The sequence below is a fragment of the Trematomus bernacchii genome, unplaced genomic scaffold (genome assembly GCF_902827165.1).
Source record: "Trematomus bernacchii unplaced genomic scaffold, fTreBer1.1, whole genome shotgun sequence".
Taxonomy (NCBI): domain Eukaryota; kingdom Metazoa; phylum Chordata; class Actinopteri; order Perciformes; family Nototheniidae; genus Trematomus; species Trematomus bernacchii.
In genome coordinates this window covers 3,233,938-3,378,116 of record NW_022987656.1, presented here as the reverse complement: position 1 = coordinate 3,378,116, position 144,179 = coordinate 3,233,938, and the positions used below count along the sequence as shown (strand labels likewise).

Below are 144,179 nucleotides of genomic sequence, written 5' to 3'. Positions count from 1 at the left end.
CACTCAATGGCCGTGGCTCATTTTCTGTGAAGAACATATATCAGAACACATTTTCAATGACCACCCACTGTACCCCCCCACACATTTATATTACATACAGGATGTTCGGGGCTAACAAAAGTGTGGAAATTGTAGGTCCTGTGTGTGTGTGTGTGTGTGTGCGCATTATGTTTTGCGGGAACCAATCTTTATTTTTTTCCCACTCTATCCAAGCTGCAAATTTGGGGCAAGACACAATAAATAAAGCTTAGCCAGTTTGGGTCCTTATCACAACTGATCAAGATGGCCAAACGATTCTCTGCTCAGAGGGCCTTGCAAATGATTCTGGAAGAGAGAGAACCATTTGATGATGATGAAGAGGAAGAGGTTTCAGAATGTGAGGATCACATTTCTGAGAATTCTGAGTCTGGCAGTGACTTTGAAGAAGAGGATGAGATTGAGCATCAGCTAGTTACAAAAAAAAGACGAGCCCCAGGACCAGCCGGTCTGCGGGCAAAAAAACAAGTAGCACTTTAATTCATTAATGTGATCTAACAAATGTAAAAGGGCAAGTATTAACCATATATGCTGTTTATATTGCTTGTAATTGAGATGAAGTAAACATCTGTTGAGTATTTGTTGATTGTGTTGAATTGAAGCCCAAAAAGGCAGCAGGTCCACCAAACCCACGAACACTGGCTGAGTAACAAAAATATGAACACCACACAAGGGTTAAGTAGTAGTGTATTGTTTTTTAGAGTGTGGAAGCACCTCTCATTTAATCCATCATTTAAAGCAGCACCACAAACTCCTCTACGAAGAAAGTTGTTTCTGCTTTATTTAAATGTACCTTTTCATTTATGTGTTAATATGTATGTGTGCAGCTGTATATTTTCTAAAAGGGAATGCATGTTATTCTTGTGTACATTGTTGTTATTTGCACAGCTCTCTAGGAGCAGAGGTATGCCTATTTGTATTTAATATGTTTTCTAGGTTTAAAAAAAGAAAAACTTTTAATTTACATGTTATTGCTATGGACCTGTATATTTTCAAACAGGGAAGGCCTGCTGTTCTTGTTGCTTACCTATTTGTTATTTGAACTGCTGTGCTTTGTTGAGCAGGAAAGGAAGACCTGGAAAGTTTTCAATGATTTGTCTTAAAATAAAAGTGCTTGTGGCATCATACATGTGGCATTGAGTTAAAACTGAAAAATGTGCCAAATTCGTATAAAATACCGATATTTATCGTATATTGCCATGCAGCCTAAAGATTCCGGGATATGATTCTTTCTCCATATTGCCCAGCCCTAGTACCTTGTTTTGAAATAATCTAATCTGTTTTAAGTGATGTGCTTTTTAGTTCAATGTAGGAGTGAGAAACCCTTTTTTTTGTTTGAATCCCATTTTCAACTGTTTTTGTTAGGAGTTAGGCAAGAAGCGTGTATTTTTATTTTATTTGTTTTGGTTGGTGAGTTTAGGGAAATTTTGTATAGAGGTTTTTGTTTGTTATGTTGGGGATGTCTCGCCTCCTCAGCATCCATTACATCTACCAAAGGTGACTTCCTGTGTCAATGACCTTTTCATGGGAGTGGAAAGAGTGGTCTGCCCCTTGGTCTCCTCGCTGGAAGTGCCTAGATCACCCCCCTAGGGAGGCGGTCAGGTGGCATCCTTACTAGGTGCCCGAACCACCTCAACTGGCTCCTTTCTATATAAATGACCAATGGTTCTACAACGTGTCCCCATGACTGCACTTCTCACCTTGATGCAAGCAACCTTCCGGAAAAAAACAATTTCTGCTGCTTGTATCCGCAATCTCGTTCTTTTGGTCATAATCCATCTACTCATGTGAGTGTAGGAACGAAGATGGACCGGTAGATGAGAACTTGTCTCTTGTGTGATAAAGTTCCACCTTTAGTGAGCACAGAATTATAGTCAAGTGTGGTTAAGCCACATTGGAGGTCTAAATGGGTCAATACTCGTCAGCTGACCCTTCAGGGGTTGGATTTTGGTGGGAAGCCGCCTGACTTGGCAGAACTTGAAGTTAGAAAGGTGGAAGGTTTTAAATATATTTTTTAGAAACCATTTGCGAAACACTAGCACTGGTGTGAAACAGAAGCAATAAATCTTGTTGACCGTGGTTTCTTTGTTTACTTTAGTTATCCTCTGGATTGAAAATAAACTTGTGACAGTGATTTATAGCTTAGAACTGATACAAGTGGGAGCAGTACTCCTAGAGAGCTCCTAGAAAGAGACGCATGTGGCATCTTATTCAAATTAAATAAGGCATGTCCAGAATATTTTAACCGCACAATTCCTGGGTAGGTGGACAGGATATACATTTTTTTACTTAAAATTCTTGCAGATGAGGTCACGTTGGATTTCCATGCAAGTACGAGCTATTATTCATGGTACTGCTGGGCGGACTCAACATGTCTTTTTATCTGAGTTAACAGTGTTGCAGGCGGTGCAGCATGGGTAATCACGCTGACGCTCTTCACCACACTGCACTCTGGACCGGCCTTGTCACAAAGAGCGGGAGCAGAGATGATCTATCATCCATGACCTGATGCAGGAACAGCTACTTAAAGTCCCAGGAGAGAGAGCTCATATGTCTTCATAGAGACAGATCCTCAAGCAGGCACACCGCTGTAGGGTGGAGGGAGAGGAAGTGAGCATTAAGGCTTTCCTTCTGTGGCAATTAACTGGGAAACTATGATTCTCTCAGGTGCATTTTATAAGCAGATAGGGCTGTCACTTTTAAATCATATTCAAACAACCTTATTGTATTCGAACATTTGTAAAAGACATTTGGTGGTGTCATCGCATTCTCTTTTACATACGCTTTTATCCACTTATATAGTAGAATAAAGCATGACGATATAAACTAAGAACAGCAAGAAAACCTGCAAGTATATTCTATCCAAATACTGGTGGTGCTCTGGTCTCTCCAGAGTGGTGCAGTAATGAGTCCTTAATCCCGGTGAAAAGTTAGCATTTTATCACTTCCAGTTCCCTCGTCTCAGTCAACTGTTTTTTTAAAGTGTTTTTAGTTAGATGCCTAAAATAACGTCTGTTAACTGTTTCTAAAGCTTATATGTGTAAAAAAAAATGTAAATAAAGTACTAAACATCATCATGTCATCACTACTAATGCATCTGTCAAGCAGGATAAATAGAATTCAGCACTGCAACCCCCGCAGAATGATAATTACTACTATCAGAAGTTCAGTCTGATAATGTCTAGATCAGTGGTTCTCAACTGGTCAGGCCTCGGGACCCACTTTTTCCTTTGTCAATAAATCGCGCCCGAAATGTTGAAACACTCAAATCTATTCAACAAAAAATGGTGCTGTAATATATACGCTTTTCAGCAGACAATATTAATTAAAGCGAAGTACAGTGAATATATCCCTTATATCCCTTCACAGAACTAAAGTATGCTTTTAAAAAAGGTTTAATGAGATGATGGAATCAAAGCTGAACTGTATAACACAAAAAGGCTCACATGCTGAAAACCCAACTGCAGAAGGGGGATCTGGGGGGATTCTCCCCCAGGAGATTTTTAGAAATACTAACATATAAACTACGCATTCTGGTACACTCTGAGAAGAAAATAAATAACTGTATTACTACCCGACATATTAATAATATTTTATGCCAATAAAAAAAAATAACTATAAAATAATAGTTCTTCCGCAAAGTTATTCTCCGTGGGGACTTCCGGCAACAATCTTGATTCTGATTGGCCAGAAGACTCGAAAAAACATCAGCAAAGATGTTTTATTGAGAAGATGATCACTGCGTGAGAGAAAATCGGGCCTTCAATTTTTTTTTTCCTTCACTCACACATCTGCGACCCACTCAAAACAGGTCCGCGACCCACCAGTTGAGAACCACTGGTCTAGAAGTCTACAAGAGCCACACAATGTAATCATTGTATCCCGATTCAAATTAGCATAGGGCTGAACCAAAAGAAAGCCATCTTGGCCCATGGAAGTGTCCCCTCTCACAGAGGAAGCGTGCAGCAGAAAGATGCCAACAAGAAGTTTTGTATGTACTGTATGTAATCAGCCATCAGGGACCTGACTTGTTCTGATAATAATATACAATTATATACCATGTTTTATTATTTTTAGTCGGACGATTAAGAAAAAAACATCAATTTGCTTGTGAGTTGTATTATAGCCTCCAGTTCAAATATGGGGAACTTTCGAGTATGATCTATAACAGTCTGTTCAAATTCAAAATTCTGAAAACCTGGACTCTATGCTCAGATAATCCTAATAGGGAGGTTTTTGTTTACATACACAACACAACAGGGGGGTGGAGAAATGAAGAATAAAGGGTGAAAGAAAGATGAAAGGAATGAAAGAAATGAAAAATGGAATAATGATATGATGGGGAAAGACAAGGCAGCTGCCCACTGACATCATTTCCATGTTAATTTTTCCTGGAAGCCTGTTGTACTTTGACACACAAACACAATTAGATGGCAATTATATAGAGGAAATAAGGACATACTGTATATGACAAGCAATACATAGAGCTGGTAATAAATGCAAGAAAACCAGACGTGTGTTTCTGAAGTGTGTTGATAACTTGACATTTAACTCTAGAAATATCTTATTTTCTGTCAAGTTTAATCAAGTTTTGACAGTATTTCTTTCACTTTCCTTTTGATGGTTTGACGGGATCCAATAAAATCAGTTTTTATTGGAAATGTCTATCTCTCTCTCTGCCGGTTTAATATTAGGGGCCAGGAAGTTAAGCTAGTGATGCATTCTAGGTGAGGCTGTTATGAAAACACAGATATTGTTGTAGGAGACTAAACTAAAACACCTTGCCGAAGAAAACTGCCTCATTCTGTCTGAGAGGCTTCAAACCAACCCAAGAGAACCGTACCTATACTATTTTTAGACACTTAACACACTTTTTACCTAATTTTTATCAGGCTGAAATAGAAACACCCAAAACTGCTGGTGCGCGCTCTCTCTCTCTCTCTCTCTCTCGCACGCACACAAAATGGCTCGTTCCACACACACACAGAGCCGAGCTTGAATGAAACACAGAGACCCAGACGTACTTGTACTGTAGCATATTATCGAATCAATCATTTTTCAAATTATGAATTTCACACACAAAAATAAAAAAGACATACATTTCTTGGGGGTGCTTAGGGGGTGCTATGGCTATCCTAGGGGGACCTGCAGCACCCCCTAGCGCACCCCTGATGCCGCTTATTGACCTTCCAGCCTCAAAATGTACATTACACACCTGTCCTACTGCGCCCTCATAGGTTTCTAAGGTTTCTAACACACACACACCTCTACACACATCGAACTGCCCTATTACTCCCCCTTTTATTAGTCTCCTGTGTGCTCCACTTCCTCCTTGGTGCACCGGTAACTTTCTAAAAAAAAAAAAAAAAAAGTCGGGATAACGGGTTAGTGAGATACTCACCCGTTATCCCGACTTTTTTTTTTCACTCTTTTTTTTGTTGTTTTTCTTTTCATGTCCCTTTAGGGGCTCTGTAATCTTTCTCTCTCTACATCTTGTTAATTTCAGGGACATAAAAGGTTCCCTGCAGAACAAAGTCTCTCTTTTGTTTCCCAGCATCAAAGGTTCCAAATCTCGTTTTAAGTTGTCTGATGAACGACTTTTAATAGAGAGATGAAGAACAGAATGTGGAGTTGACAGAGGGAATAGATCAGAAACAATAGGCACTTTCACACCGGAGTACTTTTACCCATACTTTTCCCGTTTAGTTCCGATAGTGCCTGGAATTTTGCGTTCACACCAAAAAGAAAACTTAGTTCAGAGAACTTGTACCCCCATTTGTAGTGCCTGCTAGAGAGGTGGTACTATCCTGGGGAGAAAAAAGTACCAATTTGTGATTGGCTGGGCGAATTGCAAACCACGCCCCGTAAAACCCGGAAAAGTTTTTGAAGCCGCCATTGTATTGCTGGCATTAGCATTATTAGCATTAGCATTAGCCCCGCACACCAACGGAGAGAGAATAACTAATGGCAACACAAAAAAAAACATGGGAGCGGTGGAGTGATGAGGAGGTGTCGGCGTTCTGGCGATTTACTCAGAAGGCTTCAGTAGAAGCTGCTGGGAGTCCCAGCAGCTTCTACTGAAGCCAGTCCCCAACTCCGGGGACTTCCGGCCGGGGACTACGGATGGCAGTATACGCCGTGAAGTTGTTTGCGGCCTGCTAGTAAACCCAAAGCAGAAGAAGAAGAAGTGACGTCAGCGGCTTCATTTGCGTAATCTTCCCTCAGGGACTTATTCCGGTGTGAACGCGATCTGTACCCAGTTCCATGGGCGTACTAAGTGCTGGGCACTAATGGCGCGTTTCCACTACACGGCCTCGCTCGGTATGGCTAGGCCTCGTTAGGACTGGCTCACTTTATGGCGCATTTCCATTACAGTTTAGGAACTGGGGTAGTATCTATAGTAACGCAGTGTAGGCGGAGCCGTGACGTCATCTTCAATGAGAACCCCAGAAAAACAACACAGCCGTTAGCTGTTAGCACTCAGAGCTCACAGCTCTCATATATGTTCAGAACTAGACAAAAGTTAAACAAGTACAAACCAACAGACTGCCTGTGTCATGGCGAATACAGTCGCTGCTTTATTTATGTCTGTATAGGCCGTTGTTGTGAGTGTGGACGGTCGGAGCATATACTGCGTTAGCTTAGCCAATCTCCATTTAGAAAACACGCATTTTAAAAGGTTTTTCGCCCTGCCGTCTGTCTGCAGACTTGACAAAGCATTATTCATGGTTTTTACTAACGGGTATCAGTATGTTGTTACTTCGGCATCATTTTGAACGTGTATTACAATTAAATCACGGTCAAATATGTCCATCTTGTTGTAGTTGTAGCCCCTTGCCAGCGATGCTCTCTCTATTTTAGGCATACTCAGCCCCGACTCAGCCTCGTTGTCTCTGGCCCTAGACCCACGATTTTATGAGGCCAGAAAAACTGTGAATTAGGACCCGCCGGCCGGTACTAGGCCAAGTGGAAAACGCAAACCAAAGACGGGCCGCTGACGTCACAGCCCTCTTAAACCGTGCTCCGCGCTGTAGTGGAAACGCGCTTTAAGTGCTCGGCACTAAGTACGGCAAAGTACTTGGTGTGAAAGCGGCTAATGCTCCCTCTCCTCTCCACCTCTTTTCAGCTTCATTTTCACTTCTCACATCCTGAGGAGCTGTGTAAAGTCAACTTTAAAGTAGCAGAAGAAGCAAAAGGGAGAAAGAGAAGGCAGGGCAGATATACTGTGGAGGAACTGTGTATCTTGTACATCAAACCCTAGAACCTGTCAACGTGGTTCTGCACAGAGCTTCGATTTTAAACATCTTCAGTTTGCTATGATTTAATAGTGGTGCAGTGATAACGTATTGTTGTGGATGTCTTTTACACATAAATATGTGTCCCCGGTGTTTAAGGGAACTCACAAAGTGTCAGAAAAGAAAACCCTCTCTCTTTTCCTCCGTACCAAATCTCTAAAAACGGGGGTACAACGGAGCTGATACAGTTTTGCATCCGATATGAGGTAATATCAGAAATGTAGACCCACGGCACTATCAGAAACGTTGCTACAGTATCAGAAACAATGCGTGACGTGTTTTGGACATAATATGGTCTTTGTTTACATGTTTAGCAAGCATCGCTAACACTCAGAGCTAACCTGTACTGGAGGGAGTAAGTGTAAAAAAGCAGGAAATAAAAAGTTACTCACCCACCTTGTGGTAAACCCGCAAGAGAAAAAGCATTCGAGCTCCATACTGTTTCAGAAATAATCCTTGATGTGGTTTTGAACACGATATGGCGTTTCATCAAGGAAGCGTTTAGCTGAGAATCTCTCAGTATAATTCTGTGAAGGCATTAGCTCCCACCCCCTCTTTGTTAATTTTTTTATAAAGCTAAGGACCCAAAATCAGCATTTCTCTAACAGGGCTGAAATAGAGGGGTATAAGGCATGGCTAGATTGGGTGTGATCTGTTTGGTATTTTGAGCAAAACACATCCTAGACATGTTTTTAATATTTGTTTATATATCTTAGACCCATAATATATGCTTAAAAATAGCATGATAGGAAACCTTTAAACAAAAAGCAATTTATCATTTTTTAATGTTGCGCAAAATAGGATCTTTGGCAAAACACCATTTATGATACTTTCATGTTTGGTTTAGCAGGATCATCTTCAAATGTTAACACCAATTTTCTAATTGTTGCGGCATAATTGTAAGAAGTAAAAAGCTAATATTATATAAATACCTACATTAAGGTTGCATGACTTCCCGCCACATCCACTTAGCTAAATGTGGCTAATGTTTAGTGTGATGACGTTAAGTAGTCTCTTTTAGACACTTAGCATTAAGACTCTTTAGCAAAATCTGACATACAAGCTTCGGACATTCACCGGTGGTTGTTTACTGATGTACACATTCAAAATACATTTCCTTGCCTAATTATCTGGCTATAAATGTGTTTGCTCAATAACTTTTAACCTTATTATATCCATTCCATTCTGTATTTCTCTATGGGACTGTTACAACACTTGTCCATATAGTTGATTTTTTACTGTAAAGATGCTTTCATCCAATCTAAGATGGTTCACAGTTCTTGACAACCACCTTTTATTAAACATTCTTTATTTTTGTAACTGGTTGCTTTTCATGGTGTTCTGTCAAGATCACTTATATATCCTATACAAATATATATTGACAATAAAGAGCATATAGTTCAAACTTGGACACCTTAGCGCACATATGCATACAGTATAGAAACTCACAGATCCAGTGATATATTCTCTACATGTTGTTGAGTAGCATGTGTGGTCAAATTCCTTTGAACTAATTTGTAGTTTAGTTGCATGGAAACGCTCACATTACATTACATTACATGTCACATGTTAGACGCTTTTATCCAAAGTGACTTACATACTCAATACTGTGGACAATCCCCACAGGAGCAATTTGGGGTGAAGTGTCTTGCCCAGGGAAACAACGACATGCTGACTGCAGTGGGGTTTGAACCTGTGCCCCCCTGATCCACACACACACACACACACACACCACACACACACACACACACAAACACACACACACACACACACACACACACACACACACACACACACACACACACACACACACACACACACACACACACACACACACACACCCACACAACACACACACACACACACACACCTAATACACACACACACACACCCACACACACACACACACACACACACACACACACACACACACACACACACACACACACAGAGTCAGTATTCAAAGGTGGGAGAAATCCTTTTGTATTATTGAAAAGCTGGCCCTCTTTTAGTCACACAGACACACAGCTTTCTATATTTAATGTGCATGATGGAATTATACCATGAACTATGTGTGTGTCTACCACATTCTGCCACTTGCATCAGTGTGTGACAGGACATTGCAGTGTTAACATGATTAAACAACTCCTCATTCATGATATAGTTATATTTTTCATCTATAAATCTTTTGGTCATCTGACAGTGGCATGTTATTTGTAACCAAATTAACCAAATTCTGTACTGTGTGTTCTGTTATTTATTTTAGGTCCCGGATTTGAAGATCACATTTCTGTGTTCCTATAATGAACTGGAGATTGTTTTTGTTTTTTTATGTGTAAAAAAGGTGGGTGAATTAGGATTTAATGTTCTATTTTGGCAGTTTCCCTTGTACAATGTGGCATTATACTTAATTCCTTTCTACATTGACCTGACAAAACTTCTTAAAGCAATGTGGTCAGAGTAAAAACTTGGTGAAACTACTTAAAAAAAGTGTAGGAATATGAGAAAATGGAAATGGTTTGACCCCCACTGGGAGCAAAAGGATTTAACAAGCGAAAAAATAAGCAATTTCAATACATTTTCTTTTACTTTCAGTGGAAACCCAAGGACTGCAGGCTACAAAGAGAACATTTTGAATCCTGTGAGAAATGAAGGCTTAAGAATGACATTTACACCTGAACAAGTCTTCTCTCTTTCTTTCTTAGTTTCAACCATTTCTGTCCACATGTCACTTTCCATCTCGGTTGGTAATAATATACTGGATCTTGGGATCTGGTCAGTATTGAAAAGCAGATATTAAAGTCATTGATCGAAAGTTTACCCAAGTGTTTGACAGCTAAGTGTCACGACCTCGACACAAACTGATGAACCCAAATGCACGACCCAGAGACAAAGTCTTGAATGTAATAACATTGTATTATTAATTCCAATGATCAGGTAATCCCTTTTAACAGAGTAGGAGCTGGATAAACAAAAAGCGCTCACAAGGAGGAAAAACCGACGGAGAAGAAACAAACAAGACGAACCTGACACAGGACAGGGGAAGACAGGACTATTTAAACATGAGGTGAGTGGGAACAGGTGGAAACAATCAGGGGCGGGGCAGACACTTGATGATGGCGGGAGAAAAAACACAAGGGGAGGAAGGGCCTGAAATGAAAGGAGAGGTAAGTACAAAATAAAACAGGAAATGACATAATACATAAACCATAACTAACACATTTGACGAGACACAACACTAAGTGCTGCATCATGGGTTGAGTCGCCTTCAAGGTTATGTTTTCAGCTTCGTTGTCTGTCAGCAGATTACGGAATACTTTTGCACGATTTTTGTAAAAATTGGGTGGAAGAGTGTAGTTTTAATGAAAAAACCAATACAATTTCTGGAGTGGATCCAAATCATGGGGCGTATTAACTTTCACTTTTGGCGATATTGTAAGATAGGGCATATGTGCTTGATTCATGTGTTGTTGGAATAATCTGAATAAATAAGTTCTCAACTTGAAAAATTCACGGTGAAGTCAGAAAAAGTTATCAACAGGTTGTTTTCAAATGCCCTAGCATAGCATATTCTCTGTAGCGTCCATGTTGTGTCCGCATTACAGCGAGAACTCAAGACAACCCAAAGTTGGAAGAACTTTTTCCCAACTGAAGAGACGAGAATAGGGGTGGGTATCGTTTCGATTTTAGCGTTTTCTGGTTCGATTTTGGTTATGTGGAGGCTATTTTTATATAACATTAGAAAGAGTGATTCTTATTATTACATTATAAGTAAGCAGGGGTGCACACAACTTTCTCAGTGAGGAGTACTCAGAGAGTACTGTAGGAGTAGAATACCTCTGCTACGCGCCGTTCGTTGGATGAGGCTGGATCTCTATTAAATTAAGAAAGGAATTGAAAACACCGGAATCAAAAGTTACAAACAATTATCTGAGTTTACTGGTAGGAAATCAAACACATATACAAGTTATACAGAGTACTCCGGTACCCCGGGCTTTTAGATTCGTGATGCGCATGCGGCTAAAATGTATCGGATCAAACCACCCATCGAACGAGAAGAGAGCTGCCTTCTGTCAATGGTGCGATGCGGACACACTTCAACGGAGTCAACCACTCACCAAACCCAAAAGCAATTTTACACACACAAACGTCAGTATTTCTATCTGTCTTTGGGGCGGAGATTTTGTCGATTCTTCCTCCCACTTTTCTCCCAAGCGAATCAGAGAAGCCCTGGGGAGGAGCTGTTTTAAACTGACCACCTCCTCCAAGTGTCTGATTGGCTGGATTCGCTTCTGGCCGAGTCAATCAGAGTTTCGAACAGAGTGAGACCCCAAACCACACTAGGTCAAAGTCAATGTTTATCTTTACCTTATCTTACTCTACATTCCTTCCCAGGGGAATCTTTTCCTATTTTACGATGTCTTTAACGACTTAGAAACAGCATCTGGCTCTTAGTGGTGATAAGGATCAATGTTGGTGTGTGAAACAACAGAATCTCTGAGTCAGTGAGTTTGAAAGTGAAATAACATTCCTATTCATAGATATAATTACCCAAACCGTTGTGATTACATAAAACAGTTCAAACAATACATGTTTACTTCAATACAGTGTAGAATCAATATCTTCTACGTTCAGTACCTGGAGTCAGTGTTTGGTACTCCAACTTCTGGCTCCCCTCAAAGTTCCCATGAGCCCTCTGTATCGCGAATGTCAACGGGGGGGGGGGGGGGGGGGTGGTGGTAGTGGAGTACAGAGCTTCGTGGCCACAGAGTGTGTGGACGTTGTGATCACAGACTAGGGATGCCAGAAACTGACCATGATCAAAATCGAAAATCGGACAGCCCTGGCGAATATTAATCGATTATTCGACCCCCCCCCCCCCCGCGGGAGAGGGAAAAAAGTATTTTCGCAGAGCTTGCATTTGCAGTTTCGAAGTAGTTCCACGAGGAACTCGTCTGTGGACGTGCCGCTCTGTTCATCTTTAGTTGTGTTCTCACTGTTTCTGGTCGCCAATAAATCAATCGCAACGTGTGACGGAGAGGGAGGGGGGGGGAGGGCGGGGTCGGTGTGTAGCAGGCTGCAGCAGCAGTCTGCACTCTGCGCTGCTGGCTTCCTCCAAGTTTACAGTAAAACAAACTGGTGGTGCGATCAATGGTCATTTACAATTATTAATACTATTACTATTATTAGCATTAGTCTATATTGTTTGTTGAAACCAAACCAGGAAAAAAAAGAAAAACATAATATTAATAAAAATATATAAATAAAATCGAATTTTTAAAAATATCTTCGATTATGGAGACTGTAAACGAATATTCGAATAATCGATAATCGCTGGCATCCCTAGTACAGACCCGACGTTACAGCAGCCCTGTCTGTGCACACGGAGACCGACTGCTGTCGTCCGGAGTGATCTAACCGCCTTCTGGAAAAGCTTCACAAGTACGCCGGTACGCAAATGCGCTTTGTGACACAAGTGACGGTACGCATTTCAGATTGTTGCCGCGCATGCGTACCTGCGTACCAGTTATGTGCACCCCTGATTATAAGCTTATTGTGCTCATTTATGTGGCTGTGACTTTGGAATAAATAGACGTCTTTAGCTTGCAATACTAATGTAGCAAGGTCAGGTGCAGACACTGAAAGAATACAAAGAGTTATTCATAAACTGGACATCACTCCGGCCTTGAGCTTTGGTGAACTCCCGCTCCCCACACAGCTAGGAAGCAGCATTATGAAGACTCCACTTTTTCTGTAGAAACGTTAGGAAAAAACAAATTACGTATGATGGCGCCAGAGTAGGGAGGGACTTCCACAGGCCGGCCGAATGCTGATTGGAGGATCGTGTTGCCAAGAGACTTTTTTCTAAGTCTGCGCACCTAACAAAGAGAACCAAGTCTAAACCACGGTATCTCTTCAGCTAGTCTTGACAAATCATAAATGTACGGGCAACGCCCTGTGTAATAAAAATGTATGCAATATGCACGCACCAGGTTCGCGGCTTCTTTACGGATATGGTGGTTACAGATTACAGATTTGCTGGCTGTAATTTCTATGACGTGACGGAGTCCTTGGCCAAGTGAATATATATATTTTGCTCTCTCATAATAAATAGATTGAGGGATATACCTTTCTTATTATTTTTCCCTAGTTTCAAAATAGTGTGCTCCTCACTGCCTTTACCAAAAATGTACATACCTGATCAAGTCTTCTACCATGTTGTAACAGAGGTCTACTCACCATTTTGTATTATACATTGTACAAATCAATCAACTTGTGAATGCTTGTGTATTGCACAAGTGTTGTTAATTATTGTACAAGAAAATTCAACCATTATTTAACAACTGAGCACGTCATTGTGCTGTTCGTGTTTCAAGGGGCTAGAACAAGTTAGAACTATGATCGGCGGCCTTGATTTCTCTCACACACACACATACACACACTCAAGACAGCCATGCAGGTGCACATTAATGGACACTCGAGATTTGTTGGAATGGAATGAGGAGGCTGGATTGGTTTCCAGGGGAATCTCATTTCAGTCAACTCCAATCTAAAAGAGAAAGGTGGGGGGGGTGGTATGTGTCCATTTTCCTGGTTGCCAAAATGACGTCTAGAAGTGTGTGATGGTTAACACAGTCCAGAGAATGAAACTTTTCACATTTGAGCTGTTTATTCCCCCACCTTGACACATTCATACACTATAGTGTCTGTACTGTATGCAAATATGAAGCTGTAAACCGTACGTAGGAATGGTAAAAAAAAAGTGAATTTCAGCAGCCGTGCAACAAAGATCTAATATCTTTGTAGTTGTTGAAAAAGAAAAGTACATAGGAGAAAAACAACACATGGAAAGAGTGAGAGAGAGGCAAGAAGGAAGAGTGGTTGAGCGATAGAATGCTTTAAAAGTCCCATTAAGCTCTCGGCCTTGATTGCTCTACAATTAAATGTCCATTTTCTTTGACTACATAGCACGGTTGGCAACTTTACTTCAGCAGTGTGTGTCTTTGTGTGTGTGTGTGAGGGTGCATGCATGGGTGTAAAAGCCTGCCATTAGTTGTGGAGGCTGAGTGGTGTTGCTAGACATTCACACTTCACACATCAGGGTGCCGAGATCCAGTAGCAGTCCAAATTGATTTCAGGTCAAATTGAGTTGATTAAATAATGACTCAAACAGCTCCCGAGTTTCTGTAATCATAGCGTGTTTAGCTTTAAATGGGAGAGGGAGAGCTGTTAAACAGTCTTTCTGTGTGACAGGGTCAGAAATAAATCACCAGTAAAGCTTTCACATAGTGTTTTATTGCAAAATGGCAATACTCAAGTCAAAATGGATGATGTTTGTGTCCTCAATTTGGAAAGTTGGAGACAGGCTGAAATAATTCATAGAGATGTTGGAGGCAGTCATTGACATTCCTCCTACTGTATCTAGGGGGCTGTCCAGGACAAACTTTTAGGTGCGAAGAATAACCAATAGATTTGGAAAAGAAAAAAAGGTGTACTTGCTTGAGATTTACAGGACAGTTTGAACTTGTTTACTGGATAAGGTATACAAATGAAGCTAACTAAGAAGCATTTAAGGGAAATAATCATTACATTAAATGACATGTTTTTTTGCTTTTAAAGGTCCCATGTCATGCTTTTCCGGTTATTACCCGTCCCCTTGTGTGTTATGAAGGTTTTTATGCATGTAAACGGTCTGCAGAGTCAAAAACCCTCAAAGTACACCCTGTAGGGAGTAAAACTCTAACACAGAAAATACCTGTCTATGCTGCCCCAGAACGCCTCGTTGGAGATTTCTCATGTTCTTCCTGGGCATCGTGACGTCTGGATACCCAGTAGCCCAGAGCTATGACGCGATACGGTCATGCGTTACCCGGAACCAAATGGACCAATCCGTGGAGCCGTTACGTTACGTCCGCGGAACCGTTACGTTAAGCCCCCGCTGATTGGTCCAAATTGACCAATCCACGGACTTCCTCACACACACACACTTAGTGCAGGCAGCTCTGCTGATTTCTCCTCCCTGGCTGCAGGCTGATAACAGACAGTTGGGATCGCGGCGAAATTCTCTCTGCAGACCCATTCTCACAGCGTTTATCAACCTTTTTCTTACTCAATATCAAGCCACACTTATTGTTTTTACTTCGGATGTGAGTTTGTGTGTGCTCAGGATGAGTTTGGCTGTGTTTAGCTATGTATCCTAAACAAGGAAACAACACCTCCACGGAGCTCAGCGCGATTCACAACGTCCCGACCAATCAGAGCACACTGTGCTCACAGGGAGGGTGGGGGCTGGAGCTTTGGGAGCTACAACGAGCCGTTAAAGGCAGAGAGTGAAATTCAGTGAATACACGTAGTTTACAGAGATGCTGTATGCGAAACCAATGCGAGTTTGGAAAAATGCACAGTATAAATCTATTCTAGTAGACCTCAACAATGGAATTATGATCAGTGGAAATGGCCATGACATGGGCCATTTAACCAAAGCGATTTGATTGCAAGGACGGGGGATCGAACCACTAACTAAAGCTTCAGACATTTACTCGTAGGGTAATTACTGTCGTAGAACTAAACAAGCTGGTTTAAACCACAGACCTTATTTCAGATATCTTACTACAAACCATTGAAACAATGACTTCGAGACCAGCTAACCAGTAGTGAAAAAATGGTTACTAATATCTGGGTTTAAGAACTCAATACTGCACCACTCTATTGGTAAATGCCCATTTAACCTGTTACCACCCAACGGTCTCCAGGACACTGCCATTAGCATATATTATCTTTCTTTCTTCTTTAGCTGACATCCACTTTACAAGTGTTTCTTTTTATTTAGCACCATTTAACACCTCCACGTGACACATTTTACATATCTGCGTTGCCGATGTTCCTGGTCTCCACACCTTACCGTTTATTTTAGTTGAACCATCAACACATTTTCTCTACTGGCACACTAGAACATTTGAGGGATATCATAATAAAAAAGAAAGATATATTTTAAAGGGTGAGGTCTGTGAATGTTATAATTAACGCTATTAATTAGCATTATGATCTTAAAAAAACCTGTATTTCAAACTGTTAGCAAGAATGGTGTTTCGATGACAATCAATATTAAAGATTCAACTTACTTAAATGGTAGATGTTTCGTGGTAATAGTTTTTACACTTCACCAGTGAAATGTGTATTTGTTATTTAGTGTCTTAAAGCTGTTGATGGTTTGTTATTTGCGAAAGCCTAACTAGCTGTAAAAATCAGCTGGTGTTGAAACAACTTGTTGAATTAATGTAACAATCGGTATAACACGATAACAATTCTGGATTATTTACATAGTTAATAAAAAAATGGTAGAATAGAGTTATCCTACCTAAGGAACAGGCCAACTTCAAAAGCTTCAATGGTACTCTTAAAGGTGATCTGATTCCAACTGTATTTTCTTGATTCATTCTTAGACTGCCATGGGCAATTAGCACAAATGTAAAGGTCCCATGTCATGCTTTTCCGGTTATTACCCGTCCCCTTGTGTGTTATGTAGCTTTTTCTGCATGTAAACCGTCTGCAAAGTCACAAACCCTCAAAGTACACCCTGTAGCGAGTAAAACTCTAACACAGAAAGACCGGTCTATGCTGCCCAAGAACGTCTCGTTGGAGATTTCTCTTTTTCTTCCTGGGTACAGTGACGTGACCATACCCAAATGCACCAATCCGTGGAGCTCCTCACACACACACACACTCTCTCAGCGGCAAAACTGTGACGCGCTGGAGGGGGGGGGGGGGGGGGCAGTGCTAGTGGAGCCTCGCAGCGAAAACTGTGGCGCGCTTACACTGTAGGTGCGCCGCGTTTGGGGGTGCGGCCGCGCAACGTCCCGCCAACACGGCACCCAGACCCCACGCAGCATTCTCATCTGTTTGTCATTACTGGTATCATTTTCTGGTTGCTAACAAACGCAATTGTAACACATAATCACTGATGTTCCGCTGTAACGGTGGTGGACTCATCAGAACAGAGTGGGCGAGCTGACCAATCAGAGCACAGTGGGCTCACAGGGAGGGTGGGGGCAGGAGCTCCAACAAGCTGTGTAGGACAGAGAGTGAATACACATACTATCAGAGATGCTGCATGAGAAACCAATGTGAGTTTGGAAAATGGCACAATATAAATATATTCTAGTATACCTCGACAATGGAATTATGATCAGTAGAAATGGCCATGACATGGGTCCTTTAAGGTAATTTTTTGGAAGACATTGAAGACAGTAGGTAAACACAAAGGAAAACTCTCCCAATGAACAACTGTTTTAGGAATGACATCTTGAATCCCACTTCTACAACTGAATTTAAGGGTCAAGGGAAAATCAAGTCAAAACATCAGCATGTCCATCCGTCTCAAACACAACGGCTGGAGGACTTTCTAACTTTGAAATGTTCATAGGAGCCATGTCTGGTATTCTGAATAGACCAGTTGAAGAAACTTGCCAATACAAGAAAATGTATGACTACTCCGATTTGGAGCGCCGACTGGATCACGAATGTATGACTGAAGTATATGACTCTGTAGTGGCTGTCAGTAAACACTCCCCGAAATCTAAAAGCTTTCCGAGCTAAAGAAATACCTACATTTAATTTATTTTTATTTTTGGGGAAATTCTGGAAAGCCTGACAGTGGGTTCAAAAGAAAGGAACAATGAAGGACAAAAGAAAGGAACAATGAAAAGGTCATGGCTTACAAATGACTCACATATTAGCCTACCGGAAATGGTAACCGAAAAACCTAGCGTTAGGAATTCATAAAGAAATGCGTGCGTGTTCTAACAGAAAAAGGTTACGTTTAAATTAAGTGATCAAAGTCTGAAATTGTTCTGTTACAGTGAGCTTTCATGAATGGTTCATTATTTGTTGTGGTTCAGTGGTTGCTTACTGAGATATTTATGTTTGTGCATTGACATTTTGGCCGTTGTAGGCCTGATTCAGTGGTTCCTTATTTTGAAACTGAGATTGTATACAGGCTGACTTGCCCTTACAGATGGTCTAGAATAATACTCATACGTTTATGTTAATAATGCAGCGCATGTTTCCATTGAGCTTACATTCCTTTTTAAATGAAACTCTTGCATCATAAACTTCAGTTTTAAATAAAGCGTAGGAATTCAGATGTGGAATTAAGGTCGCCTGTCTGAAAGTGATTTGGTAAATTAGTATTAATAAAGACCATGTTGCCCCGAACTAAGGACACTCATATTTGCATGGCTTAACAGTGCAAGCACTTCAACAAAATGTGCTACTAAAATATACAGTATGTCCAAATTGTACAGTGTATATCTGAGAACAATTTCAAATAAACAGGGTGTGTTCACACGCGTTTTTATTTGTATTTTGATGACAATTCCCATATGTAACCAGAAGCTGAGGCTTGAATGACCAAAATAGTTAAACATTGGGGTCGACGGAAGAATTAGCATTTATGTAGTTACTGCACAAAAGGAAGAAAGAAAAAAAGAAATAAGACGATGAGATGTTACTTAATAAAGACGTGACAAAGATTCCTAAACATGCTGATTTACACAGGCTTACTAGCCAGAGCTTATTTAAACTGACCAGCCATGGTTATTCTGAGCAAAACACAAACAGATGGGTTGACATTTGTTTTATAAATCTCTCCCCATGATAGTTTGAGATCACATTAAAGTAATATATGTTCAACATTTATAGGAAAGGTTTATTGTAGGAACTATCCACTTTATTATTTTTTTCAGGTGAAAGCGATGTCATAACTTATTCCAAGTCGATATTTGATGCCAAAAGATTAATGCTTTTGCTAAGTGTGTATTAAGTAAGATGATGTACAGGCTGTTGCTAAAGTGCATGTCCACTTTGCATTCATTGACGCACCACATTGGGCGCCATGTTGTAATATTATATAGATAGATAGATAGATATTACTTGTATTGTTATTTTACCTACGTTTTGTTTGTATAATATCAATATGTGTCATACATGATAACTGTGCAATTTGCTTCATTTTCTTTGTTGGGTCCTTTTTTATTTGACTTCTGTAATAACTCCACCGCCCAACGGGGAACATTTTAATTTAATCTTGTTCCCATTTCATTTCTATATGCTGTCTATTCACATAGTTGTGCAGAAGCAAATCAAGCCTCAGGAAACTCAAACACTTGATTGTTACTTCCCTGTTGTTTCTTTACATTCCAATAAAGGCTTGTGAAACACTGACGTGCTTTTCTATTACTGAGTATGATTTGAGGGGAAATGGTAACATGGTGAGTCATAGTGTTGAGCGGAACTATGATTTGTTTTTATTTGATGCCAAGATGAAGCATGTCACAAACCAAATGTCCAGCAGTGCCTTCAATTTCACTTGTCACCTTCAATTTAGAGGAGAATCAAGACTGTTGATAGAGGATATTTAGTGTGCATGCGACACATTGATCAGCTGCTAAACCATAGAGAACCACGCCATAAAGAAGATCATATTTGTAGGTTAAAGGTCCCCTATTATGCAAAATCCACTTTTTCATGTCTTTTCTACATAAACATGTGTCCCCTCACGTTAAGAGATTCTGAACATTTCAGGAAAAAGGATTTGCTCTCTTTTTGTCCTGATCCATTTATATAAAAACCTGTCTGAAGTGGAGACATGTCGAATCGGTAGGCAATCGGCCAAAGGCTGTTGGTCAAATAAATCACTCTGATTGGCTGTTCAGCTAGCGAATCAGTGCACTAGAAGCGAAACGGAAGTGAGGGACCCAAACAAACGATTAAGAAGACACACACAGATGGCTATTCTTTTTCATTTTAATCTCAGCTGGACGCAAGAGTTTATTTTTCATCATAGCGATCTGGAATGAGGAAACCGAAGACCAACGCACACGCTATTTGTTGTTTGTTTATATCACGCAGTCGGTTCTTCTTCTCTCGGTGTATCACCCAGTCTGTCTTCCGGTTGTTGCCTCTTTGAATGACGAATACACACTACCGCCGCCTGCTGGTAAGGAGAGTTATTGCCACTCAAGCATGCGCAGTTCGTACGTGCTACTTGGCCGTCGGCTAAAGTCTTTGCGGTGTGTTCCAGTGCGACTGTTGGCTAAGACGCAGGAGACGTGAGATTCAGATTTTTTTTGGTTGTGTACTTTCAAATACTAGCTTACTCAAGCTGGTTTCTCCATTCTTACCTAGCCTACCTTTAATATTTCCTGAACGATTCCGGCACAATCAGTGTTGACAGTGACCCCTCCTGGTCTTCCAGGAGGGGTCACTGTCAACACTGTCAACAAACTTTGTTAAAAAGGCATGAAGTCCTTTTAGAAAAAAATATGTTTATATAATAACATATAATCAGCGTGTGTATTTTTCAATGTTGTATTGGTTTGCCTGGCCAGTCAGTCGGACAGAACACCACTTTGTTTGGGAAGTTTTAGCTGGAAAGCCAAATTCATGGTTTCCAAAAGAAAAAACCAACTGACTTTAGAGAGCTTCTAAATAGCATCAACAGAAAATTGATATTTTGGGCTATAGTGACAAGTCTTGAAACCGATTTGATGCCAGTACATTTAAAACTGTCTTGTGGAGCCAATTACAGCTTTTTTTTCTTTCTAAAAACCTTCAGTCAACCAGTGGGATTTAGGCTTTGTGTGAGGAAATATTGAATAGCCTGTTGACAGTTCAATACAATTATATTATAATTGATCATTTCAGAAAAATTGTTTGGAGAAGTTGTGTGAAAAATACAGGTTGCTGCATTGCTCTTTTAAATACATTTGAAAATCTTTTGAACATATTGATATAAATATGCGTGTTATTATGAAGGCACGTTAAATAAACCAATATACTTTTATACTTCACATTAACACCATACCAACATCCCTACAGCTATTTGAATCCTAATATGAAGACTACTCTCCTTAGATAACATTTTAAATCATGAGCCTACATCAATGTGTTGTGTAATGACACTAAATGATTCATTTAGCAGATCATGTGGAGCTATAATTTATTCAACAGAATTAGCTATATGTCATTTTCAATCATGTCTAAAATTGGTTAATCAGAATCCTCATTACAATAAGAGTGTGGCAGTGGTGACATATTTCTGTAAGCCAGCCCGAAGTTAACAACGCAAGGGCTCCCTCAACTAAAACCAATCTGAATTTTTATAAATGATTTTGGAAGATTTCAGTTAATAAGATATGTGGCAAAGGTTTAAGATACTTTTATGTTTTGTTCAGCAGGATAATATCCATATATGAACACCACTTTTATAATAGTGACTGTCACATGACTTCACTTTGCCACCGCTAAGCTGAAGGTGGTTAATGTTAGGAGTAATGACTTTAGCACTCATAGTTAGCAACTTGTTGGCAACCACAGTTTTTAAGACACGTAAAAGCTAAAGACGTTCACTTGTGGTGTGTTGACTGACATACTTTATGTTGTTGAACAAAACTTTAAAATGTTATCAATGTGTATTAAAGGTGGGGTAGGTAATTTTGGAGAAACCAGCTGAGTGTGCTAGAATTTGAAAATACACAGCCGGAAAAAATCTCCCACTTCCTTACAGAGCCCCTCCTCCAACACACGAACGTGCACATGACCAATGAGGGCACGAGATAAGTTTGTGCACAGATGGAAGGCTGACAGGCAGGTAGGCCATCCAGTTATTTTAGCCGGGCCGGCTAAAATGATTGGTCGTGCTTTTTACAGTACTACGGCTTCCACAGATTACATTTTGTTATGGATTTTTTGTCAAAGCACTTAAGATATTCATTGCTATCGGGATGTTAAGAGCATTCCATGGAATATAACAAAAAGTGTATCTCGAGCCGGTTTCTCAAACTTACCTACCCCACCTTTAACTACAGACCTTATTTTGGGACTCTAACCAAAAACTGATCTAAAAAAAACCATTTACTTATTTCAGGGTTTACGACTCATTCCTGCACGAATCTATTGAAATCTAGCTATTGTGGACATCCTCATGAAATACGGCAAGTCACATGCTTATTTGGATGAAACAGGGAATACAAACGCCTCTTGCCTTGCTTTATTCTATACAGTGCTAGAGGGGCAGGCAGTCAGGCTCACCATGGTGCCCATAATCAAATTAAAAGAGCGTTATGCCCACTGTAACCATATGTTGTTATCCGATGATTTAAATCTCCCATCATCCCCTGGTCCCCTCCCTCCCTATGTCCTCCCCTCTCTTTGCTTCTCTCCATCGTTCGGCCTCATGAATACTGAGTGGAACATAAAATATTCATAGCACACGCATCCAACACACACTGCACATATATACACACACACGTAGAAACTTGCATATGGTCTCTAACACACACGCACACGCACGCCTCCTCTTTGTCTAATGCACTTGAATGCACCCATACACACCCAGGCACACAATGTTGCAATCATTCACATGCTGCGAGAGAAAGAACCAGCTCAAACCAAGCGGCCATGAAAGTTTAATACACCGGGTGTCCGACGGATTCACAAACACACACTCACACACATATACACACACACACACAAACAGAGCCACCAAATCTCTCTCCCTTTCACTCACGGCCATTAAAGTTTAATCTACACAGGATGTCAAGTGGATTTATTGTATTGAGCTGTTTGTAGCACCTGTGTTTTTACACTCCCTAAATATTTAAAACGTATTCATACCCCGGGATATAGCCCACATCATCATCATCATCACAAGCCCACTGTAAGTTTAGGGTATCCATCAGGACTGTTGGATGGATTCATATTATAATAATAATGGGTTTCATTTGTAACGAACTTCATATTTGAAGTCAAATCTCGAAGTGCTACAAGCAGTGAGCATGGAACAATATAAAAACAGCACACAACACAGTAGAATGAATAGTAAAAAAAACAGTAAAAACAAACAATAAAAAAAAGGGTAGTAATAAATAAAAGGTCTAGGAAAAGGCTCTATTGAATAGATGGGTTTTGAGGCCTTTTTAAAAGCATCCACGGTCTGTGCTCTCATGTGGTCGGGGAGAGCATTCCACAGACTGGGAGCAGCCGAGCAGAAGGCCCGGTCTCCCATAGTACGGAGCTTGGTCCTGGGGGGTTTGAGGAGGTTGGATCTGCTGGAGCGGGAGGTCTGCAAGGAAGTATGAGGGGTGAGGAGTTCCTTGAGGTGGGGAGGGGCAGTTCCATGGATACACTGGTGGGTGAGGACGGAGACCTTGAATTCGATCCTCAGTTCCACGGGGAGCCAGTGTAGAGATTTAAGGATGGGGGTGATGTGATCATATTTGCGCACCCTCATCAGGATCCTAGCAGCGCTGTTCTGGATGTACTGGAGCTTCTGGATGCTTCTGCTCGGGATCTTGATGAGGAGTGCATTGCAATAGTCCAGCCTGGAGGAGACAAAGGCGTGGACAAGCTTTTCGGCAGACAGAGTGAGTGTGGGGCGGAGTTTGGCGATATTCCTGAGGTGATAGAAGGAGTTCTTGCACAGCTGTTTAATGTGAGCCTCAAAGGTCAGATGGGCGTCCATTTTGACACCTAGGTTGGTGACTGTTGAGGAGAGGGTAATGTCCTGGCCGGAGAAGGTGATGGTGGTGAGAGTGGATGACCGAACCTGGTGTGGGGTGCCAACTATAATGGCTTCGGTCTTGGAGCTGTTAAGTTTCATCCATGCTTGTATCTCCTCCAGGCAGGCAGTAAGTGTGGGTGAAGGCAGGGCTGCAGAGGGGGTAGGGTTGATCCTGAGGTACAGTTGGGTGTCATCAGCGTAACAATGGAATGATACTCCATGTCGGCTGATGATAGAGCCAAGGGGGAGCATGTAGAGTATGAAAAGGGTGGGGCCGAAAACTGATTCTTGAGGGACACCACAGGTGACATCATGGTTACCCGACTCTGCCTCACCCAAGGAGACGTACTCTGTTCTCCCGGTGAGGTATGATCTGAACCAGTCAAGGGGAGAGTCAGCGAGTCTGATGGTGGAGTGGAGACGGTGGAGGAGGATGCCGTGATGCAAAGCTGCAGTGAGATCGGGGAGGATGAGGAGAGAGGGATAGCTAACCCTAACCCTATCAGCCGTCATCAGCAGGTCGTTGGTGACCCTGACCAGGGCAGTTTCTGTGCTGTGGCCAGAGCGGAAACCAGACTGGAACTTCTCGAATAGGTTATTGCAGTTTAGATGGTCCTGAAGCTGAGCAGCAACTAGTTTTTCCAGGACCTTGGATAGAAATGGGAGGTTGGAAATGGGTCTGTAGTTGGCCAGGACTCCCGGGTCAAGGGAGGGTTTTTTGAGACGAGGTTTGATGACAGCGTTTTTTAGGGCAGAGGGGACATGGCCAGCCTGGAAAGAGAGGTTTACGATCTTAGTGATCATGGGGCTCATGGTACAGATGTAAGATTTCACCAGGGCTGACGGAAGGGGTTCCAGGACACAGGTGGAAGGCTTCATCCTCCTAACGATGCCCTCAACCTCTCGCTGAGAGATGTCCGAGAAACAGCTGTGACGACCCCTCCACACCACGTGGGGTGCCGCCTGTTTGTGTGTGTGTTTGTGGGTGATTGCAGGTTCCAGTGCCTGATGAGCTGCACCTGCCGGAGGAGGATACCTGCCTGATGAGCTACACCTGCGGAAAGAATAGAAGAGGAGCCAAGTCGGATATCGTCTCTCTCACTTCTCTGGGCTCTCTCTCCGGGCCACCCGCAGGGATCTGTTGCTGGGGCCGCATGATCATTTTGTTTATGAAAATAAACGTCTTTATTATTCACAACCCTCGTCTCGCCTCCCTGCTTTTTGTTGCAGCCCAGGAGCCGGGTTGTAACACAGCGGAGAGGCTGGGTCGGCAGTTGGAACTGGGGCTAGAGAGGAGGGAGCGGATGGTGTCAACTTTGGTTTTGAAGAAGGCGGCAAAGTTGCTACACTGCTTCTCAGTGGAGTCAGAGTGTAGAGGACTTTGGGGTTTGAGGAGGTGGTTTATGGTGGAGAAGAGTTGCTTGGAGTTTCCAGTACTGTTGTTAATGATGGAGGAGTAGTACTCGGACCGTGCATCTCTGAGGCACTGTGCATAGGCCTTCTGGTGTTCATGATAAGCTAACCGGTGAACAGTGAGTCCTGAGGCCTTGAGCCGCCGCTCAAGGACACGCCCAGCTGTCTTCATTCTCCGCAGCTCACCGGTGTACCAAGGGGCTGAGCGCGAGAAAGTGACCATCCTGGTTTTGAGGGGGGCGTGCAGATCAGGGAGACTGTTAAGGGATTGGTTGTAATATTCCACTGACTCATTTACTGATGAGAAGTTGGCGGAAGAGAGATGCTGGAGGTCCAAGGTCATGGTGTCCGAGTTGATGTTCCTCAGGTTCCTGAAGCGGATTTGGCGCTTGGGCTTGCTGAGTGGGGACTGCAAAGACAGCTCCATTGAGATGGTCTTGTGGTCAGACACCCCCAGATCATACACTAGCAGATTGCTGATAGGGGCGGAGTTTGTGATGACCAGGTCGAACGTGTGGCCCTTGGCGTGTGTGGGGACATCAACATTTTGTGTGAGATTGAGGCAGTCCAGAAGTAGTAGAAACTCCGCGGCAGAGAGGCAGGAGGGGGAGTCGACGTGAATATTAATATCTCCAAGTACGATAATATTGGCAGAGGTTGTGCGTAATGTAGTGAGAAGGTCTTGTATCTCTGGGATGAAAGCTGAATTGGGTTTGGGTGGCCGGTAGATCAGAAGTATTGTAGAGTAGATCAGAAGTATATAAAACCTCTTCTTAAAAAGCACAACCTCGATCCAGAGGTTTTAGCCAACTATAGACCTATTTCTAATCTTCCGTTCCTCTCAAAAATTCTTGAGAAAGCAGTCGCAAAACAGTTGTGTGATTACTTAAACAACAATGATTTATTTGAAGATTTTCAGTCTGGCTTTAGAACACATCATAGCACAGCTCTGGTTAAAGTCACAAATGACCTTCTAATAGCCTCAGACAAAGGACTTGTCTCTATTCTTGTTTTGCTCGATCTCAGTGCTGCATTTGATACTATCGACCATGATATCCTATTGCAAAGACTAGAGCACTTAGTAGGCATAAAGGGAACTGCTTTAGGCTGGTTTAGGTCCTATCTATCTGAACGCTCTCAGTTTGTGTGTGTCAACGATGAATCTTCCATGCAAACCAAAGTTAGCCATGGAGTGCCACAGGGCTCAGTGCTTGGACCTATTTTGTTCACACTATATATGCTTCCGTTAGGCAATATTATAAGGAATCACTCTGTACATTTTCATTGTTATGCGGATGATACTCAACTATATTTATCCATCAAGCCTGATGAAACCAATCATCTAAATAAAATTCAAGACTGCCTCAAGGACTTAAAAACGTGGATGACCTTAAACTTTTTGATGTTAAACACGGCCAAAACGTTATTGTACTCGGCCCAAAGACTCTACGAAACAAACTGTCTAAAGATATATTAACTATGGATGGCATTAATTTGGCCTCCAGTGAGACTGTAAGGAATCTTGGTGTTATATTTGATCAGGATTTATCTTTTAACGCCCACATAAAATCAATCTCAAGGACCGCCTTTTTTCATCGACGTAACATTGCAAAAAAAAGACATATCTTGCCTCAAAACGATGCAGAGAAACTAGTCCATGCATTTGTTACTTCAAGGCTGGATTATTGTAACTCTTGATTATCAGGGTGTACCAAGAAGTCAGTTGAGTCGCTTCAGCTGATTCAAAATGCTGCAGCACATGTACTAACCAGAGTTCGGAAAAGGGACCACATTACTCCTGTTCTGGCTGCCTTACATCACATTTAGGTGATGGGGTGGCCTAGCCAGTCTCCGGACAATAATCCCATAAAATCTGTGGAGGGAGCTGAAGCTTCGAGATGCTAAACATCAGCCTCAAAACCTTAAGGATTTGGAGAGGATCTTCAGAGAGGAGTGGACCAAAACAATTATAGACTGTTCATTTATTTGTAAGTGGGCAAACTTCCAAAATCTGTAAGGGATCAAATAATGATTTCCTTCACTGTATCTCCTTCACTGTCCTCTACGGAAAAAGTATTCCTTCTGCAGGAAGAGAGCATGCAGCAGGATTTCCTCCCAAGAAGAGAATGCTTGCAAGATGGGGAAATTAAATCACACGTTCAGAGACTTCTCTGATCCGTCCCCTGGGAAAAATGTTCCCTGACTTCAAAACTTTGGCTGAAGTGGCCCTGCTGTTCATTATGTCCTGTGTGTGGCAGCAGACAGCTATTATAAGTCATCCATTTGAAGCAAATACGCCCCAAAAAAGAAAATCATATAATTATCACATAGTGATTTAGTGGCCTGTAACGTTGGGAAAACAAATCATTCATCTGCTTCGTGTGTCGATATGAAAAGCGACCTCACAGTTTCCATTCATTCTTTCTATCCATGTCGTTTTAATGCATCATTTGCAGTTTTCTTCTGTTTATTAATAACAAAGAAAATCTTAAATTAAATGCCATTAAATATATAACATTTTCAAAAGGTTATTCTTCAAGTCCAACTTCAACCACTAAAATGCCAGCACATATTTACCCATGCTTAACCTGTTAACACGAAACTGTGTCTCAGGGCTTCTTAACATTTAACAACCTATTAATAATGCATACCTACTTAACGGGAAGAAACTCAGCTAACTGACAATATGAACAATTTTTAGCTTAACGAAACACAAGGGTAATACCAAGCCTCGGAATTAGCCCTGAGTGAAAAAATGCTAACACACTTAGCACAGAACTCACGGTAGAAATACTTTATTACTTATCGGATCTGCACAAACAAGATATCAGCTAGCAAGCTGGGATTCCACAGATTCTAGGGGTATAAGTATCAACAATGAGCGATCAAAACTCACGGCAGGGGAAGCAAACCCAGACATCACACAACGTAGCTTTATGGGACCAAAACGGAAAATAAGTCTTACCTTTTCTGATCAAAAGTTGTGTTCAATGGCATTAAAATGATAAAAACGCTGCTGAAGGTTAATCCAATGTGTCTGTGTCACTTTGAAATGATTACTGATAATCCATCATTCCATTTTGGTCAAAAACTGAGATTTGTTGTTGTTTTCATATAGAGTGTGTAAGGAATACAACCCAGCTTCCGGTTTTAGGCGTGCTGGCATGCATTCACCAATGGTAATGTTTAGATGGATTTTAGGAACTTCCCCTCGATTCTATTGGCTCTAACGGTTCAAAAGAGGTGTCAATCATCAAAATCGACCGAGGGGGGCCGGAGATATGGAAAATCCACCCAAATGACCCCAGAAGTGGTTTTTCTTTTGCTAAACCTCTCTAAAAAGGTCAAATATCACTTGTTTTGCATCAATCTTGATACAGGATACTTATTATATGTTATAGTTTGGATTCCTAAAGCTTTTAGTCTACTATTCAATCATTCAAAGGTGGTTTTCACTATAAGTAATGTTTTCTTTTTGGACGGACACTATAATTTAAAAAAATGTCCTATGTTCAATCTGAATTTACTTTAAAATAAAAAAAAATCTATATTGATTCTGACTTTTCTACATCCAACTCACAGGTTTATCATTGCTTTGAGAAAAAAGATTATTAATTTACCCCTTTTTAGAAGTGAAGATATAGTCATTTGTTCTGGGAATGTCATTTTCGAGCCTGAGACCTGAAAAACAGGCTCAGGGCTTAACAGGTTAAAAGCCTTTGAAAAAAACACAATCCCTACCATTTCTTAGCATGCTGTTTGTTGCTGTTGTTGACCTGTTGACCTTGCGTTTGAGCGAGGTGAGTACGCGCTTTTCTTTGAAGAATTGAGAGTATAGTTTGAAAAGAGACAGGTTTCAAACGTTCAGAGAACTGCTGGCTAAAGTGGTAGAACATATAACTGCAAAAGCAGGATCAAAGTGGTGAAGGATGTCTTTTTGAAAAACAAAGAAAGTGGGACACAGCATGCAATCAAGGCGAGAAGGGGCGAAGGACGAGGCAAGGAAAATTATAAAAAATGCAATTAAGTGGACACAAAGTGAGCTCTTACCATTCTGTAAATCCCTAGCCATTAGGGGTGTAACGGTATCCGTATCCGTCCCAAACCGTCACGGTTCGGACGTCACGGTTCGGACGTCACGGTTCGGCACATGCAGTCACACGACGAATACGCCTTTTTTTAAGAGTGGGAAAAAAGTCTGTCACTGACTCTGCAGTATCCATTATATATAATCCAGGGGGCGGTATTGCGCCTAAAAGCTGTTTGCTAGCCGCCCTTAAACAACAAATGAAAAACAAGAGGAAAACACAACAAAACGAACAAAATACAAGAAGAAGAAAAGTTAGTATGGCGATTTCAGATAACACACAGGAGCTAGAAGACCCACCTGCTTCTTTTAAATCAGCTGTGTGGGAACATTTCGGGTTCCCTGTGGACTACAATAACGATGGAGTGCGAGTGGTGGATCGGACGAGGACGGTGTGTTGGCGTTGTTCGACAGCGGTGCGGTATGCTAATAGTAACACACGCCAAACATGCTAAATCATATCAGAAGGCATCAGCCAGATTTGCCAATCACCGGATTCCAGAAAAAGACAACAGCAGTTCAACAGCTTATCCCCGCTGTTTTTAAGAAGCCAAGGGATCGACCGATATGGCTTTTTCAAGGCCGATACCGATACCGATTATTAGTAATCAAGGAGACCGATAACCGATATTTGGAACCGATATACATTTGCAGTAAAATCAGAAAATCTTGGTGTCAAAATGTAGAATAACACAACTTCTTTGAAATGCCTTTTTATGTTTAATGAACTTTTCAACATCTTAAAACTGGTTTCCTCTCTGTGGCCCTCAGTAAAGTAAATGAAGTAAAAATAAAATAAAAACTACTAAAACTTGTTCTGAACTTCTGATATTTGAGTCTCACTCATTTAGTAGTCCCAGTTCAGCAGCACCAGATTGTGGTGCAGAAAGCAGAGATGCTGCGAGGCTCCACTAGCAGCCGTCACAGTCCCAGTCATCCCAGCGCGTCACAGTTTCTCCGCTGCGAGACGCTACCCGCCCCCGGTCCCTTTGTAACTGGGAAACTGATAGAATTGGAGAATAAGATCGTGGTGTTTTTGCAACTTCAGCATAGGGGATTGGGATGTTTATTGAACTTCGGCTTTCAACTGATTTACCTTCGAAACACCGCTCACTGCCATAGCCGCGGGAAGTCATTTTGCTCAGGGGGTGCTGCCAAAAGTGGGGAGGGGGGCCGCCCGGGGGCGTTTAAAAAAATTAAATAAAAGGCGGTGCCGGGCCGGGCCCGGCCGTCAGCGATACGAGCCGCATAAATTGTTTGTTTTAACTGTTAGGCTTAATAAACCATTATAGACCTTGGTTACATCACTTAGCAACAGCTGCACATGCCCACATGCTAACTATGGGTCTTACAAACCTACATAACATTACAAATAGTCAGACAAAAATATTATTTACAATATTAATAAAACTATGAATTCAATTTTAACTAATTGACAAGGCAAAACACTGCACAGCGGCAGCAGCATTAAAGGAAAATATCGTCTTACCTTGTGTTGGGGGCTTCACAAAAATCCAAATGTAGCCTTCCTCTCTGGGGTGGCACTAATGAAGACCCTCATTAGAGCAGATACATCCACATTGTCCAAAATGTTACTATGGACATGCATCAAAGTCAGATGTGTCAGTCTCTTCTGTGTCATATTACTCCGTAACCATGTTTTCAGACGGCGTAGGGTGGAGAAAGACCGTTCGGATGAAGCAACCGAGATTGGCATACAGAGGCAAAGTTTTATGAGTTTTTCAACGTCTTGGAAAATGCCTCTTGCTTGTGGATGGAGCTTAGCCACACGTGTGGCTATGTCTTGTACCGTGTGACAGGGAGAATCACCAATGGCATCTCCAAGCATCTTAAGCTGGAGGTCCAGTCGGTAACGGTCCACATCAGAGATTAGCTGTGGAAGATGAAGAGACTCTAGCTCCAGGGTTTGTTGTTGGCCCCTACTGTTAGCTGCCTCGATGAGCACGTTCTCTCTGAGAGCTGCTATCTTCATGCCATCTTGATTGAATCTTCTTTTAAGCTCAGCAGTGAGCAAATCCACAGCCTCGAAAAACTCTTGTCGCCATGTACTCATTGCATGTGCTTCTGGCTCTGTTGTGTGGCGGTAACGGGCTGGGGTTTTGCTTGCCCTGTGTTGACGAGCATAGATCTGGCATTTTCAGTTCCGCTGCAGACACTTTGGATTCTATGCCCTGGACCACGGTGTCATCACGAAGGGCTACTATGCGCTCCCTCAGCAGATTTGTGCATTCCAGGGCACCCCGTGCGCTAGCGTTGTTGCTCTGCAAATTCTTAGCCACTGCTTCACATGGCTCAAACAGTGCCTCACAGCACAGTAGGCCAAATAATGTTCTCCCTTTTAAAGACTGTTTATAAAGGCCTCCGATCTTTGCTCTTGCATCTCCCCTCACACTTTTGTCATCTTTGAGTATTTTCAGAGTCTTCTGGAGTTCTGTGTAAGAGCTGCAGACACGCTTGATGGCTATTGTCTGCACACACCATCTTGTCGGACATATGGCCAATATGTTAACCACATCATCACAGCCAAACATGGACACATACAGCTCCTTGCGTTTGGATGACTCGCGGATGACCGTGGCTATGCCCTGAACAAAGTTCAATGTCTCAGCAACAAGACTGACCTCACGACCGACCTCTTGAAGAACCAAGTCCAGCGAATGGTTGGCACAGTGCACAAAAAGAGAGTCAGGGCACACTTCTTTGAGTCGAGCCTGAACTCCCGAAAATCGTCCCGACATATTACTTGCCCCATCAAAGCAGTATCCTTTTAGACGTTCAATTTGGATGTTCAGCCTAAGAAACACATCGGTGATGCACTTGAACAGTGTTTCTCCAGTGCTGTCGGGAGCATTGTAAAATCCAAGAAAATCCGTGTGGATCTCCATGCTCTCGTCCACATATCGCAGTGTCAGTGAAAATTGTTCCATGGCACTTACATCCGTTGTACCATCCGCGGTTATTCCATAGTAGGGGCTTTTTACAGCGTGAGACACAATGTCAGCCTGGATGGCATATGCGCACTGTTTAATGATTTCATTCTGTATCGTATCCGAGAGCCAATTATCCCTCCTAAGCACCCATTCTCTCTCTTTAGGGAGGTTGTATGTCCGCTCGAGCATAAGTTCATATAGAACACCATCACCCCGAAAAGCTATTCCTTTTTGACCAAGAAAGATAACTGACCTGAACATCAATTCAAGCACATTCCTTGCGGTGTTCTGTGTTTTCCGGGCAGCGTCAGACAGAAGGGCATTAATGTGTGCTACCTAAAGCAGCAATACGTTGGCTTGAATCACTATGAAGTTTCGATTTCTCATGTTCATTGAATTTTTCTGTTGCCTTCCGCCAGTTAGAGAATCCCCCCTTTACAAAGCTGCTAACATCCATCCTCACGCTGTCTTCGTTAATTAGCCGTTTCTGAACTGCTTTGACACATGTGAAACACATGATATGGTCACTTTCCTCAACATAATGGAGCCACTTCCATCTGTCAAACCAACTTCCATTAAATGACCGACAGAAGGTTTCTTTGCCAAACTTTATACCGGGAAAATTGAAGTCAGTTGGCTGGTGTGGCTTCTCCATTGATTCCAAATTAGCGACGCTAGCTTCTTCTCCTTCCACATTTTCTCGATCGCTGGTGGTAATGGGAGAAGTTCTCCCAGTTCCTGACTCCGGTGGCTCACAAGTAGACGGAGGAGTTGTAGAGGTGGTGGGCTGAGGAGTAGCTGGTGGTCCACTCTTTTTATTGGGTTGTTTGTTGGAAAAGAAATCCAAAATCCTGTTTTGCGCCATTCTAGAAAGTCACTGTCACTCTGCAGTGTGTGTGTTGCGTCAATTACGTCACTATCCCACGATCTACGACCTAGATGAATCGGATTTTATTTATTTGGAAAATAAATTCAAGCCACCTGACTGATACAAATATATACTATTCTGTGAACAGTTACACCCCTACTAGCTATAATTACTTTTCTGCTTTCATTGTTCAACAGTGCCTTTATAAATACAATATATGGCATAAAGTAGGTTATTCTAAATCCGGGAGCAATGGACCGCTGCAAAATAACAGATTTTAGAACTGACAACATATGTTTTATGTTAAAGAATGTACAGTGGAGGAAATAAGTATTTGATCCCTTGTAGATTTTGTTAGTTTGCCAACTTACAAAGAAATGAACAGTCTATAATTGAAATGGTAGGTTTATTTGACTAATGAGAGAGAGGATATCAAAAAGAAAATCCAGAAATTGACATTATATAAAAGATACAAATTGATTTGCATTAAACTGTGGGAAATAAGTATTTGATCCCCTTGCACTTCATGTCTTAGTACTTGGTGCAGAAACCCTTGTTGGACAGACAGAGGTCAGACGCTTCTTGTAGTTGGTCTCCAGGTCTGTGCACATCTCAGGAAGGATTGTGGTCCACTCCTCTCTGAAGATCCTCTCTAAATCCTGAAGGTTCAGAAAGCTTCTGCGATCACCGTCTCCTCTCTGTTCCTCCAAACCTGCTGCGTCATGACGTCACCGTTTACGTCGCTGATTTGAACTGTAAAAAAGTGTGCCATAAGATGCTTGTAAGGTGGTGATTAAAGGTGGGGTAGGTAAGTTTGAGAAACCGGCTCGAGATACACTTTTTGTTATATTCCATGGAATGCTCTTAACATCCCGATAGCAATGAATATTCTAAGTGCTTTGAAAAAGAATCCATAAAAAAATGTCATCTGTGGAAGCCGTAATACTGTAAAAAGTACGACCAATTATTTTAGCCGGGCCGGCTAAAATAACTGGATGGCCTACCTGCCTGTCAGCCTTCCATCTGTGCACAAACTTATCTCGTGCCCTCATTGGTCATGTGCACGTTCGTGTGTGTTGGAGGAGGGGCTCTATAAGGAAGTGGCAGATTTTCTCCGGTTGTGTATTTTCAAATTCTAGCGATCTCGAGCCGGTTTCTCAAACGTACCTACCCCACCTTTAAGGTGATGTATTTACTATGTGGGCCATAATAAGAAGTGAAAACATTTTATTTATCTCTTGGACATTTATGTGAATCGTCAGTGATACTTACTCTGTGGGCCATAATAATATGTGAGAAATTGTTGTTTTCTTGGACCTTGATGTGAAGTTAAGATTTTTGATAAGCTTTGGGTATTGCAATTTCACACCTGTACAAAAGTAGCTTAATTCAACTGATGAGTGCTATGTGAATAAATGTAAGCGATGTGATGCAAGTAGCTCTTGGCCACTTTCATTTTGTCAAAGTAGCTCTCAGATGAAGAAAGGTTGGAGATCCCTGATCTAGAGAATTCGAACAGCTCTTATCATGGTTGCCATGGGTACCTATGGGTCATTTCACTTTGTTAGGAACCTTCTTAAAGGTAGGGTAGGTAAGAATGAAGAAATCAGCTCGAGTAAGCTAGAATTTGAAAGTACACAACCGAAACAAATCTGCCCCTTCCTTCAAGACTTCCTTACAGAGCCCCTCCTCCAACACACACGAACGTGCACATGACCAATGAGGGCACAAGATAAGTTTGTGCACGAGATGGAAGGCTGACAGGCAGGTAGGCCATCCAATTATCTGACGCGGGCCGAGGCAGATAATTGGTCATGCTTTTTACAGCGCCACGGCTTCCACAGATTAAATATTTGTATATATTTATTGTCAAAGCATTTCATTTATTCATTGCTATCGGGATGTTAAGAGCATTCCATGGAATATAATTAAGCAATAGCTCACGACAGGCCGTGGTATATGCTCATTATATCACAGCTAAGGGGCGTGGTTCGGCCCGACGCGAAGCCGCGTTACTGTTTGAAAAGCAAACTGCAGGCAGTTTGCTTTTCAGCCCAACTGTATACAGTTTTTTTCAGACGCGGAGGGATACTGACTTGTTGTGAAAAGTAACAACAATTCTACCCGTGGTATACACTCAGTATATCACGGCTAAGAACCAATCAGATTGCTTGATTTGACTTGTCCGTTTTATAACAAATAATAAAATATGTTCTTGCATATCAACAAAAGTGTACTTGAGATTATACCAAATCAAAAAAACAAACACTGTGCAAATGGCCGGTAATCATTTAACCAGAATTCTTCTACTGATTTTACACTACAATGCGATATGCGAGATTGAGATATCTCTCTCTCTTTCTTCTCCCTTTTTTTTTACATTTGTCCTTCAAGGTTGCATCTGCCTCTCCCTCTCTGTCTGCACTTCTCTTGCTTTTTCCTCCCATTACTGTCACTGCCTCTTTCTTCCCCTGCCTCACATTTCCTGTTCCCCACTTAACAAAGTGAAGAGCGACAACTCCACTACCTTGACATTCCCTCAGGGGCCCTGTTGAAAAATAAGAATTGATGTTGTCCTGATGCTCAAGTTTCCGCTCAAAATACAAATGATTTATTCACTCGATACAGGATGAGTTTATTTCATTAAAAAAAACATATTGCTGTATTCCTACAATTTCAACCAATTAAGTCCCAATTTGTGTCTACGAAATGTTTCAAATATTTTTTGTAAAATCAGATAAAATAGGAAAAAACATTTAAATCCAATCAAAGGAGGCATGCCCTACTTTTCTAGTATAGTAATTCAATGCTGAATTGATTTGGAATCCCTTGGTCACATGACATGGAACTTTCTAAAAAGAATGATACATTTTCAATAAAATATTGATAATCAATAGGAAAAAACACTTCAGAGGTATCCTTCTCAACCAGTTTAGTTTTACAATGCTGCATTGATTTGGAATCACTTGGTCACATGACATGGACACTATTGAAAGAAAAAAGAAATCTGAATTTTAAATAAAATATGTATTGTATGGGAGAAACACTAAAATCCACTTTAAAAGAGGTATGTCCTACTTGTCCAGTGTAGTAGGACAATGCTGCATAGATTTCGAGTGACTTGGTCACATGACATGGAAGCCATTGAAAAAAAAATGAGAATACAAAAAAAGGTATCTCAAATATTTAAATAAAACTAAAAATCCAATTAGAAAACGTGTTTCCTTCTCGTCCAGTTTACGATTACAATCCCTAATTGAGAAAAGGGAATTTCTATCAAAAAATTATCAGAATTTCACAAACACATTTTTATAAATTTGAAAAATAACACTTAAGTCCTATGAAATGTGGTGTTTCCTACTCGTCCAGCATTACAATGCTGCATTAATTTGGAGCCACTTGGTTAGATGACATGGGAACCTTATACTAACATGATCAAATAAGACCGGCCTTGGATATGCCTGATTATAATTCGTTTAATGTCCCGGGGCCCCCAGAAGCATACACAAGCTGCCCTTGGGACTTGGCCGACTGTTATTAGGGACCATAACATTATAGATGCGGGGGTCATACAGAGGCTGTCCTCGGCGTGCCAGCATGAAACGTACGTATTATCCTGAGAGGTCATTCTGAGGGGGCTGGGATCCTTCCTGTTCAGGGACATGCCTGTATATATCTGGGGTAATACCCGTAGGGAGGGTCATGCAGAGGCTGTCCTATGGGATTAAACCAGTTATAATTAATGTATCGTCTCTTATATAGGCCCCATTGTAGATCAAACATGGAGGAAAATAGTGAAAGGCATGGAAAAGGTCTTTTTACTTGATCTACATTTCCATTTCTCTCCTTTATCTCTTATACTGCTAAAGGTCTGCTCTCACTGGCATTAGAGGTGCAGAGATCAGCTTTTTTAATATTGGTGACTATTACGATTTAATAAAGTCATCACTGGCATCTATAATTGATGGAGGATGGACATTATAGAACTGCCCTCATTAGCAAGTCTAGAGGATTCAGAGGGGAGGAGGAGAAGGAGGAAGAAGAGGACAGAGGAAGAGAGAAAGCAGGAGAGCCACACCGAGTGCACTTAATGCAAGGAAGATGAATTTGCATAACCAATGTATGCATGATAAAGCGTTTGTGTAGATTTGTGTTTGTTTTGGTGTGTGAAGCTGAAAACTTGAACTACTGTTTAAAAAAGGGCCTTTGAAATTCTACTGGAGAAAAATACTGAGAAAACACTTCTTCTTTTTTCATGGATACTTTCAAAGAGATGACAAAACACCACAGTGAGTGCTACTCTTAAGAATAACAAACAAACAGTAGTAAGACTTTTTCCGCAGGAACTGAGAGTCTTTAGAAGATTTCTCTTACATATAGAAATGCCAAGGCTTTTTTATAAGTGAGCTATCGACAAATCCAAGCACACTTAGAAGGATGTTAAACTAATGTTTATGTTGTGCCTCTACTGTGACACGTTTCCATGCTTTAATGTTCGACAAGCACTTCTCATACTGCCTGTGCTGCAGCACCTCTTTTCACCCTCTGTCTGAAACCAGAGCCCAGTCTGCTCTGATTGGTTAGCTGGCTGGCTATGTTGTTAATGGTGAACCGCTTAGAGATGTCGCTCCCCTTAGCCCAGGGGTAGCCAACACGGTGCCCGCGGGCACTTAGTCGCCCGCAGGGGCAACGTGAGTCGCCCGCGGGGCATGTTCTAAAAATAGCTCGCCAAGCAAATCCAAAATGTATAAAATACACAAAACAAAAAAAAGGAAATGTAATTAAAAGAATCTACCCTATGCATAAACAAAACCTAAATCATAGCGAACTCTATCTACTTACTACAACTCTATATCTATCTAACACCCCTCCTCCCCCCACCCCCACAATGAATATCGACCAATCACGTTCTTGCTTGATTTGCGGGACCAGCGTTGCAGTCGGGAAGAAAAGCAATGTGGCACCTCCCCGCTGATTTTCCTTCTGGCAGAATCTACACAACACATCAGCCCCATTGAACAGCCTATCATGCCAGCCTATACAACACATGGGGGGCAGAGTTTTACTCTGTGTGTGTTGCAACTTGCATATATATTTATTGTACTTGACGCACACACACGCATGGCGTAATTTCCACCTGTGACAGGGGGGAAATGTCCCCCGCTCTTTTTGAAATCCCGTTTGTGTCCCCCCCACTTTACAAATGTCTATTATTATTTTGTAACGCAAGCCGTCATCGCCACGGAGGAGCACACAGCCTCTGTGAGCGAGCGAGACAGAGGGCGAGAGCGAGAGAGAGAGAGCGAGCGAGAGAGCTAGGGAGGGAGGGAGGGAGGGAGAGAGAGAGAGAGAGAGCTAGGGAGAGCACACCTTTATCTATTTAATATAGATAAAGTAAGAAATCATTCCAATGTGTATAGGACAGTAAAAAAAACAAAAAACTGTTTGAAAGTTGTGATTAGTAAAATAAGCATAAAGAAAAAGAAAGAAGCTAACTAGGTAACATAAGATAAGAATAAACCAGTTTAAATGTTTTGTTATTGGTTGTGATCATATTCTAAAGATGTTTGGATTATTGAAAAGTATACAGCTCTCTTTCATCTGAGTGTTGAGAGCTGTTTCCATACATTCATCTTGTGCTCAAAGTGCTCCAGATAGATGCATTTCACTTCAACATTTAAAAATAATCTTCCCGGGGGTGCATGCCCCCGGACCCCCCTAGAGGAGGTTAAAATAATTAAACATCATACATGTTCTTTTAGTAAACACTGCAAACGGGTTCCACAGACCCAAACAGCACACAAAGGTTAAAGGTCAGCATATCATAATGTTACAATGTGCTAAATATATACACTGCAAAAAAAAAAAAAAAAAAAAAAGGAGTAAAAGTAGCCCCCGACTTGTTTTATTTTTTGAAAGTAGCCCTCACCCTAAAAAAGGTTGGTGACCCCTGCCTTAGCCTATCACGCAGAATGTGTTGGAGCGCTAACCAATAGAAGAGAGTGTTACATAATGATGTCAACATGCTCTGGAATGAGTCCAATGGAGGCGTTTCAGGCAGGGGGGGGTTATGTGGGAGAGATCTCCCTCTGGAGGTAACTCTGTTAGCCTTTGCAGACCGTTTGCACTCAGAGAAACCTATCAAACACTACAGAAATGGGAAAAACCCCAAAAGTAAAATACAGCCTCTTTAAGAATTAAAGTCATATGTTGGGTTTTAAGCCATGAATTGTGATTTGAAAAAGAAGGTTCTCATATTTTTATTGTGTGAAAGAGGTTCTTATATTTAAAGCATAAGTCATTTTCTCATCCAAATAGACCTTTTAAAATATAATCATTTGTAAACATAATAGTGTCATTCCGTTTCAAACCCAATTGTTTTCCAGTTATTTGTTGTAATTTTGTGCGTTTCAAAATATTTGATTCCAGCCTGTGGACCTGTGTTCCATTAATTACCTCTCAGTCTGTCCCCTATTTCTACACTGTCCCGTCAAATAATTGTTATTTGAATAATCATATTGACTGATTCATTTTTTAAATCAAATTACAAAGCAAAACAAGGTTGTAGAATGTAGTTATTTCTATTCCTAGACAATCATCATTAGTCTGCGATAAATAATATAATACTCCCATGTCTGTTGATAGATGGTTTGTCAGATATCAAAGCCAGTGCAGATTTTGCTACCTATTTGTTTCCCACAGATCTACAGAGGGCCTTCACTCTTAAATATAAATTATACATGACTGCCACCTTGTGGCGCGAAGCGGTAATATATTTAGATACATGTTGCCAAGGATTTGAAATGAAATTGAATTCTTGCTTTTTCTTGTGTGTCAAAAACGGTTACAGCATAAGAGAGAAAAATAACAAAGATTGTTGTCTTGTTGGGTTTACATGTAAAAATAAAACCCGAGAGCTCTGTGCGTTTGACTTCTTAAATGTTCTACACTGTAATTTGAATATTTGAATTTATATTCTCCCCACCTTCTCATCTGCTTTCACTTATTACTGATGGCTATACATAAGAAATATCTGATCAATACTACACTGGTTGGTTCTGCCCTAATATTTTAGTGCAGGTATACTTGCCTTCAGAGCTATTGATTGAATCCTGCTTCCTGGGCAGTACGTGCCTGAGGTAATACTGAGTATGTGTGTTCTGACTGTCAAATAACTCCATGCATTTTTTATTTTGTAAATTTTTTATTTTCTCCTTTCTCTTCCCCCTTGTCTCTATGTTAGATGTGTCTGTTGACTATCCACAAAATGCTCCCAAAGGAAATAACTGCTTTTTCAGTCACACCCCTACCTTACACACAGGGAAATAAAGACACAGGAAAGAAGACAGAAAGGGAATAGAACTGAGCGAGAGGCGGCAGAGAAAGAGAAAGACACCAGTGGACGAGAGTAAAGAGAGAGACAGAAAGCAGCAGACAGAGCAGATTGAATCCCCCGAGACCTCATTAGAACATTACCACAGCTCAGTTCAAGGCCACCAAAAAAAACAATGTTACACTTTCTCTGCAACTGCAGACAAAACACACACAGCTTCCCCACATAGCCCACTAATCTGGCAGTCAGTGTGTTTTTTTAAGGCTTGCAGAAACCGATTTATGGTGACATGTTTCAGTGCTGGCACATCTTCCAAAGTGTACATGCATGCCATTTTTTGAAGAGGTTATCTACTACTGTACTGGTCAAATTTAAACAATATCTAAAAGGTCCCATAATGCTTAGCGGTAAACAAATTACCAAGACCCCACTGTAGTAATAGGGTGATGCAGTGATTATGTATTTTGTAGGCCAAACCGAAAGTAAGCATCCCTTGACTTTTAGCAATATTTTTTCCATTGGATATTGGAATAATCCAGAATAAAAGGTTTGTGGCAAACTAACATTAATGATACTTACACATTTTATTCAGCAGGATAATATCCACATATTAGCATTACTTTTATAGTAGTTGTAGCGTAAATTATATTTCCAGCAGTTAAAAGCTAACGTAAGGCTAAACGACCTACTATACATGACGATTGCATGACGATTGCACGTCACCACCCCTAAGCTAAAGGCGGATAATGTTTGGTTTGATGACATTTAGTAGTGTTATTCAGTCACTTTTGAGCAATTGCCTTTTTAAAAACACTTAAAGAGCTCCCGACATTTACGAGTGGGGTGTTAACTGCTGTATTTTACGACGTGGAACACAACTCAGGAATCTTGTTAGCTTGTGCTAACCACAGAGCTTATCTGATGCATCTAACAAAAAACTAATTCTCGGACAAGGGCCGGCAATGCTAAATCGCTAACGTTTTTCCGGATTAAAAGGACTCATTTCAGTCAGACAACTCAAGTGTTTCTTGATATGTTTATTAGAAGTAGGGATGCTCCGATCGATCGGCCGCCGATTAAACATCACTTTAAATGGAAGATCCCCATAGGCCCCGCCCACTCGATCGGATCGGCGATCGGTATCGGCCGATACTGATTCCAAAATTGGCGATCGGAGCATCCCTAATTAGAAGCAGCATATAGTTTGAGTTTGGCGTCTAGGCTCGGGCCTCATCACTCCACAGATGTACATGGAACATTGAGTGATGATTAGGTAACTATCCCCCGTCGAGCCTACAGATGGATGCTGGGGTGGTGGTGGGGCAGGCGAGCAGCAGCAGCATGAATGCAGCAGGAACGTGAACACAGCAGTAGCAGCAGCAGCATTAGCGAGGCAGGCAGATCTGGCAGCTTAAATAGAGCGGCAAGTTTAGAGCCCTTTCTCAATTCAAATGTTCCCCTCCTTGACTCCTCTCATCGACTCCTTTCCTCGCGTCTTAAGGCCCTGACACACCAGGCAGTCACCAGAGAACTCGCCAACACCCGACACCGACAGTTCCATCGACGAGTTCTCCTGCGTATTGGCCGTGTGTCGCACTGGAAATCACCGCAAAGACTTCAGCCGAGCACGTACGAACTGCGCATGCGTGAGTGGCAATAACTCTCCTTACCAGCAGGCGGCGGTAGTGTGTATTCGTCATTCAAAATAGGCAACAACCGGAAGACAGAGAAGAAGAACAGACTGATATAAACAAACAAATAGCATGTGCGTTCCATTTTCACTCTCGTCCATCGAAAACATGTTTTAGAATATAAAAATACATGAATGATGAAATGAGCACATAAAGTGCAGACATACTATAAAATCACAGTTAATAGACCTGCATCTGATGATTGTAGTGTTCTGGCGGGTGTGTAGTTTATTGAGTCAGCAATGTAATAATGGCCACTTCTTGCTAAATTTACGATGAGATGAAAAACCGGACTTGACCAAACAAATCACGGAGCTCTCAGCAGAGGACAGCCGGGGACGCTCCCGCCGATATCAGAGATGTCCCTGCTATGTGTGGGAGGTAAGAGAGGACATTTAAGGGCTATGTTTGATGTCTTTAAGTATCACCTGCTGGTGTTTAGCTGCTGTCTTGTGCCTTAAATCGTTTGTTTACGTCCCTCACTTCCGTTTCGCTTCTCATTTGCTAGCTGAACAGCTGATCAGAGTGGTTTCTTGGCCCGATAGCTTGTGTCCGACACGTGTCGACCGTGAAAGGCCAAATAAGGCGTGTCACGGCCGAGGGTTCGGGACACACCAAATTGACTTTGGGCGACAAGGAACCCGTTTTCGCCCAACAACGCAAGACGGCCGATATCGGCCTGGTGTGTAGGGGCCTTTTGTCACGATCTGTCTGTGTTGTGTTTTGTCTTGTCTTTTTCTGTCTCTGGTTCCTGTTTTGTTTTGAAATGTTTTCCTCCTTGTGTCTTCTCTGTTCCTTCTTCCTGTGTTTGCCTTCCTGTCTTAGTTTCCCTGGTGTGTCTGATTGTTTGATTGTGTTCACCTGTTGCCCTTGTGTTTCTGCCTCCCTTACCCCAGCTGTGTCTCGTCTTGTGATTACCCCTCTCTGTATTTAGTCTTGTCTTCCCCTGTGTGCCTGGTCGGTTCATTGTTTGTTTCTGTAGAACCTATGTGTTTCATGCCATGCTATTGTTCAGCTTTTGGATTAAAGCTCGTTTTCGTTTCTAGACCTTGTTACTTTGTTTGATAGTCTGCATTTGGGTCCTACCCTTCCACGCATTCCTTACAGAATGAACCGACCAATTATGGACCCAGCGGATTATGTTTTTGATTTTGATGCTGAATTGCTTTCTCTGGATTACTCCCTTCGATGTCTTTATACTGTGTGGAGTGGAACCTCGACTAGCAGGGAGAAAGAGGCTGTCCTGAAAAGAGCACAAATGGAGGTGGATAATGTGCCATGGCTGTGGAGCTCTTTGCCTGAATTTCTCAGAGTTTTTACTAGCAGCCCTGAGTGCCAGCTTCAAGCCTCAAACCCCTTCTCGGGATCCCGCCTTGCCTTAGGAGGTCCACGGAGCCTCCAAAGGGTCTCTAGGAGACGCAAGGCCAGGATTCAAGCCGTGGCCCCAGCAGCCATGGTTCCAGCCCCAGCAGCCATGGTTCCAGCCCCAGTTCTGGCCCCAGCAGCCATGGTTCCGGCTCCAGAACCGGCCCACACAGCCATGGTTCCGGCTCCAGAACCGGCCCATACAGCCATGGTTCCAGCCCCAGTTCTGGCCCCAGCAGCCATGGTTCCGGCCTCTGTTCCGGTCCAGCACGCCATTTCCCATCAGGGAAATCTTCTGGGCCAACATGAGCAGATGATGCGAGCCTTAGTTGAAAGCCAGCAGTCCTTGGCTCGTCTCCTGTTGGCTCTACGGCCGACGCCTACCCTATGTCCTGTGATGTTGGAGGTCCCGCCGACTACTCTCCTGCCGGGGGTCCTGCCAACCCTATGTCCTGTGATGTTGGAGGTCCCGCCGACTACTCTCCTGCCGGGGGTCCTGCCAACCCTATGTCCTGTGATGTTGGGGGTCCTGCCAACCCTATGTCCTGTGATGTTGGAGGTCCCGCCGACTACTCTCCTGCCGGGGGTCTTGCCAACTCCATATCCTGTCCTGTTGGGGGTCCCGCCGACACCTGTCCTGCCAGGGGTCCTGCCAAATCCATGTCCTGTCCTGTTGGGGGTCCCGCCGACACCTGTCCTGCCAGGGGTCCTGCCAACTCTGTGTCCTGTCCTGTTGGAGGTCCCGCCGACACCTGTTCCACCGGGGGTCCTGCCAACTCTGTGTCCTGTTCCGTTGGGGGTCCAGTCGACACCAGCCCATGTCATGTTCAGGACCCCGTCTACGCCTGTCCCGTCGGCTCCGGTTCCTGTCCGGCCGATACTGGTTCCTGCTCGTCCTCCGGAGCTGTCCCGTCGGCGCTTTCCTGCCCGGCCTCCGGAGCTGTCCCGTCGGCGCCTTCCTGCCCGTCCTCCGGAGCTGTCCCGTCGGCGCCTTCCTGCCCGTCCTCCGGAGCTGTCCCGTCCGCGCCTTCCTGCCCGTCCTCCGGAGCTGTCCCGTCCGCGCCTTCCTGCCCGTCCTCCGGAGCTGTCCCGTCGGCGCCTTCCTGCCCGTCCTCCGGAGCTGTCCCGTCGGCGCCTTCCTGCCCGTCCTCCGGAGCTGTCCCGTCGGCGCCTTCCTGCCCGTCCTCCGGAGCTGTCCCGTCGGCGCCTTCCTGCCCGTCCTCCGGAGCTGTCCCGTCGGCGCCTTCCTGCCCGTCCTCCGGAGCTGTCTCGTCGCCGCCTTCTTGTTCGCCCTCGAGCCCGGCCCCCTGAGTGCCGCAGTCTTCGCCCTCGAGCCCGGCCTCCTGAGTTCTCCAGCCGCGGTCTTCGCCCTCGGGCTCGGCCTCCTGATTCTTCCAGCTGCTGCCTTCGCCCTCGAGCCCGGTCCCCTGAGAGCCGCTGCCTTTGCTCTCATGCCCGGCCCCCTGAGTTCGCCCGCTGTGGCCGTCGCCCCTTTTTGGACTCTGCCTTGCCCCCGGGCCGTCCGCCCGGGACCCCTTTCGGGCCCGTCCTCCGGACCCCCTCCACCCACCCTTTTGGAAGTGTTAGACTATGTTTTTTGGGACGTCTGGGATCCGTCCCTTGAGGGGGGGGGTTATGTCACGATCTGTCTGTGTTGTGTTTTGTCTTGTCTTTTTCTGTCTCTGGTTCCTGTTTTGTTTTGAAATGTTTTCCTCCTTGTGTCTTCTCTGTTCCTTCTTCCTGTGTTTGCCTTCCTGTCTTAGTTTCCCTGGTGTGTCTGATTGTTTGATTGTGTTCACCTGTTGCCCTTGTGTTTCTGCCTCCCTTACCCCAGCTGTGTCTCGTCTTGTGATTACCCCTCTCTGTATTTAGTCTTGTCTTCCCCTGTGTGCCTTGTCGGTTCATTGTTTGTTTCTGTAGAACCTATGTGTTTCATGCCATGCTATTGTTCAGCTTTTGGATTAAAGCTCGTTTTCGTTTCTAGACCTTGTTACTTTGTTTGATAGTCTGCATTTGGGTCCTACCCTTCCACGCATTCCTTACACCTTTAGTCCCGCCCACAGGAGATGGGAGCGGAGGAGTCGAGGAGGGGAACTGAGGAGAGGAGTCGAGGAGGGGAACTGAGGAGAGAGGAGGGGAAGCAGCAGGCGTTTAGAGAAATGAGAAATCCTCTCCTCTGATTTTAAAGAGACGTCCATTAATGATGACAGGAGGCACAGCAGCACTCTGTCTGATGGACAGAACTGTGTTCATTACAACTTATATATATATATATATATATATATAATTTCCCACTTCCCAATGAATGGAAAATCTCAAGTAAAGTATAAATAGGTCAAAAAAAGTACTTAAATATAATACTTGAGTAAAATGTTACTTTTGAAGGTTGTATAGAGAGACGAAGTCCATCCCTTTCCGGGGGACCTCCATGGGACCTTATTTCGGAAAGAGTATGTATTGAAGTCAATGGGGAGAGAAAGATTATCTTTCGATCCCGTTTGAATTGTGCCACGAATTACACATGTTTGTCAATTTAAAAGATAATTTTGCAAGTCAAAAAAAAGAAAAAAAAACGTTGTAAAACTGTGAAGTAACACTTTTTTTTGTGTGAAACCACTCAATTAACTACATCTCCCGTCTCGCACAACACACCAAGACGGCCGTCACGTTGGCACATTTCACTTCTTTCTTTCAGATTGAGGCGAAAAGTATTAAACGAGGTGAAAATCACTACAATAATACAATTATAAAATGCAATAACGTGCTTTAACCAGTAGGTGTCCCTTTCTATCAGCTGTGCACCGTTATGGCGTAAATACAGCCTATCTACCAATTGGATCAAATATAAAAGTCAGCCGAATTAGTGTTGATACTGCAAGGAGACGTATTGTGTGAAAAGAAATGTAAGATGTTGTTTAATTGCTGATATATTTAAGATCCACGTCAAGTATTCAGTTTTGGCGGTAGTTCCTGTTTGTCTAGAAGTCTTGTCATCAGGGCTCTATACATAGACAACTACGGCAGATATGTCATATTTAATGCCGCCGAAACGTGTATTACAATGCCGTTATGTGATGACTTTCAAAGAGAAAAGCAAGCACACTCGGAATAATGTATTATTTCATTTTTTTATACAGTCTATGGTTGCTACAGAGGATTGTGGGTAATGTCCGTCAAACTTCCGGGTTCCTCCATGATGGGACCTTATTTCGGAAAAAGTATGCATTGAAGTCAATGGAGAGAGAAAGATTATCTTTCGATCCCGTTTGAATTGTGCCACGAATTACACATATGATGTTTGTCAATCTTAAATAATCATTTCTATGTCAAAAAAGTCACAGTTTGTCGTAAAACTGTTGAAATATAAGACTATGAAATGTGTGTGTATGTACAGCTCTCAACATGCCCAGACTTGCAGTGATTTTCACCTCTTTTAATACCACATTACGTCACACGTTTGATGCGCGCCCGTGATTGAACATCTCTTTATTTAAAAAAATACGGGGAATACGGATCTCGGGGTCTCCCCTGGGTCTCCCTCCATGCTCCCTGTGCGACGCGTCATATGACGTCACATGTTTGGCGTGCCTGGATTGAAAATGCTTTATTTAAAACAAAACAAGGACAATAAACAAAGCAGTCTTCGCAACGGCCGGACAAAATACTTTGAGCCGCCCTATAGCCAAAGACACTGTTTAAAGCATAATAAAGACAATATATAGAGAGCATAATGTTTTTAATGCAATGCAGCAACGTATGCTTCAGCAGAGAATAGCCCGCGGCGGGAAGCATTCGCTCGCGATCTCAAGAAGCCTATGGACATCCCGGAAAGTTGAAAATGTACGCTAAGGGCCGCCCCCCTTGCGTTGGAAAAAGACCACAGGGGACCTTGACATAACGTCAACATACGCCGACCTGGGAGTGAGGATGTGTTGGCCTGACAATAACCACACCTTCTCTGAGGTGCAGCGTCACAAACAAATGATGGTCCTGATAGACTACAAAAATATTCGGTGTGCAGATCTTTGTTTTCACAATAAAAGTGTAGTTTCTTAGTGAATGTCCTGTACTGGTCTTAAAATCTCAGCTTTTAATTTTCCTCTTGGATGTTCTTCTTGACCCTCAGAGAAGGAGAAAATGTTGAATCGTGTCTTTCAGGCATGTCCTTTCCTAACAAAAATGACAGGAAACATAAAACATATTATTGCAGAACAAGTGTGTTATTTATGAAAGTGGTGTGTTTGTGTGTAGATATAATTATTTTGTAATTGTAATGTTTTGTTTTATTTCAACAGTGAGCTACAAAGACAATCAGATTATGAATGAACAGTATGACATTCATCAACATTGAAATATATTTTATTATCAAAATAATATTTAACTGTTATCAAAACGTTGTGCAACTGTAGAAGCTTGCTCTGTTATAAAAGAAAAAGAATAGAATAACTTTTACCACGTTTTTTACAGATAATATTGAGAGATAAATAGTAGCAGTTCTCACTATGTGTCAAATATCTTTGCCTTCAATACCTTAAATTAGAAAGCTGACAAAGTCATATTACTTATTAACATCTAAATGTAACCTTTTGCATGGAAAAACCCCTCAACTTCACTGATGTGTAGGTGATCTAGTATTTAGTATTGTTTAATGGAATGTATATCAGTGTATTAAAGTCAATACATCATTTATTTAAACCAATATCTTTCTTGATTCTTTGTACAGTATGAAAAAAGAGTCTTTGTACCTGTGCTGAAGTTCACTGCTGTGAGGAGTCCAGTTCTGTCTCTCACTCTCTGGTCCATCCTGTCTGCATCACCTGGACACTTTAAACAAACAGATATATATGTAAAGAACCATGTGTACAAACAATATAACTTATTCTCTTCTGTTGAACATGTTGGATTGTGTATTGTCCGAGTCAGGGTCCTTTTTATTTTACTGTAACTTTGGAAGTTGTGTTACCAATGCTTACTGTTTATTTGATACCAATTTGGTAATACAATTAATAAAAACAACAAGGTTTGGGTTCGTTCTTCAGATGACTGTGACGTTAACGTGTACGCTCAATAATGAACTCCAGCTCAACCAACCATATTTAATATCTAAGTAATCATCTTGAAATATGACATTAATAATTGTAATATACACACATCTTATTGTGAGGTTGATTTCACATACACTACTTCGACGTTAGCTTGTCTACATAGTTGAGCATAGCCAATTTAAATTAACCTTAGCGATGCATACAGTTCCTACCTACATAATAAAATATCTCTCTAAGTTACAAGGATGACCTTATTTTATCAACCTCAAACAGAAGCCGTTTGTTCTACAGTATTATCCCACTTAACGCTTAACACTTGTCTATTTCGTTTGAACCTTTATATATTAGGGATGGGAACGATTAATCGAATATTCGAAATTATTCAGGTATTCGAATATGAGAATATGAGTTATGAATATTTTTTATTGTAATTTTTTTTTTTGGGAGGGGTGCCTAAGTTGATTACATATGATCAAATGTAATAATTCAATGTATACGACAGTGCCATAGCTATGTGTGTTAGGTCTAAAGGTGTGTTTTGCTCCGCTCACCGGTCCCTCACAGCGGGCAGAGCTGCAGGTGCTGATCTCTCTCTCGCGTCCGGTTATACTTCACTCGCGTTTATGTCCAAATCCATCAGATCTAGCTAGTTCTAGCTAATGATATGGCTGCTGCCCCTGCCTACACGCAGATCACGCAGACTCAAACCTCATCTTATGCCCAAATTCCAGCTGAGAGGGTCTTCTCTACAGCTGGCCTGATTGTGAATCGTCTCCGCACCCGCCTCTCCCCTGAGTACACATGCTCATATTCTTAAACAAGAATGAGTATTGAATAGCTGCATTCTGTGCATAGGCCCTGTTATAGGTTGTTGATCTCTGTTGTAATAGGGTTACGTTACCCTAACCCGTTATGTTGTTCGTGTATGATCCCTCTTTAATTTAAAAACCAAGTTGTGTTTTAAGCATGAAAGCTACATTTGACAAATTCGACTTGGTTTCTATACTTATTTGAACATGTATTTATTTTTTTATTTTTTTTGTCAACATTTTTCCCACATTTTATTTTTTTTACAGGATATGTACTGTGAAGCTGACCGTTGACTGGCCCGACCAAGCAAGGACGCAGAGGCAGAGAGTTCACATATAACCCGGTGTGGGCATTTATTTAATCATAGACACATGACACAGCCTCAATCTGACTGTCCATGTGAACACCATCACCAACCACAAGGATCTCACCCACACTGACAGGAAAAACAGAGCCTAAATACACCCAGACCAATCAAACCAACAAGAGACACAGGTGAGTGGGGAGGAGACAACACAGGGCACCAGGTGCACACAATCAGCAGCAACAGACATGGGGGAGTGATATGTCAACTTTACACAGTGGTAACTTGTACAATTAATGCAACTTAACGTCATCATTTATACACCCTCAACATATTATTTGCACCCTGATTATTCTCAACCGCTGTCATTCTTACACCAGCATAAATACTTTCGGCGCTCTCTGTAACTCCCCTATCTTTTCAGGCGGAGCCGAGGACCCGACCAGCACCTGCCAGACGACATTCCAATCAATACGGTTTAATCAGTTAATAAATACTACCTCAATAATTAGTATAAATTATGTAAAATGTGCAAATATGTAATGCCAAACTGTACTGTGCAATCACGCTAATAAAGTGCAAACTGTTCACTAAAGTGCTGAGTGACTTTATCTCTGCAAAGGGAAGTTGTTTTATAAAGTGCAAACTGTTCACTAAAGTGCTGAGTTACAAGGCCCGAAGCCGTCAGTCCACAGTGACGAAGTTACCTTCGCCACATGTACATTTCGGTTAATCGTTTTTTTGGGGGTCGAATATTCGAATATACATTTGCTTTCAAATTCCCATCCCTATTATATATACAGTCTATGGTTTTAACTTGGAGGCTACGATTAGCATCGTTAGCACATATGTTGTCACTACCCGATCTGCATCCCTGCCCTATCTGCAGTGCGCATGTGCGAGATGGTCCGCTATATTGGACAACTCTGTACGGCAACCCAACTAGGACACTTGACACAGTGGCGTTTGGCAAAGCACACAAAGAAAACTAAAAAAAACGAGAGAGATGAGTTATTGTTATTACAACGTGACTTCACTATTATTTAACAACTCTTTTTATTGGGTTCTTTTATTTGGGGTTAAGTACATTGTCAGAATAAGTGAGAAATGGATTTAACTTCTGTTAGACAGCTATATGCCATACATTTTTGCATACATTCACAGTAAATATTTATTCAGTATCATAGCTGTCTAACAGAAGTTAAATCCATTTCTCACTTATTCTGATAATGTACTTAACCCCAAATAAAAGAACCCAATAAAAAGAGTTGTTAAATAATAGTGAAGTCACGTTGTAATAACAATAACTCATCTCTCTCGGTTGTTTTAGTTTTCTTTTTGTGCTTTGCCAAACGCCACTGTGTCCAGTTGTCCAATATGGCGGACCATCTCGCACATGCGCACTGCAGATAGGGCAGGGATGCAGATCGGGTAGTGACAGTAGCTACCACTCGCTTACACGCTAACCCAAGCCTTAACATTAATTACATAGCTGATTAAAATCATAAAAACATGAATAAAGTACTTGAATTTCACTTACCTGAAGTCTTTACACTGGCTTCCTGTGTGTCAAAGAATAGATTTCAAAATATTGTTGCTGGTTTATAAAGCTTTGAATGGTTTAGGCCCAAAATACATGTCTGACCTACTGCTAAATTATGAACCATCCAGAACCCTCAGGTCTTCAGGGACTGGTCAGCTTTCTGTCCCCAGAGTCAGAACTAAACATGGTAAAGCAGCATTCAGTTATTATGCTCCGAATATCTGGAACAAACTCCCAGAAACCTGCAGGTCCGCTGCAACTCTTACTACTTTTAAATCCAGGCTGAAGACTTTTCTTTTTGCCGCTGCTTTTAATTGAACTATTCACATCTTAAACTGCACTGTAACTTTTAACTTTTATCCATGTATTTTTTCTTTTAATGTTTATTTTATTATCTTTCCTTTTTAATGACTGATTTTAAATGCCATTTTTAAAATGTCTTCCATTTTTGTAAAGCACTTTGAATTACCTTGTGTTGAAAGGTGCTATATAAATAAACTTGCCTTGCCTTGCCTTGCCTTACCGCAAAACCGCATTCATGCACCGTCTGTTTTAACCGCAGAGCGAGTCACAATAGTCCGATATAAGCATGAAGAACAAACAAACACGGCCGGGTTCAAGTTGTGTTCCCTGGATGAGCTGAGCAGGCAGAGTCCCTGTAGCATGCATCACGGAGCTGCTAGCAGAGAGACAAGAAGTTTACAGCAGCAGTCACTGGACAGAGCTGTCACTCAATGTGACCACGCCCTAATTTATGCAAAAACGTTAAGACCTAATATAAATAAAAGGGTCATGTTATAAAACAATTCACTCAACAATTCATAATCATGAAGGTGGAATCTAACTATATCCTGAATAATTTGTATTGCATCCAGGGGTAGAAACATGTTTATTTCTGCTGTAAAGTTGGGCATTTTAACATGGGGGTCTATGGAAATTGATCCTTTCTGCAGTCATCGCCTATCGGCCAATAGATGAACTGCAGTTTGTGGCACTTCCTTATTGGCCTCCCGGCTCTGCCCCAGAGTTTGCCGCTTGGTCTCTACCAAACATTCTATGGTGTCTCCTCGTGTTTTTGTTTGTTTATTAACAAATTTAAAGAGAATTACCAATAATTATTTTAAATAGACAGTGATACTCTAGCTGGCCTGTGCAACACAGTCTTTATTGTTGGTTTGTTGTGCTTATGTGCATGTTGGCTCAACATAGTTAACTGAGACATTTTAATCGAACAGAGAAATGATTAGCATTGTTTATTTTATTAGCTATAACTTAGCTGTTAGCTATAACTGAGCATTTTCTGTTCTTGTTAGTCTGAATGTTATGACTAATGCCTATATGCATATGTTACCCAGTAAGTTTAGTTTGAACTACTTAACACTTTGATTATTTTGTTGAGTATCACTCATTTGAGGAAACATAGACAATGATAGTTATAAAAGGTACAATGAGTTCTGGCACTCATGCATGTCAGGTGCCAGCTCGATAAGCAAAGTTGTACTTATTAAAATATTAAAGGAGAGGTGTCATGCTTTTCCGGTTATTACCTGTCCCCTTGTGTGTTATGAAGGTTTTTATGCATGTAAACGGTGTGCAGAGTCAAAACCCTCAAAGTACACCCTATAGCGAGTACAACTCTAACACAGAAAATACCTCCCCAAAACGCCTCGTTGGAGATACGTCATTGTCCATTTGATTCTTCCGCGACGGCATGATGTCAAGCCGTACCCGGAACGAAATGGACCAATCCGTGGAGCCGTTACGTTACGTCCGCGGAGCCGTTACGTTAAGCCCCCGCTGATTGGTCCAAATTGACCAATCCACGGACTTCCTCACACACACATCTGTGTGCAGGGAGTAGGCAGCTCAGCTGATTTCTCCTCCCTGGCTGCAGGCTGATAACAGACAGTTGGGATCGCGGCAAAATTCTCTCTGCAGACCCATTCTCACAGCGTTTATCAACCTTTTTCTTACTCAATATCAAGCCACACTTACTGTTTTTACTTCGGCTGGGAGTTTGTGTGTGCTCAGGCAACACACTCTCGCTCCCTAAGCGTCCAGGAGCGACGCTTGGTCAGGGTCCCGTGGCGTCCAGTTGTGACGTGCCGAGGCTCCTTCAGCTTCATAAACGGACGCAAAGAGCTTTCAACTGATTGCAATGTATTCCCATCGGCGTCGGTATTTGACGCTTAGGGAAGCACGGCATTCGTTTGTGTCGGAGGCTGTTAAAGGCAATGTGAGCGTCCATTCCCATTGGATAACGGAGAATTGTACACCCGGAAGTAAGTATTCCCCTTACTGTCGATTGATTTGACAGTGATATCTCCACTACTCATCAACTCAAAAACACCAGATTATCCTTGTTAATTAAACGACATTGATTGGTTTTAGTGTGTGTACAATGCTTTTGTCACGTTTTCCCCTTCAATTCTGAGAAACAAGTCGTTTTCTATGAGTTTTGGATGGTCGAAGACATTACATTACCCACAATCCTCTGTAGCAACCATAGACTGTATAAAAAAATTTAATAATACATTATTCCGAGTGTGCTTGCTTTTCTTTTTGAAAGTCATCACATAACGACATTGTAATACACGTTTCGGCTGCATTAAATATTACATATCTGCCGTAGTTAACTCTATTTATAGAGCCCTGATGACAAGACTTCTAGACAAACAGGAATTGCCGCCAAAACTGAAAACTTGACGTGGATCTTAAATATATAAGCAATTAAACAACATCTTACATTTTTTTTCACACAATACGTCTCCTTGCAGTATCAACACTAATTCGGCTGACTTTTATATTTGATCCAATTGGTAGATAGGCTGTATTTACGCCATAACGGTGCACAGCTGATAGAAAGGGACACCTACTGGTTAAAGCACGTTATTGCATTTTATAATTGTATTATTAGATATTAATAGGAGGATGTGCAAAACAGACAAACTAATAAGGCTTTATTTAAACATTAAAGAATACTTTAGGTTAAGGTCTTCTTTTGAATAAGAAAAAAGCTTTGGGGGTATAGAAGATGAATATGGAGGGATGAAACCCTCTTTGATGGTCACACATGCAGCACACAGCACACACAGTGACATTTGTATCTACAGATAAATATTAAGCCTGACAAAGTACTTAACGTCTAATATATTGCTTTCCTGCCATGTTAACTATGTTTAAGCATTTATTTTAACTGATATTATACATATGTATTATACTCTTATAAGATGTATGTAGATAGTATAAGAAATGTGCAGAATATGACAATGTAATGGTGGAGGTACACACATATTGATAGATGTCTTGTAATGCACTGTTGAGGAACCTGCGACCCAAGTTTATCATTTATTGCATAACTACACCGTAGTCGTGTATAATATGATATGTCAATAAACCTTAGAAAATCTTGAAATCTTGAAAGGGATGTGCAAAATAGTCATTATATACAGTCTTTAATGTCAATAAACCTTAGAAAATCTTGAAATCTTGAATGGGATGTGAAAAATAGTCATTATATACAGTCTTTAATTAACTATTAGTAGAGAATAACGACGAGTAAAGAATATACTTTATAGGGATCCTATAAAGCCTGTTTTTCATGTTTCAGGCTCGAAAATGACATGCCCAAAACAAATGACTACAACCTAACTTCTAAAAGGGTTATATGAATAATTTCTTTTATCAAAGCAAGGTTACATCTGTGAGTTGGATGTAGAAGTGTCAGAATCAATATAAATGTTTTTTATTTTAAAGAAAATTCAGATTTTACATAGTAAAAAACTGTAAATTATAGTGTCTGTCCAAAAATTATTTTTTACAGATAGTGAAAACTACCCTTGGATGATGGGTTAGTAGACTAAAAGCTTTAGGAATCCAAAGTACAACATATAATAAGTACCCTGTATCAAGATTGATGCAAAACAAGTGACATTTGACCTTTTTAGAGAGGTTTAGCCAAAACCACCCCACCTCTGAGGTGATTTGGGTGAAAATGTTTTTTTTTTCATATCTTTGGCCCCCCTTGCTCGATTTTGATGGTTGACGCCTCTTTCTGACCGTTAGAGCCAATAGAATCGAAGGGGGAGGCCCACATACACACTCATTGTAAAGAGAAAAGGTGAGGGCTGCGCGCATGTGAAATGCAGGGCAGAGTGGACCAATCTCTCCCTCTGGGATTTGGAAACTAAAAAGCAGTTTTATTGTTTATGGATTATCAGAAATAATTTCAAAGAGGGCACAGATACATTGGATGAACCTATGGATTAACTGCAGCATCGTTTTTTTATCGTTTTAATGCCATTGAAGACCAGTTTTGACCAAGGTAAGCAATGTTAGCGTTTCTAGCTACTTAGCTCCACATGTTATGATGTACGCTTTCGTTTATAGCGTCGCAAATGTTTATCACTGAGTGTTGAGGAGGGCACCGTTAGATTCAGTGTCTCCAGGACACCAAAAACGAGTGGTTGGCTGTGCATCTAGGATAAGTAATAAGGGAGTTATTGTGAGTTTAAGTGCCGTTTTAGGTTAAATTTTTTCGCTCGTGGCTAATTCAGAGGCTGAGTGCTAGCATTGTGGGGTTTTTTTGGAAAAAAAAATTAAAAAGATCAGTTAGCTGAGTTTCTTCCCGTTACATGGATATAAAACATTCATAGTTTTATTAAATATTAAGATTCCTTAGACGTTGTTTCCTGCAAATGACGCGTTTATCCGCCCGGTACCGGGGGGGCCGTGCGTAACAGGTTAATAAAATTATAAAATGCAATAACGTGCTTTAACCAGTAAGTGTCCCTTTCTATCAGCTGTGCACCGTTATGGTGTAAATACAGCCTATCTACCAATTGGATCAAATATAAAAGTCAGCCGAATTAGTGTTGATACTGCAAGGAGACGTATTGTGTGAAAAGAAATGTAAGATGTTGTTTAATTGCTTATATATTTAAGATCCACGTCAAGTTTTCAGTTTTGGCGGCAGTTTCTGTTTGTCTAGAAGTCTTGTCATCAGGGCAGAGTTAACTACGACAGATATGTCATATTTAATGCAGCCGAAACGTGTATTACAATGCCGTTATGTGATGACTTTCAAAGAGAAAAGCAAGCACACTCGGAATAATGTATTATTTAATTGTTTTATACAGTCTATGGTTGCTACAGAGGATTGTGGGTAATGTCATGTCTTCGGCCATCCAAAACTCATAGAAAACGACTTGTTTCTCAGAATTGAAGGGGAAAACGTGACAAAAGCATTGTACACACACTAAGGAGCCTCGGCGCGTCACAACTGGACGCCACGGGACCCTGACCAAGCTTCGCTCCTGGATGCTTAGGGAGTGAGAGTGTGTTGGCTCAGGATGAGTTTGGCTGTGTTTCGCTATGTATCCTAAACAAGGAAACAACACCTCCACGGAGCTCAGCGCGATTCACAACGTCCCGACCAATCAGAGCACACTGTGCTCACAGGGAGGGTGGGGGCTGGAGCTTTTGGAGCTACAACGAGCCGTTAAAGGCAGAGAGTGAAATTCAGTGAATACACGTAGTTTACAGAGATGCTGTATGAGAAACCAATGTGAGTTTGGAAAAATGCACAATATAAATCTATTTTAGTAGACCTCAACAATGGAATTATGATCAGTGGAAATGGCCATGACACCTCTCCTTTAAGAAAACCTTGGCTATTAACCCAGCCTTTAATGGCCCTGTTCCATTTAATTGGCAAAGAAGAGGCATTGTTAATGTCATAAGTGATAATGATTGGTTCTATCAACTCATGTTATAAAAAATGCCTACTGTATGTTTATTATGTACTCTTAATCAAGGAATAGCTTGATGTCCAATTGAACAGCAGAACAGCAAAATCAATGCATTTGAGTTGATTTTTTCTTTCTGTAATAAAATGTGGTCCTCCAAGGCTGCAATCTGAATCATCACTCACCTTGGATATCATTTGTTACTTTTGTATTTTGCATTTATTGGAACATATCTGTGATACAAAACAGTTTGTAAGGGAAGGTGTTCACCCTGAGATCTCGATTGCTGTGCAGCCATTGACAGTGTCTGCCTCCACCTCCACCTCTAGGTTTGCCAAGGTGATTTCTGGGAGAATGAGTATAGCTTTAACACTCCTAGCCTCCACACTCTGCTCCTCTTCCTGGTCACAGTGTCGATCAGAGGTAGGGTCATAGTGAAAGAAAGGACTAATGATCATGTGATTGTTGTTCTTGTTTACGTTGCCACAACCAATGTGATTTTGCTTTTTTGCCTGTATGCGTCTGATCACGAGTACACTGCATATGAGCAATATCAGCAAGCAGGACAAGATGATAACAGCTGCCTTCAATGTCCTGACAAGAGTGCTAGGGTCCTGAACCTGGACGAAGTACTGGACCACCGTCTTCCGGTGCACTTTACCCTTTACTGTTTCCACTGTCTCACAGGTGTAAATGCCAGACTCAGAATAGGATGGTCTGATGATGAGTCCCAGGCTCAGTACAGTGTGTCGGGGACCTGGAAGGAGGATGCTGTCCGAGAGGCGCCAGCTGATTGGGAGGTTTGTTTTAGGGGAACATGGAAGGAACTGCGCTATCCTGATGTTCAGGTGGACAATGGGATGTTTCTTTTTCACTGAGGAAAATTACACCAGATCACCAACAGACTTGTTGCATTTCTATGTTTCCTAAGGTTTTTTTTTATGTGTCTTATCATATGAATAATCTGTTATCAACTTTGAACCATAATTTCAATGATAAAACATGTATTATTGTTTGACTTATAATCAGAAATGGGGCACATCTGGAGGTCTCCATCAGTCAAACTCTGAATTCTGCAAGAAGAGAAAATATTTCTTTATCACTTTATCAATAATGTAAAACAATGGTGGCATACTCTGGTTCTGACAAGTGAAGCATATGTAAAAGTAACCTAAGTCTTTCTAATGGCCAGCAGTGTAAAACTCCTCCAGATTTATAGAAGTCAATAAGAAATGATTGTACTTTATTAATTTGCATCTTTGAAGTTAATTCAAGCATTTCGGTCACAACATTTATTTTTTCCATCTTCATGCATCACAGCTGGTTCAAGAAAAACACAAGTTGGCAATGGACAAATGCCAAACTAAAGGCTTCTAAACCGTAGTCCACACACCAATGAGTAACTTCATGGTGATTATACAGTCTATGGTAATAATTGACTATTGAAAGTAAAACATTATAAGAGTTTTCATTTACATAGACTTAAGAAATGCGCCGACAACCGACACACACTGGCCGCTGATCATGTCCCAGCCACAGTAAGGGTCTCTGGCAAGAAGGCAGTCATCGCATGATGTGTAGCGGCTGCAGTCCCTTACATTAACTTGAACAGCAACGCCATTGGCACCACTGTACAATTGGCCCTACAGAAACAATAGTTCAGGACTGAGTTTAGAGACTCCCTAAAAGTTGTTCAAGTCTCAAGGAATCAGGGTATTTCACATTTTTTAATTAGAATTTTGAAACAACTCTAGGGACTTGGGCCCTACTGTTTTGGAAGACAGCTGGAGAAAGTTGACAGGCTGAGGAGTTGGAAACACTTGCAGCTCCTCAATGACGCGGCCTTCCTCACCATCAAACCTCACTGCCTTCTGAAGCCAACCAGAGTCTATTGGAGATGAATTACATGGATTGAATAAACCAAAGCATTTGTGTTATTGGGTTGGATAAAATGTCTGCACAAGCTTGTTGCATACCTGTGCCAATAAACATCACTTGATGCAGTTGTCCATCAAGTGATGTGACTTGGTCCACTACAATTTTGGAGAAAAGTGTCCCAATGCGGACCAACAGAGGCTTGCCAGTGATCGGTGTGACAGCCCCTTCCATCAGAGGGTGGTTTTTCACAAACAGCAGGGTTTTGTCTGAGAAGTCGAGAGAGGTCATCACACCTTCCGCCCGCAGTTCATCGTTAATGCACTGAAAGAACGAGACCGAAACAAATCTATATGATAAACCCTATTAATTATGTAATTTATTGTTCTATGCGTGATACTTACTGAACCAGAGTGAGGGAATGGCTCCTCTCCTGTGTATGTGTCCCAGCTCCCAGTATCACTCTCAGTCAAAAACCTACCACTGAACACCCGGCTAATGTCGGAAAGCTTGTAGGCACAGACAGCAGACTGACTGCAAGCACCTGAGGACTCCCTGTGACAGATACAGAAAGGATTTCCAGGTATTTTCTATTTCATTTTTCATTTATAACTTAATCTATACTCTTTATACAGTCCAAGCAATGACTTACGAGTTAATGGTGAACGTGGCATAAAAGATGCTATCCCTCCAGTCTTTTTGGTCTTGGAGAAGGAACGTGTCCTGGACCAGGGATGGGGAGCCAACATTGCCAAATGGACAGTCCAAACGGACCTTTAAGAAAGAAGTCCATTTTCCCTGCAGGGTCCTTTGGCCCCCCATGTCACTCTAAATAATCGTTATAATTACTATTAGCTTAATTTTCATTTATGGATATGTTGAGCTATAGTGCAGGTGTTTTAAGTTTCTCAATCGGATGAATTTACAGACGGACCTTACAGACACGGGCAATTCTTGATACCTGCATGTTGCCATGACGTTCCTCTACAGCGTTCTCAGTGAAGAACAACACAACAAAGTCGTCTATACCGTCCTCACTGTTTTTGCTTGCTTCAACGAGGCTTAAGGATATCATGGTAGGCTCTAAAAACGGAAGCATAAAAGGTCGGAAAACAAAAGACTCAAGTGTGTACGATGATGAACAGAATAAAATGTTGCATGATTCTGTTTAGTATGTAAGAGCAACTTGCCATTGAACCAGGAGAGTAACATTTCAGTCTTGAGAGGGTTCAGTCCATGTCTCTGAAACACCAGTTCTGTGCCAAGAAAGTTTGAGGAAGCGGCCGAGTAGAAAGTGTTTCCTGTCAAGTTAAAATAAAACAGTTGTGCGTCATTATTTTTATCAAAACTCTAACAAACGTTGCATTTTTTCTGACCCTAACCTTATTACAACCAGATAGTTATCTCAGGAAAGCAGTCATACAAAAAAACTGAAATAAAGTGTTAGAAAATCTGTAAACAGTTATGTACTTACCATTCATTAGGGTGGCAAAGTGTTGGTGAGGGTCAAAGGGAACTTTCCCCCTACTCACCTGCTGATTTCCCTCAAGGGACACATTTCCATTTGTGAAAGTCTGTTGAAGCAAATGTTAATGTACGTGGGACTCCAAGTCATCCATCAGTTTAAATTTCTTATTGAGCACAAGGGAAAAGTATAGCCTGGCTTTGTCCAACTGTGACAAAATCCACAACCTATAAAGTGTAACAATCAACACTTTTTTTCTTGCTTTATTTTCATGTCTCTAGTTGCTAATCCAACTATAAACAACTGACTGGCAAAACAAAGACTTGGCCTAAATATTAGCTGGCTACACCAGGCCCTCAGAAATATTGACCTTTGACCTCAGTCGCAAAATGGCAGTCAGACCGAACACCGAGAGGTTCCAAAATGTCTCTCATAGTTGCCGCAGTTCGGCACATTTACATACCTGCTTATTGCCAGTTATCGTTGTCATTGAATGTTTTTTGATATGATTTGATCAGAAACATTAATTGGAAGTTTATAGACATCCCTTAATCCAATACAACTACTTAATTAAACAGAAACAGCACACAACAAAGCACCTGCCTTCATAATCTCAGTATATTAAATGTTTTGAAAGTTAAATAAATTGACTTGCCAAGTAGTCACATGCAGGGTTGAAAGCATTTGTCCCACACACTAGCATTGTACCATCCTCCAGTGTCTGTAGAGTCCGAATTAAGTTATCACATTCCTGTCGCAAGAACAAAAGTGATTAAAATGAAACTTTATAACCTGGGATGTTGGGAAATATTGCACTTACTTGCATTTTACTTCTCAGTATACCTTAGTGTCCTTTCCTTTCATTTGACAGAGGGCTTTGTCTGCTGAACTGACCGTCCATTTGGCCTGGAAGAAAAGAGAATACGGGATGACCAAGAACATCTTTAATACTTAATATGAGTGCAAATATAAAGAATTCTCGTGGTATTAGAAAAATAGTTCAAATAGTACGTGATTCCTATGCCAGCAGATTTGTTAACAGCTGTGTTATTTATTTTGTTCTTTTTTTGGTGTGGTATGTACAAATCTGAAGGTCTTACCTCACTGGTCTTTTGGGTGATGTCATCCAAGTTGAGTGTGAACACTTTCCCTCTGGCTCCGACCACAAGCTGGCCGATATCATCTCTTATCATCAAAGAGCTCAAGCTGTTAAAACCGGACTCTTCGAACTGCTTCAAGTTCATGTCTAAACCACAGAAAAATACAGGGAGCTGAAGGTTTTCAGATCTATTTATGCTCAAACAGTTCAGTTGTTCAATGTTCAATTGTCCTACTGTATAGCCTGTAATTTAAATGTATTTATCTAAGTATCTAGATAAGTAGTGTTATTTAGTCACTTGTTAGCGAACGCTGTTTTTAATGACGCAAAGACGCTTCAGATATTCACAAGTGGGATATTTACTGTATATTGTATGTGGTGGAACAAAATATGAAAATCTCGTAACCTTATGTTAACCACAGACCTTAGTTCAGACTTCTAACAACAAACACATGAAAAAAAAAAAGCTGACATCTAGACGAGGGGAACAGGAAGTGGTAAAATGCTAACTAATGCTCGGGTTTTAGGACTCATTCCTGCCTAACTCTACAATCCACAGTCTGTATGTTGCTATATGGCTAAGGGGGGTAAAAGTGATAATCTGCCAATTATGGGTTCACTGGTGCGATCCCAAACCCTGCAATCAACATGTCAAAGTGTCCTTGGGCAAGATAGTAAACACGAACGTTTAAGTGTATATAAGTCCCTTTGGATAAAGGCGTCAACTGAATAGCATGTAATGTTTTCCCTTGGCTGCTATATCTCAAAACTGTTACTGGTAGTGGATGTGTATTTTGTTAATTTTATGTCTGTTGTAGTCATACTGTATATTCAGCATGTCTTGTAACAATACAGTGTCATCATTGCTCCCTTAAAAGTATCATCTGTGGTCTATGTACAAAAGTATATGCCTTACCTTGGAAGGAAACACTCCTGCGGGGTTTGTTGCTTACTGTAAGGCCTTCACCGATGATGAGGAGGAAACAACAGAGCACCACACACTGTAAAAACTGTTGCTTTGGTAAAACTTAAAAAATATGTGTCAAGTGATTCCAAGCAATTTTAAGAGTTTAGTCAACTTTTGCAATTTTTGAGTTGGTGAAATGTACTTTCTTTAGTTTTCCTCTACTCAAGAATGTGTTACTTTGCTAAAACTTAAAAAATATGTGTCAAGCGATTCCAAGCAATTATAGGAGTTGGGTAAACTCACTAATGTGATTTTTTCTGCATATGAAAAGATGAGATGAGCCTACAATTAAAAGCCCAGATATTAAGTGTAACCAATGCAAATAACAATCTGCTAAGAACCACACGAGAATAAAGTAAATTATAAAACACAATTGAGTTGCCGGAACCTATATACGACAAACTCTTCCTGATTTCAATCCAACCCTTTAAATATTTGATAGCATTGAAACATCGCAGATTAAACAAATAAATTAAAAAAGGGAACGTTATGGACATGTTAATACATTTTATTAAAATGTGATCATTTCAAAACAGTTGTCATAAAAGAGTAACAAGTTTGTTTAAAAGCACAACACATTAACATACATGGAGACACATGGTTATTACTTGATGGTTATAACTGCATCTGGCTCTTGGGCAATGTATAACTTCATGCTGTGCATCACGAGCCTGTTGCACTTCGACCTCTGCTGTTCCCTGTAAATACAAACAAAACACTAAATTGAGTACAAATCAGGACACACCATGTGTTTTCCTCAAAACAAAAATCAAATCCGTCTTGAAAACATAACGAGCCAGTTTACATTAGCTGTTAACAGACGGTAACAGAGGTGCTATTCACATGCATTACAAGGGGTTTAAGCCATCAAAAAAAGGCTGGTTTGCAAGAAAATGAACCAAATAGTCATGATATTGATATAGTTCATAAAATGTCCAACTACTTATTTTTAACCCCACCTCATGCTCAGAGATTTATATAAAGTGCAGGGTTCTTACACCTTTTCCAAAGTCAAATTCAAGCACTTTTCAAGCATTTTCAAGGTGCATTTTCAAGCTTTTCAAGCATCTTACAGCTGTTGTAAATGACATATTTATATACACATACTTATACTCAAATGATTATTTCCCTACCTCACATTAAATCAGATGTTCTTTATGCTATAAACAACCAAATGTGTGTTTCATAATAGCATTCTACATGAGGATGAACAATTAAAAATGTTAGAAAAGAAAACTAAGTTTAATATTTCAAAATGAGTGACCCATCTGTACGTAGACTGGGCATCCCATATAACCTGGCTGAGCCAATATAAAACGATCAGCCAAATAACTTTTCAATACATTATTGATTACTATTTTTGAGGTACTTTTAGGTTGGCAGTAAACACAAGTCAGAGGTACATGGTGTACTTGTACTCCACTACAGTTCAGAGGTACATGGTGTACTTGTACTCCACTACAGTTCAGAGGTACATGGTGTACTTGTACTCCACTACAGTTCAGAGTTACACGGTGTACTTCTACTCCACTACAGTTCAGAGGTACACGGTGTACTTCTACTCCACTACAGTTCAGAGGTACATGGTGTACTTTTCCTCCACTGCATGTATATAATCCCTTTAGTTACTTCACAGATGTGGATGAATGATGTGAAATATAATCAAGTGTTAAATCAGACTTTAGTTCCACCTGGAGTAAATCCACAAGCTACCCTGCAGTATACAAAGTCATTCAAACTAGCTGCAACTTTACCAGCTTTGATAACACTTTCATGATCAATCATTATAAAACATATCATATACAATTATTAGGGATGCTCCAATCGCCAATTTTGGAGCCGATCGCCGGAATCAGTATCGGCCGATACCGCTCTCTTTTCCTCTCCCCCCCTCTCTCTCTCTCCTGACAGCCCGTCAGTATCTCCTGCAGCTCACTGATCCAGTAATGAGCGACCCGACAGTGAAGAATAAATATATTTATAACTAGTTTAGCTAGTTCCAGAGGTAGATAAAATAGCTAAGTGTGTTAGGTCTAACTCTTAATGTGTGTTCTGCTCCGCTCACCGGTCCGTCACAGCGGGTGGAGCTGCAGGATTTCTGCTTCACACACACGTTGCATGCCGCTATTTTATTGTCATTTTCGGACACTTAAAATACTGCCAGACTAGTGAAGCCATTTTGGCGAGCTTGTTTTGCCGCGCACAGAGAAAAGTGTCATGTATTTTACATGCAACGATAGCCTAATCTAAAATGCTCTACTATGGCGTACCTTTCGTGTGGTGTGGCTCGTCAGCGCAGACTCTCGCATCGTTATTGTTGCACACTTTGCAGGAGGCTACTCTTGGGCTTCGCTTGACCCTCGTCTTAGCCATGGCTTGTATTTGTCTTCTGCTAGCCAACGCTCGTTGAAATGGCAACCTCCTGGCATACTGTCATCTATCACTCTCATCAGAATGCCCAGGTCACACACGTAACAAAAACACTTGCCGGTCACGCGCATTGCGCGGGAAGGCCGGAGCGGAGCTGTTTTATGTAAAAGCGAAGCAATTAAGCGCGCTCCGACTTCTTTATTTTCTTTTAATCTAAAAAGCGAAGTAAAGCATTTACAATTTCAAGCACTTTATCCCAAATTCAAGCACCATTCCCAAAATTCAAGCACTTTTCAAACCTTGAAAACACCTCGTACAATTTCAAGCATTTTCAAGGATTTCCAGCACCCGTACGCACCCTGAAAGTGGCACATGGGTCCTAGAATAAAAAGAACCGACGATTATTTCAACTTTTATCTTGATAAGTGAGAGCGCAGGCCAGTCTACATGAATGCAGGGCAAGGCACGTTTCTGTCCAAAGGTTTCCATGATGGAGTCGATAATGTTTTAAAATATCACTTTGAGTGGTATCCCATCTGTGATTAAAAAAATAGAAATGGGTACGTTTACCTGATGCTCATTATATTGGTATGCAAACATAACACGTCTTGAATTAACCTCTGAAACAACAACTAGTCTGACACACTCAAGGGCTTACCTAATGTGAACCTGAAGTCCATAGCAGGAGGCAAGAGGAGGTGTGACTGTTTTCTGGTGAGGCAAATGAAAGAACAAAATAGTTACATGATGACAATGTAACAATCATTTCAGTAGAATTCATCAAAACATATTTAATTAATTAATGGAATCAAACATTAAAACACAAGTATCATTTAAAACGGTATTGTATTTATATACATTTATAAGGATGGCATTTATTAAGGATGGTATTGTTAGATACCAGTACAATTCCATGATTCTCTACACAGCAGATCCTAATAACTTCAATATACACTCCTTTATCTCGTTTGCATACTGTCTAATATCTACTTTATGTTGTAGTAAAACATCTCCTTAATAAAACTGTATTTATTGATATTTCTCGCTAAAGACTGCATTTTACTGTTCTAGATTGAACACATCTTGCTGACGTTATACATGCCTCCTCGCCCAATACACAATTTTACTGAATTGCGCCTGAATGCACCTTAACTGAAGTCACCTCCGTGACTTTCTACTGAGAGCTAACGTTAACTCTCCTGCAGATTCCAACATGGATTTGCATCTATAGCGTTGCATAAGCATGAAAAATATAGTTTGCACTTAATTTTGTATAATAACAACTCGATGCTGTAACTGCAGACTATGAGTTTAAATTGGGTACACTAAGATTGTAGAAAGATAATTCATTGCTCACAGTAAAACAAACGGCGAAATACATATAGAGGAATTAATATCAAATAGGCGCATTAGTAACTTACTCTTACATAACCGCTGGGTTATAAAGTAGTAGGGAATAGTTTTAACGGAGGTATTTTATCGCACAACATGCACGGCAGGAGAGCCTCTGAGCCCCGCGGCCGCATCACGGTGCCCGGGCCAACGCTTAGAGCGGCATAGGGGAACAGTTTGCGGAGTTGATTCTTAATACGTACTCTTAACTTAACCACTTTTAACAGAATTGCGTCGGTAAGCACTTGATGCAAACTTTGCCCAACAACTTTGCGTGAAGAAATAGACTACATGAGCACGACAGGGCTGAGTCTAACTTTAACAGCAGTAATGGCGCTGGCATGCATTAAAATGTCGATGTTTCGTTCAAAACAGTGAATACAAGAAAAGTAAATAACACTTTCTAGTTAAAAAGCAGTAATTAATAACTCAGGTGGCATGCTTACTTGTTTTATGATGGTTTGAGGAGGATCCAACGCAAACACATGTCCAACTGCTGAAGAACCAGTGCAAAGAGGAACAGGAAGTCTCACACCGCGGTATTCTCGTTTGAGGGCGTGGCATGACCGTGGCGTTGAAAAAAGCATTTTTATTACGTTTTCCAAAACGTCTTTTTAAAGAAAGTTCAGAAAATGTGATATGAATTTACAAATGAATGAGTTCTTAAAACATGTTCTCATTGTTGCTTACGTGTTACTTATTTAAACGCACATTGAAAAAAAACTAATTTAGGGCAAGTAAATTACATAAAAAAATTGAGTTTTGTTGATTTCACCATCGGAACTGTTTTTACAGTGCAGGATGTCTCATCATGACCTATAGGCTGTAGTACAGTAGGTCAATAAAACATACAATTTAGATCAGATATATTAACTCTCACAGCAATCATTTATCATAGCAGTGACTCAACATGCAACAGGATTATGTAATAAGGACACACAAAAAGGTGTGTTTCAGTGTTGGTGTATAGACTGCCTGAATATGCTTCATGAAAGGTAGGATTCCTTCTAAATAAAATCTCTGATCAGACGACACATTTTTTATAATAACTATCTTTATTATAGATAGATAGATAGAATTGGAGGGATGAAACCCTCTTTAATGGACACACGTGCAGATCTTCCAGAGGTTGAAAAAGTACTCAGATCTTATACTTAAGTAAAAGTAGAAGTACCAGATTCTAGGAATATGATAAACCCTATTACATGTAAAAGTCCTGCAGTCAAAAATGTGACTCAAGTAAAAGTACAAAAGTCAAGCATCAAAATATACTTAAAGTACCAAAAGTAGAAGTAGTCATTGTGCAGATTGGTCCATTTCAGAATAATATGATATGTTTTATAATTATTGATCATTAAAGTGTTTTCCAAGCTGGTAGAGGTGCAGCTAGTTTGAATGACTTTGTATACTGCAGGGTAGCTTGTGAATTTACTGCAGGTGGAACTAAAGTCTGATTTAAGAGTTTATTATATTTCACATCATTAATCCAAATCTGTAAAGTAACTAAAGGTATCAAATACATGTTGTGGAGTAAAGTACATCATTTACCTTTGAATTGTAGTAGAGTAGAAGTACAAAGTAGCATAAAATGAGAATACTCAAGTAAAGTACGAGTATCTCAAAATTGTACTTGAGTACAGAGTAAATGTACTTAGTTACTGAACACCACTGGTTTCTTCTTTACTAAGGTTGCATTGTTCTATTGTCTCACATAATACTCTTAAGTAAAAAAAACATCTTATTTATATTTATTTTTCTCTTTCATTTATTTTCCTTGATATTGAGGTTAACCAAAAGTAACGGAAAGTAATCAGGTTACATTCCTTTTATATTTCGATACTCAGATTAGGTTACTGGGGCAATTTTTTAACAGGTAGTTAATTGTAACGGAATACATTTATAAAAAACCCTCCCAACCCTTGTCGTTTATTCCCTACCTGTTGATGATCGAGGAAATGGATCAGCCCATTTGTTGTTCCTGTTGAACTCTTAATGCGCACTCGCAGCTGCCTGTATCCATAGTGACAGTCCAACTTGTGCCGAACTCTGGGATTCTTTCAAGAACGATTTGAGCGCGTGTACGTGCAGTTCATAAAAGCAATTACAATACATTGGATATAGTGAAAGACCAGTGGGACAAAAGCACTTGACGTCTATTTAAATTATATGTATCTAATTGCAAGACAAACAAATTAACATTTTGAACTGAAATAAAAACCCGGAAAATTAACGTTGCCAGAGTGTTAATATGTTTACATACAAAATGTTCTCATTCATTATCGCGACAGTTGTAATTATACAGCAGCCTGTAGACAGAGGCATGGTTCCAAAGCGCTGCGCATTTACGCACGTCCCTCTGTACATGATGATCATTAATGGGAAAATAAAAATAAACCACAAACCCAAAATCATTCACTACTGTATTTTTATTTTGAAACATCTTTTCGTTGTTGTCTTAAACATTTCATTTATGGTGCATCTGCCTTTAAGTACAAATACATGGCCACCTCCATTTAAAAAAAGGATACTTAAAGCTGAATGAATGTAGCCTAAGTAAAAAAACAAAAAGGAAATTCAGGAAAAATGTATTCTTATGATATACATCTTTGTTTTCAAATGTATTGTATCATTGTCATCCAGCTGGTAATCCCTATTGTTTATGGAACTGTATGGGAATACTTGTTATGTCTAATAATTACGTAATCCCGTTAAATGTAACCCACTGTTTGTCCCTTCATCTGTAGTTAGTAAGAATGAAAATGTGACACATGTTCGAGCAATATAACATTTAAACACCAGAGGGAGTAGCCTAACTTTAATTTCTACAAAATATTTAGACTTGTACTTCCTTTACTACGGAGCCCCTAAAGGGACATGGTAAATGTCAATAATTTTATACTGGTATCAATTATATTAATATTAAATTACTTTTTATCAACCACTATTACATTAGGGTTAGGGTGAGGGTTACATTATATCTTTGCAAATGAATACATTAACAAAAAACTCAAATCGGGACCTCTATAACATCAGTATTTGTATTTAATATACCATGGCACTTATTTGACCTCTTGTTTATAACCAGTGTAAGAGTTTTAGGTTATATTTTACTTTATATTCCTCCTGCTTCACTAATGTGAACATTTTCCATCCATACATCTTTTGAAATTGGTTATTAATAAAAAATCTAGCTGGTAATATTAGTTCCAGCTAAAAGTTGTCATTTGGATACAAGTGGCTTTTATTGCCATATTTAATGATGTGTTGTGAAAATGTAATTACATTTCAGTTTTATTTTTGAGTAAAACTATTTTTTAACAACAATATAATATTCGTGCCGTATGCCGAATATTATATTAGGGGGTTGTGACATTTTTTACAGTGGGAAAAAATAAATGGTAAAGTTACATCAGAGACTCTGATGTAACTTTACCGTTTATTTTTCCCACTGTAAAAAATGTCACAACCCCTTACTTAACGATTCAAGTGTCAATCAAGTTTTTTGTCGACAAGCCCCGCCCTTCTCTAAATGTGAAACACGTGGCCCCGCCCCTCCTCCAATGCTCCCTTATTAATAATGGGCGTTTATTTCCGGTATCTAGCGTCTGTATTTTCAGGTTCCATAGTGTGGGTTCGGTGTGTGTGATGCATGTGTGTGTTGGGCGTGTGTGAGAGAGTTTGTAGTGTGGTTGTAAACGTTCCCAGCTCGGATACTGTCACCGCCTTGCACCGCAGGCAGGCGCCGTGTTCCTACATGCAAGTTACCGTAGCGGCTCCACAATCGTTGGCCAGCAATGACCGAAAGCCCCAGCACCAAGCCAGCGAACGGGGACGTGTGTCAGCGTGTGAAGAACGGACTGAAGCCGGAGAGAAACGGCTTGGCGAAGAGCCTCTACCGCTGCCATGAGAAGAAGTCCAAGCACCACGGCCAGCCCGAGGAGGAGGAGGTGAGGCCCGGGATGGGACGGGGAGTGGAGGCTGGTGAAGCCTGGGAGGCATCTGTTGTGTGGATCCGGAAACACCCAGAAATGCTGTCATGTTGTCATTTTTATGAACTTAGGCGATATTAGTCAGCTTACATGTATTAACTGGTATTAACCGAGCCCTGCTCCTTATTATCTGACAGTTTGTTGTCATCGAGCTTTGCTTTTCTCGATTACCGAGTGAACGCCAAATCCCGTGTGAAATACTATAGTTTAAAGAGTTGTCGCCCTTTCTTAAAGTTATATTCACCCAAAAGATATGAATAAATCCATTGATCTGAATCGTTACGATACTCTTTTCAATTCGGCAGCATCAGAATTGCACCAATTCTTATCTAAATGTGTTAAAATCAAAACTTTATGAGGGGTCTCGTGTTGCGTTCCACCGCCCACTCAGTTATTTTATAAGAGGGAGGTTGATTTAAAAAAGGCGGGTGTGACAACTCCAAAACGTGACATATTGCACTGAATTTAAGTTCATAATATGTATGCCGAATTTAAGACGAGGTCTTTCTGCAGACCTCTTTCCAAATGTGGTAACATATGTTAACTTGTGACGAAGATATAACCACGATTTCTAAAATAATCAAGTAGCTCATGATGCACTTACATCAGAGCTAGTCAAACAACTTGGGGCAGTTCATTTCTCTCCCTGGATGAAATCATAATTTTAGACATAGTTCATCTTAGTAAGTAGGGTAATTGTTATGTGGTGCACACTTTAGTATATTACTTTGTGTTCTTATTTCCGTTTTTTAAACTATAACATACTCGTCAGCATTTAGGCTCATTTGATGGTGTACACTTCAGTGGCACATATTTGGCTATAAAAGTTTGTAAAAGTGTGCAACTCCCTCCATAAAAAAAGATGATGAGTTAGTGAATAGGTTGACTTTGAACCAATACACCTGCTGTCCATAGAGACTACTGCGTGCCTCAAAACAACATTTTCCTAGGGCGCTCATGCATTTTCCACCATTGGATTCACCCTCTGTGAAAATGAATATGTCCCCTCAGACATTGTGAACGTTCAGACTCATCGTCATGTTGTGATACAGAGTTTTTCCTTTTTTTAAAGGGCCTTAATTTAGGGTTCATATTTATATGTTGTGCCTCTACTGTGATATCCCAGTTGGCTCTGATTGGTCAGCTGACCGGCTCTGTTGTGATTGGTCAACTGCTTAGAGATGTCCCACCCTTAGCATATTAGGTACAATGTGTTGGAGCCTAGCCAATAGAAGCATGAGTGTTACATAGTGCTGTCACTATGTTACAGAAGTAAACAAAGAGTCCAATGTAGGCCTAGCAGGCAGGCGGTGGGGGGTAGTGTGTGGGAGAGAAACTCCCTCTGGAGGAAACACAGGGATTTTAGCCTTTGCAGATCATTTACATGCACATAAACCTATAGAACACAATACAGGAAAAGGAAAACACATGAGCTTAAATCTTGCAGCTTATTAAAATAAGCTGCAAGATAATAATAATAATACATTAATTATCCTGCTTGTGAGTGAATGACTTTGTTTATCAAGTTTGCACTCCACAATGACCATAACAAAGATATTTTCTGTTACTTCAAGCTATAGTAACATGCTAAAATACTTGCATCTTCCTTGGTTGTTCTCTTCAAATCAATTCCATCTTGACATTTTGAAGCTAAATAACTGTTGACAGGTCATTGTCCTCACCAGCCATTGCAGTGCTGGGAAAAACCCTGTTTCTTCTGCTCATGTTTCAGCTAACTAGGCTGATAAAGTGGTGAGTGAACCTCAGCTGATTATTGTGCGTGCAGATGTCAGCGTTGCTACTCTGTAAGGTATTTGAGAGGGAGGCATGACTGGTCACATGCAGCGCCTAATAGCCATGAGCACCGAGACGCGCATGATGGGGAAGGCTAACTGCATAAAGTCTGAGAGTAGTGAGCTTCTGTCCAGAAAATAAACATGTGGAGTTTCTGTATAAAATATCATATCCATGTTGAGTTTATTAATCAGTCACTCTGCTGCAAATGCACATAAAAGCATAACATCAACACAAGCTAGATCTTCCCATATTTGGAATGCAAAAGCTTTCCCCCCTGTCATTTGTCAAACAGTGTTTTCTTCCCTGTATAGTTAGTGTACAGCTGCACCAGAGCTAATACCATGTTATCTCCCCTCCACTTACAATAAGACTGCACATAAGTCACCTTTAAATGAGTTGCAGCAATCTCAGCCAACTATAACAGAAGACAAACTGTGTTTCCTCATTAGGAAAAAAGGAGAGGAAGTCACAGGACGTCAGGCTGCACATTTATATAAAGTGGATTTTAACATGAAAGGTTGATGAGGTCTTATACTCATTTTCAGGTTAATATTTTTATTTTGTGCCTCTACTGTGACATGTAGATGTTCAAAAAAGTCTTTATTGTTATCATACTGCCTGTGCTAACTAAAGTAATAAAATAAATGTAGTGGAGTTAGAAGTACAATGTCCAAGTCCCCTGAATTATTGTGTAGTAGAATGTTAAAGAAGCTAGTAGTACATACTTTAGTTCCACCACTGCACTGGGTCCACAGAAAACCGACAGCAAACAGAATATTTAGTTTGAATACTTAATACATGATTGTAATGATTATTCTGTCAACTTTTAAGCTTTTCTGTTGTGGGCATATTCCAACCAGAACATTTACATTTTTCAAAATCTATAATATTGTTATTTCCCAAATGAAAATAAATAGTAATATGAACTCACAGATACTATTATTGGAAGATACATTTGATGAAAACTGGCAATTCCTATGTGCATGTCATTTATCTACAATGCTTGCTTTCCATGTCGCCAGGTCAATGCAACATCGCATCATGGCGTCCCGTACAGTCGGCCCTTCGTTGAGTCTTACGAGCAGACGCCCATGCTGCCGGCCGTCTTCACCTACATGAGCTACGGCATTCTGACCATCTTCGGCTACCTGCGAGACTTTCTCCGTTACTGGAAGATCGAAAGATGCAACATCGCCAGGGAGAAGGAGGAACAGAGGGTAGGAGAAGCCTCAAACACAATATGGTGTTTAAACATACCTGATCCTTTAGTGCAGGGGTTCCCAACCCCAGGTCCGCGGACCGGTACCGGGCCGCGGAGGTGTTACTGCCGGGCCGCGAAATAGCTGTGAGTTTATCGTAATATTTGCAGAATTATAAATATATACAAATATTTTATCATAATATTTTTTTCAAAAAGTGTTTAATTTTCGCACCTATGCCACCAGTCATATTATTTCATCCAGTAGCTAGTTAATCTTTCACCAGAAAACCATTGAAAATGGCTTTTATGATGTTCCGAGGGATTCGGCGGCTCAGCCTTAGGTCTCAGCCTCTTGTGCGCACGAGAATGCTACCGGTGCGCCAAGTAGGAAGAGGAGCGCACAGGAGACAACCGTTTGATTGCAGACTGTTGTGTTTATGTGGGGAAATGGTGGTGCATACATTATTTGAGATATATTTCAAAGTCGGACTTCATTTTAAGGACATGTCGGCCAGGGGTGTAGAGCTATTTGTTTAAGCACCGGATTGGCAAAACAGGAGAGTAAACCAGTCTGCCTTGATCTATGAATTAATGTCCGGGACTCTCACGGTATCTGCTGCCCGCAGCTGTTTTATAGAAGGAAACCCTCCTTCACTTCATGAAATGGCTGCAACATAAGGAGGCAGCGGGACGTATACTCGGTAAAGAGCTGTGCCTTTTTACGCACCGCCTTCGCTGTGTTTAACTTAATCAGAACAGTTTAAGAGTGACTGCAGGCTGCTACGTGTTAACCACACACACATCTACACACATCGAACTGCCCGATTACTCCCCCTTTTATTAGTTTTATGAAGGAGATGTCCAGTCAGTCACCAAGGCGCATGATGTGTGTGTATGTGCTCTGCTCAGCTCAGCTCTGTGTGTTCGGTGTGTTTGTGTCTGTCCGACACCGGCATATATGCGGCTGTTCCCAAAATAAATTAGTTTAATCTTAATCTCGATGTAGTGCTATGCTGTCGGGAGTGCACCGGAACGAACGACACTATCATAATATCTTCTGAAAACAAATGCCAGTCTCACACACACACACACACACACACACACACACACACACACACACACACACACACACACCCTTCATAATGCGCCTTCTCCTCGTTTTCCCAGCATTCACTGGATTATCCGTAAATCATACAAACAAAACCAAAACGTTGATTTATCTGTTTTCCCGTTTTGATTTAAAAACTGAATAACGTTGGTTCTTTGTTAATATGTTTTGGATGCATATTGTTCTAGTATTTGTTCAGGCTGTTACATACAATTATTAGCCTCTGTTGCTACCTGCTGGTGGTGAGTAAATATTAAAATCAGTTAAAATTGACAACCGTTTCGCGATTTTTTTTTTAATGTATCTACCGGTCCTTGGCACAATAAAGGTTGGGAACCCCTGCTTTAGTGCACAGCTTTGTATTCATTTATGTAGCCCCCCTGACTTCCTGTTTAAAGGCAAATCTGTTTTCTTTCTGGTTTGGCAATAGCAGCGTTATACATCATTAATTATATTAGAGAACATTAACAGATACACTGCAGCCAAATGGTTATACAGCTTCCATTCTCTGTTGGTGACTGCAGGATGACGTATGAAAAGGGCCTGAAATCTCATATGGGGACATTTTGTAATGCCTTCCTGTGTATCTAACTACCTATCGATTGTGAGCTATCTGATAACCAATCTAGCCAACTTGCCAACTTTAGCTGTCTATCTTTCTAGTTAGCTAGCTAACGTTAGCTACCTATTCTCATTATTTAATACCCTATGGATAAACTTACAGTGCCCACTCTTCTAGCAGTAAGATTTATCATAAGAACACTGTCGACATGTTCTTTTTGTTGCCAGATTGAGCCAGCTGGTCCTCGCATCGGCAGAAATGTGTGCATTCAGCACACTGTTGAATGGAAGTGATTTGCTAGGCTGAGCACGTGCTCCTAGTATGGAAGTTGTCCATGTTAATGTCAAAACAACAGTGACAAAGAATGGACAAAAACTAGACTTAATCCATTTCTTGTTTTGTTAACTTGACTGGACTAAAGTGATATTTGCACTCCACATAGTTTACCAACAGTCAAAGCTACGGGGCTCTCGTATTTCACACACTGTTAGCAGCAGTTCTTAAGTGTTTGAAGAGGAAACAAACACTTTGCAAACAAAACCTCAGAGCATTTGATGTGATCTTGTCAACCACAATGATATCACAAAATGGAAATTGATGATAAGATAAGTCTTTCTCTGTGTTGAAACACTATCGCATTGACAGAGTCTAATATAACATCATAATATTCCCCCTAAATCGCTTTTTTTTTCTTTGCAATTCAGTGTAATGTGCGCCTAAGGTTGCATTTTGTCAGTAAACAGCCAATGGCGGAGTTATCAGAACATTTGGAACACGTCCTTGACCACTGGGATTGTTTTCAACCTGTTGTGTAACTTTTGATAGGGAAGCCCATTGTTTCAAAGTATTTGGTTATGTTGAGGAAAGGAAGCTAGTGAGATAGACTTGGGGAAGTCATTAGCTCCCCCCAACGGATGTTTCCACCAAGAACCAAGGAACATGAACTGTCAGTCATGTGTTTTCATGTGAAAGACCATATTCCTTCCAGCTAAGCTTTCCAAAAAATGCCTGGCATGTAGTTCTTTGATGTTACTGGTAGATTTGATACATTCCTACCACTTCACTGCAGTAGGTCAAGGACTTCTACAGTTATTAGCTGTAATGGATTTTCATCATCGATATCTGCAACCTCTTTTTGCCATGTCAGAGCTCTAATTCAAGTTGCTTTTAATTATATGTATACGAGTCAATACTGTACTTTTAGATATCTGTAACAACATTTTGACCCGTACATTTAGAACAACTTTTGCCAAGCATTTATGAGTAGCCATGATTCAGAATCAAGAAATCCTTAATTCTCTTAATTTTCCTTTAAAGGAGAGGTGTCATGCTTTTCCGGTTATTACCCGTCCCCTTGTGTGTTATGAAGGTTTTTATGCATGTAAACGGTGTGCAGAGTCAAAACCCTCAAAGTACACCCTGTAGCGAGTAAAACTCTAACACAGAAAGTACCTCCCCAAAACGCCTCGTTGGAGATACGTCTTTGTCCATTTGATTCTTCCGGGACGGCATGATGTCAAGCCGTACCCGGAACGAAATGGACCAATCTGTGGAGCCGTTACGTTACGTCCGCGGAGCCGTTACGTTAAGCCCCCGCTGATTGGTCCAAATTGACCAATCCACGGACTTCCTCACGCACACATCTGTGTGCAGGGAGCAGGCAGCTCAGCTGATTTCTCCTCCCTGGCTGCAGGCTGATAACAGACAGTTGGGATCGTGGCAAAATTCTCTCTGCAGACCCATTCTCTCTGCAGACCCATTCTCTCTGCAGACCCATTCTCTCTGCAGACCCATTCTCTCTGCAGACCCATTCTCACAGCGTTTATCAACCTTTTTCTTACTCAATATCAAGCCACACTTATTGTTTTTACTTCGGATGTGAGTTTGTGTGTGCTCAGGATGAGTTTGGCTGTGTTTAGCTATGTATCCTAAACAAGGAAACAACACCTCCACGGAGCTCAGCGCGATTCACAACGTCCCGACCAATCAGAGCACACTGTGCTCACAGGGAGGGTGGGGGCTGGAGCTTTGGGAGCAACAACGAGCCGTTAAAGGCAGAGAGTGAAATTCAGTGAATACAAGTACTTTACAGAGATGCTGTATGAGAAACCAATGTGAGTTTGGAAAAATGCACAGTATAAATCTATTTTAGTATACCTCAACAATGGAATTATGATCAGTGGAAATGGCCATGACACCTCTCTTTTAAATATATTGTATATTAAGTTTTAACTAGTCAAAATTATGTCGTAGAAAACTCAAAACTGGAATTAGAATATACATAATTCAATTGTATATTCTATCAAGTATAACATTTTATATTACATTTTTTATTAGATATACCCCACATACTAATACTGACATATCTTTGATATTTTCATTTTTCCTGGTCGCAATGTAGTCAAACTTCAGATATCTCTCATGTTGTTTTGTCCGAATGACCTATTGGATATCTTGAATAAAAATATTGTTAGGTCACAATGACATTACCACTTGCCAAAATAACATTGTAAATATCTGCAATGTTAACTATATGTCCATACTGATGCTTAGCTAATGTACCCCTCTCTCCTCCTCTTTATTCGTCCATGTGTAGGACTTTGTGCCCCTCTACCAGGATTTCGAGAACTTTTACACCAGAAACATCTACATCCGTATCAGAGACAACTGGAACCGGCCCCTATGCGGCGTGCCAGGGGCCAAAATGGACTTGTTGGAGAGGACGTCCCCCGACTACAACTGGACTTTCGTGTAAGGGAAAAACAAAAACCATAGCTTCCTCTCATTGATTGTTTCCTCTGTCTGATCTTCTTCTTCTGCTCTCCCTCGTAGTCGCTCAGGCCGGGTGTTGCAGGATGTGATTAACTTGGGCTCCTATAATTACCTGGGCTTCGCTGAGAACAAGGGTCCGTGTGCTGACGCTGCAGCCGAGATCACCAAGAAGTACGGCGTGGGAGTCGCGAGTACCAGACAAGAGCTTGGTACGAACACATGCCAAAATACAGACTTACCCTCCATGAGCTTTGCAATTACTGGAATACAGAAATAATGTGCAGGGGTGAAATCACTACTGTAAATAAAGCATTATGAAGCAGTCTGTTTAGATACTAACCATGTAAATACCTAGAGTTTAAGGGGAAATATATCTTTGTTTTATTTATACCGCACAACAAACATTGATTTTCATTGAAGAGGACACATTATGCTCGTTTTCATGTTCATATCAGTATTTAGTGCCTCTACTGTGACGTGTTTCCATGCTTTAATGTTCAAAAAGCTCTTTATTTTTCTCATACTGCCTGTGCTGCAGCACCTCTTTCACCCTCTGTCTGAAACCAGAGCCCAGTCTGCTCTGATTGGTTAGCTGGCCGGCTCTGTTGTGATTAGTCAACCGCTTAGATATAGATAGATAGAGAGATAGATACTGTAGATCAGGGGTCGGCAACCTTTTCGATATGAAATGCCATTAAACATTTTTTATTTTATCAGCGTGCCGAGGGGGGGGGGGTGAAGAGCTCGACGCTCGTGAACTGTCAACAGGAGGGCGGGGGGAGCCTCGCTGCGGGGAAGCAGTGTGTGTGGACCTGTCAGCGCAACTTACATTAGGGATGCTCCGATCGCCAATTTTGGGGCCGATCGCCGGAATCAGTATCGGCCGATCGGCGATACCGATCTCCGATCGAGTGGGCGGGGCCTATGGGGATCTTCCATTTAAAGTGATGTTTAAAACTCAGTTAATGGGGCTCATTCCCTGACGCTTCCACAAACAACAACCAACATAATTATTACATTCAAATGAAGTACATTATTCAAGTTTACATTAGGCGCATTCACACCGCAGTACTTTTCCCACAAAGGTTCATGAGAACTTAGTTCATGAAAACTCTTTAGTTCTCATGAACTAACTTAGTCCTTAGTTACTCCAGGGAGAATGTCCCTGTAATTGGTAATTGTAAGTCGCTTTGGATAAAAGTGTCAGCTAAATGAAATGTAAAAAAAAAAAAAAAAAGTACAGATCGCGTTCACACCGGAATAAATTCCTGGGGAAGGATTAGGCAAATGAAGCCGCTGACGTCACTTCTTCTGCTTTGGGTTTACTGGCAGGCCGACTTCACGGTGTATACTGCCACCCGAAGTCTGCGGCCGGAATTCCCCGGAGTTGGGGACTGGCTTCAGTAGAAGCTGCTGGGACTCCCAGCAGCTTCTACTGAAGCCTTCCGAGTAAATCGCCAGAACGCCGACACCTACTCATCTCCACCGCTCCCATGTTTTCTTTTGTGTTGCCATAAGTTAGTCTCTCTGCGTTTGTGCGCTGGGCTAATGCTAATAATGCTAATGCGAGGATAATAAAATGGCGGCTTCACAAAACTTTTTTGGAGTTTTACGGGGCGTGGTTTGCAATCCGCCCAGCCAATCAGAAATAGGAACCTTTTTCTCCCACGAAAGTACCTGCTCTCTAGCAGGGACGGAAAAGGGGGTATAAAAGGTTCTGATGAACCAATTTTAGTTCCGGCTCTTTTTGGTGTGAACGCGACATTTCGGAACTATATCGGAACTAAAGTGGGAAAAGTACTGTGGTGTGAACGCGGCTATTAACTTTGGATAATAACACGGGAGAAATTAGCGGATCAGCGCTCTCTTTTCCTTTCTCCCCCTCTCTCTCTCCTCTCTCACCCTCTCTCTCCTGACAGACAGCCTGTCAGTATCTCATGCAGCTCACTGATCCAGTAATGAGTGACCCGACAGTGAAGAATAAATATATTTATAACTAGTTTAGCTTGTTCCAGAGGTAGATAAAATAGCTAAGTGTGTTAGGTCTAACTCTTGTGTGTTGTGCTCCGCTCACCGGTCCGTCACAGCGGGTGGAACTGTAGGATTTCTGCTTCACACACACGTTGCATACCGCTATTTTATTGTCATTTTCGGACACCTTAAAATACTGCCAGACTGGTGAAGCCATTTTGGCGAGCTTGTTTTGCCGCGCACAGAGAAAAGTGTCATGTATTTTACGTCATGCGATCGGCTCTCACGATTTTGACTAAAAAATGTAATTTTTCATCGACTAAAAGTAGACTAAAACTATGAAGGATAGAAATGACTAAAATGTGACTAAAACTAATAACCATTTTCGTCTAAAGACTAAGACTAAATCAAAAACAGCTGCCAAAATTAACACTGCAGTGATGTGGACCCCAAGGAACCTGAAGCTGCTGACTCTCTCCACCGTAGTCCCATTGATGGCGATGGGGGCGTGTCCCTCTCCCTGCTGCTTCCTGTAATCCACAATCAGCTCCTTTGTTTTGCTGACGTTGAGATGGAGGTTGTTATCCTGGCACCAAGATGTCAGGTTTTCGACCTCCTCTCTGTACGCCGTCTCGTCGCCGTCTGTGATCTGGCCGATGACGGTCGTGTCGTCAGCAAACTTCACGATGGTGTTGGAGCTGTGTGTGGCCACGCAGTCGTCAGTGAACAGGGAGTAGAGGAGAGGGCTGAGCACGCAGCCTTGAGGGGCTCCGGTGTTTAGAATCAGGGTGGAGGATGTGATGTTTCCCACCTGCACTGCCTGGGGTCTGCCCGTCAGGAAGTTCAGGATCCAGTCACAGAGGGCACTGTTGAGCCCGAGGTCTCTGAGCTTGATGGCCAGCTTGGAGGGCATAATGGTATTGAATGCTGAACTGTAGTCAATGAACAGCATTCTCACATATGTGTTCCTGTTCCTCTGGTCCAGGTGTGAGAGGGCAGTGTGGATGGTGAGGGCTATGGCGTCGTCTGTGGACCCGTTTGCTCTGTAGGCAAACTGCAGGGGGTCCAGAGAGTCAGGGAGGGAGGAGGTGATGAATGATTTGACTAACCGCTCAAAGCACTTCATTATGTTGGAAGTGAGTGGTACAGGGTACTAGTCGTTGAGGCTGGTGATTTTTGTCTTTTTGGGGACAGGAACGATGGTGGAGTGTTTTAAACATGTGGGGACTACAGACTGCAGCAGGGACCTGTTGAAGATGTCTGTGAACACCTCTGCCAGCTGAACTGCACACACCCTGAGAACACGGCCAGGGATGCCATCAGGTCCAGGAGCCTTGTGTGGGTTAACCCTTTTAAAGGATTTACACACATCTGCCCTATTTAAAACAAAAGGGCAGGGCTCCTGGTCCCTCTGTACCTCCACAGCCTGGCTGCTCTCAAAGCGTGCAAAAAAACTGTTCAGCTCATCTGGGAGAGATGCGCACGCAGACACTCTCGCAGCACCCCCCGCTGCTCCTTTGTAGTCTGTCATTGTTCTTAGTCCTGCTCACATGTTCCGGGTGTTACAGCCTTTGAAGTCAGAATCCACCTTGTCTTTGTATTGTCTCTTTGCGCTGCTGATTGCTCTCCGGAGTTCATACCTAGATTTCCTGAACTCCTCCAAATCTCAAGCTCTGTGCGCGATAGTGCGCGCTTTCAGCTTGCCACGCACCTCGCCGTTTATCCAGGGCTTTTGATTCGGGAATGGTCGTACAGAAGCCTTCGGTACCACGTCATCGATGCATTTCCCAATATAGCAGATGACCGTATCCGTGTGTGTGTTGTTGTTGTCCTCAAACACACTCCAATCCGTAGATGTAAAGCAATCCTGCAGTGCTGCATCTGACTCCTCACTCCATCGTTGTAGTGTCTTTGTTACCGGTCTGTCCCGTTTGAGTTTCTGCTTGTAAGCAGGCAGCAGCAGCAGTGAGATGTGGTCTGATTTGCCGAAGGGAAAGAGCCTTGTATCCATGTCGAAAAGGGGAATAAACATGGTCCAGTATGTTTCCCCCGCGCATCGGGCAGCTGATGTGTTGGTAGTACTTCGGCAGGACCTTCTTCATGTTGGCGTGTATGTAAAGGCGCTTTGAGAGGTTGAGGTAAAAGTGCTATATATATGCAGTCCCTTTTCCTCAATTTTTAAGAAACATAATGGTGCAATCATAAAATACTGAAATTAGTCAAATAAATCCATATGGAATAGAATAGGATAATTTTAAATTAATTAATGTATTTATTGTGATTTCCTGTTTGTCTGTTCCTCAGGTAACCTGGACAGACACGAGGAGTTGGAGAAGCTGGTGGCCAGGTTCCTGGGCGTGGAGTCGGCCATGTCTTTTGGGATGGGGTTCGCAACCAACTCCATGAACATTCCAGCGCTGTCTGGCAAGGTAAGACCACAAGAGGTAGATGTTTCCTCTGTAGAGCTGTGATTTACTATTGAAGAATACCATTGCTGCAAACGTTCCCCTCCATTGCTTGTCGCCGCTCTTTGGCTTGCTCAGTCACATGTCCTATATGTTGTAATATGGGCATAGATTTGTCTCATTATTTGTGTGTAAATATGTGATTTGTAAATGTAAAACACCATCCACAAATGTATTTAAAAGATTTGCAAACTCACAAAAACATTTGCAAATGTAAAACGGATCTGCAAATACGCTAAATATTTTCACAAATAAAAAAAAGATCTGTGAATATCTCTTTAACATTGACAACTTTCTATCAGGCATTTGTGAATCCATTTTGTATTTGTCAACCAAAAATGCGCTTGCGGATCTCAAATCTCTGCTTGTGAATCTCAAATCTCTGCAATGTAAGAGCATGATGGTTTGTTTAATGCACTGTTTTTGTATTATAATGAACAGCGGAAGATGCATTCTTTATCACCATCATCATCATGTTATCTATGTAGATTGATAGATCTCCGCTCACCGGTCCCACACAGCGGGCAGAGCTGCAGGTGCTGATCTCTCTCTCTTTCTCTCTCGTCCGGTTATACTTCACTCGCGTTTATGTCCAAATCCATCAGATCTAGCTAGTTCTAGCTAATGATATGGCTGCTGCCCCTCCCTACACGCAGATCACGCAGACTCAAACCTCATCTTATGCCCAAATTCCAGCTGAGAGGGTCTTCTCTACAGCTGGCCTGATTGTGAATCGTCTCCGCACCCGCCTCTCCCCTGAGTACACATGCTCATATTCTTAAACAAGAATGAGTATTGAATAGCTGCATTCTGTGCATAGGCCCTGTTATAGGTTGTTGATCTCTGTTGTAATTGTAATTACGTTACCCTAACCCGTTATGTTGTTCGTGTATGATCCCTCTTTAATTTAAAAACCAAGTTAAGCTGTTTTGGTTTTTTTTGTCAACATTTTTCCCACATTCTTTTTTTTTTTACAGAATATATACATTTCGGTTAATCGGTTAACCGTTTTGTTGGGGGTCGAATATTCGAATATACATTTGCTTTCAAATTCCCATCCCTAATATGCATATACAGTAGAAAGGACACGATGAATATTATAACATTTAATGTAGCCTTACTGTGAAGGCTAACCTAAATACGGTGCTTTTCTACAGATTACTTTACCACTGCACTGGTAAGGTAAAACTAGGCCGATGAATAAGATGTGAAGTGCTTTGTAACTTTGACCCGCTTGACTGAATACACAAAAAACAATGAAGAAAGAGTTATCTCTGGGGCTACTTCGCTGCCAGCTGTAGCTCCCCGGGACCCGAAAGTGGCGTAGCCTGTAGCCTACTTCAACATCAATGCATACGAAAGTGCTCGATATAAGCTATTGAACAAATAAACTAACACAAACTAACTGTATCACTATAACATGATGATGATGATGGTGATGAAGAATGCATCTAACGTTTCGCTGTTCATATATAATACAAAAACAGAGCATTAAACAAAACATCATGCTCTTATTTTTGAAATCATGCGGAAATGTCGTCTTCAGCAGGCCATCACGTGGTTTCCGAAAATAACCGAGTGACACGAGTAGATTTTAGCCGAGACCGGCGGAAAGTTTGTCTCAAAACTCCGTGTGTGTAAAAAGACGATCCACAAGCAGAGATTTGAGATCCGCAAGCGCATTTATGGTTGACATGTACAAAATGGATTCACAAATGCCTGAAATTTTGCGTATTTGCAGATCCGTTTTACATTTGCAAATGTTTTTTGTGAGTTTGCAAATCTTTTAAATGCATTTGTGGATGGTGTTTTACATTTACAAATCACATATTTACACACAAATTATTTTAATGTTCATACAAATAATTATGAGACAAATCTATGCCCATATTGTAACAGCACTGTCTCGCACACATGTGTAGTTATGTAACGTTTATATCGGTGTATCTGCTTTTTTGACATTGATTTCTACCCGGCACCTTTTTGTCTGAGTACATTTAGGGTCAAGAAATCCATTTGTTAAAATCACATCTCAAAGTATCAGTAGTACACAGACACAGAACCACGTGGCAGGATATGAAGAAACACTTCCTGTTGGTATACACAGCACACAATGTGTGATTCTAGTTTAACTTCTTATGTTTATATAAATATTTGTTTTCTATTTTCTTAATTTGTTTTATTTTAACTTGTGTTTTATATTAAAAAAAAAAATTCTTTTTTTATTGGCCTTTTTTTACTTATATATATATATATATATATATATATATATATATATATATATATATATATATATATATATATATATATATATATATATATATATATATATATATATATATATATATATATATATATATATATATATATATATATATATATATATATATATATATATATATATATATATATATATGTATATATTTGTATTAAAACATTTGTCATCTCTATTGCAATTTTTTTTACTTTGCATTTAACTTTTTTTATTTCAAATTTTTACTTTAACTTTTTGGTTTATATAAATATCATTATTCTAATTTATTTCATTTAGTTATTATAGTGCACATCTTTAATTTAAATTATATTTGCATAAATATTTTATTATTTTTCATCTCTATCACATATTTTTACTTTGCGTGTTTACATAAAGATTATGTTTTTTTTGTATATATATATTTTTTATTCTAATATATTTTAGTGGACATTTTACTTAAAGGGGACCTATCATGCAAAATGCACTTTTGTACGTCTTTTATACATGAATATGTGTCCCCAGTGTTCCAGGGAACTCACTCTCTCTATTTTCCTCCATACCCAAATCTCTAAAAAAGGGGCTGCAACGGATCTGATAAAAACTGATCCAGATTTGAACACTGTCCTGACATCAGGACAGTGGCGCTACGGCTATTGGGCCAACTCCACCAATCAGGAGGAGACAGCCACGGCCATTGCCATTCGAAAGCGCTGGAGACGCTGTAGTACATAAGCCAGGCCTGTAGGTTGTGCTGTTCTCACAGAATCTGCCCTTGCAAAAACAGGGCTAAAAAAGTGAGAATTGAGCAAAATGAGGCATGGCTAAAATGCATGATCTGTTTGGTATTTTGAAAAAAAAAAAGTATAAATATGCCTTATATAGGTATGGTCCTACACTATATTATTAAAATATAGCATGATAGGTCCACTTTAAACTTCTTATCTTCATATAAATATTTTTATTTAATTGTATTCCAAATGTGACGTAAGATAATTTGTACATATCGAAGTGTTTCTGGTGTCCTGCAGGGCTGTCTGCTTCTGAGTGATGAACTGAACCACGCCTCTCTGGTCCTGGGAGCCAGACTCTCCGGGTCCACCATCAGAGTCTTCAAACACAATAGTGAGTCGTGTGTGTGTGTGTGTGTGTGTGTGTGTGTGTGTCTGCAAAATAAAGATTGCCGTCATGTGATGAAGGTTGCCGCTTGCTTGTTATTTTACGTCATTACTTTCTTTGATATAGTCGTTGACGTGCTTTACAGTGCACACATACAATACTGGGCACTAAGTGTTTTGGTTAAAGCCTGACACAGCCAGATTGTTATTTCCTGGAAAGTGTTGAAGCATGTGGACTTTGACTTGTTAAAGGTCTCTATACAGAATTCTTTAATGTGGAAGTGCAATATAAAATACAATGTGTTTTCTTTTAAATTAGTACCCTTTTTAATCGAAGATATTTTTGACATTCTGCTAATGTAAAAAGCTCAGGGTAAAACAAAAGAAGAAAACTGGCCACCTTTATGGACGGTTTTTATGTTCCTTGTATTGTAGATGCTGACTCACTGCCACACTGTCACAGCTTACTGAGACATTTGAATAAACAGAACAATAGCCTTTGTTATTTTATTGGTAACTGTGCTTTTTTTGAAAAGTCTGCTGTGAAAAAGTTATTTTGAGACTCTGTATCTGTTTTCTGTAACCACTCTTTCTGTTACTCAAACTTCATTGTATTCACACAAAAACAAGTATCTGTGATTGTAATGTATGTCAACTGCAGAGGAGAAGTGCTAGTTGCTAATGCTAACTGTGCTCGCATGCTAAATCAAGTACATTGAGAATTGTATTTAGGGGAGCTCATAAAAGATTTTGCTTATAGAACACGATATGGATTATGCATAACTATATAAATATAATGTGTGTATGTGTCTAATTAGTCTAAAACTAATAAGCCACTAGCTGTGTGATAGCCATTGGGCTAACCAGCTCAGAAGCAATGTCCACATAAAAGGTTGTTAGCATTTTTTTACTTTTAATCGGGTAGATCAGTTGGTGTCTTATTTAGTGGATAATCCATCTTGGTCATCTTTTATCTAATAATAATAATTAGTTGATGTTACTAAAAGCTTGCTGTTTGAGTTATTAGCTGGTTCGGGTTTGCTCGTAACCTTTAAACATTTAGCCATTAGCTACCAGCTAACTAGCCAAAACCTCAGCAAGCTGCCTAAAACCAGTTGCCTGTCTATTTTTACAGCTTAATCATTTTAGTTGTTTGTTAAAGTAGCTTATTTTGTCAGTTATAGCCACAGACCAAAAATCACCACAAGTTAATCTACAAGTACATTTGTTTTTTCTTTCTGAATCTTAAAAAATACAAATCAACGGGGTCTCCATACCATGGCTAATGTGATTTAAAAACAAGGGCAACTTTATTGAAGAATCTGACTCAAATCTCCTGATTTCCTTTCCAGATATGCAGAGCCTGGAGAAACTGCTGAGGGAGGCCATAGTTCACGGACAGCCCAGGACCCACAGACCATGGAAGAAGATTCTCATTGTTGTAGAGGGCATTTACAGGTACCTTACCCATTTTCTCCCCAAGTTAAATATTTACCGAAACCTACCATTCACGTTCTGTTGATCTACCCTTGTGATTCTTTTGATTAGTTTTTTAGTGACAAGGTTATTCAAAGATAAAACGTTGTTTCAGACCACACAAATCAGGTGTTATCCGTGCTGAGAGGAAGGAGGAGGGACATCAATGTTTACTATTGTGCCTTAAGAATCATTGAGCCAAAAACAGTAGAACAATGGTAGTCATCAGCTCTAAAGATAAGATTTCCTTCCTGTTCAATGTCAGAAAAGTAGCTTTTATCTTTTATTTATGGCTCATGTGGTTCCATTAGATTCAGCATTAGTAGCTGTATTAGGACAGGATTGAAAGTTGACAGCTGATTTAGTGCTGGGATAGATCTAACTGGTTGTACACACAGTAAGCAACATTGTATTTATGTATGTATGTAGCAATCTGCAGTTAAAAGGCGCCAGCTAATTATACACTTTTCTGTGTATCCTGACATTATTATCTTTATAATCTATATAAAAAATGTACTCGTCAATAGGAACGAAGTCTATCGCCTGTTTTTAGTGAGTTTTACCATGTTTTAAAAAACATAAACGTGCTTATTTTCGTGGAAAAACATTCTTATTATGAAGTTCTTGAGTAGGGAACATACTGTATTGTACTTCCCTTAGTCAGTAATCAACAAGGACGTTTGCTTGACCCTGGCTGTAACCCCTTCCATTTTGTCCTTTCCTCCCTGCAGCATGGAGGGCAGCATAGTGCGCCTGCCAGAAATGATTGCTCTGAAGAAGCGCTACAAGGCTTACCTTTACCTAGACGAGGCCCACAGCATCGGGGCCCTGGGGCCTAGAGGCAGAGGCGTGGTCGATTACTTTGGCCTGGACCCCTGTGATGTGGACGTCATGATGGGAACATTCACCAAGAGCTTCGGTGCTGCAGGGGGATACATCGCGGGGAAAAGGGTGAGGCTGGAGGATTTTTATTTTTCTGCTGTTTCATTTAAATATATATATATACATAAGAGAGTTAGGCCAAGCCAAGGGTCGGCAACCTTTACTATCAAATGAACCTCAGTTTCTTAACTCTCAATGGATGTACAACATAATTAATTTTCATGCACGTCTCCTTACATCTCCTGTGTATCTGCTGGCTTTAGGAGCTTATTGAGTACCTGCGCTCCCATTCCCACAGTGCGGTCTACGCATCCTCCATGTCTCCACCTGTGGTGGAGCAAATCATCACTTCTATGAAGTGCATTATGGGAGAGGATGGCACAACGATAGGTGAGTGGCAAAACAACATTAAAGGTACCCAGAGGATTCTTTTGAGCTAGTGGAGCTACTGAAGTGTCTTTTGGATTGCAGTTTAGTTGTTTCTGGTGCAAATGCATGCATGTATGCGGGTTAGCTTATATACAGTAAAACATTTTTGTAATATTCCACTGATCTACAGGTGGCAGCTATAAGCCAACAAAAGCGGGAAACTACAAGACTCCAAACATTATAGATTAAAAAAAAACGTTAAAAAAGGTAAAAGTGGCTTTGCAAATGTTTTATGAGAAAGAAATGCATTCAACGTGTTTAAGATACTCACAATGCTTTTTTTATATGGCGTAACACTGAAGGTAAAAATAACTTATTTGTTTACAACAAAATTCCACAGAGCATCTTTAAATGATTCTTGGCTGAGATTAGGAGTAATGAAATGTCTACCTACAGCATTTTCCTATTATATGTTGAGTGTGGCCCCCAGTGCCCTGTAATGTTTTAATTAACATTCACTTTGTGTAGTTGTGTCTCTAAGGCTTAACACCATAGGCTACAAGATTGCTTTTTTTAATGCTTTTTTTTATGCTGCTGAAACAAGAATTAGTTTTTATCCAATTTTGAGTTTTCTGTTGCATAAAAGATTGCAAATAGGCATTTAATAAGACAATGTGCAGCACAGGCAGTATGAGAAAAATAAAGAGCTTTTTGAACATTAAAGCATGGACACATGTCACAGCAGAGTTACAAAATACAAACCTGAAAATTAGCATTATATGTCTTCGTTAATATAAGTAATCAACGGGGGAACTTTCATAGTGAGCTATTAGTTGGGTGTTTTTAACCTATTCACCTTTAGAGTGTCCCCTTAATCACTATCTGTGACACATTGAGCGCATCATGTCCTGACTACATCAAACACAACCTTGATGTCATCATAATGAAGAGTATCGTACTTGGCAGAGTTGTTTTATTGAAATAGCATATCTTATCATTTAAAAATGAACTAAGAATTGAGATGTTCAGATTGTCAGTGTTGAGTGGATTTAATCTCAATGCTGTAATTGTAAGCAGTTGCCACTGGGTGTCAGTACAAACTGATGAAATCAGTAGTTTTATTTCACACTATTAAAAAAAACACAGAGTTGAAGCTGTATCCGTGTGAGATATAATATATAGAAACCCTTCTTCTTCCCATTTATTATACCAAGGTCAATCCAGATCTATCTTGAGGTGAGGTTAGCTTTTGTGTATCTTTTTAAACTAAAAAATGTCATTTCTGTTGACCTACTTTTTATTTTATTTGCATGGAAGTGTATGTCTTGGTGCAATATTATGATAATAGTAGTCCTTTGTGACTACATTTGGGGGCAAATGATCATAGTTTGTAGTCGTGTTTTTAAAGAATCAGTGAATCTTCTATCTCCTGTGGCAGAAGGAAAACATTACAGAGAAGTCAAAACTCCCCCTCCCCCGAGGGCTGCACCCCTCAGATGTTTCCTCACATCTCATGAATGTGTTAGTTTTCAGCTGCTTATCAACACTCTTTTTTTCCCTTTCTTTTTTCATCAAACTCGCTATAAATATTTCTCATCTTCTCACATTTAAAATGTCTGAAAATACACATTATGGTAATATGTAGTGAGTCTAACTGTTACCCATGAATCCTTGTGCGTATCACCACTGTTGTAAGACAAATTATTTTTGCCCCCCTTGGATTTTATCATCTGTGTTTTTGGTACTATATATTTATTTGACTTTTTTTTACTATGAGCATCAACCGGGATATGTTTGTCTAAATGAGCTTCACCGCTCAGTCTGTCAGCGATGGAAGACAACGATACAAGTCACAACACAAACCAGCAGGATCCTCCCGATCAATCTGTTCCAACAAACAGGCTTTTCGGTTTCTGTTAAAATAATTCCCATCTTCTATAGTCACTTTACCGGTGCTTTTCTTAACAATTCTAAATATTGTAAATTCAGAGCGACTGCATAAAAACGCCCTAGGGTTCGGTATCGTTTGCATTTCACAATTCTGGTTTTGATTCTGGTTCTGCTTAGAGATTCCGCTTCTATCTATGCAACTCAATTTGAACATCAAGTCACTGCTCACAAAATTTTTTTTTCTGGTATGGGCCGTTTTGGATCAGTTCTTACTTGAATTCCAAATTACGGTTCCGAACCTTATATCCAACTCAATTGTATACATATGCAAGAGTCCCCTGCTTTAGCTTTGGGGTCTTTGGGCTGACAATTGTCAAAGACCCCCAAACTAAAACATCATTAACTTTAATAGCATTGTGGTTCCTCCATTGCTTTTCTGTCAACTCTTGTTAAAAATTCTCTTCTGATCCTCCCCAGGCTGTGACCGCGTGCATCAGCTGGCAAAGAACGCAGTCTATTTCCGCAGGAATCTTCAGAAGATGGGCTTCATCATCTACGGAAACGAGGACTCGCCTGTTGTACCCATGATGCTCTACATGCCCGCCAAGATAGCGTAAGCCTACAGATTTGACTCGCTGCTTAAAGTAGTTTTCACGCATTAACGCCTAGAACAATACAGAATGATGAATAATATGATTTTATATGAGATGTAGCCAGATTTACATATTTCAAAAGATCCTGATTTTTGTATTCATAAAAAAACACATTTTCATCAGGGGGCTTTACAGTGTGTACAGATCAAACATGAATGAAAATGTAAACTAAATAAATAATGCATGACAACATAAACAATCTAATTAACTAAACGCTAATATGAATGTAAAATGCAAATAAAGTTAAATGAATATAAGATCCAGGAAGATGTTTAAGGTAAGCCTGAGGCGGCCCTAATTATAGGCTTTATTAAAAAAGAAAGTCTTATAAGTCATAGTATTTATTTGAGCGCTTTACATTACATATTGTAATAGATTGAATTCTGTGGACAATACCCACTTATAAAACCTATGTATTTTTTCTCAATTCAATAAGTATAAATGTTCTAAACAATAAATCTCAATGAACAATACTAGCTTGCCATAATGTTGCAAAGGTTAATGTCTTTATTGGAACTATATTTTGGTATGTCATTTCTTGCCGCGTCTCTTCTGTCCCACAGAGCGTTTAGCAGGGAGATGTTGAAGAGGAACATCGGGGTGGTGGGGGTGGGCTTCCCCGCTACGCCCATCATCGAGTCCCGGGCACGCTTCTGCATCTCCTCCGCCCACACGAAAGACGTGCTCGACAGGGTAACTCATTTATACAAACACAGTTTTATCACATAAAACCGTTTTAATTTAATTCTTCTTGGGCAAGAAATTAGATCTGAGAAAAACAACAAGAAGTAAAAAAGATTGTTATCTGACTAAACTACCACTAAAAAGTTTCTTACTAGCAAAAGTCTTAGTTTTATCTGTTTTTCTTACACTAAATTCTCTATAATAGGAAAGTTAGTGTTTAGCTTTACACAGTATTACTAGAACCTGTGGCCACTGAAAATACTCGGTCCTGATTGGATGGACAAAACGGTTAACACTCATTGGTCAAACATCAGTATTATTCTCCCCCTTACCGTGATCTAATTTGTTTATATTCTAAGGATTGCTTTTTACTTATCGCAATTGCAATTACACAAAATAAATCGTAAAAATGTTGTTAATATGTGGAGATTATTCTGCGGAACAAAACACATAAGTATGACACATTTCTGCAATATACCCAAAAATCCAATGGGGACATCTCATTGCGTTTGTCAAGAGAGTCTTTGCAATGGTAACTTCCAGGTTGGCCTCACTGCACCACCCTTTTGTCACCTCAGTGTGGTTTCAGGGTACTAAGGCTTCCTGTTTGTCTAAAAAGAAAATGTGCTCTGCTATACAAAGAGGGTGAGCTAGGCTCCGATATTTTCTGTTGATTTCATTTTATTTATTGGAAGTTATTTTTAAATTTAAATTAGGAAATAAATTACAAAATCAGACCAATTGTGGATGGTCGTTCAGGTGTGACCGCCTCACAGCTTGTCATAGTAGAGGAGAGATGGATTGAAGGGGAGACTGCATTATCTGTTACGAGTTCAGACACCCACCCTCATTTTCCTCCGAGTGTCTCAATGTCAGTGCAGTCTCTGGGCATTACATCACAAAGCCGCCCACTCTCACATACTGCAAGAGCTTCTCTTCTACTATATTCGCCTGCTTGTCCTTTTGCAGTCACCGTCTTTATCTTCAGCCTCTAGGTCATCCAGCAAAAGTCTTAAATCCCCTGTTTTAATTGGGGTGTCCTTGTGGCTCGGATGTCAAATGTGTCTCCAGGAAGTGCGGGGGCTGTTATCCACTCCCATTCCTTGTCTTGCTCTCAAGACAAAAAGAGTGAGGACAGGGAGTCGGTGTTGTTAAGATCTTTTTGTTAGGCCTCCTCGCTGTATCACTTTCCTGTACTTTGATGTGTCGTGACGATTTGTGAGTTTCTTTTATCTTTTGGTAAGCTTTGGCAGTCAAGCCCTCTCCTTCAATAGCACCCACACATGTTCACTTAATCCTAAATTCCAACAAATATTTGATCATAGAAGTCTACTCTGACTTCTTGAAAAAGTCAAAACAGACAAAGATGACTTTTTGTGGCCTTTTAATCTGCAGTGGAGCATTGAGCAGCTTAATAGCCAAAAAGACTATGACTATTGGCCACCTGACGCAAAGATGTGTCAGGTGGCCAAAAGCACAACTCCAAATGAACACTATTGCTGTGCTATTTCTGCATGTCACCCTTATAGATTATATTTTTGTCAAAACATTTACCACATCAACTTTCAATCTCGTGTTCACCCCTGTTGTAACCTATTTACATTTCAAAAAGAAAGACACGGAAGACCTAAGATGCAAGTCAGATAAAATATTATAGTGACCCATTTTCTAAGGCTGATATATTTTTGTTTTATAATGTAATCATTTCTATAATGTATGTATGACTATGAAAAAAAAGGTTTGCCAAAATTATATTTTATTCATCTGTGAAAACAAGTCTTCCAAAATTGGAATGTGAACTTTTTGTTTGTTTTTGTAATACTGACTTCAGGCATAGGAGGCTAAAGAGCACCACTACCCAATAATCTAAATGTAATTTGTACTTGTTTTCTTCCAGTTGAGTTTGACCTTGCATTCTAAATAGATATTTTGATATGGTTAAATTACATTTCTAGCCAATCAAAAACTACAGTAATTAAGATAATAAGACTGACCTGAAAGAAAAGTGTGAATGCTTTCAATCCGTTTCCCCATATCAGTTCATGGGGTAGTGGTGCACTTCAGCCCCTTGTGGTCAAAATGAGAATTACAAGAACAAACACTGGAAAAGTGATCATTTCACCACCTGTTCTTAACCTGTTAACCTGTTAAGCACCAAGCCTGTTTTTCATGTTTCAGGCTCGAAAATGACATGCCCAAAACAAATGACTACAACTTAACTTCTAAAAGGGTTATATGAATAATTTCTTTTATCAAAGCAAGGTTACATCTGTGAGTTGGATGTAGAAGTGTCAGAATCAATATAGATTTTTTTATTTTAAAGAAAATTCAGATTTTACATAGTAAAAAACTGTAAATTATAGTGTCCGTCCAAATATTCTTTTTTACTTATAGTGAAAACTACCCTTGGATGATGGGTTAGTAGACTAAAAGCTTTAGGAATCCAAAGTACAACATATAAGTACCCTGTATCAAGATTGATGCAAAACAAGTGACATTTGACCTTTTTAGAGAGGTTTAGCCAAAACCACCCCACCTCTGAGGTGATATGGGTGAAAATGTTTTTTTTTCCATATCTCTGGCCCCCCTTGGTCGATTTTGATGGTTGACACCTCTTTCTGACCGTTGGAGCCAATAGAATCGAAGGGGGAGTCCCCCACACACACACGTTGTGAAGAGAAAAGGTGAGGGCTGCGCGCATGTAATTTTGCAGCAGAGTCGACCGATCTCTCGCTCTGACATTTGGAAACGAAAAAGCAGTTTTATTTCTTATGGATTATCAGAAATCATTTCAAAGAGGACACAGACACATTGGATTAACCTATGGATTAACTGCAGCATCGTTTTTTTATCGTTTTAATGCCATTGAAGACCAGTTTTGACCAAGGTAAGCCATGTTAGCGTTTCTAGCTACCTAGCTCCACATGTTATGATGTACGCTTTCGTTTATAGCGTCGCAAATGTTTATCACTGAGTGTTGAGGTGGACACCCCCAGATTCTGTGTCTCCAGGAGATGCAAAACGAGGGGTTGGCTGTGCATCTAGGATAAGTAATAAGGGAGTTATGAGTGAGTTTAGGTGCAGTTTTAAGTTACATTTTTGCAGAATTCAGAGGCTGAGTGTTAGCATTGTGGTTTTTTTTTGGAGAATTTTTTTTTAAAAGATCAGTTAGCTGGTTTCTTCCCGTTACATGGATATAAAACATTCATAGTTTATTAAATATTAAGATTCCTTAGACGTTGTGTCCTGCAAATGACGCGTTTATCCGCCCGGTACAGGGGGGGCGGTGCGCAAATCAAATCAAAGTTTAGCGGGCCAAAGTGCTGTACATGTAATAACTACAATCACATAAAAACACATTTCTACAATCACATAAAAACACATTTCTACAATCACAATAAAAGACAATAAATTACAACAGATATTTTAAAAAAAACAGGGGGAAAAGTCAGGAGTCGTGCTCCGCTCTGACTAAAAGGCCAGGGAGAAGAAGTGTGTTTTAAGAGTAGATTTAAAAACCCCTAGGGTCTGGACCGACCTCACATGGAGGGGCAGAGTGTTCCAGAGCCTATGGCCAGCTGCTATGAAGGCTCGGTGCCCTCGGGTTTTGAGCCTGGTCTTGGGCACTATCAGCAGCAGCTGGTCAGCCGACCTTAAGGCTCTGGCTGGGGTGTAGCGCTGGAGGAGTTCGGCTATATAGGCCGGAGCCAGCCCATTTAGTGCTTTAAAAACAAATAAAAGGAGTTTAAAATCAATTCTGAACCGAACTGGAAGCCAGTGCAGTGAGGCCAGGATTGGGGTAATGTGGTCACGCTTTTTGTGGCCAGTGAGTAGACGTGCAGCTGCGTTCTGGACTAGCTGCAGGCGTTTAATTGACGCCTGGTCCATACCCACGTACAGAGCGTTGCAGTAGTCCAACCTCGAGGTAACAAAGGCGTTAATAACCCTTTCTAGATCCTCAAACGATAAAAACGACTTGGTCTTGGCCAATAGTCGTATTTTAAAAAAGCAGGTTTTGACTACGCTGCTGACCTGCTTATCAAATTTAAAAGCGCTATTGAAGGTCACTCCAAGGTTCGTGACAGAAGGGAGGATATTATTTTTGAGGGAGCCCAGAATATCAACCTGGGAGGCTAGAGGTTGGGGTCCAAAAAAGATAACCTCAGTCTTGCTCTCATTGAGGTTGAGGACATTTTGGCTCAGCCAGGATTTGATCTCTGCTAAGCAGTCCATCAATAGCTGTAATGAGTTTACATTTGAATTGAGTGGCAGATAGATCTGTACATCGTCGGCGTAGCAGTGGCAGGGGATGTTGTGTTTTGTGAGAATTGAACCTAGGGGCGTAACAGGTTAAGCCCGAGAGACCCCGGTACCGGGGCACTGCCGCAACATCTTGCAGGAAACCGTGTCTGAGGGCATGTTCATTTAATAAACTATGAATGTTTTATATCCATGTAACGGGAAGAAACTCATCTAACTGATAATTTTAATTTTTTTTTTCAAAAGAAAACCCACAATGCTAACACTGAGCCTCTGAATTAGCAACGAGCGAAAAATGCTAACAGATTACTGCACCGCAAATCACTCACAAAACCTTATTATTTATCTTTTCACCACATCCAACACATCGTTTCATATCGTGAGGTGACATTATAAACAAAAACGGACATCAAAACAGGTGACGCTAGGTAGCTAAAAATGCTAACAAGGTTACCTTGGCTCTGTAGTCTCTCCAAAGTGGTCTTCAATGGCATTAAAACGATAAAAACGCTGCTGAAGTTAATCCATAGGTTAATCCAATGTGTCCGTGTTCCTTTGAAAGGATTTCTGATAATCCATGAGCAATGAAACGGATAATCCATGCTTTTAGGTTTCTAGATGTCAGAGCTAGAATGTAGCTTCACTCTAATGCAAAATTACATGCACAAAGCCCCCACCTTTTTGTTTCACAATGAGTGTGTGTGTGGGGGACTCCCCCTTCGATTCTATTGGCTCTAACGGTCAGAAAGAGGTGTCAACCATCAAAATCGACCAAAGGGTTCCAGAGATATGAAAAAAAAACTATTTCACCTCAGAGGTGGAGTGTTTTTGGCTAAACCTCTCTAAAAAGGTCAAATGTCACTTGTTTTGCATCAATCTTGATACATGGTACTTATTATATGTTGTACTTTGGATTCCTAAAGCTTTTAGTCTACCTTACCATCATCCAAGGGTAGTTTTCACTATAAGTAAAAAATAATTTTTGGACGGACACTATAATTTACAGTTTTTTACAATGTAAAATCTGAATTTTCTTTAAAATAAAAAACATCTATATTGATTCTGACTTTTCTACATCCAAGTCACAGGTTTATCATTACTTTGAGTAAAAAGATTATTAATTTAACCCTTTTAGAAGGGACGATATGGTCATTTGTTCTGGGAATGTCATTTTCGAGCCTGAGACCTGAAAAACAGGCTCAGGGCTTAACAGGTTAAGTCATAAACAATTGATATCAGATATATATATATATATATATATATATATATATATATATATATATATATATATATATATATATATATGAAAAAAGATCATCCAATTATTTTTCTCTCTGGTACTACTGTACAACATTAATGATATGTAAAAAAATCAAATAGCACAAAAGAAATTCAGGTAATCAGATTAAGCACTAACTGTTCTACACCAATACACACTCGACCTACACAGAACTGTTCGTTTCATTGTGTTTACCAACAACTTGTTTATATTGTTAAGCATTGACTGATTTAACTTTAAAAACGTTCAATTAAATTCAAGAAGCGCTTTTACGACAGAAGATCTTCCATTTCGGCGAAGAGTTTCAGACAGAATGAATGTCTTGCTGCTGTTTAGATGATTTATCTGTATGAACTCATCACCTCCTGTGCTATTACAGGATGTCCTACTGGTGACTACCCCTCCCGCCAATTAATGGAAAGAAAAATTGAAAAGATTTAAGTCGATGGTGTTTTTAGTTTCAGCTCAAGTTTTGATTTAATCTTACATGAAAGATGTACAAATCTAGCTTGGTGCAGTTTTACGTGTCCTGGAGCCACATATTGCCCTTCATGCTGACAGCCTTTTTATTGAACAAATGTCTCCACAGGCGCTGAGTGTCATCAGTGAGGTGGGAGACCTTGTTAATCTCAAGTATTCCCGGCAAAAGATACAGCCGTCTGTGGCGCGGTCCTTCGACGATAATGTGTTCGAGGACATTGACGACTGATTCCTCTCCTGAAGCGGCGTGAACCTAACAACCCCGGAACACACGGGACGGGTCGAGATGGATGACAAGTCTTCCACGAGGACCGAGGTGTGCACAGGTGCCCCTTGTCACTAGCTTGCCATAACGTAAATCATCCGCATCAAATGGGACACTTACAACTATTGTCTGATTCTACTTCGCCTTATGTAAACATAAAGAACTGAAAAGCAGCGCTTCTGCTTTTTCCTGTGTAGTTTTTGTTACTTCTTTTTTTATCATTTTGTGTCCAATAATTTGTAGTTATATGTCTATGTCTGCTGTGCTTGTAACATTGGTCATGTTTAGGGTTAGGGTTAGCCATATGGTTGCGTATGTGATGTGGACAAATGCCAAATTTGAAATGGAAAATGTCAAGTTTCCATACAAATGTATCTATCTTGAACTTTTTTGGGTAAAAAAGGATTACTTTTAAACATCAATAATACACTTTTATCGAGTATTGTTCAGATCAGTGGTTATCAACAGTGGCTTGAATCAGAACACCCACTGGTTGTTCGTACAGGAACAAGTTACTGACCACATTTCCTCTTTTTTAATCAGATATCACACAAGGTGGCTACATTTTTAGGATATATTAACATTATACCCAACATCCACCTGGCATTATTTTCAGACTTGTTTATGTGGCAATGCTCACTCTACCAGGAAGCTACTAGTTTTGTAAGTAAACACAGGTAGAACTTGTTCACATTTTTAGGGGACTAGTCTAAGAAGCACTGCTATTGATACTTTTTTGCTCTTCAACCTGATTAAGTACACATTTTTAACCAATGCGTTTGACATTGGCTTGTTACTTATCTTTCATTCTAGAGTTGAATTGCAAGATCCATACCACACTTTGGCAATATAAGGCGTTGCTCATTTTAACCCCAAAAAGAAACCGTCTCTGCCTGTAACTCCTCATGATACCATATTCTGATTCCGATTCTTTATATTGTGGCATCTCGTCGGAATTTCAAACCAAGCAAGGCATATTCCCAATAAAAGTTAGCAATATTCACAAAAAAAGTTAGCAATTAGCATCCATAAACTACTGCTTGACAACTTAATTTGCCTCCGCTGAACCAAGTCTGTTTCAGTGCAACAATGCCAAAGTGGAAATGGAGCCAAGTAGTAGTGAGCCTGTAATTAGCCATATTAGCTTAGTGTTGGATAGTGAAAAACCCTACGCTGCATAACTCCAACAATCTGGTACAGCTTCTTAAGTCCAATGGACTTGGCATTAACAAAATCTGTATTCATTTCAAATGCAAGAAGAAAACAATTTTTTTGTGGAGTGAAGCTCAGCTAATCCATCAGTCCGCTTAACATTTCATTGCATCCTTTTCTTTGGTAATTTAATTATCTATTTCGATTATTTTGTTGAATTGTTTTTAATTGGGAATTCATACTAATGATAGTATTTTGCAATTTTCAGTGACAACATTTGAGTTATATTAAAATAACTTATATCCTGCTACTTCAAAAATAGTGGATATCATTTCAAAAGTAAACAAATATCTTTAGAAAGAGAGATTGTATCAGCTGTCACTGGTTGAACTATAAAAGCTCTATTTTAATAAAAATACCAGTTTTCTTAAACGCTAACTTTGTAATCCATATTGATTCTAATAAGTCATTGCAACAAATGGAATGCGAACAAATATCCATTGAACATTTAAAGACAAATAAAACCAGATTTGCCTGTTCCACATGGATTTGGCCCTTTTTTAAAAGACAGATGTTATATATAGTTCAGTTGGCTTTCAGATTTGCATTTTCTAGGTCGGTATCGGGATGTGGAAAAATATACCCCTATTATAATATTACTATTTTTCAACAATATATTATAGGTCTCAGGTGTAAACAAAACATGTCTGGATTTGAGTTGTGTTTGAATTAAAGAGATTTTCATTTCCATCCTATCACCTGGGTTCTTATTAGTATTATCATTGCTCTTTGTATGATAACATTGTCTTGTGTAAGAGAGAAAGCTTTGTTTGTGCGGTGACACAGATGTCATTAACATTTCCAATCAGTGTTTAACTAAGGATGTGTGTGATTGCTTGCATGGTTTCCCGGTATTAACGCGCTGCACTTTTACCTTGCTTCTTTTTTTTTTACACCTGTCTTTTGAACTCTGGGTTTATCTTGGCATTTTTGCTACCAAACTTTGGAACAACACTTTAAAAACCCACATGCATACATTCACACTTGCATGTACGCATACTAATAAGCATTGTGTAACCACTCGTTCCTCATAATTACACATGTACAGTAATAATCAGTCATTGAAGCTGCTCTGCACCACAGCCCGTGCTCAACAATATACAGTTCAGTATTCTTATGAATGTTGACATAAAAAATCTACATATTTCCAGAGAAAGTTAATATATCTGTCTGGGCTTAAGGAAGGTTTTCTTTGCCTTCTTCCATATCAGTGTTTATCTTAATCCTTTTTTTCTTTTCTTACTAGAAAATACCTAAATTACAAATGATTGTCCATAAACTTAAAGTTACACATGTATGTTGTTGCAGATTATCTTATTTTGTTGAATTGTTTTATGTTTGCACACAGGAAAGCCATGAAATCATATTAAAAGCAGGCATTTAGACTATATTTTGATATGAAAGCAGAATAATGTAAAGACCCAAGACCTTTGACCTGATGTCTTAATAATGCTTTTCTTAAAGGGACAGTGCAGACCTTTTTGAAATGGGGTTGTATGAGGAACTTACCTGAAGTAGGTTGCAGGTAGATTTTTTTTAAGATGCTAAAATAACGTTCTATTCGGTGCCAATCCACAGCCGCACATTGCTCGCTTCTGTGCTTTTCTGTTTCTCTTGAGGCATGTCATCTGCTTAAGGTATTAGAGTGGTGCAGGAATAAGTCTTCAGGTTCCATCGTCTCGAAGTCTACGTTGTTTTTACTTGATTTTGGTTAGATGCCAGAATTAAGGTCTGTGGTTAACTCTCAAGACTTTTAAGTTTTGTTTCTAGAACTTAAAATACGTTATCATATACCCAACTGGTGAATGTCTGAAGCTTATAACTCTTAATAACGGCCGTTGCTAACAGTCGGCTAAATGAGACTATTAAACGCATCACGTCGAACATTAGCTGCCTTTAGCTTAGCGGTGGTGACAGTCATGTGACCGTGATGTTTATAGCCTAACATAAGCTTTTTACCTCTAGTGATTGCATTGAAACTTCAAAAATCATAAAAGTCTAGAGATTAGTGTGGAGATTATTACAAAACGTGTAAAATAAACTGTTAATTTGCCTCTTCTTATTTTCTGCAACGTTCAAAGGAGCCCTTGTGATGATAACTTCTAGGTTGGCCTACAAAAATACATAAAAAATACATCACTGCATCATTCTAAAGTACACTAATTATGGATAAGTAAAACATCCAATGTATCCTTTTAATAAAAAATAGAGTACTTTTTCAGAACAATAGGTACTTCATAAAAAAATCGTCTCATGTAAAACATTCTGTGCCCTTTCTGAATAACACAGTGTGTTCCTTCACTGAACCATTTAACGGTTTTGGTCTTAAAAATGATGTACATTTAAAAGGAAAACTTTTCAGCTTTGATGTAAAATGGAGATAATCCCGGTATTTTGTACAAAGTTTATATTGTTTCATTGCAAAGGAGCTAATCAGAATACTTTGTTTACTAAAGAGAAACCTGGAAAAGATGGTTATCACTATTACTGGCAGCTTGTGTTGAGTGTGCCATTAATAGAGGCGAGTTACCACACATCAGAGATCATTATTTTCTGATATAGTGCCTTTTGAAGCATTTTCTAACAGTTTTGATTATATTAAGTGTCATAATGTTGATTGCTCATCTTTTACAGTCTTTGATTTCTTTTTACTACTTTGTCTTCAACAGTATTTATAACTAGTGCTGGGTGTGTTCTCTGTCGACTTATTGCAATGCATTTGATTATAGAAAATGCACTATTTGCCACATTTTCAGCAAATTATTAACATGTAAAGTGTCACTCATGTTCATGATATCAATAGATCATTAATAAACAATAAAAAAATGCTTTTGAATTTCTTTCAGTTTTGTCAAGACTCCTTTACCAAATCTATACGCTGATGATATACCTTTATTTTGTTATTCTACTGTCTAATCCTTTGTCCACAAATGACTGGAAAATACTTTTTCAACGTTATAGGGGTCTATGGCTTAAAAAGCGAAGGTTCTTTGTGGACTGGCCATTCATGAAGGCTACATTGTGCACAATGAATCGGGAGATAATTTAGAAAAAAACTATTGTACTAATGTTCTGCTGAAACCGGCCTACAGACCCAGGGTAAAAAGAGTGTCGAAAAGCTGAACGTAGGTGGCGAAAAACAAATCTCCAGGTTCATTTTGAAATCTATAAAGAGAGACTTGGCCTTTATAATTTGGAATTGAAAATTGCCCGACAGTCTTTCTTCTCTGACATCATTACCAAAAACAAAAACAACGCACGTGCCGTGTTTGCTACCGTCGACAGACTAACAAACCCCCCAGTGTCAGTAGTCTCTGAATTTCTATCCACCAGGGCCTGCAATGATTTTGCCTCCTTCTTCACTGACAAAATTCAGAAAATCAGACAAGCAGTCAGTTTCTCTGTATCAGGTACAGCAAATGTTTATCCCTGTGTCCACCTAATATCAATTCAAACACCATGACACAATTCCATCAGATTAATGATAAAAACCTAGAGGACATTATTCAACTTCTGAAATCCTCCTCCTGCTGCCTTGATATTATTCCAACAGGATTTTTCAAAGATGTTTTTCATTGCATGGCCTCAGATCTACTTCACTTATGGCGCATTTCCACTACACGGCCTCGCTCGGCCTCGCTCGGTATGGCTAGGCCTCATTAGGACTGGCTCACTTTATGGCGCATTTCCATTACAGTTTAGGAACTGGGGTAGTATCTATAGTAACGCAGTGTAGGCGGAGCCGTGACGTCATCTTCAATGAGAACCCCAGAAAAACAACACAGCTGTTAGCTGTTAGCACTCAGAGCTCACAGCTCCTCATATCTGTTCAGAAACTAGACAAAAGTTAAACAAGTACACACCACAGACTGTCTGTGTCATGGCGAATACAGTCGCTGGTTTATTTATGTCTGTATAGGCCGTTGTGAGTGTGGACGGTCGGAGCATATATTGCGTTAGCTTAGCCAATCTCCATTTAGAAAACACTCATTTTAAAAGGTTTTTCTCCTGCCGTCTGTCTGCAGACTTGTCAAAGCATTAATTCATGGTTTTTACTAACCGGTATCAGTATGTTGTTACTTCGGCATCATTTTGAAACGTGTATTACAATTAAATCACGGTCAAATATGTTCATCTTGTTGTAGTTGTAGCCTCCTTGCCAGCGATTCTCTCTCTAGTTTAGCAAACTCAGCCCGACTCAGCCCTGTTTGTTGGCCCCGATAGAACCACGATTTTGTCGGGCCAGAAAAGAGGTGAAAAAGTACCCCCGGGCCGGAACTAGGCATAGTGGAAACGCAACCAAAAGCGGGCCCGGCACGACACGGTACGCTTAAACCGCGCTCCGCGCCATGGTGGAAATGCGCCAATAGTAAACAAGTCTCTTTACTCAGGTGTTTTTCCACAGGCCCTGAAAACTGCAGTCATTAAACCGCTCTTAAAAAAGAATAATCTAGATGCTTCAGTAATGAACAACTACAGGCCCATATCAAACCTGCCATTTCTAGGTAAAATCATTGAAAAAGTTGTTTTTCAACAGTTGAGTAATTACTTGCATGTAAATAACTGTTTCGATGTGTTCCAGTCAGGCTTTCGATCCAAACCACAGCACTGAGACTGCTCTTGTAAAGGTCTTCAATGACATCCACTTAAACACAGACAGTGGCAGTACTTCAGTGTTAGTATTATAATGGCGCATTTCCACTACACGGTCGGCCTCGGCCACGCTCGGTACGGCTCGGTACGGCTTGGCCGCGTTGGGCCTTAACAGGGCCGACTCACTTCATGCTGCGCTTCCATTACAGTTTAGGAACTGGGGTAGTTACTATAGTAACGCAGTGTAGGCGGAGCCGTGACGTCATCTTCAATGAGAACTCCAGAAAAACAACACAGTCGTTAGCTGTTAGCACTCAGAGCTCACAGCTCCTTATATATGTTCAGAAACTCGACAAAAGTTAAACAAGTACAAACCACAGACTGTCTGTGTCATGGTGAATACAGTCGCTGCTTTATTTATGTCTGTATAGGCCGTTGTTGTGAGTGTGGACGGTCGGAGCATATACTGCGTTAGCTTAGCCAATCTCCATCTAGAAAAACACGCATTTTAAAAGGTTTTTCACCTGCCGTCTGTCTGCAGACTTGACAAAGCATTAATTCATGGTTTTTACTAACCGGTATCAGTATGTTGTTACTTCGGCATCATTTTGAAACGTGTATTACAATTAAATCACGGTCAAATATGTCCATCTTGTTGTAGTTGTAGCCCCCTTGCCAGCGATCCTCTCTCTAGTTTAGCATACTCAGCCCGACTCAGCCCTGTTTGTTGGCCCCGATAGAACCACAATTTTGTCGGGCCAGAAAAGAGGTGAAAAAGTGGCCCCGGGCCGGGCCGGGCCGTAACTAGGCCTAGTGGAAGCGCAACCAAAAACGGGCACGACACGGCACACATAAAGCGAGCTCCGCGCTGTAGTGGAAATGCGCCATTAGATCTTAGTGCTGCGTTTGACACTGTTGACCACAACATATTACTAGATCGACTGGAAAACTGGGTGGGACTTTCGGCAACAGTTCTAAATTGGTTTGAATCCTACTTAAAGGACAGAAACAACTTTGTTTCTATAGGTAAATACACATCTGAGTTGACAAATATGACATGTGGGGTTCCTCAAGGCTCCATCCTGGGGCCTCTTCTCTTTAACATCTACATGCTACCACTGGCTCAGATAATGAAAAACAACAAAATAAGTTACTATAGCAATGCGGATGTCACACACATTTACGTAACCATTTCACCAGGAGACTATTCTCCAATTCAAACACTGAGTAAGTGCATTGAACAAATCAATGACTGGATGTTTCAGAACTTTCTCCAATTAAACAAAGATAAAACTGAGGTAATGGTTTTTGGAACCAAGGCAGAATGTATCAAAGTTAGCACTGAGCTTCAGTCTGCAATGTTCAAAACAACAGATAAAGCCAGAAATCTAGGTGTAGTCTTGGATTCTGACCTGAGTTTCAACAGTCACATTAAAACAGTTACAGCAATCAGCCTACTATCCAACACAGTCTCACGGCATTTCGTGTTATAGTCACGAAATTAATCTATTGATTCGTGTTCACCAACACGATTTCGCCATTTTTTTCGTGTCACACAGAACGATTTTAAAAGCAATGTAAATAATAACAAATTAGAAGGAAAAACACATTTAAAAAAATACAGATTTAACTATTCTGACACAGAACGATTTTAGAAGCAATGTATTTATATTGGTAGTATGTTTCGTGCCTGCACCAAATAATAACAAATTAGAAGGAAAAAAAGATGACATAAAATACAGATTTCAGTATTCTGAGGCTCTGAGCCCCATTTCTTTTCCTCACTGACGGCAAAAAAACTCAGACATTATACAATTTAAAATAAAAGGGATAGGGTTAGGCTTAGGGTAAGATATTGAGTAAGAACATGTTTTTATGAACCACACAGCTCTGGTCTTCCAAGACCCGACCGGACAAAAAGACGTGTTGCAGGCACGAAACATACTACCAATAGAAATACATTGCATTTAAAATCGTTCTGTGTGACACGAAAAAAAGGTGAAAATCGTGTTGGTGAACACGAATCAATAGATTAAATTAATTTCGTGACTAATAACACGAAATGCCGTGAGACTGGGTTGTACTATCACCTAAAGAACATTTCTAGGATTAAAAGACTAATGTCACAGCAGGATTTGGAAAACTTGTCCATGCTTTTATCTTCAGTAGACTGGACTATTGTAATAATAATAATAATAATAAATGGAATTTATAAAGCGCCTTTCACGGGACCCAAGGTCGCTGTAATGGTGTCTTCACAAGCTGCAGCTGATTCAGAACGCTGCTGCTCGAGTCAAAGAATTGATTTCAAAATATTGCTGCTGGTTTATAAAGCTTTGAATGGTTTAGGCCCAAAATACATTTCTGACCTGCTGCTAAATAATGAACCATCCAGAACTCTCAGGTCTTCAGGGACGGGTCAGCTTTCTGTCCCCAGAGTCAGAACTAAACATGGAGAAGCAGCATTCAGTTATTATGCTGCAAATATCTGGAACAAACTCCCAGAAACCTGCAGGTCCGCTGCAACTCTGACTACTTTTAAATCCAGGCTGAAGACTTTTCTTTTTGCCGCTGCTTTTAATTGAACTATTCACATCTTAAACTGCACTGTAACTTTTATCCATGTATTTTTTCTTTTAATGTTTATTTTATTATCTTTGCTTTTTAATGACTGTTTTTAAATGCCATTTTCTTAATGTCTTTCATTTTTTCTAAAGCACTTTGAATTGCCTTGTGTTGAAAGGTGCTATATAAATAAACTTGCCTTGCCTTACCACACCGGTTTCAAAACAGGTACGGGTGTGGTCAGAGGACACTACAGACTGGGACATGTTTAAGCAGGCAGCCACATACAACCATCACACCAACACACAATAATTCACAGAGACAGTCATGGGCTACATCACCAAATGCATTGACGATGTGACCCACATCAGATCCATCACCAACAGGGCCAACCAGAAGCCATGGCTGACAGGGGAGGTCCACACGCTGCTGAAGGCCCGCAACATCGCCTTCAGAGCTGGAGATCCAGCTGGGGCTGACCTGTCCCGTGGCATCAGGAAAGCAAAACAAGAATACAACCGGAAAATTACAGGACATTTCAAAGATAGCAGGGACTCACACAGCCTGTGGGCATAAGCACCCAGCATTGTGGGTGACTCCACCCACCCCTCCAACAGCCTCTTAAGCCTCCTGCCTTCAGGGAGAAGGTTCCGCAGTCAGGATGCTGAACTCTCTCCCCTCTCTCCCTCCCTCCCCTCCCTCTCTCTCTCCCTCCCCCCCTCTGACATTTCTCCCCTACCTCCCACCTTTCCCCCCTGCCCCAAATGGACCTGGACTTTAACCCCCCCCCCACACACACACACACACACAACCTTCCCTTATCCAGCACCAGTCACTTTTCTACCCATCTCCGCTGCTACTGCACTGAAACTGTACTTTGAACATCATTTTCTCATTTGCACTAAAGAATACTTGCATTCATGTCAATTCATGTTCTATGGATTGTGTTTTTTTAAATATATTATTAACTAGTACTTATTACTACTATTACTTAGTTGTATACCCCGTTTATCTAGGTATCTTGTTTTATGTAAATATGTCACACCGTGGGACTGCGAGAAACGGTATTTCAAGATTTCTGTATGTATAACACATGTAGAAATGTTGACAAAGCTGGCTTTGACTTTGATTATTAAGTACTCTGATACAGTGTTAATATCTCTGTTATGTAACTCAGCAACCCTGGGCTGCACCAACAGGATGTAAATCAGGTGGTTGGGTGGACTGATAACATGCTCTTGAGATTAACACCAGGAATACAGAGGAAATACTCTTTGGCTCACCGTCTGACTCCCATACAGTCCCCATTTTAATTCATACTGAAAAAAAACAGGTAGTTTCCTACAAATATGGGTGTAATGATTCTACAGTATTGCAATACTACCTGAAGTGTTTATCGACTGCTTTCAAATCAAAACTGCTGCACCAGCGGAAAATCTGCTCAAAGATTGTTGGTCAACCCTTTCAGAGACTTTATGAGTCAGCATACCATAATAACCTAGTGAGGCTGTCCAACAACATCATCTCTGACCCAAACCATGTGCTGAACAGAGAATATGAATTGTTGAAATCTTATCGGAGATACAGAGTCCCTCGTTTTAATAAAGTCAGACTGAAGCACTCTTTTGTGCACCGCAGTCAATCCTAACAGTAAAGTGTTAAGGAAATTGTGCGATCAAATGTGTTAACATTGCTAACCTTAGTTTCTCTGATTAGGTCATCTCTTGTGAGTGAACCTTAAGGCCCTGACACAACAAGCAGTCACCAGAGAACTCGCCGACGCCGAAGCCGACTGTTGCGTCACTGTGTTCTCCTGCGTCTTGGCCATGTGTCGCACTGGAACACACCGCAAAGACTTCAGCCGACATGTCGTGGCAATAACTCTCCTTACCAGCAGGCGGAGGTAGTGTGTATTCGTCATTCAAAAGAGGCAACAACCGGAAGACAGAGAAGAAGAACAGACTGCGTGATCTAAACAAACAACAAATAGCGTGTGCTTTCCATTTTCACTCTCGTCCATCGAAAACATGTTTCGTGCGGTACTGGAGCTATCAGCCATTGGAGTGTTGCTTGTGGAAGACATTCTCAAGCAACCGTTTCGCTTCTCATGCACTGATTCGCTAGCTGAACAGCCAATCAGAGTGATTTCTTTGTCCGACTGCCTGTGGCCGACGAATGTTTATAAAGCATTGAATGGTTTAGGCCCAAAATACATTTCTGACCTACTGCTAAATTATGAACCATCCAGAACTCTCAGGTCTTCAGGGACTGGTCAGCTTTCTGTCACCAGTCAGAACTAAACATGGAGAAGCAGCGTTCAGTTATTATGCTCCAAATATCTGGAACAAACTACCAGAAACCTGCCGGTCCGCTGCAACTCTTACTACTTTTAAATCCAGGCTGAAGACTTTTCTTTTTGTCGCTGCTTTTAATTGAGCTATTCATATCTTAAACTGCACTGTAACTTTATTCATGTATTCTTTTCTTTTAATGTTTATTTTATTATCTTTACTTTTTAATGACTGTTTTTAAATGTCATTGTCTTAATGTCTTTCATTTTTGTAAAGCACTTTGAATTGCCTTGTGTTGAAAGGTGCTATATAAATAAACTTGCCTTGCCTTTCCTTGCCAACACTTATAAAACACACACCCACTTTTAAATTCAGTTGGATTCATATTGTGTGCCTTACTTTGGAAGTTCTTTTTAATGTTGCACGATTAGTCCCTGCCCATCTTGTTTGCGCAACAGTTTTTTCTGGCAGCATTGTTTAAAACTCAAATCCAGGTTCTCTCTTCCTCACTCTCCAGTCAGGCAGTGTTTCTTTCTCTACTCCAAACTTTCTGACACTCAGAAATGGCTACAGCTGGTAAGGTAGGTACAATATGAAATCATGGAGTACTGTTATTTACTATTGAAAAGACATGTATTGAAGTAAGGTTGCATGTGCTGTAACCACATACTGAGGCTATATTATTGAGAATCATTTTAAGATTTTAATGATCATAAAGATATTATCTGAATGGTTAGATTATACCAAACTGATACCTGGAAACTTATTTCAGTGTGCTTCAATGTGCATTGTTAATGTAATTGTCTTTGCACATACATGTTTACTTTATTCAAACCGACTTAGAATTATTCTTTTTTACTGCAAACACTACAGTATGTTAAATGAATTATATACTGTATTTCTCTTTCTGTACCCTCTGCCTCTGATATTGCATTTACTCGTCTGACGTGTCACAGTCTGAAACTATCCAGACGCATTTGCGCAACTGTGGATATTGGCAAGGATGAGAGGGTATGAAGCCAAACAAGACCATGATGGAAACCCAAGGATTTCTTGGATGTGGACAGTGAAAAAAAAAACTTTACCAAGGGGACATTTTATTTACCAAGTGTGTTAACAGCTGATTCACTAAGTGATACTTCACCAAACACATAATTGTTATGCTTGTATCATTATACTGCCAAATAATTGTGTGGACTTTTAACTGTTTGATGTCATGTGACGTTTGCTTTTTCAGGACCAACTGTATCAGAGAGATTAATACTCTTATAATGTAATGTAATAAAGCAAATTCAGCGGATATGTCAAATCCCTTGATAATGTAAGCAATGATGATCATTAGCATGGTGGCATAGAAATCAACTTGTTGCCTCTAGATGAGTGTTCACCTTGAAATATATTACAGAGGGAAGTAAGATTTCATATAATCCTCAACAAGGCATGGGTGCAGTGCTTTAAGGGTGTCCGTAAACTGCCATAAATCCTTATTGCAAACAGGCAGCACCCAGTATGGGAGAGTTCATGCTGGTATCACTGTGCTGTAGGTCATCAAGTGCAAGGCAGCAGTGGCCTGGGAGCCCAACAAGCCTTTGGTGATGGAGGAGATTGAAGTAGCTCCGCCCAAGGCCAACGAGGTCCGCATCAAGGTGAGAGACGTCCACTTACCATCTACACAGCACAGACCTTACTCATTCATACACAGCGCATTGGCTGCATTTATTCAACACCATTCTATCCTGGGTAAGACTAGTTGTAAACTAATACAAGTAAACAGGTTAGATGCTGTTTTACTGGAAATAAACTAGGATTTATACATTTCTCAAACAATTTCAATGACATGTTATTATCAATATTAAAGGTCCCCTATTATACCCTTTTGTAACAATATATTATAAGTCTCAGATACATACAAATCATGTCTCTGAAGTGTTTGGCTCGTAATACCAAACAGATCATTGTGGCATGCCATATACCACTCTGTTTCAAAAGTGCTGATTCTGTGTCTGTAGCTTTAATGCTAATGAGCTGCTGCTGGCCACGCCCCTCTGAGAGATGATCGGTTTAAAAAAATCAAATACAATGGTGCTCTAGGAGGAGATTCAGGTGATAAGGTGTTACCTTGGATGGTTATTGGCTTAAGGTTGTAAAACCCGAAAAAACATTGTGACATCACAAAGTGGCCAAAATCTGATCAGCTCATTTTCAGACAGGTTTTTATATAGATGGATCAGGACAAAAAGAGACTTTACTTTCCGATTCTCTTAACACAGAAGGGACACATATTTATGTATAAGACATGAAAAAGTGGATTTTGCATAATAGGTGACCTTTAAGGTTTTTTTTTCTAAATATAAGAAAAAGATGAATCATTTAAGATTTAAACATGCTATTATTTTAGACATGATCATGAATAAGGTGAAATTAGCTTAATAGCTAACACTTAGCTTGCACAAAACCTGTAACTCTACAAAATGTTGTTAGCTAAAGTAATTATCCTTGGCGGGTTTAACTGAAGTAAAGCCAAGTAAGCTTAGCTTTGACCTACCTCAGTTGAACTAGCCAGTCATGTTAATGTTCTTAGCACAGATAAACACACCATTAATTCCATTTATGAAACATTTAAGGTTTTAACATGATATTATGTTAGACATGAGCATTAGTAATGTAACATTAGGTTAACAGCTAGCTCAATTTTACAAAACGTTGTAACCCTGCAAAATGTTATTAGCTAACGTAAAGCTACTTGGCTAGCTTAACTGAAATAGAAGCTACACTTAATTGGTTTCTATTTCAGTTAAGATAGCCAGACATGTTAATAGCCGCGTTCACACCGGAGTACTTTCACCGTACTTTTCGCGTTTTAGTTCCGTGAGTCGCGTTCACACCAAAAATCGTACTTAATCTCGGGTACTTTTATCCCCATTTTTAGAGCCAACTCAGAGAGCGTACTTTTCTGTGGGTGAAAAGTTCTCCAAAAGTGCCCCAGTGCTGATTGGCTGGGCGAATTGCAAACCACGCCCGTACAACTCTGAAAATGTTGTGTAGAGCCGCCATTGTTTTTCCTCGCTACAAAAACACAACGCTCCGTGCGTTGTGTTTGTTTTTGAAAGCAGTTATGGCAAGCATCAAGAAATGATGAGGAGGTGTCGGCGCTTCTGGAGATCTACGCAGAGGACGCGACCCAGGGAATGCACTGAAGCCAGTTCAGTAGCTTTCACTCGACCTGGGAATGTGCACAGCCCCACGGCACACCGGCTAAAAATAAAGAAACTCGGGCAGGACTACAAACGGCGGATTCAGTGGCCAACGATGACGACCACGACGAAGGTAAAATCAACTACATGCACTGGGGTTTTAATCTGCACAATAATGGTCTCAGATGTACTTTTATTTGCTCAGTAGATCAAGCTAGCCATGCTAGCCATAATAGGCTAACACCGGCCCCGAGCACACAGTACACACACACTGTAACTTTGTCTTGAAAGAACGTTACGCATCGAACTGATGTTCACAATCATGTTTATTTCATAATATTCATCATATTTTATGTTTAACTTGCCTCAACAACATTAAACAAAGTTCAAGCATACATGAAGCACTCTTCAGAAAGGAACAATCCTCCGTGTTTGAACCTCTTAAATCGCTGCATAGCCGATTTATTTGGACTGGATTATCCCAGAGGGTCTAAACATTCTTTATAACACAGTTTCAGATTTGTGAAACCTTAATTCTATTTGTGAAAATAAAAAAAAAGGGAGATTTCAGTGCTTTTTTTACATGTAGACCACATTAGACCAGGTCCTGATCTAAAACCACTATACCTAGACTCATCAAATCTGGACTGGATTATCCCAGAGAGTCAAAAGATTCTTTATAACACAGTTTCAGATTTGTGAAACCTTAATTCTATTTGTGAAAATACAAAAAACACATTCCTAGTATGTTGTAAAACTACATGGCGACTAAACTTGTATATTGTATATTGCTTATTTTCCCCTCTTAGGAAAGCGGACACGGGATGCGAATTTCTTTGACACCGCCCAGGCGTTGGAGGACCGGCGTGCCGTGGTGAATGAGTCGCTGCGTGGAGATCAGATGGTGCTGTTCACCAAGGCCCAGGAAACGGAGGACAAGATGCTCACCTCGATGGAGCGCCAGGCAGAAGTGTTCAAGCAGCAGATGGAGCGCCAGCAGCACCAGGATGAAGTGTGGGCGCTGCGCCATGAGGAAGCGTCGGCGCAGCGGCAGGATGAGCGACAAACTGCATTTAATAACAGTTTATTTGGTATAGTTTTTGTAAATACTGACACACGACACACAACGTTGCACTAAGGTGTGCATGCTGCTGAGAATATCCCTACACCTGGGACAGTTTATTTTATATTGTTATTACTGTTATGACTTTATTTTATATATAATGTTTACTGACATGTACAACTGACACTTTATTTACATTTAAAATTGTTCTATTTAATGTTATGTCTTGAGAGTGCAATAAGAAACCGACATGGCGATTAAGCTTATTTCTCCTGACACTTTATCTTTAGTGACCTGTGTAGCATCCTATACATCACATGTAAGTGATTATTCTGATACCATCATGTTTCATCGGTTATAAACTGGCAAAGCTTTATTTGTCATTTATTTATCATCAATGTTGCAACCTTGTGGGGGAATGGCAGGGGCACATACACAAATATGATAATTTATATAATTTTAAATATTATTTGACCTAAACTTTTAATTCCCCCCCATTTCACACAACACAACATGGAGTCCACTATGGGCCAAAACTAACATGTATGTTTGCATAGTGTTTATGGCAGACGGATGCAGTGGGTCTCAGGAAGATATATAATAAAGGTGGGTTTGCTGCTGAGACTCCCTACAGCTGGGAGTTTATTTTATATTGTTATTACTGTTATTATATAGTACAACTGACACTTTATTTTATATTGACAATGTTTACTGACATGTACAACTGACACTTTAGTTACATTTAAAATATTTCTATTTAATGTTATGTCTTGAGAGTGCAATAAAGAAAACCGACATGGCGATTAAACAGATCCTGTATCAGTTTTTCTTCTTCTCTTGTTTTGTAGCGGGTTGCAAACAACTTTAAGGTGCTTACCGCCACCTACTGTACTTGTAATCTTCCCTCAGGGAAAAGTACTCCGGTGTGAACGCGATCTGTACTAAGTACCCTGGGGTTAAAAGCGCCAGGGCTCTTAGTGCCGGAACTAAGTACAGGAAAGTACTTGGTGTGAACGCGGCTATTGTTGTTGGTTCAGATAAACATACAATGTCATTCATTTAATTTCACTGTTGGTTTTGGAAAGCACATTTTTTTATTGTCTTTGGCCAGATTGTGGCAACAGGTGTGTGCCACACCGACCTATACCATCTGTTTGAGAGTATGCATAAAGATGGCTTCCCAGCAGTCCTCGGCCATGAGGGAGCCGGCATCGTAGAGAGCGTCGGGCCTGGAGTCACTGAATTTAAAACAGGTCAGTTAAAGCGAACAACCTCAACAACCTTAATTTGTCCACCAGCTTGTGTTTTTTTCTCCATTGGACGTTTTGGCAGAAATATTATCATCAACACTAAGGCATATTTTTGGACTATCAATTGTTTTTGAATTACAGGAGACAAGGTCATTCCTCTGTTCATCTCCCAGTGTAGAGAATGTCGCTTCTGTAAGAGTCCCAAAACCAACCAGTGTGAGAAAGGATGGTGAGCTCATCTCTATCTTCTTATGTCTTTACTTTATAAATTCAGGAAGTAGTCATAAGGTTACAGACCCATTTCAGGAATATTAACATTGCATGCACTATGTATCTACATATGGCTTAGTTATTGGTCACTATGTCAGTAAAGCGTCTTTAGTTGTTGTGTGCAGATGACACCGTTTGGGTCTTTGTTTTTTATACTATCGGTCACTTTGCTCATTGTTCCACACTGATAGAACAGGTTCCATGAAAACATTTAGTCTCAGGTTGTATTTTCATTTTAAGAAATTCTCTATTCAGGGCTGCTGATCGTTATGATGTGATGTCAGCAGAAGACTCCAGGTTTACCTGCAAAGGCAAGAAGGTGCTGCAGTTTATGGGGACCAGCACTTTCTCTGAGTACACTGTGGTTAACCAGATGGCTGTGGCTAAGATCGACCCTGCTGCCCCTCTGGACAAAGTCTGTCTCCTTGGCTGTGGAATCTCTACAGGATATGGAGCAGCAGTTAATACTGCTAAGGTATGTATTTTGACTGTTGGGGGCAAATCTAAGAAGAATTCTCTGGTGCTGAGCAGAGAAGCGAATACATAAGTACCAAAAATTGTTCTCATCGAATTGCTACCAAAACTCTCTTTGCCCCTGATGTTAACATGCCTACATTTACAGGAGAAATAAACATGTTTACAACCTGGTACAAAAAATTTGTTTAGTTACTGTATCTATAGCTAATTTCCCTGTTCAGGACATGTGTCCATGGGTTGCATTTATTATATAAAGTAACGCATTATGAGAGCGGTGGCTACTTTGAATGACAGATGGGTGCCGTATAATGTTGCTAGCAACTAGCTGTCTTCGCTGCTGTGTCACCTAGGCACACCTCAATGTAATCAATGATGCCCATTTATACGGTTTTAAGAAATAAATCAGTAAAACAGTGTTGACAAAGTCTGGTACATTTAGGTGGAACCAGGCTCCACATGTGCTGTGTTCGGCCTGGGAGCCGTGGGTTTGGCTGCAGTCATGGGCTGCAAGGCTGCAGGAGCCAAGAGGATCATCGCTGTTGACATCAATCCAGAGAAGGCTGAGAAGGCCAAGGTGTTCGGGGCTACCGACTTCGTGAACCCCAAGGATCACAGTAAACCCATCAGCCAAGTTCTGTCTGAGATGACTGACGGAGGAGTGGACTTCTCCCTGGAATGTGTCGGGAATGTTGGAGTCATGGTGAGGCACATCAAATATATAATATATTCATTCACAAAAGCTTGTTATATTAAAGTTTTCTAACTACTGCCGAGCTTTTTGCAATGTTCAGAAGACACCGGACTGCAAAGCCTGCTGAGCGCTTCCCTGAAGGTGGTGAAGCAAACTTGCTAGGGATTAGGAAGAGGAAGGGGATCTGTTCATCAACATACGCAACACCCATTTCTCGCAGTTACTTAATAGCTTCACATGACCCTGGTAGATGCAGTCATCAAACCATGATATGATGGTTCATGCCATGGCCAAGAAAGAGGCTTTAGCCCTTGCCTTGTTTCCTCCCTCCTTTGTTGGAAAGAGGGCGACAGGAGCAGTGTTTGGTCATTCTGTTATATGCAGAAAAAGATGGTTGATGGTGGCCAAATATTGTACCATCCCCCAGTTCAGGGTCAAGTGGTTAGGGTTCCCTAACCCTAACCCAAATGCTGGTGCCGGAAGTGCAGGCTAAATCCCCTCCCCAATGCAGGTTGATGCCACCATTAAAGTGTAAGATAGATATGTTAGTGGCCAACTTGAGCCATTCCTGAGATAATGCCAAGTGGTGAATGTCTCTTCCCCATGATGGTAACTGGACTTGCTTTTATATTGTGCCTTTCTAGTCTTTCGACCACCATGACAACTTTTACCCATTCACACACCCACTCATATAATCAGTGATGCCATACAAGCTGCCACAGTGAAGAGTGTTTACAACTTGTTTTTTAGACATTTACAAGGTTAGGCCATGGCTCAACCGAGTTTAGAAACATACTACCTGGACAGGACTTTCAATCTTTGGGATACAGTCCACTGGTGTGCCAGTCCTGTGTGAGCTATAACGAAGCTTGTTTGTCTTTCACTGCTTGCTGAAGAGTTTAGCTAATAGATTCCAGTAGAGGGCTCTACCAGTGCTAATATGACTAGGTTTACAATATCATAATCTGTGTTTCTTGTTCTAGCGCAATGCTTTGGAGTCTTGTGTGAAAGGTTGGGGTGTCAGCGTTCTGGTTGGCTGGACAGACTTGTACGACGTTGCTGCCCGACCCATTCAGCTCATCGCTGGACGCACATGGAAGGGTTCTCTGTTTGGAGGTCAGACGCCTGTCCATCAAATATGACCATCCCGACTAACTAATGACACTACTGTCACTATCACATTGAATTTTGATTGGTTGTCAATCTCTAGAGGTTGTGTCTTAATAGTAATAAAGTAATGTGAGCCAGTGAGTCAAATTACCATTGGTAAGGCCTGAATCATTTTCTTGTTGACTGGTAACCAAGGCTTTTCTTGTTTGTATGGGCTGTTATTAGCCGGTAGAATTACTGGAAATTAAATCCCCTCATTTAATCTCCACTACCTGTGCTGTGATAGTTCTCAGATGGCTTCATACTTGATAACGCAATCGTTCAGCCATTATTATTATTGAGACAAGATAAAATGTGCTTCCAAATGTGTTTGTTCTCTGTGGCTCAGGATTTAAGAGTAAGGATGGCGTGCCTCAGATGGTCAAAGGCTACCTGGACAAGAAGGTGAAGCTGGATGAGTTCATCACCCACAACATGACCCTGGCCCAGGTCAATGGTGCCATTGAACTGATGAAGCAAGGCAAATGGTAGGTTTACACTTATTTCTGTGCTTTTGCAATCCTTCAGGATTTACCTCTAATTTTGTTTTTTTCGCTCCACAGCATCCGGACAGTCCTGAGTGTCTCTCCACAATAAGAAAACTATGTTGTTTTCACTAAATGTAGACACAAATCATTTAATGACCTGCAGCCCAAAAAACTATAATCAAATCACTACTTGAGATTGAATAAAAATCATATTATTGACATTTATTTTCTCTTGTCTTTTTTCGCATATATGGTATTGAAGTAATCCATAAGCAACAGAGGGTAATTGGGTAATTACTTTTTAGGGATCTTGACACAATATTCATACACACAATACAATTCAGATAATAGGATTATATATCACATGATGCACAGTATACATGCAATATTTATACAGACCATATCAATGTGTAATTAACAGATCACAGGCAATGGTGTTACATTATAAGAATACAAACAAAGGTTGTTAAAAACTGAAAACCGTTAATATACAGGACAAGATATATTAAGATGACTGATGACTGACTACAATAAGCACAATTTGAGGGGGGTCTCAAATTATAATATTTATTTGTCACTTGCAATGGTCACTAAAATGTGTTTAAGCTTACTATGTCCAGTATTCATAATTCAAAACACTAGTGAATTAATTAATTTTTTTAGTTAGTTTTCCGCACTCTCGCGGGAATATCTCCGCAATGGAGCGAGCTTAATAAATAGACAATTTAATACATTTACTTAAATGGTTGGCTTTTGGAAAAGAGCACCTTCCATGTTACATAGATATAGATTTTTGCTTTTTGTAGCGCTCCAAAACACTTTGGAATACTTGGCATGCTGAAACAGTGTGTTTCAGCATGCCAAGTTTTCCAAAGTGTTTTTGGCGTAAATTGTGGCCCATTGTCTTTGGCCAGATTGTCGCAACAGGTGTGTGCCATCTGTTTGAGAGTATGCCTAAAGATGGCTTCCCAGCAGTCCTCGGCCATGAGGGAGCTGGCATCGTAGAGAGCGTCGGGCATGGAGTCACTGAATTTCAACCAGAAAGGGATGACAGTAAGGAGGCGAGGCCTCCTTTTATGCGGTGAGATGCGCGCACATTCAGGTAGGCCCGCCCCGGGGCCGGCTACGTCTAGAAAGTCTCAGTGGATGAATGCTTGCATGATAGGATCGAGGGGAGTACCCATAGAGTCCAGTAGAGGGCGGAGCCTGTGAGAGATATAACCTCACTCCTTCTTACTGTCCATTCTTGTAGTGTTTCTTTCTCAACTCCTGCAGTTTTCAGTCCAAGCTTTTCTGCAAAAATGGCCACAACCGGTAAGGTAGGTTGTGCAGTTTGAATAGGTTTTTCAGAGAAAAGTTTGAAGTATAGTAAGTACTTCACATTTATATATTTTACATGAACATTATGGGAATTTGTATTGATTTTAATTGTATAATGTGGGTGTTCAGTGTTGATGTGATTTTCTATGCACATGTATGTATATTTAACTCAAACTAACTTGGAATATCGTGTATGTTTCCCTCCTCTGCCAAAGTTAAATATTGCATGTCCTTGTTTGACCACAGTTGGAAACTATCCAAACATTTCTGTGAAACTGTGGAAATCGGCAAAGATCAGGGGATAGAAAGTCAACGTGGTCATGGTTAAAACCTAACAATTCAATGAAGTTCCACTGTGGAATTTAATAAAGAAGCCAAAGACACTTAAAGTCAAATCCCTTCATTTATGAATGATTTACTAAATGTAATACTTTGCAAGGTGACTTTTGTGGACTTTAAACTCTCGATTTGCATGTGATGCTTGCCTTTTCAGGAGCAGCTGTACTGAAATAGATAAATGTGATCCTGCTCCAATTTTTCTTCCGTACATTATTAATAATTATGCAGGAAGCATATGAAACTCCTTTCATTATGAGGATTACTAATAATATAACTCAGGCAAAACTTTTAAACCACAGCTGAAAACACATTTGTTCAGTTTAGCTTTTAATTAACAACATCCTGTTTCAATTGTTTTAATTCATCTTCCTATCATTTTTAATATTATTTTGTTCATTTATTTTATAGTTTTAATGTTTTATTGTTTTTAATAATTTTGTCTAATTTTGTCTTTCTTACTTTTACTGAGTGTGTTATCTGTTGTGAACTTTTCGATTATTACATTACATGTTACATGTTAGACGCTTTTATCCAAAGCGACTTACATACTCAATACTGTGGGCAATTTGGGGTGAAGTGTCTTGCCCAGGGACACAACGACATGCTGACTACAGTGGTCCCCTGATCTGAACACCAACGCACTAGTCCACTGCGCCACACACCTATTATTATTATCATATTATTTTATTATTCTCTTGCATAATTCACCAGTTTAGTCCTTGGAATCTTATATATAATTTACATATACTGCATGTGTGTTAATAGGTTTTAATGTTTGACATAAATTGAAGTTCTTGTTTCAGTTTATTTCGTTTAGGGTGGCATTTCGTTTATACACTTTGATCTGCATCATATGTATGAAAAGTGCTATACAAATAAAGCTTTATTCTAATTATTATTATTATTATTATATTTGCATGTTGGCCGATAAATCAATTTGGTGCCTCTTGGTAAGCTTGAATTAGTATTACAGAAGACAGTGACATTTCATTGAATGCTTATGTAGTCAAATGCAGCGATTGACAGGTTTGCGGTAATTCGGTAGAACCTTTTCCAGAAACCTATCTTAGTACATTTTTAATTGTGGCAGCACCCAGTAATGTGAGATTTCATGCTGGTGTCACTGGGCTGCAGGTCATCAAGTGCAAGGCAGCAGTGGCCTGGGAGCCCAACAAGCCTTTGGTGATGGAGGAGATTGAAGTAGCCCCACCCGAGGCCAACGAGGTCCGCATCAAGGTGAGAGACGTCCCCTTTTAAGACTTAGAAAGGAAAATACACAGGTAAGCAGTGAATCAGGGTAAGTGAATGGATGTTGCTTTGGATGCTATGTTACTGAAAAATAACAAGGACTTCACCCACCATAAATAAGCAGTGACATCATTATTCTAAAGTCTTCCTATTGATGTGCAGTAATCTGGTTATATAGAATGGCTCATCTCAAGTACTATTCACCTTATCCTTGATTTTAGTTAGAACTAGACATTACCAGACATTTAATAAATCGCCAGTGACCGCACATTTTCTGCAGCCAAAATGAAAGCTGTCACAGATTTAATCAGTTGAAGCTAATTACATTATAATGTTACCTCCCTGAGTTAGTGGACAATGGCATCCCCTGTTGCCAGCTTAGTTGAAACCCTGTAAAAGGGTCTTGCCACTACAATGCATGATATTGTGCTGAATGATTGAGGCTTGAGCTGCATGTTTCAGGCAGGTCAGCATCCTTCTATACTGCCTCAAAAAGTGTAATCCCAGTCAGAAAATCTGTCAAACGGGAAGTTTGAGGATGCCGTAGCCAAGCCTGTGTTCTCGTCTGCATTCTCTGAGGTGTTCCACAGGGTTTAGTCCTTGGTCCGACCTTTTTCTTTCCCTATGCATGTAATCTAATGGCAACCTGCTTTGTCAGTTCAGCGGTCAACCAGAGATCAAGAGTTACTTGTTTATACCCCCTTTTTTTCACACCTAGACTATGCAGTGCACTTCTTCGCCGTTCTCAGCCAAATTGCCGCTGCAGCCAGGCTTATAACCTCACATCCTAGATCCCACATCACACTGATCCTCTCATCCGATCACTGGATTCTAATAAAATACAGAACGGACTCCAATATACTGTTTACAACTTACAAGGCCCTACATAGTTCACTTCTTCCTTCATCTAGGCCACTCCGATCGTCTGATATCGTCTGGTCTGGTATTCATACACAGCCCCCGCTTGCAAATACAAAGGTTGATTCACATTTGCAGCTGTGTCCCGTTCCTCTGGAAATGGCTCCCCACACTCTGTTATCAGCTGATTCTGTAAACTGTTACAAAAAGCTTTTTCTAATGACTTAATGTACTTTGTGTCTTCTATGCATCTTTACAGTATCTCCCTTTGAAACACTTTTGAACTTTGTTTTAAAATTTGCTATATAATTGTTTATTTTCCCCGTTTGTTCACTAATGACTGACAAGGGAAGTGTGAGTGGAGGAGTATTCTGTTGGCTGCAGCACCAGCAACTTCACCACTAGATTGAATCGTATAAAAAGACAGATATTTTTACTCCTAACACTTTTTCTCTCGGTTGGAGAGACCCCACCAAGTTCCGTAGATAAAGAGGTTTTTCTATTTCAAATGAAATACCCATCGTTGTTTTGATTGTGTGGTCGTTTGGTCTTCTTTGCAGATTGTGGCAACCGGGATATGCCACACCGACCTGTATCATCTATATGAGGGTATGGATGAAGGCGGCTTTCCAGCAGTTCTCGGCCATGAGGGAGCCGGCATCGTAGAAAGTGTTGGCCCTGGAGTCACTGAATTCCAACCGGGTCAGTTAAATCTTAAAACCACAAGGACATTAATTTAACAGCTAATAATTATTTTCCTGTCAGACTAAGTGAAATCAATTTCAGCAATGAGTACACCAAAGTATATTTGTGCCCTGTATTCCGCTGGAATTCCTTTGACACGGAAACATTGTGTTCGAATTTTAGGAGACAAGGTTATTCCTCTGATCATCCCTCAGTGTAGAGAATGTCGCTTCTGTAAGAATCCTAATACCAACCAGTGTGAGAAAGGATGGTGAGAGTTTTCTTCTTATTTCCTTCATTCATAGGAAGTGTTAATTATGTTATGGACCTACAGTATTTTGGAATCACATTGTATGCATGTATCTCCAATGTCAAAGTGCTCATGTTGTCAGTAGAGAGACTTTAATAGTTTTCTGATGATGACACAGAACAATTGTTTAGGGTTTTTGTTCCTTTTTTTGTCACTCTGCTCATGTTAACACACATGCATTGCATCTTTGAACAGGATAAGTGCAAAGTCAGAAGTTTTATTTGCATTTAAATACATTCTCTATTCAGGGATGGTGGTGATGATGTGAAGGTATTCGACTCCAGGTTGACCTGTAGGGGGAAGAAGGTGCTGCAGTTTATGGGGACCAGCACTTTCTCTGAGTACACTGTGGTTAACCAGATGGCTGTGGCTAAGATCGATCCTGCTGCCCCTCTGGACAAAGTCTGTCTCCTTGGCTGTGGAATCTCTACAGGATATGGAGCAGCAGTTAATACTGCTAAGGTGTGTATTTTGACTGTTGTGGAGAGTCCAACTTGTGTTGTTGAAGGATAATACCTGTTGTTATTGTTGGGGAAATATTTCCCAAGGCCCATAACTTTGACCCAGTTTATCAGTTCATACTGTCCTGACTGAGCTCAGGCACCTGCAACCTTGGCTGTTGTGCTGTCAGTGTTTTGTCTCCCTGTTCCTGCCTGTTGGCGTCAGCTGATAGAGGTGTTATGGTTCTATCTTGTTATGCACAATGTTGATTATTCTCTCAGAACTAGCTTAATACATGGTTGTGGCATCTCAACCGTGTGGTCAAACCGTGGCCCGTGACATGTCTTGTGAATTCTCCGGCCGAAGCGCCAAATAAACCGTCAGTGTTTGCCATCAAAGCTCCGGCTCTCCATCGTGTCTCTCTTTGAGTCCTGACTCCAATTGCTTCAGAAGTTTCCCCCACAGTTATGAATTGCCCCCGGGTGGGAGGCAACTAGGGCCGACATTAACTTCAGTGTGAATGCCCATTTTTAGATTGGCCAATAGTTCTACGATTTATTCACTGCCAAGATGGCGAACGCCACGAACTTTGAACAACCGTTCTTTGTATATGGACTTAGTCTCCATGACGTCACCTAGATTTCTAGTCTAAGATTCGTCCCATCATCATGTTAAATGTCAGACATCTGATAATTAAAACATATTACCTGCCTTTGACAACATAGTATTTAGGAAGTCCAACCTAAAGACCCATGTGGTTATCTGTGTTAATTTAGGTGGAACCAGGCTCCACATGTGCTGTGTTCGGCCTGGGAGCCGTGGGGTTGGCTGCAGTCATGGGCTGCAAGGCTGCAGGAGCCAAGAGGATCATTGCTGTTGACATCAATCCAGAGAAGGCTGAGAAGGCCAAGGTGTTCGGGGCGACCGACTTCGTGAACCCCAAGGATCACAGTAAACCCATCAGCCAAGTTCTGTCTGAGATGACTGACGGAGGAGTGGACTTCTCCCTGGAATGTGTCGGCAATGTTGGAGTCATGGTAAGTAACTATGAAAAAACACATATCCTAAAGCACTCTACAGATTTGTAACCCTGGGGTAACAAGTCTACTGACTTTGTGCTGCTTCTCCATCTAGCGCAGTGCCTTGGAGTCTTGTGTGAGAGGTTGGGGTGTCAGCGTTCTGGTTGGCTGGACAGACTTGTACGACGTTGCTACCCGACCCCTTCAGCTCATCGCTGGACGCACATGGAAGGGTTCTCTGTTTGGAGGTGAACACCTTGTCTGTCAAAAATTACTACTAACTTCTTACTAACTAATGAGTGTATTCTATGCTGTTAATAATTAGTTTCAGAGCTGTGCCGCTTGTGGAATATATTGCCTATCTGTTGACAGCTACTGCTGCTACTACGTTCCCTCTGAAGTGACAGTCACCAAAAGGCTGTAGGCTTTTTCTCTGCAATCATTCAACCAGTATTTTAAAAATAACTATTTGCGCTTATTTGATCATGTGTTGGTTCTCTGCGGCTCAGGATTTAAGAGTAAGGATGGCGTGCCTCAGATGGTTAAAGGCTACCTGGACAAGAAGGTGAAGGTGGATGAGTTCATCACCCACAACATGACTTTGGACCAGGTCAATGATGCCATTGAACTGATGAAGCAAGGCAAATGGTAGATTTCCTCTACATTCTCTCCACTATTCAGGATTCACTAACCATTTACACAGATGAAGAACCAACAATGGATAGTCCTCTAATTCCTGTTTTGTTTGTGCTCCACAGCATCCGGTCAGTCCTGAGTGTCTCTCCACAATAACACCATTGTGCACTCATTGAGTGTACATTTTGTACAGAATTTGAACTCAATGTACATACTCACAATGGTTGCATATAATAAAGAGATTAAAACAATGCACAGCATATGTGTCTGACCTTGAACAGTCAACCCTATCCAGTGAATTCCCTGCAGATTGTCGGAATGCTGTGCAGTGTTCACATCACAGACGGGATCTGTGGCATTCCTGTGTACGTCTGACATTGTGTTGCTGTAGTTCACTGGACGTGTCCTCAAAACAGTCATGTTTCACCTCTTAAGCCCCACGGACCCGCCGAAGGGGCTGAAATCACAACATCTGCAAGCAAAAGTGTCTGAGGGCTTCTTAGGATTTAATAAACTATGAATGTTTCATATCTATGTAACGGGAAGAAACTCAGCTAACTGATCTTTTTTTTTTCTTTTTTTTTTTAAAACCTCAAAGCTAACGCTGAGCCTCTGAATTAGCCACTGGCAAAAAAATATTAAGGCCGTTAGCACAGTACTCTAGCTATACTGATCAATATACTTATTGGATCTGCACAAACAAGCTTAGATAACATCCTGAGATTCCACAGATTATAGAAATATAAGGATCATCACTGAGCGATCTGAACTCGTGACAGGGGAAGCAAATACAGACAACACACGAGTAGCTTTAGGTAGCAAAACACGGAGATATGCTCACCTTAGCTGTTATTCTGATCAAAAGTCGTGTTCAATGGCATTAAAACGAGAAAAAACGCGGCAGAAGGTTAATACATAGGTTAATAATGTGTCTGTCACTTTGAACAAATTATTGATAGTCCATAATTCCATTTTTATGCAAAAATCGGAGAAGAAAGATTAGCTGCTAATGGTAGCCACCAGAGGCTAGCGCAGCTTCCGGTTTTTCTACGCGTTGTGGAGGAAACTTCTGTGTAGCAATGCATGGAGTCACCGACTCAGGAAGGAGACACGGTGAGAGTTGGAGCTTTGATGTCAAACACTGATGGGTTTATTCAGAGTATTCGGCCGAAGGATTCACATCACAAATCAAAGAGTCAGAGGTTCCGACTTCACGGTAGAGTTGCCACGTCAATTCTGAAGAGCCTCTCTCTATGCTAGACCTTTTAACTGGTTCACAGAGAGTAATCAACATCTCTGAAGGAGTAGACTAAACAGCTGGGAACACTGAACCACCTGCCTCCGACACTCATGGCCTCAAAGATTTCACATCTTAGAGTCCACAAACACCGATAAAGAAGTGCCTCAGTGTTCTCACAACAATTACCATTCGTGCCAGACAAGTTGACCGGTCACAAACTGGTGACAACAACACATATGGCACCAAGGCCTTTCCTTAAAGGAGATAACAGACGTCAGAGTAGATCATAAAACGTCACAGAGCAAAAGGTTAGATATCTAGAAGAATTATTCCTTAACACGCGTCACTATCACTCCTTATTTGGTAAGCTGTGTGTGTATGGGGAACTTTCCCTCGATTCCATTAGCCGCGTTCACACCGGAGTACTTTTCACCGTACTTTTCGCGTTTAGTTCCGTTAGTACCCCTTATGTCGCGTTCACACCAAAAAGAGCACTTAATCTCGGGAACTTTTACCCCCATTTTTAGTGCCTGCTGAGAGAATGTACTTTCCTTGTGGAAAAAAGTTCCCCAGTTCTGATTGGCTGGGCGAATTGCAAACCGCGCCCCGTAAAACTCTGAAATGTTTTGTAGAGCCGCCATTTTATTTGCTCGCTACATAAACCCAGCGCACCAACGGAGAGTAGTTTGTTTTGAACTAACACATTTATTGAGCAGTCAATAAATCATCGAAGCGGTGGAGTGATGAGGAGGTGTCGGCGCTTCTGGAAATCTACGCCGAGGACGCGACCCAGGGAATGCTACTGAAGGCAGTAACCAACTCCAAAATATTCGAGCGTTGTTCGAAAAAGTTACTCGAGCTGGGAATCGTGCACAGCGCCACGGCATACCGGCTAAAAATAAAGAAACTCAGGCAGGACTACAAACAAATTAAAGACTATTATAACAAGAGTGGTAATGACCGGAAGACCAGTAAATGGTACGAGCGCTTGGATGCTCTGCTAGGCCACAGACCTTTTCTCCGGGACAGCATCGACCTTCGATTTGGGCACGATGGTGTGGGAGGCCGCTCAAACGGCGGATTCAGTGGCCAACGACGACGACCACGACGAAGGTAAAATCAACTACATGCACTGGGGTTTTAATCTGCACAATAATGGTCTCAGATGTACTTTTATTTGCTCAGTAGATCAAGCTAGCCACGCTAGGCTGAACTGGCTAACACCGGCCCCGAGCTGGCTAATAACATCTAGCTAGCTAGATATTCTCGGCCGCTATGAAAACGTTTTGACTTGTGAATAACTGTGCAGTGTTTCTGTAATTTGCATCACTAACTCATGGCACTAATCGTGTGTTTCAGGCGAGGATGGACAACTCTCGGGATTGGAAACAAGCGAGCTTTCCCTTCCAGATCACAGCGCTTGCTCGTCCCCCTTACCAGCAACCAAACGCAAAGGTACACACACTGTAACTTTGTCTTGAAAGAACGTTACGCATCGAACTGATGTTCACAATCACGTTTATTTCCTTCTTGGTACAATTATGAAACAGCGTGAAAACGTATTCGCCTAGACCGGCGTTTACAAATTTTCGCCCCGTTTTTACTCTCTCACAAACATTGTAAACATCCGGGCTAGAGGTCACATGACTTCCGGTAAGAAAACTTGCCTCAACAACATTAAACAAAGTTCAAGCATACACACACACACACACACTCAGTGTGTGTGTGTATATATATATATATATATATATATGTTATGCTATTTGATCCTATATTATCTTCTACTATACACCTGCATTGTGTACACTGTCTTGTCCCGGCCTGCACCCTGTCCAATGTTGACTAGTAAACACATTCCTAGTATGTTGTAAAACTACATGGCGACTAAACAGATCTTGTATCTTGCTTATTTTCCCTCTTAGGAAAGCGGGCACGGGATGTGAATTCCTTTGACACCCTTGAGGCGTTGGAGGACCGGCGTGCCGTGGTGAAAGAGTCGATGCACAGGGATCAGATGGTGCTGTTAACCAAGGGCCAGGAAACGGAGGACAAGATGCTCACGATGATGGAGCGCCAGGCTGAAGTGTTGAAGCGGCAGATGGAGCGCCAGGAGCACCAGGATGAAGTGTCGGTGCAGGATGAGCGACAAACCACTTTTCAGAATGGGTTTCTGGAAGTGCTTTCCCAGCTAGTGAAAGCCAACAGGTCTTCCTCCCTATAGTTGCCACTGTTAACAATGTCTGCTGCTGAGCCTATCACTACACCTGGGACAGTTCATTTTGTGTTGTTTTTATTAATACTGACACACAACTTTGCACTAAGGTGTGTATGCTGCTGAGCCTATCCCTACACCTGGGACAGTTTATTTTATATTATTGTTATTACTGTTATTATATAGTCTTGATACAACTGACACTTTATTTTATATTGATAATGTTAACTTACATGTACAACTTCTATTTTATTGACATTAAAAATGTGAACTTCTATTTACTGTTATGTCTTGAGAGTGCAATAAAGAGAACCTACATGGCGATTAAACAGATCCTGTATCTTGCTTATTTCTCCTGACACTTTATCTTTAGTGACCTGTGTAGCATCCTATACATCACATGTAAGTGATTATTCTGATACCATCATGTTTCATCGGTTATAAACTGGCAAAGCTTTATTTGTCATTTATTTATCATCAATGTCGCAACCTTGTGGAGGAAATACACAAATATGATCATTTATATCATTTATATAATTTTAAATATTATTTGACCTAAAACTAAATGTTTTTATGATTGTCCTCTGAGGAGGACATGGGGATTTGCAAACTTTTAATTCCCCCCCCCATTTTACACAACACAAAATGGAGTCCACTATGGGCCGAAACTAACATGTAGGTTTCCATAGTGTTTATGGCAGACGGATGCAGTGGGTCTCAGGAAGATATATAATAAATAATAAAGGTGGGTTTGCTGCTGAGCCTATTTACTGTGCATACAACACACCTGGCACAGTTTATTGTTATTATATTGCCACACTGTACACTATTGTAATGTTGCCTGTCTTGACTGGAAAATAAAAGAGAGAAACAAAAGCACTGTACAAAAGATCAGCTTTATTGTCAAAATGTTTACAATGTACAATTTACACGCTGTTCAGATGCCTCATAAGGGCTGTGCGCGTGTCTTGCCCCCCAGCCTCGGCAATGGCTGGCCCATCAAGCTGGGTCGTCGGTAAGGCAGTCCATTCGTCCCTGTACTCATCATCATTACTTTCACAAAGGTTATGTAATATGCAACATGCTGCCACCTGGATTTTGATCTTGTCCATCTTGCAGTCGTTTCTTTTCATCAAGCACCGCCACCTGCCCTTCAGTCTGCCAAAAGCGTTCTCCACCACCACTCGTGCTCGGCTTGTTTTGTTATTGTACGCAAGTTGCTCAGGCTGCATGAACTCAGTTACAAAGCTGTATAACATGAGCACAAACAGCACAACTTCAGTCGACTCCATCTCCATCATGTCTGAGGTCGGAAGGTAAACAACAGACGCCTAATGTACAGCGAGTGGGTGGGCGTCGCAGTATACGCGGGAAGTTTTTCTTCTTCTTCTCTTGTTTTTGTAGCGGATTGCAAACAACTTTAAGGTGCATACCGCCACCTACTGTACTCACCGTGAAGTGGTTTGTGGCCTGCCAGTAAACCCAAAGCAGAAGAAGAAGTGACGTCAGCGGCTCATTTGCGTAATCTTCCCTCAGGGAAAAGTACTTCGGTGTGAACGCGATCTGTACTAAGTGCCCTGGGGTAAAAAGTGCCGGGGCACTGAGTGCCGGAACTAAGTACTGCAAAGTACTTGGTGTGAACTCGCCTATTGGCTCTGACGGTTAGAAAGAGGTGTCAATCATCAAAATCGACCAAGGGGGGCCAGAGATATGGAAAATCCACCCAAATGACCCCAGAAGTGTTTTTTTTGTGCTAAATCTCTCCAAAAAGGTCAAATGTCACTTGTTTTGCATCAATCTTTATACAGGGTACTTATTATATGTTGTACTTTGGATTCCTAAAGCTTTTAGTCTACTAACCCATCATCCAAGGGTAGTTTTCACTATAAGTAAAAAAGAATGTTTGGACGGACACTATAATTTACAGTTTTTTACTATGTTCAATCTGAATTTTTTTTTAAATAAAAAACATCTATATTGATTCTGACTTTTCTACATCCAACTCACAGGTTTATCATTACTTTGAGAAAAAAGATTATTAATTTTCCCCTTTTAGAAGTGTAGTTAACCTGTTACGCACCGCCCCCCCGGTACCGGGCGGATAAACGCGTCATTTGCAGGAAACAACGTCTAAGGAATCTTAATATTTAATAAACCAGTGGCGAGCCGTCAGGGCCCTCTAGGCCCTCTGTGAGGGCCTAAGATATTCCAAAAAATAATATTTAAAAACATTAAAAAAAAATATATTTTTTTAAAATATATATTTTTTTAATATTATTTTTGTTATATTTTTCATTAGTTTTACCGAAAAAAAACTTGATTTAATAAAATAACATTTCCAAAGAAATAAATCCTTCGAATCTGCCTGTTCAGTCTCTGTTTGAATGTCAGTTACTATAGCGGGCCTCTCTGCGATTCACAGAGGGCCCGCTATAATAACTGAACGAGAGAGTAATGTCAAATGACAGTACAATTGACCAATCATATCTTCCCTCTAAATGGGTGGGTTTTATTATCGCGGACTTTATGACGAGTTCCGCCCGCTGTGAAACTGTTCTTGTTTCCATAGCAACAACAACTTCCTGTCAACAGCGTGAACTCGCCTTCAAAATAAAAACATGCCAAATTACACTTAAGACATACAACTGCAACGAAAGTAACAAACACAATGCAATATCATTTTCAATGTCAAAGAACACAAATTGGGTTCACAGGTGTTGTTTTGTGTGGTAGAGGGTCGCTGTCATTGATGCGTTTTGCACCCTGGGCCGTTGTTTTGATATTCCGCTGAAGTATACGCTGTGACGTAATAACTCTTTTTTTTCCTTTTTTTCGAGGGAAGGGGTGGGGGTCAGAGGGCCTAGGTATAAAGCTCACGGCTCGCCACTGTAATAAACTATGAATGTTTTATATCCATGTAATGCGAAGAAACTCAGCTAACTGATCTTTTTAATTTTTTTTCTCCAAAAAAACCCCACAATGCTAACACTCAGCCTCTGAATTAGCCACGAGCGAAAAAATGTAACCTAAAACTGCACCTAAACTCACTCATAACTCCCTTCCCTTATTACTTATCCTAGATGCACAGCCAACCACTCATTTTGCATCACCTGGAGACACAGAATCTGGGGGTGCCCACCTCAACACTCAGTGATAAACATTTGCGACGCTATAAACGAAAGCGTACATCATAACATGTGGAGCTAGGTAGCTAGAAACGCTAACATGGCTTACCTTGGTCAAAACTGGTCTTCAATGGCATTAAAACGATAAAAAAACGATGCTGCAGTTAATCCATAGGTTAATCCAATGTGTCTGTGCCCTCTTTAAAATGATTTCTGATAATCCATAAACAATAAAACTGCTTTTTCGTTTCCAAATGTCAGAGCGAGAGATCGGTCCACTCTGCTGCAAAATTACATGCGCGAAGCCCCCACCGTTTGTTTTCACAACGAGTGTGTGTGGGGGCCTCCCCCTTCGATTCTATTGGCTCTAACGGTCAGAAAGAGGTGTCAACCATCAAAATCGACCAAGGGGGGCCAGAGATATGGAAAAAAAACATTTTCACCCAAATCACCTCAGAGGTGGGGTGGTTTTGGCTAAACCTCTCTAAAAAGGTCAAATGTCACTTGTTTTGCATCAATCTTGATACAGGGTACTTATTATATGTTGTACTTTGGATTCCTAAAGCTTTTAGTCTACTAACCCATCATCCAAGGGTAGTTTTCACTATAAGTAAAAAAGAATATTTGGACGGACACTATAATTTACAGTTTTTTACTATGTAAAATCTGAATTTTCTTTAAAATAAAAAACATCTATATTGATTCTGACACTTCTACATCCAACTCACAGATGTAACCTTGCTTTGATAAAAAGAATTATTCATATAACCCTTTTAGAAGTTAAGTTGTAGTCATTTGTTTTGGGCATGTCATTTTCGAGCCTGAAACATGAAAAACAGGCTTGGTGCTTAACAGGTTAAGGTCATTTGTTCTGGAAATGTCATTTTCGAGCCTGAGACCTGAAAAACAGGCTTGGGGCCTAACAGGTAAGTCTGCATTGCATTTTGTTACTTAATTTTTAGTCTAGTCATTGAAATAGCTAATTTATTCAGACAAAAAAATGCTACCAGTCAAATTGATCTTTAACTTTGTTTATATTTTCCTTACCTCTTTTTTTGGCATATGAATTACACTCAAAATATGAATGGAGGTAGGTATAAAGAATAATAATCCAACATCTGCCAACATATTTTGTGTATTTTAAACATTATATCAATATATAATGTTAATTCTTTTTATTAAAAATATCATATTTTTTTGTTTCTATCGCAACAACCTCATTTTGATTTATTTATATTTACAGACAGTGTTGAAATTATTATAAATAAAAATTCTAAAACCAAAATGCATAATATATTTGTTGGTAGTGCTTTCTTATTTTTGCATTAGTCTGGCAGAATACCATTCAGTGTCCATGTACTTAGGTAGAGACCTTATTTTAATACAGCCAATCTAATCTTGCATGAAGCACTAACGTCTTCAGCCTGCCACTAGACAGACTTTGAACAACAAGTAAGCTAATGATCTACAGCCTGTAATGATCTGCTCCTCAAAAACAATATATATTTGAGCGTATTTGAGTCACACACTATCATGGACTTTGAAATCTCATTGTACTCCTGATAAGATATTTCCATTTAAATTATGCAACAATGAATTGTGTTTTGACCTACAAACAGTTTGCACAGAGATCAGCATTCCTCTTTTTGGCATTGTGTATTACTGCTGCCCTCTGTTAAGGACATAGTTGAGATGAGGTGAGCGGTGACTGGACTTATGATAAATTGTTTTCTGATAGGCAGTTTATTGTTGTTTTTACGAACACATGTACGAGGATGTGTAAATGATTCAACCATCTTCTCCTGTTATGGCTTAATAGATATCCAGGTTTGATCAAAGATTTACCAGTGAAAAGCCATTTACTTTTACTTCTGATTGACCTGGGTCACAGTAAGTGAGCACAAAAGTCTGCAGAGTGAGTGACAGTGAGACCAGGCGAGGTTCTATTGTAACAGTAGGGAGGGGCTTAGAGAATGAATGAGGTTTGGTTACCTGAAAGCAGACTATTACATCTCTGTGGTTTTATGCACAAAACTTATCAACTGTTTTCAAAAGTTTGAAATTAACACTTGAGCAAAACCTACCATGCAATCCCTCTTCATTTAATATAAATAACATAAAGATTTTAACTCTTAATGTGGCCAAATGTGGCCCGCGGGCCATTTTGAATCGGCCCTCAGCTAATTAAAAAAGTATAATGAAATATGGCCCACAAATTCAACTTGTGCATGTCTTATATTGTACTTCTTAAATATATATGTATTAATAAGCCCACATGTTCTAACAAATCTAAGTTGATAAGAAAAAAGCTCAATAACTTATTTACATAACATATATTTCATATTTCCTCTTATTATAAGCAATCTGAAGCTTCTGTTTTAAGGAATGAGCTGCCAACAAAATAAATGAAACCCTATGGAGAGCTGTGATTTTCAAGTATCAAGCATCATTTACCTACATCTGAATGATTTGGCTAACTAATAAATTAAGGCAATATACCTCACCTCGAGTGGCCCCGCCCTTCGTATATTTTTCTGTATGGGCCCTCAGAGAAAAAACAATGCAACCACACTGTAAAACATTGGAGCTATTGAAAATAGTTAAACATAAAAATTCATAAAAATTATACAAAGCCACATTTCCACAAAACTATAGGTGTAGTATGATAAGCAGGACACCCTTGATGCATGGAATATTTGGTTGCATTGTTTGTTTTTATTTAAAATAGTTTGAAATAAAAAAGCCTGAAAAATATTTAAAAGCATATTTATTCAAAATAAGTGTTATACTGTAACAACAACATAACCATTGATGTGTTGAGGGATTTTGGTAGCACTACATCTTAAAAAAATGAAGTTAGTGAAAAATGAGTATTCACTTATGTGTATTGCCAAGCACTGATGTTATATCTTTATATTTTAGGCCAAGCTCAAAGTAAAAATCGATGAACCGCTCCATTGTTGTGGTTTCTCTGTCGCCGAACTGACCCGGAAGTACATTGAGCTAAATGAAAACCAAAAGTTATTATTAGGCTATTATTATTTTTTTCAACCAATTTTCTTTCTAGGGGGCTCCGTATGTTTCTCCTTACTTCCAAAGGTTTTGCAACACCATCTAAATATACACATTACACTCATTCCACAGTAAGGATAAGCCAATAAGTACCAATAAAGCTAATCCTGTTGGTTTGTTGTAGTAGAAAGAGATTTACATTAAGTTGTGTTGGCTGCTGCATGTTTATTCCACACAGGCTCCAGATGGGTTGCCTAGGTTTTCTTATCTAGGAGCTGAAATAACTGATAACAGCTCCCAGCCACTGAATGTCAAACTGTTTTATTCTTCCGCAATATATGAACCTCCAGTTCACGGTCTCTTGTCTCCTCCCCGCTCATGTCCTGCAGCTGCTATCCTCTCTTCACCCTATTCTCGCCTGTTCACTCTTATGTTTGCAGCAAAAATGGCCACAGCTGGTAAAGTAAGTATAATCTAACATGTATGCACTCATACTAAGTGTTTCTTTTTATTCTTTTTGCGGTATGTCCATGACTATTACCTGTGCTACATGAGATGTTTGAGAAATCTAAAAATGAGGGTACTATATATGCAATAATGTTAAAAAACATCCAAAATCTATGCAATTGTATCTCATCATTATTGTTCATGACAATGTGTGCATGTTGTGCAGTTCTGGTTTGCAGTGTTTATGAGGTTTCAGTATTTGGATTGAGGTTGGTTGTAAAACAAAGTCGATATCTGAGATTATAAAAAAATGTTTCAATGAAGTGCAGTTTTCACGCCATACAAGTTTACAGACATGTGATTTACTTTGTAGCTCACAAAAAGAAAAATCTGTTTCTTACTTACTGGAGATGTTTTCCTGCCCCATTGCCTCAGTGAAATATCTCATGTCCTGTTTCACTTGGCACACAGTTTGAAACTCTCCAGTCAAGTATATATACTGTACACAAAGCTGAGGAGATAGTGGGCCAAAATCATACTTTGAATTCAAGATAAACCACTAAAACCGATTCTGTTTACTTGCTGACCCTCCATTAACTTATACTGTCAAAAGGTCATACAATGTAATACATTGTTGGTTTTCCTGTTTGCTTTTGCCAGGAGCAGCAGAGAGATTAAACCAATTGCTGTTAACATTTCATATTAAAAAGGAAAGAGGTTTGCCTAATATGATACTATTTTCCTATTTGGCAGTAAGTTGATTTGAAGTGTAAATTACACTTGCTTTGCTTTGAATTTAGCACAAAGGATTGTCAACGTATCCAGGGTCATGCTAATGTAGCATGTTGCCTTAAGTTAAGAGGATATTTAGTATTTTTAGAGTGCGACAAAGGGTCTTACTGGGTACTGTGGTTCTTCAATAACAATATGCTTAATCAGTTTTCGGTATTTGTTATTTCTCATTCTGGTCACATCGTGTCCCTTAGGTCATCAAGTGCAAGGCAGCAGTGGCCTGGGAGCCGAACAAGCCTTTGGTGATTGAGGAGGTTGAAGTAGCCCCGCCCCAAGCCAATGAGATCCGCATCAAGGTGAGAGACGTCCACTATCAGAAAAAAAAACATGAACTCATGTTGCTTCCTCACTTTCTCAAATATTGGTATTAGGGCTGTCAGTCGATTAAAATATTTAATCGCAAATTAATCGCACATTTTTTATCTGTTCTAAATGTACCTTAGAGGCATATTTTTCAAGTTTTTAATACTCTTATCAACATATGAGTGGACAAATATGCTTTATATGTTTGTTTATTATCATTTGAACAATAACAAATATTCTCATGAATATTAAACACAACTTCTGAACATTACAAATATTGGCCTCAATTCAACCTGGAACCTCTCTCATACAATAATACATACTGTGTGTGTGTGTGTGTGTGTGTGTGTGTGTGTGTGTGTGTGTGTGTGTGTGTGTGTGTGTGTGTGTGTGTGTGTGTGTGTGTGTGTGAAAAACTACAGAGGGGCTTCCAAATCCGGCAGACCAGGTGTTGTAGCTGCCGGATATGGAAGCCCCCCTATCATTTTTCACCTGCTGGGCCCAGAGTAACATGCTTTTGTGAGCACAAAGTAGAGGGGAACAGGCAACACCAGTATGATTTTGGTGAAGTTGTGACTATCCTGGACAAAGATATAGGGGGGCTTCCAAATCCGGCAGCTACAACACCTGGTCTGCCGGATTTGGAAGACCCTCTTTAGTTTTTTACCTGCTGGGCCCAAAGTAAAATGCTTTTGTGAGCACACACTAGAGGGGAACAGCAAACACCAGTGTGATTTTGGTGAGTCTATCCTGGACAAAATGATAGGGGGGGTTCCAAATCTGGCAGGAGAAATACCAGCTCTGCTGAACATGTTATGTAGAGAACAGTGCAGATCTTCCCTATTGACACCAGGATTAACCTAGTCTAAAATAAGGAACATTAATAGTGTGATATAGGCACAGATATAAGATCAATAATACACTTTATTTTAGGGCACATTTCAAAGCATTCAATGTCACCTTAAAATACAATAAAAAATAAAATATGAGTGGCATTACAATACAAACATGTGTTGAGTAGGAAACCACAGAGGAACATTACATTCAAAGGAGCAATTAAAGCGAGTGAAGCCAGTTTGAACACATTATAATCTTTTAGGCTTGATTGAAAATAACACAGTGTCTGACATATGTTATATAATTACTGTTATATCATTGCTTATATTCGTGGTTATCAGACACTTAAACAACAGAGAAGGTTTTAAAGCTCCCATGTCATGCTTTTCCGGTTATTACCCGTCCCCTTGTGTGTTATGAAGGTTTTTATGCATGTAAACGGTGTGCAGAGTCAAAACCCTCAAAGTACACCCTGTAGCGAGTAAAACTCTAACACAGAAAATACCTCCCCAAAACGCCTCGTTGGAGATACGTCACTGCCCATTTGATACTTCCGGGTACCGCCTGATGTCATGCGGTACCCGGAACGAAATGGACCAATCCCGAAGAGCTATGGCCACACCAGCAGCGGCGTGTTCCTCCTCCAGAGGTTCGAAGAACCGGCATTTCACAGACGAAAGCTTCCAAAACATTGCCCAGTTTGAGGCCGGATATGCACAGCTTGTTTGGACCGTTTGGAGCAGGGGAAGATCCGGGTATACAACCTGTAAGTTTGCATTGTTATTTGTGTATTTATCAAACAAGACTGTTTAAATGTGTAAACTGTGTTGGACTGCTAAGCCATTGACACAGTGCTAACTGTGCTAACTAAGTTGCTAGAGTTTCCATATATCAACTCTAATATCAGCAGATGGCCTTGCATACATGTATCTCATAGCAGGAGAATGTCTGCATTCACACACAAAATACCTATTGACAGTATACTCCGGGTGATTTGCCGTGCGGTCAGTCGCGAAACGTAATTACATTATAGCTGGCGTAGCGTGTATGCAACCGATCTAACACACGGAGCTAGAGCTAGATTTGGTCGGAAAAACATTTTTGTGATGCTACGTTGCTAGCGTTTAAATATATCAACTACAATGTCAGCAGATGGCCTTACATGTTTGTCATGGCAGGAGAATGTCTGCAGTCACACACACGGAATACTCATACAGTATAGTCCGGGTGATTTACCGTACATTGTGACTACATATACTGCATGTAGCTAACGAGGCTAGCTGTATGCTAGCGCAAAACAATGTATTCATGCAAGTTACATTGTATGGTAGCAGAATACCTGTATAGGATTGCAATTATAAACACGTTATTGCTAGCCTAATATGAACCACTAGCTTTTGTTCATAGTAGTTTTATTACACTGCATTATAGTTGCCTTTCCTCCAAGCTAACGTTCATATCGTGTTAGCTACCAAGGTAAACAAAGCTAGGTTAGCATATTAGCAGGCAAGCTGTTCATTACACAACTACTACTAACGAATCTAAAACAACTAAGTTTCTCTAATATTTTGTGATTTGCATTTGATTTCGTCCAGCCAGATCCTGGCGGACAATCCATGACGGGGACGGGACTTCTACTACTACTGAGGCCTCGTGCTAAAAGGCACCGCACCGCACCGGCTGTGCGCAGGCAAGAGGAGGAGGAATGGATGATATACCGTGTATATATGTATATTTATGTTCATTTTGTACATTTCTAAAAATAAAGTTTAATGGAAATACTTAGTAGGCCTATCCTTTCTTCCCTGAATTCATATATTAGCAAACCATGATTTGATTTCTCATCAAACAGTAGTAGTTTATTACAGGTAAAAATAACTTACTCTTTGTTATGTCGGCTCGTAGGCCACAACGGAAAGGCAAGGAGACATACACGAGTTTACAAAACCACGGCACATTTATTGTGGTAAATGCAGAGATAGGTGGTCGAGGGGAGAGGGTCGCTCAGTTCGTCCTTCTGCAGCCGCTTTGGAGAGAGACTCCGGGCCGCTGGGATTAATAGCACCGGCTACGGAGGTGTCCGTCATCGCGCTGATTACCCTCTTCAGCTCCACCCCACCGTAAGCCCTGCAACACACCTGCACAAAGGCCCTGGGGCCGTCACACTCTTCTATAACAACAGTTGTAGGTTCAGTTCGGTTAGTTAGTATAAAATATCAGCTGTACCATTACACTGATGTTCCCCGAAAAAAGCGGGCGGAGCCTCTCTGGTGGTTGACTAATCAGAACAGAGTGGCCGAGCTGACCAATCGGAGCACACTAGGCTCACAGGGAGGGGGGGGCAAGAGCTCCAACGAGTCGTTTAGTGGAGAAAGTGAATACTGCTGAATACACATGCTTGACAGAGATGCTGTATGCGAAACCAATGTGAGTTTGGAAAATTGCACAGTATAAATCTATTTTAGTATACCTCAACAATGTAATTATGATCAGTGGAAATGGCCATGACATGGGCCCTTTAAGAAATAGGACTATACTGACAAATGACATCTTATCCTTTCATTGCCTTTCCTTAAAACGAGCAACCTTGCAATTGTATGCACATTATTTATTCAGCCGTTTGCTGTTTAATCTGATGTGAAATATATCATTCAAAAGAGAGAAAAAAGCTTTGAAAACTCGGCGAAACTCAATACAGGCGATGACGTCACCTGTGCGCGTCCCCGCGGACAGGGCTTCAATCTACGGCAAGGCTTCAATCTACGGCATAACACCGGCATTTTAGTGAGAGGCGGGGCCGGCGGAGAAGATACTATGGGCATAGATATGTCTCATAATTATTTGTGTGAACATAACAATTATTTGTGTGTAAATATGTGATTTGTAAATGTAAAACACAATCCACAAATGCATTTAAAAGATTTGCAAACTCACAAATAAATTTGCAAATGTAAAACGGATCTGCAAATACGCTAAATATGTTCACAAATAAAAAAAAGATCTGTGAATATGTCTTTAACATTTACAACTTTCGATCAGGCATTTGTGAATCCATTTTGTATTTGTTGACCAAAAATGCGCTTGTGGATCTCAACTCTCTGCTCGTGGATCTCAAATCATTGCTTTCATTTGTGTTTCATGTTATTATGTTTATACTTGTTTCCACACATTTCACAATTTGGGATGAATGAAGTATCTATCTATGATTGATATCTATCTATCTATCTATCTATCTATCTATCTATCTATCTATCTATCTATCTATCTATCTATCTATCTATCTATCTATCTATCTATCTATCTATCTATCTATCTATCTATCTATCTATCTATCTATCTATCTATCTATCTGTCTATCTATCTATCTGTCTGTCTGTCTGTCTGTCTATCATATCCATCTATTTATCTGTCTGTCTGTCTGTCTGTATCTATCTATCTATCTATCTATCTATCTATCTATCTATCTATCTATCTATCTATCTGTATGTCTGTCTGTCTGTCTGTCTGTCTGTCTGTCTGTCTGTCTACCTATCTATCTATCTATGATATCCATCTATGATATCCATCTGTCTGTCTGTCTGTCTGTCTGTCTGTCTTGTCTGTCTGTATCTATCTATATATATCTATATCTATCTATCTATCTATCTATCTATCTGCACCTGCAGAGTACAGGACTTTATACATTGTACATATTATATCAATCCTATAATATTTGTTTCTAACATATAATTTGAAAGTGCTTAAAACAAATGTGGGATATTCATTTGATAAAAGTAATTGACAAAGAAATTCACGATTGTCATATTTTATTATGTAGGATACAGAACTGGACTGTAGTCAAGTAAACTTACTTACACATTCTAAATACGTGTTCTTTGCGTCAGTGTTTCGATGTTATATTTTATAACCATATAAATTATTCAAACAATTAAAATACATGCCCTACCGTTGATTGTGCACACTTTTGCCTGAAATGAATCTGCCACTGCCAGGCCCACGCACAGTCAATATAAATATAAGTAATTATATTCTTTCATCTGATTTAACCAAATGCTGATAGGTTATAGCTACTGAGTGTTCTAGTTTTACTCATGCAATAATGCATAACACAAAAACACTGCAGCCAGTAGATGGCGGTAGTACCCTCGGGGCTTAGAACAGCCCTGTTTCCAGCATTGTGACTATGTATTTGCAAAGGATGATACAAGCAAAACAATCTAATCATAAAATTAAATAAAGTTGTTGCATAAATGAAGTGAGAATAATTCCCTCTTAATCCATAAAATGGAAATACTAATAAGTAAAGTAAGTTTACTTGACTACAGTCCAGTCCTGTATCCTACATAATAAAATATGACAATCATGAATGTCTTTCTTTTTATGAAATCAGTATCCCACATTTGTTTTAAACACTTGCAAATGATATATGCTAGAAACCAATATTATAGGATTGATATAATATTTACAATGTAAAGTCCTGTACTCTGCAGGTGCTGGTAAAGAGCAATACAATGACAACCTTTCCAAACAAAACAACTAGTAAGTAGGTAGGTAAGTAGGTAGGCAGGCAGATAGGTAGGTAGGTAGGTAGGTAGGTAGGTAGGTAGGTAGGTAGGTAGGTAGGTAGACAGACAGACAGACAGACAGACAGACAGACAGACAGACAGACAGACAGACAGACAGACAGACAGACAGACAGACAGACAGACAGACAGACAGACAGACAGACAGACAGACAGACAGACAGACAGACAGACAGACAGACAGACAGACTGACTGACTGACTGACTGACTGACTGACTGACTGACTGACTGACTGACTGACTGACTGACTGACTGACTGACTGACTGACTGACTGACTGACTGACTGACTGACTGACTGACTGACTGACTGACTGACTGACTGACTGACTGACTGACTGACTGACTGACTGACTGACAGATAGATAGATAGACAGATAGATAGATATAGACAGACAGACAGATAGATAGATATAGACAGACAGACAGACAGACAGACAGACAGATAAATAGATGGATATCATAGATAGATAGACAGATAGATGGATATCATAGATGGATAGATAGATAGATAGATAGATAGACAGATAGATAGATATAGACAGACAGACAGACAGACAGACAGACAGACAGACAGACAGACAGACAGACAGACAGACAGACAGACAGGCAGATAAATAGATGGATATCATAGATGGATATCACAGATAGATAGATAGATAGATAGATAAACAGACAGAGAGACAGACAGACAGACAGACAGATATCACAGATAGATAGATAGATAGATAGATAGATAGATAGATAGATAGATAGATAGATAGATAGATAGATAGATAAACAGACAGACAGACAGACAGACAGACAGACAGACAGACAGACAGACAGACAGACAGACAGACAGACAGACAGACAGACAGACAGACAGACAGACAGACAGACAGACAGATAGATAGATAGATAGATAGATAGATAGATACTTCATTCATCCCAAATTGTGAAATGTGTGGAAACAAGTATAAACATAATAACATGAAACACAAATGAAAGCAATAGACAGGAATATATGCATATACAGTAGAAAGGACACGATGAATATTATAACATTTAATGTAGCCTTAGTATGAAGGCTGACCTAAATACGGTGCTTTTCTACAGATTACTTTATTACTGCACTGGTAAGGTAAAATTAGGCCGATTAATAAAATGTGAAGTGCTTTGTAACATTGACTGAATACACAAAAAACAATGAAGAAAGAGTTTCCTCTGGGCTGCTTCGCTGCCAGCTGCTCCCCCTGGACCCGAAGTGGCGTAACCTGTACTTCAACATCAATGCCTACGAAAGTGCTCGATATATGCTGTATTGAACCAATAAACTAACACAAACTAACTGTATCACCATAACATGATGATGATGATGGTGATAAAGAATGCATCTAACGTTTCGCTGTTCATTATAATAAAAAAACAGAGCATTAAACAAACCATCATGCTCTTACTTTGAAATCATGCGGAAATGTCGTCATCAGCAGGTCATCACGTGGTTTCCGAAAATAACCGAGTTACACGAGTAGATTTTAGCTGAGACCAGAGGAAAGTTTGGCCCAATCCCAAACCACGCCCTACACCCTACCCCTACACACTACCCCTCCGTTTGCGCGTTCGCGCGGAGGGTCCGCCACATTAAGTGCTGTTCCAAACCAACGAGTGTGGAGAGGTGTGGAGGAGGAGTGGGCTATCAAGCCCTCAAACAGCAAGTCTGCATCGGTGCTGACTTGAGACTGGTCTCTACCTGACCGGAGTCACGCTGTGTGTGTCCGTCAGGAAACACGCTGTTTACAAGTAGTTCCAGCAAACATCCACTGATAAATTGCGATGTTAACAACCTCATGATAACCTCATATTTTTTTAACTTAGGATCATACAGTACCTGTGTTTAGTCTAGAAAAAGGTAAATGTGTGCATTTTATTATAAAGTTGTGTATATTTACAGACTGTTGCAAAAACTAAGAAGCTTATAAACATCAGGTTTAAAACTAGAAGAGCTTTACAAAAAAGTAACACAATGAAAGATGTTTGGAGTTTTATTTGAGTTCTTAATTTACATTTTTTGTCAAAGAGATGCTGATTTGAAACCGTTGTTACATACAGTTACGGCATTTCCTGTTTCTGCCGGAGAGAGGGGAGTTTGTCCCAAAGCTTGCCGCTGTATTTACTCCCTCCATCTGACAGGAGGGAGCCTCGTTGAGCTGCGAGTGTGGCTACAGACGGAGTTCACTCCGCCACGGAGGGGTAGGGTCGAGGGAGTGGTTTGGGATTGGGCCCCAGTCTCAAAATTCCGTGTGTGTAAAAAGACGATCCACAAGCAGAAATTTGAGATCTACGAGCAGAGAGTTGAGATCCACAAGCGCATTTTTGGTCGACAAATACAAAATGGATTCACAAATGCCTGATCGAAAGTTGTAAATGTTAAAGACATATTCACAGATCTTTTTTTTATTTGTGAACATATTTAGCGTATTTGCAGATCCGTTTTACATTTGCAAATTTATTTGTGAGTTTGCAAATCTTTTAAATGCATTTGTGGATTGTGTTTTACATTTCCAAATCACATATTTACACACAAATAATTGTTATGTTCACACAAATAATTATGAGACATATCTATGCCCATAAGATACATTCAGTCGCCATGGTTACAGGGACTGGAAACATATCGACTATGCTCTCAGTAAACACGAAAGCAGCGCAGCTCATGCAATAGCTATGGAGAGAAATACAAACTACAGACAGTGCGAGAAGTCTGACCATGGAACCATCCTCCATCAGCTACGCAACCCAGAGGGCCGACAGGGAGAGATCATTGAGAAAAATCGGGAACACGTAAAGTGTTAGTTACCGGACATAATTGTCACGTGTGCAAAGCAACAGATTCCTCATTTCATATTGAGACTACATATCTCGGGAAATGATTAAGAAACGTAGAGCTAAAATGTCATGTCATTTGCAACTACCAGAGCGCACCCAGACACGGCAGGCATTCTCCAGCCCAAATCAGCAAAGCTTATGAGTGTGAAGCAACAATATCTGCTGCCCAGCTGCTTTAGTATGAAACGTATACTTCAGCTCATGAAAGCTCTGCACTGCAGTATCAGAAGGAAGTAGCCTAATGATAAATCTGCAGCCTCTGAAAAGTGCCGCGTCAGAGAACCAGTGCCTTTTACGCACGGCCGCTCACTTCGCTAGATCCGCTAAAGGACAGCAGGCTGCAGTCTAACCACACAGACACACATCAGAGGCCTGTACTACGAAGCTGGTTCAATTTAACCTGGATATGTTGGAGTTAGCCGGTTGGCGTAATCCAAAACATACGCGCTGGCGCTAAACTGTACTACGACGCTGGATATCAAGTGGATCGCTCAAGCCGCCGTGTCCTATCTAGTTAGGTGCGCGTTCACATGAAAGGGGTGGTATTTGGAGCATTCGACCAATCTCAAACACGGAGAAGCGTACTGACAGCGCAGCGTCATACTTCCTGAATGAAAAGTGAACTTTAATATTAGTCAAATATGAGGAAGTTAAACTTTAAACATCCATGACTTAAACACTTTACCCACTTTAAAAGCCACATAGCTGCACCTGCAAGGTGAATACAGCTGGTAAAAGAAAAAGTGTTTGAATGCGTACATTAACAGGTTTATGAAATCACTGCCCCGTCCAAGACACGAGTGGATCTGACTTTAATTAGGAGAATTTGACTCGAGTGTTTCGTCAATTTAATGTGTTGCTTAAAATAATACTTCTGCATACAATATGTGACACTGTGAGTGTTGCACGGCCAGATACGGCTCAAGAAGCTGACTCAAATAAGGAAATATATGATACATTATGATGTGATATGA

General features: G+C 40.5%; 5 protein-coding genes across 5 annotated transcripts in view; 4 read left to right on the top strand and 1 right to left on the bottom strand.

The window, feature by feature from the left end:
* Window positions 1-57,315: 57,315 nt before the first annotated feature.
* LOC117486657 (semaphorin-4E-like) lies at window positions 57,316-67,106 on the bottom strand. The gene is made up of 15 exons (XM_034135164.1): window positions 67,098-67,106; window positions 62,405-62,504; window positions 61,490-61,635; window positions 61,233-61,295; window positions 61,045-61,140; window positions 60,399-60,498; window positions 60,115-60,225; window positions 59,859-60,007; window positions 59,577-59,752; window positions 59,329-59,479; window positions 59,026-59,248; window positions 58,819-58,937; window positions 58,526-58,692; window positions 58,052-58,122; window positions 57,316-57,923 (listed from the first exon to the last, which is right to left on the bottom strand). The coding sequence occupies exons 1-15, from the start codon at window positions 67,104-67,106 to the stop codon at window positions 57,316-57,318; spliced, it is 2,289 nt and encodes a 762-aa protein (XP_033991055.1).
* Window positions 67,107-69,811: 2,705 nt separating this feature from the next.
* Window positions 69,812-101,741, top strand: LOC117486695 (serine palmitoyltransferase 2-like). Its single transcript, XM_034135213.1, has 12 exons — window positions 69,812-70,164; window positions 73,026-73,220; window positions 77,471-77,625; window positions 77,707-77,855; window positions 81,922-82,046; window positions 85,365-85,458; window positions 86,804-86,909; window positions 87,659-87,878; window positions 88,073-88,199; window positions 90,546-90,681; window positions 91,285-91,414; window positions 97,534-101,741. Exons 1-12 carry the CDS (start codon window positions 70,012-70,014, stop codon window positions 97,651-97,653), a joined length of 1,710 nt encoding a protein of 569 aa, XP_033991104.1. The 5' UTR covers window positions 69,812-70,011; the 3' UTR covers window positions 97,654-101,741.
* Window positions 101,742-108,821: 7,080 nt separating this feature from the next.
* LOC117486635 (alcohol dehydrogenase 1) lies at window positions 108,822-117,155 on the top strand. The gene is made up of 9 exons (XM_034135139.1): window positions 108,822-108,931; window positions 109,895-109,996; window positions 113,719-113,860; window positions 113,999-114,086; window positions 114,383-114,602; window positions 115,044-115,304; window positions 116,279-116,411; window positions 116,794-116,932; window positions 117,008-117,155. Exons 1-9 carry the CDS (start codon window positions 108,914-108,916, stop codon window positions 117,039-117,041), a joined length of 1,137 nt encoding a protein of 378 aa, XP_033991030.1. The 5' UTR covers window positions 108,822-108,913; the 3' UTR covers window positions 117,042-117,155.
* Window positions 117,156-118,132: 977 nt separating this feature from the next.
* On the top strand, window positions 118,133-124,038 carry LOC117486681 (alcohol dehydrogenase 1-like). The gene is made up of 9 exons (XM_034135187.1): window positions 118,133-118,251; window positions 119,726-119,827; window positions 121,258-121,399; window positions 121,565-121,652; window positions 121,940-122,153; window positions 122,909-123,169; window positions 123,267-123,399; window positions 123,661-123,799; window positions 123,910-124,038. The coding sequence occupies exons 1-9, from the start codon at window positions 118,234-118,236 to the stop codon at window positions 123,941-123,943; spliced, it is 1,131 nt and encodes a 376-aa protein (XP_033991078.1). The 5' UTR covers window positions 118,133-118,233; the 3' UTR covers window positions 123,944-124,038.
* Window positions 124,039-133,445: 9,407 nt separating this feature from the next.
* The window catches only part of LOC117486675 (alcohol dehydrogenase 1-like), a 21,049-nt gene continuing 10,315 nt past the window's right edge, over window positions 133,446-144,179 (top strand). The window contains exons 1-3 of the mRNA XM_034135181.1: window positions 133,446-133,463; window positions 133,766-133,839; window positions 134,810-134,911. Of these exons, the coding sequence (XP_033991072.1) occupies window positions 133,807-133,839; window positions 134,810-134,911 (135 nt within the window). The 5' untranslated portion in view covers window positions 133,446-133,463; window positions 133,766-133,806. The remainder of the gene's footprint in view (window positions 133,464-133,765; window positions 133,840-134,809; window positions 134,912-144,179) is intronic.

Excerpts from the sequence above, each read along its gene's own strand:
- LOC117486681 (XM_034135187.1), top strand. Across the intron at positions 119,828-121,257 it reads CCAACGAGGTCCGCATCAAG|ATTGTGGCAACCGGGATATG; the intron begins GTGAGAGACGTC and ends TCTTCTTTGCAG. Across the intron at positions 121,400-121,564 it reads AGTCACTGAATTCCAACCGG|GAGACAAGGTTATTCCTCTG; the intron begins GTCAGTTAAATC and ends TTCGAATTTTAG.
- LOC117486657 (XM_034135164.1), bottom strand. Across the intron at positions 61,636-62,404 it reads CAGGAGTGTTTCCTTCCAAG|ACATGAACTTGAAGCAGTTC; the intron begins GTAAGGCATATA and ends TCTGTGGTTTAG. Across the intron at positions 61,141-61,232 it reads TGAAAGGAAAGGACACTAAG|GAATGTGATAACTTAATTCG; the intron begins GTATACTGAGAA and ends TTCTTGCGACAG.
- LOC117486695 (XM_034135213.1), top strand. The coding sequence starts at position 70,012 with ATGACCGAAAGCCCCAGCACCAAGCCAGCGAACGGGGACGTGTGTCAG. Across the intron at positions 82,047-85,364 it reads TTCCAGCGCTGTCTGGCAAG|GGCTGTCTGCTTCTGAGTGA; the intron begins GTAAGACCACAA and ends GGTGTCCTGCAG. Across the intron at positions 88,200-90,545 it reads AGAGGATGGCACAACGATAG|GCTGTGACCGCGTGCATCAG; the intron begins GTGAGTGGCAAA and ends GATCCTCCCCAG.
- LOC117486635 (XM_034135139.1), top strand. Across the intron at positions 116,412-116,793 it reads GAAGGGTTCTCTGTTTGGAG|GATTTAAGAGTAAGGATGGC; the intron begins GTCAGACGCCTG and ends TCTGTGGCTCAG. Across the intron at positions 116,933-117,007 it reads CTGATGAAGCAAGGCAAATG|CATCCGGACAGTCCTGAGTG; the intron begins GTAGGTTTACAC and ends TTCGCTCCACAG.